This window comes from Cynocephalus volans, chromosome 16 (genome assembly GCF_027409185.1).
Source record: "Cynocephalus volans isolate mCynVol1 chromosome 16, mCynVol1.pri, whole genome shotgun sequence".
Lineage (NCBI taxonomy): Eukaryota > Metazoa > Chordata > Mammalia > Dermoptera > Cynocephalidae > Cynocephalus > Cynocephalus volans.
This window is the reverse complement of record NC_084475.1, coordinates 6,616,282-6,743,304: the sequence shown is the minus strand read 5'-3', so window position 1 is coordinate 6,743,304 and position 127,023 is coordinate 6,616,282. Positions and strand designations below refer to the sequence as shown.

General features: G+C 43.2%; 2 protein-coding genes, 1 non-coding gene and 1 pseudogene across 4 annotated transcripts; 3 read left to right on the top strand and 1 right to left on the bottom strand.

Annotated features, from left to right (window-relative positions):
• Positions 1–1,501: 1,501 nt before the first annotated feature.
• Positions 1,502–2,456, top strand: LOC134365231 (phosphatidylinositol N-acetylglucosaminyltransferase subunit C-like; annotated as a pseudogene).
• Positions 2,457–6,689: 4,233 nt separating this feature from the next.
• Positions 6,690–64,634, top strand: LOC134364432 (leucine-rich repeat-containing protein 37A2-like). Its single transcript, XM_063080357.1, has 16 exons — positions 6,690–8,398; positions 8,516–8,860; positions 12,084–12,155; positions 27,684–27,755; positions 30,818–30,889; positions 31,567–31,647; positions 49,198–49,269; positions 49,867–49,941; positions 55,225–55,343; positions 57,245–57,519; positions 57,787–58,608; positions 59,153–59,257; positions 62,638–62,675; positions 64,013–64,067; positions 64,149–64,273; positions 64,505–64,634. Exons 1-16 carry the CDS (start codon positions 6,690–6,692, stop codon positions 64,599–64,601), a joined length of 4,134 nt encoding a protein of 1,377 aa, XP_062936427.1. The 3' UTR covers positions 64,602–64,634.
• A 3,374-nt stretch (positions 64,635–68,008) lies between these two features.
• On the bottom strand, positions 68,009–68,140 carry LOC134365314 (small nucleolar RNA SNORA70). The gene has a single exon (XR_010022019.1). It is a non-coding gene; the product is annotated as a small nucleolar RNA SNORA70 (small nucleolar RNA).
• Positions 68,141–87,827: 19,687 nt separating this feature from the next.
• On the top strand, positions 87,828–102,197 carry MYL4 (myosin light chain 4). 2 transcript variants are annotated; one of them, XM_063081127.1, is made up of 7 exons: positions 87,828–87,980; positions 91,950–91,977; positions 98,611–98,760; positions 100,315–100,488; positions 101,002–101,079; positions 101,628–101,672; positions 102,076–102,162. In XM_063081127.1, exons 1-6 carry the CDS (start codon positions 87,858–87,860, stop codon positions 101,654–101,656), a joined length of 582 nt encoding a protein of 193 aa, XP_062937197.1. In that variant the 5' UTR covers positions 87,828–87,857; the 3' UTR covers positions 101,657–101,672; positions 102,076–102,162. The 2 variants fall into 2 exon arrangements, with proteins under 2 accessions (XP_062937197.1, XP_062937196.1); XM_063081126.1 differs by lacking the exon at positions 101,628–101,672 and having other exon boundaries at positions 102,076–102,197.
• The last annotated feature ends 24,826 nt before the right edge of the window (positions 102,198–127,023 follow it).

Genomic DNA, 127,023 nt, shown 5'->3' with positions numbered 1-127,023 from the left:
GCAAAATAATACTCCATGTTGATGAGAAAATCTAGCAATAACCAAGGAATCATAGAAGAATACAAATGTAGTTATTTCATTAATTCAACAAACTTCTTTTTTATTATTTATTTATTTAAATTTTATTTTATTTTATCAACATACAATGTGGTTGATTTTTGTGTCCCTTTACTGAGTCCTCCCTACTCCCTCTCTCTCCCATCCCTCCCATCAACCTCATGTGTTTGCTTGTCTTAACAACTTCAAGGAATTGTGATTGTTGTGTCTTCTTCCCACACCCCACCATTTGTTTGTGTATTTATTTATTTATTTTTAGCTCCCACAAATAAGTGAAACATATGGTATTTCTCTTTCTGTGCCTGACTTGTTTCACTTAACATAATTTTCTATAAGTCCATCCATGTTGTTGTGAATAGCAGTATTTCATTCCTTTTTATAGCAGAGTAGTATTCCATTGTGTAGATATACCACATTTTCCGTATCCACTCATCTGATAATGGATATTTGGGCTGGTTCCAACTCTTGGCTATTGTAAATAGTGCTGCAATGAACATTGGAGTACAGGTATCCCTTCAACTTGATGATTTCCATTCCTCTGGGTATATTCCCAGCAGTGGGATAGCTGGGTCACATGGTAGATCTATCTGCAATTGTTTCAGGAACCTCCATACCATTTTTCCGTAAATGCTGCACCATTTTGCAGTCCCACCAACAGTGTATGAGAGTTCCTTTTTCTTGCAACCTCGTCAGCATTTATCATTCACAGTCTTTTGGACATTAGCCATCCTAACTGGAGTGAGATGGTACCTCAATGTGGTTTTGATTTGCATTTCCCAAATGCTGAGTGAGGTTGAGCATTTTTTCATGTGTCTCTTGACCATTCTTATATCTTCCTTTGAGAAATGCCTATTTAGGAGGCGGGCGGCCGCCCTCACCCGGCTGTGCACCCCTGGGAGCTTGCTGGCAGGTGGGTTCCGTGTGAGAGTCGGTGTTTCCGGGCCTTCTCCTCTGCTGTCCCCCGCAGGCCAAAGGCTGGGTGAGGGGCAGCGGTGGGCGGGGGAGGCCCGGAAGGTGAGTAGGGCGCACTGGGGACATCCTGACTTACCGCCGCCCAGCCCTGTTCCTGACCCTGCAGGCGAGTGTTGCCTTTTTCTGCGCCATGAGTCCTCCATTGCTGGTGGCGGCCGTGAGATGGCGAGCTGGGGTCCCTGCTGCAATGAGAGGGGTTCTCAGGGTGGCTCGCTGGTGAAGCAAAACCCATCGTGGTCTCCGTGAAAGAAATAAGGAGTGTGGCTGTGTTGTCCTGCCTCAAAGAACAAACTCATCTATTGCAGGCCTAGCCAGGACTGCTGGCTTTGAAAACAAGGACAGACTGGTAGAATATCAACGCAGCACAGCATGGAATTTCCAGAGAGGTCTTATTTCAAAACTTCATGAGGAGTGAGAGCCACATGGACTTCTTCAAGGAGGTTGAACTGGCCTGAGTTTGAGGGCAAGGGGAATGTGTGCCAAACCTGTAACTAACACAAAGGAGGCCAAGTGGCAGAAGGTCTTGTACGAGCGACAGCCCTTCCCTGATAACTACGTGGACCAGAGGTTCCTGGAGGAGCTCCGGACAACCATCTGTGCCCAGAAATACCAATATCGGGCTGTGGCATTTGAATCCAGTGTGGTGATACAGCAGCTGTGCAGCGTCTGTGTGTTTGTGGTTATATGATGGTATATGGATGAGGGTCTTCTGGCCCCCCCGCTGGCTTTTTGGGACTGGCCTGGCTTCTTCACTGATTGGGTATGTTTTGTTTGATCTCATTGATGGAGGTGAAGGGCAGAAGAAGAGTGGGCAGACCCGGCAGGCTGACTTGAAGAGTGCCCTAGTCTTCATTACTTTTACTTACGGTTTTTCACCGGTGCTGAAGACCCTGACAGAGTCTGTTAGCACTGACCCATCTATGCCGTGTCAGTCTTCATGCTGTTAGGCCACTTAATCTTCTTCAACTATGTTGCCAATGCTGCCATTATATCCAGCACACTGTCCTTGAATATGGCTATCTTTTTCTGTCTGCCTGGCTTCACGCCTTCCCCGGTCCCTGCACACCTTCATCATGGTGACATTTGCCATCCAGATTTTTGCCCTGTGGCCCGTGTTGCAGAAGAAACTGAAGGCATGTACTGCCTGCAGCTGTGTGGGGGTCACACTGCTTTTTGCATTCTTAGCCTTGGGAGGCCTGCTGTCCATTAGTGATGTGGGAGCTACATACTCTTTGCCCTTCTGCAGGTTTCCATTTCGTGTCTTTCTAGCTCATTCGCCTGCAGCTTTTTAAAGAAAACATTCATGGGCTTTGGGATGAAGCTGAAATCAAGGAAGACTTGTCCAGGTTCCTTAGCTAAGTTAGGGACCTCCATTATATTATTAAGGAAAGCTGATAGACTACTCTTCTAACTAGTATAAAATTTGAAAGCAGTGTTCTATTTTGGAAGTAGCATGCTGATGTGGGTGAGAGAGCAGAGATCAAAAGAGAAAATTACCCAAAGGCTTGGTGGTGAAGGTGTTTATCCTTTGTTATTTTGTGGGTGAAAAAGCTTTCTGTGGCCCTCTTGAATTATTGCCTCTCATTTATTATTCGCTGTAACAAACGTGGTTTCTATTTATTAAAAAAAAATTTTTTTTAAAGAGAAATGCCTGTTTAGCTCCTTTGCCCATTTTTTAATTGTCACTTGGTTTTTTTGCTGCAAATCAACAAACTTCTTTTTGAGTACCCACAAAGTACTAGTAGAATGGCCAGAAAAGTATATCAAATGTCAGTAATGTTGCTAACTCTGTGGTGAGAAGAATTTTTAGACTTTTAATCTGTATCACTTAAAGTATTCCTGGCATCTAATAATTTCTGTGTCAACACCAGCTATAGGACAGGACAGTATGGAAAATGTGTGTTGATTCCACTGGACTATTATTGGTAACTAAGCTCATCGTGGAAGAAAAGATAGGATCTTTGAAGGGGACTACTGTTTTTTAGTCTGGCTTTGTATATGGGTTGCTAGGGTGAGGATTCAACTTTATCCTTCTGTTGTTTTGTTTGCCCAGCTGGCTTATAACTGGGAAAATTCTGACTCAAGATGAAAGGGCTCGCTACCATAGGGCATTTAATTGGGGATTTCCACTGAGAACTAGGCCCTCAGGGAGTTCTCTTCCATTAAATCATCCCAAATTCACCTCGACAGAGGAGGAATCTATTAGCAGGAATTAAAACATTCTGTGTGAGAACAGAAAATTTCCTTTACCTATAATGTTATTCTTGTTTTTTTATGTTTACGTTAATCAAAATTTTGGAAGGGCTTCTGCAATAGGAAGACTTGAATATGGCTCATGTCCCTTTTCCTACCATCTCCAGGCTGTTTGCATTTTGATAGTTGAACATACTGTTTTCTACAGGCTGCTAGGGATATGTCAAGCCTTGGGCTCTGATTTTGCCCTAGAGGAAAAATGGTCATGGGACTCTGTCCCACATGGACTAGGAAACACCAGAGAAGTGTCAGAGCGTGGGAACAGAGCTGGAAAGCAGCTGGAAAGAGCTTGGCACTTGAAATCCTGAAGACCCTGATGAAGGTCAGTAAAGGCCAGCATGAGGGTGTTCCCAGTTTCCATGACTCTTAAAAGGCCAAGAAGGAGGAAAACAGAAATGTCCGTGCTCCTGAGGTGGTGAAAGTACAGGGACGCCAGAACAGAAGCTTCCTTCCTCTCTATATGTTCAAAAGTAATCTGCTGTAGAATATGGAATATTAAGTGGTAAATAACAACTCTTGAGATAGAAGAGAGATGATATAAGAGAAATTCTAATATGTATTAAATTACCTCAGGAAAACCTGGGAGCTGATTGTTTGTGAAACTTGGGAACGTATTGTTGGGGAAGTAAAGATATTCCAAAAATCTCATGCTGGAGATCGGGGGAAGTGGTGAAAGGAGTAAGAGTTTTCCCAGAGTTTCGGCCTCCTGGGATTGTGTGTGTGTGGCGGGGAAGAGATGAGGTGAAATAAAGTATCTGATGAGAAAGGATATCTTCAGGGGGAATAAAGCAGTATTTTGTTGCCAGTTGTAGTTGTCATATGTAAGTATGATAGTGAATGAGAGGAAAGGGAATGGAAGAATTACAGGAATGGGAACCTCCTCTGGAACTTCAAAGTGAATTAGGAAGAAACCAAATATAATGAGTGACAACTGCACAAACCAGTAATACTAAGCATGAGGAGAAAAAGAGAAAACAATAGTGGAAAACAAATAATAAACATAAAATAAATTGAAATATATATAATTAAGTATATACAGTATTATACCAAGTCTGAACAAACTGAAATTTCCCAATTAAAGGGAAAAATTGTCAGATGGGTTTTCAAACACCCAGCTATATGATGTTTTCAGGAAATATACTTCAATCAAATAATAAAGATGATTGAAAATAAGGAATGGGCAATGATATACGAGGCAAATGCAAACAAGATGAAATCAATACTGACAACAGTAATATTGAACAAAGTAAGATTTAAAGCATCAAAAGGATGTAAATAAAAGGGATATCAAAAGGCAAAATTTATGAAGAATGTTATAACAGTCATAAACCTGTAAATACCACACAGTTAAAAATAAAGCAAAGAATATTAGTCATGCAAGAAGAATTTTATAAAAATGCAATTTTATAAACCTCAGACTTCAGATCTTTTAAAATGGGAAGATCTAGTAGACAAAATACAATTAGAGACATAAAGGAATTAAATAATACAACTAATAAACTTGGTTTTCTAATAGAACTCTGGGCGTTCTCTATAGACATTATTTTTCATATAACTACAGATTTACAAAAATATGAGAAGATCATAATAAAAACTTTAAAAAGATAAAGATTCTCTTTAACATCTTAGAGGACACATTATGTGATCATAACTCTAAACTTTATATGTAATAAAAAAGAAAAGAAAATTAAGAAATATACTCCTAGATAATCCTGGCATCAATTACAAGCTTTCTAGTAGAAAGTAATAGAGAACTCCTCATAATGAAACTAAAAGGATGCATTAAACTTCTTCATTATTAAAGCAGAAAGCCAGAAAGAAACTAAGCACCCCTCCCTAGGTGGGGTGGGGGGAGGAGCAACCACAAAGGAATAAACAAAAATCTATGAGGTGGAAATTAATATAGGTAAAAATAAAAATTAACAAAAGAGAAAACATAGTGCAAGACAGTGATCAATGAATCCAAAAGCCAGTTCTCTGAAAAACCACTAAGATATATTTTGGTCTCATGTGCCTGATTAAGAAGAAAAGAGAACAAGACATTTAAGAGTAAGACAAGAAAGGAGACTGTATCATTCAGGGTCCTGGCAGGTAAGAGATGGCATTTTCAAATGGCATTACTGAGGAACAAAGACATAACCCCTAATCTTTGGAGGAGTCTAATCTCATTGAGAAAATAATGCTTAACAGGAAAAATTGGATAATGTGACAAGTCAATATGTATGTGATTGTGCAGATATGAGGGTACTTTAAAAAGATTGTGGAAAGGTTTATATTATCTTTTAATTATATTTTTCCATGAAGTTTTCAAAGTACCCATGTAATAATAAAGGAATTCAGGAAATAGAGATCCTTGCAGGCTAGATAAATGGGAAAGGCTTGTTGAAGAAGTACAATTTAAAGCCTTAGAAGATGGGAAGAGTTTGAATTGACAGAGAAGAGAAAGAATGTTCTTGGCATGGAATGGCATGAGCCAAAGACCAGAGTTGAGAATGGGGTTTAGGGAGAAGAGAACAAAGAGGACAGTAGAATATTAAAGCATTGGCCAGAATGCGATTGCTAGGAAGAAGAGAGAAGCTTTACTAGCCAGGTAGAAGCAGGTTGTAGGGAGATTAACATCCAGGCTGAGAAGTTTAAATTTAATGTGTTGGTAATGAATAGACATTATATGAGCAGAAGAGTTTTTGAGCAGAACAAAGTAATGAAAGCACCACTCTAGGAATATTAATCTGGTGTTATTGGGAAAGAGGGAAGGGACACGAGTTAGAGGGACATACAAACTGGTAGAATAATCCAGCTACCTGGTAATGTAGACCAGGGTTAAGGCTTAATCTTGGCATTCAGATTGACATTTTCTTGGAAGCAGTACAGTCAAGGGGAAGAAGGTCTCTCATGTTTCAGCTTGGAAGGGGAGGAGTTCAGGCTGTCAGAAGCACAGCAGCACTTCTGAATATCCCGAGAGGAGAGGCCCTGTGACTCCCTTGGATGCCCTGCAGCCCCCCACCCCAATGGGCTGCTGGAGGCCCAGGGCTATCTGGGTCTGTGACCCAAATCCTGCCTCGCTAAAGAAGTGAGGGGCTGTTCCAGCGGGAGGTGACTGTCACCTCTGCAGGGGACAGGGAGGCTTGAGCCCCTTGATTATGGGACAAGGCTCACCCTTGTGGGCCAGAGCCTAGTAAAGGTTGTCAGTGATAGTGATGTCATAAATGAAGGGTGGGACAGGGGTGGGGCCACGGCTGCTCAGGCCGTGCTCGTTGCAGGGGCTGCCATAAGGGTTCTGTTGCCGCTCAGCGAGCAACAGTTACCCAATTCGTCTGGGTCACTGTGCCCCAGAGCTTCTATTTATGTATATGATGTTCCAGTTTCGCTTTTGGGCCCTCTGGCTCCTGACGTTTGCACCCTTATGGATGCTAGTTCAGGTGGCTCCCCTTCCGGAGTGGGCCGGGCGCCCTGTCCCACTGACCTCCAACCCCCCAGAACTGACTGAGCCTTGGTCTTCACGCTCCTCTGAACTGCCACCTGGATCACCCCATGCGTTTACACCCCCGGCAGCCTTGGGGAGCTTTGATTACCTGGGATCCTCTGCTGCCTTCCAGATGTTGGTCCGGTCTCAGGAAGTGGCCAAGAAGCTGATTCCATTGCTGGGCATGGATTCAGCTCAAGAGCTGCCCCCAGAGCCAGATCAGTTTGCTGTTCTGCATCAGGATCTGCGTGAGAAGCTAGCTCGGCCACAAAGCCTCCCAGACGTGGTTCCAGTGCAACAGAATCAGGCCCTGGTTCTGCCTCATGGACTGAAAAGTAAGATTAGAACCGTAGATAGTGAGAGTTCAAAAGCAACAAAGTTTGTTGTTTCACCCCTGAAGAGAGATCTAACTCAGCATCTGCGGCTTGCCAAGATTCTTGGAATTCCACACCCATTTGCACCCAAACCTAAGCCTCAGAAACAAATCTTGCACAGTGATAATGGATTTTTGAGTATGGATATGGTTCATCCTGAATTTCCTCTAGAAATCCAGAAGGACCCAGATGAGCGTCTAGAGGCCCCTGAGCCAGCTGAAACTAATAAATTACAGCAAGAGGCTCTATCTCAAAACCTAGAGCCCCCTGAAGAGATCCAATTCTCTCCACCCCAGCAAGACCCAGCTCAGCCTCCACAGCCCCCTGAGGAGGAAGAACCTTCTTCAACTCAACAGGAGGCCCTTGAGGAGGTTGAAACTTCTTTAACCCAGCAGGAGGCCCTAGCTCAGCCTCCACACTACCCTGAGGACATAAAACCTTTCAGTCTGGCACTTACCATAACTCCAGAACCCCCTATGGAGGCTGAACATTCTACAGCACTGAAGAAGAATACAGCTCCACATCCACACCAGGCCCAGACTCAGCATCCAAAGTTGACGCAAGTCACAGTTCAGCCTTTGGACCTGGAACTTACCATAGCTACAGAACCTGCTACAGAGCTGAAACCTTCTCCCACCGGGGAGAGGACCCCAACTCAGCCCCTAGAACCACCTAAGGAGGTTGCAGCTCAACCTCCAGTGTATCAAGAGGTGACAGTTTCAAAACCAGGTCAGGATGAAGCTCAGCCACCAACATCACCCAGTGTTGCAGTTTGGCCTTTAGACCTGGAGCTTACTGTAACTTCAGTATCTAGTACAGAGACCGAACATTCTACAGCCCCGAAGATGACTACAGCTCCACATCCACAGCAGGTGCAGACTCAGCATCCGAACCTGACTCCAGTCACAGCTCAACCTTTCAATCTGGCACTTACCGTAACTCCAGAACCCACTATGGAGGCTGAACATTCTACAGCACTGAAGAAGACTACAGCTCCACATCCACACCAGGCCCAGACTCAGCATCCAAAGTTGACGCAAGTCACACTTAAACCTTTGGACCTGGAGCTTACTGTAACTTCAGTATCTACTACAGAGGCTGAGTACTCTACAGCCCTGGAGAAGAGCACAGCTCCACATCCACAGCAGGTGCAGACTCAGCATCCAAAGTTGACACAAGTCACAGTTCAGCCATTGGACCTGGAACTTACCATAGCTACAGAAACTATTACAGAGCTGAAACCTTCTCCCACCATGCAGAGGACCCCAACTCAGCCTCCAGAACCACCTAAGGAGGTTGTAGCTCAACCTCCAGTGTATCAAGAGGTGACAGTTTCAAGACCAGGTCAGGATCAAGCTCAGCCACGAATGTTGCCCGGTGTTACAGTTTGGCCTTTAGACCTGGAGCTTACTGTAACTTCAGTATCTACTACAGAGACCGAACATTCTACAGCCCCGAAGATGACTACAGCTCCACATCCACAGCAGGTGAAGACTCAGCATCTGAACCTGACTCCAGTCGCAGTTCCCCCTTTGGATGTGGAACTTACTACAACTCAGCATCCATTGGAATCTTCTGAAAATTACACCCCAGAAAAGAATGCCACCAAGAGCATCAACCTATGTGAGCTCTGTGTCTGCAGAGACGAGACACTGTCCTGTACTGGTCTCAGCCCAGAGAAGAGGCTCCGCCAAGTGCCTGTGCTAGAGCCCAAGACCTACAACGGCACCTTTGCCATCGTGTGAGAATCACCTTTCCTCATTTGTTCCCTCTCTCTTGCTTGGCACAGCAGCCTTTTCCTTGAGGTCTTCTAGGCCTTTCTCATCTTCCCAATCCACTTTGATCGATTTTATGCTGTTACCTTTTGCTTGTCAACTTCCCCTTATCCTCACTCTCCTTACTGTTGTGCCCCTTTTCCAGGCTTTCACTTGTGATTGCCCTGACTCTTTCTTTAATTCTATTTTTCTGTATCTCCACAATAACATTTCTTAACCTCTGCTCTCCTCCCATTTTCGAGCCACACTCTTTACAGCAGGGTGTCTCTCCCCATCTCCTTAGTGATGAGACAACAAAGTGGTTAAGAGTAGATTCTGGAGCCAGACTGCCTGAGTTTGAACCAAGGTCTGTCATTTATTAGCTTTGTGAACTTGGGAGAGATAGTTCTATGACTCAGTTTCCTCATCTATAAAATGGGGAGAATGATAGTTACCATTTCATAGAATTGTGAGATTTACATGAGTCAATATATAATATCAGTGCCTAGCATACATATGAGTGGTAGCCATTAGTATTATTATTGTTCAGTCCCTAAGTTATGTTGAGAATACATCTTTGTCCCTAGCTTTCTATAGATAACAGCTATTTTGTACCCAATCCAGGGCTAAGTACTGTGCGAGCCACAGAAGTATGACATTGTCTCCAGAATGTGAACATGATAGGTGGGAAGAAAAGGACTAGGCATAAAAAGGGAGGTGACATATAATTAAATGCTAAATTAGATGCAGACAATAGCTGTAATTCACCAGAATTTGTAATCATTGATGTGTAGGGATCAGGGAAAGTTGCATGGATAAGCTAAAACTTTACCTGGGGTGAAAGAGTGGGTATAATTTGTTAAAAAGAGAAAAAAGAGGGAATACAGCCTAGGCAAAGCCATGGCTACAGGAATGATCAAAATTTAGTAGATGAATTGGCTGCAAAGAATTGGGTTAGGAAGCAATGATTATGAAAAAAACTTGAATATCAGCTATAGGGCTTTGAAAGTTACACAAAGAGAGATGGAGAGCCATTGAAATTTTTAAGCAAAACAGATAAATGATTAAAACAGGAGGATTAACTTAGAATACATATTTAGAGTGATCTAGAGGGGGAAGCTTAATAGAGGGAGACTAAATAGAAAGCTGTAGCAAAATCTAGGAGTGGTGTGGAAAGGGTCTGACTCAGAGTGGTTGTGGTAAGAGTGCAAAGAAAATCCTGGGAGCATCTCAAAAAAGAACAGATGGGACTTAGTAAGTGACTAAAGAGTTGGGGGATGGGGTGTACAGGAAAGAGAAGAATCAAATATAACTTCAAAGTTTCTGTCCTGGAAAATGAGGAGAAAGATGGTGGTATAACAGGTGGGAACGTGACAGGTGGGAAGGAGAGCCAGTTTGAGGGAGATGAGTTCAGCTTTAGACATCTTTTAATATCCGTGAGCATAAAGCAACCAGAAGGCTTCTGGCTGAGTGCAAGTGTCCACTAGGCACATGAGCAGACGGGTATTTCTTTTGACTTGTTTCTGCCCCTCCCCAGGGGAAATTGTGTATATAAATTAAGTTGTTGCTGCGGGATGGGGACAGAATTAAGGGTGAGGATTCAGTCATCTACAGAATTGAAACTGAATATAAGGAATCTAACAGCTTCTTTTAAATGTGTGTAATTCATGGAGACACTCCCACTTTTTTAAGAGCCATGAAAGTATATAGGATAAAATGTGAAAATCTGTACCCCCATACCTCTTATCACACCCCACTCTGCACCCTACTGATACAGGATGTGCTCAGTTTCCCTGGGCTCAGGTTTCAGGACGTGCCTCTGGGTTTCCAGCCACTTCCTGAGGTCTCAGACCCCTCCTCTGAGCTCTCCCTTGGAGGAAAGCTACTGTTGCCAGTTAGACCTATTTTTAGCACCAACAGGGGGGAAAGGAGACCACAGAGGACTGGCTGATGCAATCCAGTGGCTGGTTGTGCTCAGTTGAGAGCACAGAACATTCTGGTGCATATAATTGGGAACTACCTCCTTAATTGAACATCCATTAGATAGAGAAACTATAAAAGCTGAATCCCAGCTGAAGGCTTGGTTGTTGCTGCTCACTTTCCTGGAGGCGCCTGCACTTGGCTGAGGTGTGTATGTTTTACTTTGTATCTAACTTGGTTTCAGCAAGCAGCTGCTCATCCTCTGGAGGTGCCTGCACTTGGCTGAGGTGTGTATGTTTTACTTTGTATCTAACTTGGTTTCAGCAAGCAGCTGCTCATCCTCTGGAGCCAGCCTGGACTTTGTACTGAACTTTAAGCATGTTTTTGTAGCTTTTGTGTTAGACTTGATGTCTGTAGTGAACTTAACTTTTGTATTAAACTTGGTGTGGGCTCTGCTCAGTCTCTGGGCTGTGCCGCATTCTCTTGATGGAATCTGTATTTCTTATGTTATATTAAACTTGTTGTCACTGTCTGTGACTCTGCCCTTGAATTCTTTCCTGTGGCAGAGTCAAGAACCTGGTAAGAGGACTGGGCAGGTTGAGGCTGACTACTGGGCCCCCACACCCTACCTCTGACATCACTCCCTCCCATAAGATAACCCTGACATTTTGGTGTACTTCTTCCTTCCAATCTCTTTCCTTGACATTTTTTCCCTAATGAGTTGATGATTTATTTATTGCTCAGTGATTTGTGCTTTCTCGCTGTACAGTATGTCTAAGAGTTCTTTCCATGTCCGCACATTAGACCCTTTAATTTCTAATTGCCCTCACCCTTCCAGTACCTGGAAAGGTTTCTGCAGAGAGCTCTTAGCCAAAGCTTTGGTGTTATTTGGCATGGGGATTCTTTATTCTTCTTTGCTGATAATGATATATTTTTACCCATTTTTCCGTTGAATTGTTTACCATTTTCTTATTGATTTGTAGAAGGAGTCAGTTTAGACACATAGTGATTTTTAGAAAAAGTACTTACATTCAGAGTAATTAACTGGCATTATCTTTCCAAAAGATTGGACAGATAGGAAGTTAAGATTCAGAGGAGATGCCTCATGATTTGTACCTGTGACCCCACATTTCTTTATTAATTGTGCCAACCGGGAAGCTGGTAACTCTGGAAATTAGAAGCTTGTGTTTTCCATATTTGAATGTCCCCACGAGGTTACCATGACTCTTTTACTTTTTCTGTTCATTCTTTTCCTACCTATTCATGGATGTGAACTGTGTTTCTTCACAGAAATTTCCAAAGAAACGCTATATCTTCCATTGATAAGCATGTATGGGAAGCATACCACTGGACTGAGAAACTGTGAGTATATTCTCTCCAGATATAAATACAAAATACTAAATGCATTATAAGTCCCTTCTTGGTCCAGAATTTTGAGGTTAATACCTCTGAGAAAAGGTATTTCCCCTTCCATATCCCAAATCAACCTCTATTGATTGCAGTCTTATGGTCATTTAAAATTAAATTTGGTGGCCTCTTTAAAATAAGAGACAATTTAAATTTACTTTCTGTTATATAAGTAATACTTGACTAATTCTTATGTGTGAAAATGAAGTAACAGGTATAGTGGAAACCCTCTTCATGCACTAATCCCTCATCCCTAAGGTAAGCACTACTCTGAGTTTGGTATATGTCCTTCCAGACCTTTTCCCATGCATTTGCCTACATATATGTACACATAGCAAAATAGGTTTGTTGTGCAGTTTTATCCTTTTTTTTTACATAAATGGTAGCATCCTACAACTTATTCTTTCACTTCATGATATGCCTTAGATATTTTTCGTTCCTAATACTTAACATGGTTACTCCAGTCACTTAAACTCATACATTATATGCCATACTATGACCCCTTCTTGCCATGTGGTAAACTGGTGACCGTGAAGAAGGCCCTCACCAGATGTGGCCCCTGGACCTTGGAATTCCCAGCATTCAAACTAGCTCAGAAGAAGAAGAATCTTGCCAAGCAAGGCAGCATGTGCAGAAGAGGGCCAACACACCCTGCCTCCCACGTCCATCTGAGGCTCCACACCCACAGACCACCTGCCACATTGACTCTGGAGAATCATAGCTCATGAGTGATTCATGTTGAAATCTGACAGAACTGAGTGATCTTCGGCCAGTCTACTCTAAACAGGGTGGTTTATGTGGAGAAAGTTGATGGAGAGACAGTTTCCTGTCTGGGATCCTAGGGGAGATGTGCTGCAGTGGCCAGCTCCCAGGTTCTCAGCAATGGTTGAGTGATGCATTCAGATGGCCTTACTGTTGCCTAACTTCAGTCAAGACCCTCTACTTTTCTGAGCCCTGCTTTCATCCTCTGTAACATGGGTATGAAAACACCCACCTCGCAGGACTGTTGCAGCATTAGATGTAATACCCAAAAGTATCCACACAGTGCCTGGTACATAGTAGGTACCAAACTGTTATAGACTGAATTATTGTCCCACCCTCATTCATATCTTGAAGTCCTAACACCCAGGACCTGAGAATGCAACTTATTTGGAGATAGGGTCGTTGTTGATATAATTAGTTAAGATGATGTCATATTAGAATAGGATGGACCCCTAATCTAATCTGATTGGTGTCCTTATAAAAAGGGGGAAATTTGGACACAGAGAAACACACAGGGAGAACACCATGTGAAGATGAAGGCAGAGACTGAGTTGATGATTCTACAAGCCAAGGAAGGGCAAAGATTGCCAGCAAACCCCAGGAGCTAGGAGGGAGGCCTCCAAAAGATTCTCCCTCACAGTCCACAGAAGGAACCAGCTCTGTGGACACCTTAGTCTGGGACTCATTGCCTTCAGAAGCGTGAGACAATATGTGTCTGTTGTGTAAGTCACATTGTTGTTATGGCAGCCCTAGCAAATGAATACACCAGCAGATGGGAGCCCATTGTCATCTTTTTTTTTTTTTTTTTAATGTTCAGAATTTTACTTTTTAACTTGATGGCATCTATTTCTATAATAGTTTATGTGCATCTACGCAATTCTTTTTTTTTTTTTTAATTTTATTTTGTCAATATACATTGTGGCTGATTATTGCTCCCCATCACCAAAACCTCCCTCCGTTCTCCCTTTCCCCCTCCCCCACAACAATGTCCTTTCTGTTTGCTTGTCGTATCAACTTCAAGTAATTGTGGTTGTTATATCTTCTTCCCAACCCCCGGTTTTGTGTGTGTGTGTGTGTGTGAATTTATATATTAATTTTTAGCTCCCACCAATAAGTGAGAACATGTGGTATTTCTCTTTCTGTGCCTGACTTGTTTCACTTAATATAATTCTCTCAAGGTCCATCCATGTTGTTGCAAATGGCAGTATTTCATTCATTTTTATAGCTGAGTAGTATTCCATTGTGTAGATGTACCACATTTTCCGTATCCACTCATCCGATGATGGACATTTGGGCTGGTTCCAACTCTTGGCTATTGTAAAGAGTGCTGCGATGAACACTGGGGAACAGGTACACCTTCGACGTGATGATTTCCATTCCTCTGGGTATATTCCCAACGGTGGGATAGCTGGGTCGTATGGTAGATCTATCTGCAATTGTTTGAGGAACCTCCATACCATTTTCCATAGAGGCTGCACCATTTTGCAGTCCCACCAACAATGTATGAGAGTTCCTTTTTCTCCGCAACCTCGCCAGCATTTATCGTTCAGAGTCTTTTGGATTTTAGCCATCCTAACTGGGGTTAGATGGTATCTCAGTGTGGTTTTGATTTGCATTTCCCGAATGCTGAGTGATGTTGAGCATTTTTTCATATGTCTGTGGGCCATTTGTATATCTTCCTTAGAGAAATGCCTACTTAGCTCTTTTGCCCATTTTTTAATTGGGTTGCTTGTTTTTTTCTTGTAAAGTTGTTTGAGTTCCTTATATATTCTGGATATTAATCCTTTGTCAGATGTCTATTTTGCAAATATTTTCTCCCACTCTGTTGGTTGTCTTTTAACTCTGTTAATTGTTTCTTTTGCTGTGCAGAAGCTTTTTAGTTTGATATAATCCCATTTCTTTATTTTTCCTTTGGTTGCCCGTGCTTTTGGGGTCGTATTCATGAAGTCTGTGTCCAGTCCTATTTCCTGAAGTGTTTCTCCTATGTTCTCTTTAAGAAGCTTTATTGTTTCAGGGTGTATATTTAAATCCTTAATCCATTTTGAGTTGATTTTAGTATACGGTGAGAGGTATGGATCTAGTTTCATTCTCCTGCATATGGATATCCAGTTATCCCAGCACCATTTGCTGAAGAGGCAGTCCCTTCCCCAGTGAATAGGCTTGGTGCCTTTGTCAAAGATCAGAGGGCAGTAAGTGTGTGGGTTGATTTCTGGATTCTCTATTCTATTCCATTGGTCAGTGTGTCTGTTTTTATGCCAGTACCATACTGTTTTGGTTATTATAGCTTTGCAGTATAGCTTATAGTCAGGTAGTGTTATGCCTCCAGCTTTATTTTTTTTGCTCAGCATTGCTTTGGCTATGCGTGGTCTTTTACTGTTCCATATAAATGTCTGGATAGTTTTTTCCATTTCTGAGAAAAATGTCTTTGGAATTTTGATGGGGATTGCATTGAATTTGTATATCACTTTGGGTAGTATGGACATTTTCACTATGTTGATTCTTCCAATCCAAGAGCATGGGATTTCTTTCCATCTTCCTGTATCCTCTCTAATTTCTCTCAGCAGTGGTTTGTAGTTCTCATTATAGAGATTTTTCACCTCCTTGGTTAACTCAATTCCTAAGTATTTTATTTTTTGGTGGCTATTGTAAATGGGCAGGCTTTCTTGATTTCTCGTTCTGCATGTTCACTATTGGAGAAAAGAAATGCTACTGATTTTTGTGTGTTGATTTTGTATCCTGTTACTGTGCTGAAATCATTTATCAATTCCAAGAGTTTTTTTGTAGAGGTTTTAGGCTGTTCGATATATAGGATCATGTCATCTGCAAACAGGGACAGTTTGACTTCATCTTTTCCAATCTGGATGCCCTTTATTTCCTTCTCTTCTCTGATTGCTCTGGCTAGTACTTCCAACACTATGTTGAATAGGAGTGGTGAGAGTGGGCATCCTTGTCTAGTTCCTGTTCTTAAAGGAAAAGCTTTCAGCTTTTCCCCCTTCAGGATGATATTGGCAGTGGGTTTGGCATATATGGCTTTAATTATGTTGAGATACTTTCCCTCTATACCTAACTTATAGAGGGTCTTTGTCATGAATGAGTGCTGAACTTTATCAAATGCTTTTTCAGCATCTATAGAGATGATCATATGGTCCTTGTGTTTGAGTTTATTAATATGGTGTATCACATTTATTGATTTGCGTATGTTGAACCAACCTTGCATCCCTGGGATGAATCCCACTTGATCATGATGAATAATTTTACGTATATGTTGCTGTATTCTGTTTGCTAGTATTTTAGTGAGGATTTTTGCATCTATATTCATCAAGGATATCGGCCTGTAGTTTTCTTTTTTGGTTATATCTTTACCTGGTTTTGGTATCAGGATGATGTATGCTTCATAGAATGAGTTTCAGAGATTTGCGCCCGTTTCAATCTTTTGGAATAGTTTGTAAAGAATCGGTGTCAATTCCTCTTTGAATGTTTGGTAAAACTCTGCTGTGAATCCATCTGGTCCTGGGCTTTTCTTTGTTGGGAGCCTTCTGATAAGAGCTTCAATCTCCTTTATTGTTATTGGTCTGTTCAAATTTTCTACGTCTTCATGGTTCAGTTTTGGGAGCTTGTGTGTGTCCAGAAATTTATCCATTTCCTCCAGATTTTCAAATTTGTTGGCGTATAGTTGTTTATAGTAGTCTCGAATGATTCCTTGTATTTCAGATGAATCAGTTGTAATATCGCCCTTTTCATTTCTAATTTTTGTTATTTGAGTCTTCTCTCTTCTTTTTTTTGTTAGCCATGCTAATGGTTTGTCAATTTTATTTATCTTTTCAAAAAACCAACTTTTAGATTCATTGATCTTTTGAATTGTTTTTTGGTTTTCAATTTCATTCAGTTCTGCTCTGAGCTTAATGATTTCTTTCCGTCTGCTAACTTTAGGTTTGGATTGTTCTTGTTTTTCTAGTTCTTTAAGGTGAAGTGTTAGGTTGTTCACTTGCCATCTTTCCATTCTTCTGAAGTGAGCATTTAATGCAATAAATTTCCCCCTTAATACTGCTTTTGCAGTATCCCACAGGTTTAGGTATGATGTATCATTATTTTCATTAGTTTCAATAAATTTTTTGATTTCCTGCTTGATTTCTTCTTGGACCCATATGTCATTAAGTAGAATGCTGTTTAATTTCCATGTGTTTGTATAGTTTCCAGAGTTTCGTTTGTTATTAATTTCTAGTTTTAATCCATTGTGGTCTGAGAAGATACATAGGATAATTCCAATTTTTTTGAAATTATTGAGACTTGATTTGTGACCTAATATGTGATCTATCCTGGAGAATGATCCAGGTGCTGATGAGAAGAATGAATATTCTGAGGTTGTTGGGTGGAATATTCTGTAGATATCTGCCAATTCCAATTGGTCTAGAGTATTGTTTAGATCTTGTGTTTCTCTACTGATTCTTTGCCTAGATGATCTGTCTAATATTGACAGTGGGGTGTTCAGGTCCCCTGCTATTATGGTATTAGTGTCTATTTCCTTCTTTAGGTCTAATAGAGTTTGTTTTATAAATCTGGCTGCTCCAACATTGGGTGCGTACATATTTATGATTGTTATGTCTTCTTGATGGATCAGTCCTTTTATCATTAAGTAGTGTCCCTCATTGTCTCTTTTTATGGTTTTTAGTTTAAAGTCTATTTTGTCAGATATAAGAATAGCTACTCCAGCTCGTTTTTCTTTTCTGTTTGCATGGTAAATCTTCTTCCATCCTTTCACTCTTAGTTTGTGTGAATCTTTATGGGTGAGGTGGGTCTCTTGAAGGCAGCATATAGTTGGGTCCCCCTTTTTGATCCAGTCAGCCAGTCTGTGTCTTTTGATTGGAGAATTCAAGCCTTTTACATTAAGAGTTGTTATTGAAAGGTGTTGATTTATTCCTAGCATTATATTGGTTGTTTGGTTGTCTTAGGTGTCTTTTGTTCCTTGCTTTCTGATTTACTGTTTGGTTTCTGTGTTTGTTGGTTCCTTAGGTTGTAGATAGCGTTTTTGTTAGCTTGTTTTCTCTTCATGAATGCCATTTTTATTATACTAGCGGGTATTGATTTTTCTTGGGTTTTTATGGCAGTGATAGTTGTTTTTCAGGAACCAAACCCAGTACTCCCTTGAGGATTTCTTGTAAGGGTGGTCGTGTGGTAGTGAACTCCCGCAGTTTTTGTTTGTCTGAGAAATATACTATTTGCCCTTCATTTTGGAAGGATAGCCTTGCAGGGTAGAGTATTCTTGGCTGCTAATCTTTGTCTTTTAGTATTTTGAAAATATCATCCCATTCCTTTCTAGCTTTTAGGGTTTGTGATGAAAAGTCTGATGTTAGCCTGACTGGGGCTCCCTCATAGGTGATTTGACGCTTCTCTCTTGCAGCTTTTAAGATTCTCTCTTTGTCTCTGAGTTTTGCCAATTTGACTATAACATGTCTTGGATAAGGCCTTTTTGGGTTGAATACGTTTGGAGATCGTTGAGCTTCCTGGATCTGAAGATCTGTGACTTTTCCTATACCTGGGAAGTTTTCTGCCACTATTTTGTTGAATATGTTTTCAATGGAATCTCCATTTTCCTCCCCTTCTGGAATACCCATGACTCCGATATTTGAGCGCTTAAGGTTGTCTGATATCTCTCTCAGATTTTCTTCCATGTCCTTGATTCTTTTTTCTTTCTTTTTGTCTGCTTGTGTTATTTCAAACAGCCCATCTTCGAGTTCAGAGGTTCTCTCTTCAGCTTCGACAAGCCTGCTGGTTAAACTCTCCGTTGTGTTTTTTATTTCGCTGAATAACTTCTTCAGTTCAGCAAGTTCTGCTACATTTTTTTTCAGGACATTGATTTCCTTGTACATTTCCTCTTTCAGATCCTGAATACCTTTCCTCATTTCATCATGATGTCTAGCTGTGTTTTCTTTTATCGCATTCAGTTTCCGTAGAATTATCACTCGAAATTCCTTGTCAGTCATTTCAAGGGCTTCTTGTTCTATAGGGTCTAGAGTTTGAGATTTATTAACTTTTGGTGGTGTACTTTCTTGATTTTTTGTATTTCTGGTATCTTTTTTTTTATGTTTATTCATTGTGGCAGGGGGTTTCACAGTCCACTGGTTTGAGACTAATGACTAACTAGGATGTTGCTGTGGTTGCCAATTTGGTATGGCTACCTCCGTGGCTGCTCAGTTGGCCTCTAGTCCCTTGTGTGTGTGGTTGCCTCGGGTGTTGGGCTTCTCCGGGGAGCCACCTTTCTGGTCAGCTTGTATTCTGTTGGGCTGCTGGATCACGTACCACAGGGTGTGTGATTGCTGTTGAGCTTTCACTTCCTGTGCCGGACTTCTCCCTGTTCCGTGTGCTCTGGCCCAGGCTGTTGGATCGTGCAGTGGCGACCCCACAGGGTGTGTGGTTTCTGTCGAGTCTCCGCCTCCCTGGCCACACGTCTCCCCACTCTGTGCGCACTGTGCTGGGCTGGGGCATGTCTTCTGCACCCCTCGTCTATCATCTGGCCCTTCAAGACCCTGCTCGGCACCGCCTCGCCCCGGAAGTCTACCATGTTTCCGCTAGGCACAGACGACCAGTTGCTCTGGGTGCCTTTGTAGCACTGTGTAGATCTTTCTTGGGACTTGTTCACCTTTGTATCCCCCCGGTATAAACCACGTCTAGCGCCCGCCTGCAGCCAGCTCTCTGGCAGGTTCAAGCGGACCTGGGAACTCTCCTACCACACTATTCCCAACTAGAAATTGGTTAGGGTTTTTTCCGAACTGGTGGCCACAGAGATGGTAACTGCCTCCCAGTAACAGGAAGTTTACCGGGGGCGGAGTCCAGGGTGTGGTGGAGTGACAGTCGCCCGCCCGTACTTCCTTGCCCTCCGGACACTGGCCGGGACGCCCCATGCCACCAGCCCGCCAGAGAACCGTGGAGGGATTGGGAGGGGAGGCTGGCCTGCAGGTTCCGGAAAGCCCGCACTGGGCCAGGCAAGTGGGAAGGCTCAGTGACAGCCGAGCTGGGCGGAACTGCCAGCACTTGGGAAAATGTAGGCAGCCCCGGGCGTTGAGTGGCCTGGTGATGCAAGCGGGAGCCGGGTGGGCGTCAGTCCCCCAAACAGGGCTGGTCCAGGGGTCACTCACAGGGTTGTGCCAGGTCGGGCTCTCACTCTCTGCCTCTGGTTTGCCACCTTCCCCGTTCTCAGCGCTGCCGCCTCGGGCTGTTCAGTCGTGGCGCGGCTTGGGCGCTCCCAGGAATCTTCTTTAATGCCGGCCTGAAACCTTGAATCCTGAATAGGGCAGCTGGCCGCCTTCAGCGCGGCCCCGATCTCCGGGATCCTGTCTGCATCCACAGCAGCCCTGGCGCCGTGTTCCCTGTTTACAGACTCGCTTTTGCAGCTAAGAAACAGTTCTTTTCCTGCTCCACACTTCAAAGCTGTTGCCTGTAAATGAGGCAGTCTCTCCTGCCGGGGGCAAAGTGGCGGTCACCCCCCACGACCGGCCACCAGCAGCGGTCCTCCCTTAAGAGATGGCAAGAGGAAGGTCCACAAGTTTCCTGGCTGCCTGAGGCCCAGTGGCCGCCTTTTCCACCTCAGCTACTCCCCGCCAACTGCCGCAGCCACCGCCATCTTGAAACTACCCCATTGTCATCTTTGATAATCCCCGTGGCTACTCTCTCTGCGCCTTCCAGGTGGCTTCCTCCAAGGGCATCCTGCAGACAACCAGCGCCACCACTTGGAGGGATGCAGAAAGGAAATGTGCTGTGGGTGGAATCACTGGGAGCTGAGACCAGAGAAGTGATGATTCCCCCTCCTCGTCTAAACATCTCTGCCCCCTGCAGCTCAGCCTTGGCAGTGTCTACCCCACCGCTGCTCCTTTCCATGTCCCCGATGTCGTCTTCGACTCCTCCTCTGCCCACATGCCCATCTGTGCCATGGGGTCTTAGAGAAGACCAGTTCCAGCTCCAGCAAGGCTCCTGGATCCGCCAGACAAGGATGCCTCTCCTGGCGGAAGGATCACAGAGAATTGTGGGACAGCTTCCTGTTTTGGAAGTGCTTCTGCAAACTCTTTTCTTTTCTTTTTTTTTAAGATGACCGGTAAGGAGATCTTAACCCTTGGCTTGGTGTTACTCGGCACCATGCTCAGCCAGTGAGTGAACCGGCCATCCCTATATAGGGTCCGAACCCGTGGTCGTGGTGTTCACAGCAAGCACCACACTCTCCCGAGTGAGTCACTGCTGGTCCTTGCAAACTCCTTTCTTAGCTATTGGCTCTCAGAAGCATCGTAACAGGGCACGGAGATAAGTGGAGCAAGCTGGGTTCCTGTGCGACCGGGGAGGGGGTGTGTGGCCAAGCAATGAATAAGTTTAAAGAGTGGAGAACAGGAAACAAGATGATGGTATCTGCTTTATTTAAAATTCTGTGAGTGCAGTGGCCGGCCCGTGGCTCACTTGGGAAAGTGCGGTGCTGATAACACCAAGGCCCCGGGTTCGGATCCCATATATGGATGGCTGGTTCGCTCACTGGCTGAGCGTGGTGCTGACAACACCAAGTCAAGGGTTAAGATCCCCTTACCGGTCATTTAAAAAATAAAAAATAAAAAATTCTGTGAGTGCAGCGGTGGCAAAGCAGGGCGCAGCCTCCTGGCGAAGCTTGGGAACGGCTCTGGAGCGCACTGCTTTGATTCCCTTCCTTCCGCTTCTTCTTTGCTCCCTGTCTTCTGTGCATCGCTTTTCTCTCCTCCTTTGGATGTTATGGGGCTAAGCTTATGTTGCACCCGCAGAATCCTCCTTTTAATCTGATGTGGTCACTAATGTGTGATTTAGGGGTGTTTGCATGCGCTGAACGTGGGAGGGGCAGCAGGGGGGCAGTGGCAGGAGAGGAGGAAGAGGCGGGGACACCCCTCTGATCCGCTGAAACGCTCCTTAAGAGCAAACCATTCACATTACTGAAGGTATCAGCTGGGACCTGCCTACAGTTATGTCAAAGTGTGCTGCTAAGTGCCAACTCTCCCTTTGTGCTGTGACACCGAGAGCTGCCAAAAGACATTTAAAAGCTTGCATGAACTAGAAAAAAAACCGTACATATATGTACATATGTTCCATAGTGTGATGTATCACAGTTTAGTGATTCCCTTATTGATAGACGCGTAGATTACGGTCAGTTTTCTTGTTACACGCATTGCTGCACTGAACGTCCTTGTCCGTGCTTCTTTGTGGACATCGGCAAGTATTTCCGTAGAGTAGATACCTGGAATGGAATTGTCGGGGTGATCGCTATGCAGATATGAAATCTTAGTTGCCTCACAGGAGATTTGCCGACTTACACTCCGGTCAACAGAATATGATGGCACTCATCCCCCACCCCTTTCACTGCTGGGTATTCTCCATTTTTTGCTGATACGATTGGTGAATAAAAAGGGGTCACATCTGAATTTGAATTTTTCTGATTACTCATGAATTTAAATATCTATATGTTTATTGAGCATTTGATTGTGTTTCTTCTCTGAGTTTTCTGTCCTTTGTTCATATTTCAGTTGAATTGTTTTATCGTTTTCTTACTGATTTGTGTAAGGAATCAGTTAGGATACATAAATGATTTTGGAAGAAATACTTACAAAGTAAATTGGCATTTTTCACAACAGTTTGTGTGTCATAGCATTAGTTCAACTTGTGTAGAAAAGTCATAAATGATTTCTGAATTAAAAATAAAACGCATAACAGTTATAGTAATTTAAGAAAAGGGGGTTTAAGGCCACCTTAAAATAGACTCCCCCCTATAGTCTGAGAAATGCTAGAACCAGGCAGTTCTGTTTTTTTAATTTATGAATTTCTTAAATACTATACATAGTTTATCTTTACCACAATAATATCTGATTTGTAGATTTTATTTCCCAAACTTGTAAGAAAAATGAAAGTTCCCTGGCACAAGAAATAAATAACACTTAATTTCTTGTGGGGGCTGGAGAAAGAGGAAGGCTGAGGTATAGGGGTGAAAGAAAAACTTTTGATTATTTACTATGTACTTTTTGAATTTTGAGCCATGTAAATATATATTACATACTTTTAAAAAATATCAAATTTAAAAATTAATTATTAAAACATGAATTTAGAAGTTTTTACATTATAAATCAGCTTGAGATTTTTGCCTTGTGAGACAAAGGTTCTTAGCTTGTAATCTATGGATTCCTAAGGCAGAGTTTCTCAAAACTATTTTGTTGGCATGTATCTCTTTGGTGATCTGCAGAAGCCTGTATTCTAGGGATAATGTTTTTAAATGCATAAGATAAAACATGTAGGGAAACAAAGAAACTGATATTGAAATACAGTTTTCAAAATATTTTTTAAAAAAGATTAATGATAGAATAATGTCTCGATGCATTAAATAGCAAGACATAGTGGTACGTCTAATAACTATTATATTTTCAGGGTAGTGATGAGAATTAATGATATTTTGTGACATGTCAACAAATGTGTGACATGAAAATATCTGTGATTTCTATTGGGGAACAAATTAAGCGTAATGCTGATCTCCTGTAGTTTGTTGCATACATTCATGAGGGAAGAAAATGCTCATTTCAGTAGAGGTTTGTGAAAAGAGAGATGTAATTTTATTTTTCATCCAAGTTTGGCCTCCTAAATTCAACTCATTCCTCTCACAGACCTCTGCCCTAAGGGGATGATACACAAATGGAAATTGCCTAAACATCTTTGCATGTATTCAAGAATGTACAGGTTTTTGAGGGGAAAGGGATCCCTAGCTTTTATGAGAATCTACAAGGATTTTGTCTCATAAAACAGTAAGAGCCAAAAAAATGTAGGGGAGAAGAAAGAAATTTCTTTTCCTGCAAAGCTGTACTTAGCCTCATGAGTGATAATACATGGATGCTTTGTTTTAAATAAAAGTAGCATATCTGAGAATTGATGTGCTAGAAACTGTTCTAGGTGCCAGGCATACAGGCCCAGGAAGGAACAAACAGACCAAATGTCCAGCTCTCAAAGGGCTATAAATATGTAATATGCAAATAACTTATAAATATAGTAGTTACAATCTCAAGTCCTGGTAAGTGATTTTGAGAGAGAGGAAGCAGGGGAAGGAGAGTAAGTCAATTTTGGGACGGCCTGCTGCTTGCATTGTATGTATAACTAAGGCCAGAAAAGCCCCCTGAGCCCTCTCAATGTCCTAGAAGTTACAGAAGCAGAAGGAAGAATAATTGTCGTTATATAGAATCAAGAATGAATATTGTGAAGTTTAGAAGATTGCCTTGGTGAGAATTTAAACATGGATGTTTCTTAAGTTTTAGCTAAGGTGGCCTTGTTTGGATATTTCTGTGGTTTGGGAAAATTTTAGATCTGGGTTTAACTGATTCCCTATAGTATTAATTTTTTTGCTTCAATCAAAATGAATATTTGGCATTCAGCAGATTAATGTATTTCATTCCAGTTGCTTATTTGATGTTGCTTTTTTGGAGTAATTTTTTTGGTGACTGACTCATTTCTCAGTCTAAACTTTTCTTCTCGGTTGAATTTATTTTTAAAAATTTTTTTACTATCCTGTCATCCAAACAATTTTTCATCCAAACAGAAAGAAAACCCACAAATTAAAAATACTTTTTAGTCACTCCCAGTCCTAGCATGATATTCAACTCTTCAACCAAACAGTCTGACATGGGCACAAGCCAGTCACAAAAGACATGGACCATAAACAGCTGAGGATCAGCTCCCGTCTTTCTCTGGCCTTACTGAATCCTTGTCACTGTTTATATTTTTTAAAGTTATAAAATGTATATACAAGTCTCATTTTTGTCTTGACTTTTATTATCATTTCCTATGTCTCTTTTGTACACCATTCGTAGTATATCCATATGGTTTTGTTAAGTCATATAGGAAGATAGGGTTTTGTCCAACTTTTTATAGTTACGAAGAGGGTTACTATAAACATTGTTGGGCATGTTGATTTGTTTTTCCTTTTTGGATCATTTCCATGAAAATAAGAAACCATTAGCTAACCGAGGTGAGAAGACAAATCAATCCCAACATCACCTGGTGTCCCCTTCACACATATTCTGACCATCACTGCTGTTCCTTCTAAAGTGGTGAATTTCAAGGGCCGGCCCCTTGGCGCACTCGGGAGAGTGCAGCGCTTGGGAGCACAGCGGCGCCCCTGCCGCGGGTTCGGATCCTATATAGGAATGGCCGGTGCACTCACTGGCTGAGCGCTGTGCGGGCGACACCAAGCCAAGGGTTGTGATCCCCTTACCGGTCACAAAAAAGATAAAGTGGTGAATTTCAAATTGAGGTCGGGGTCTTTGATGTATTCTCAGGGCCCCAAGAGTGCAACACCCTCTCCCCTAGCACGTTCCCAGTCTTCACTGCAAGACTAAGGGAAGCAAAAGCCATAACAGTTCTTGGGTAGGCCCGGGTGTCAGGCTTGTCTGAGGATCATTCCTATCCTCTCCACTCTGCATTTTGGAGAAATCATTGGCTGTTTCTCTGTTTTCTCATTTATTCCTCAACTGTTCTTTCTGCTATTCATATACTGAGTTTTTTATTAATGATGAATTTTTTTCATTTGTATAATCTTTAGTTGATTCTTTTTCATGGATGCACTATCAGCTTACAGGTGTCTGAGGATATTAATTCTGCTCGCCTAAAGTCCTCTGTGCTTTCTCTGTTAACTCTGATTCATTGACTTTAAGCTCTTAAGTTTGTTTGGGTTTGTTTTCTGTCCTTACTGCAGTTAGCTTTCTCACATTGTTTGGTCATTCCTGAGTACCACTCATCTTTGTAGTTGGAACTCTGCTGCTTACAGCTCTCGGGGAGAGGGTGGGATGTGGCTAGTAAGGGAGTGCACCCCTTCCAGGGTCCAGGACCCTGTGCTTTTCTAACACCAGTTGCTCCTGCCTGGAGAAAGACACCATTTGCTGCCTTGTCTGAGGAGGAAGGATATAGGGCTCATGTGCCTCAGGCTGCTCCTACTGCAGTACCCCAACCAATAACTCTGTAGGTGGCTCCAGGGTGTCTCTGGTAGTGGAGCATTTGTAGAGCTGCTTTCGTGTTTGAGCCAGCTTGTAAGTTTTTAAATTATATCTGTTCTATCATTTTTAGGGATTTGGTAGAGGTTGGAAAGGTAGAGACTTGGCATGTTCTCCATCTGCCAACTCAAAATAGCACAACTCCTTAGGAAAATTTTGTACCCTTACATCGTAGAGAAACTCAGGTACATGTGTTAGCAGGATACATGTACAAGAATGTTCAAAGCAGTGTTGTTTGCAATAACTAAAAAAGAGAAAAATCTCAGTATCCATCAACAGTAGAACGAATAAATAAATTGTCGTATAGTCACACAATGGAATACTGTAAAGCAGCATTATTCATTAGTAACGTAAGGCAAGCCACATACATAACCTTAACTTTTCAGGTAGCTATTTAAAAAATGAAAGTAAAAAGAAACAGGTGAAATAAATGTTGATATACTTTTTAAACCCATATAATCAAAATATTATTTCAATGTGTAATCATTATATGCTCTCCTACTGAGATATTCTATTTTTATACTGTCTTCAAAACATACAACAAATTATTATTTCTACTTGTAATTACTATAAAATTATTAATTAGAGAGTTTGCACTCTTTTCCCATACTAACTCGTTGGAATCTCAATTTGGTTGGTAAATTTTTATTAGAAATACTTAGTCTGTATTGAGATTTCATAAAATTTGCAGTTGAAAAAGTAGCATCATATACCCAAGTTGTTGCAGACATATTAAACATTTTCTAATACCTGCATCAGGTATCAGTTTTTAAATTTAAAAATAATTAAAATTAATGAAATTAAAGGTTCAGTTCCTCAGTCACACCAGCCACTCTCAAGTACAAAGCACACATAGCTAGTGGCTACCTTATTGGACTTGCAGCACAGACACTGAAATGAGCCAGTCTCAGCTACGTGAAGCATCTTGAATTTACAAACAGAATGTTGAGTGAAAGAAGCAAGATAGAAAATAATACACATAATATTATTCCATTTATATAAAGCTAAAGGGGAGGCAAAACTAAGTTGTGCTGTCTATGGCTGATATATAATAGGTAAAACTACATTTGAAAAGCAAGGAAATTATTCTAAAAATCAGGATAGTGGTTACCTTTTCAGGTCAGAGAGAGGGTTGTGATTGGAAAGGGGCATTCTGGGGGCTTCATGGGCACTAGCAGTGTTTTTTCTTGACATGGTGGTGTTAACATGACTATTTTCTTTATCATTATTAAACTGAACAGTTATATGCATTTTATAGCTCTCAAAAAATAATAATGGGGAGGCAGGGAGTCAAATGGCATCACTTGCAGCCCCGACATAGTTCCATGTGGGGGTTCCATAATAAGGTTTGGGAAAAGAGAGGAGAAAACGGCAGTTCTGGCAAGCTTGGTACCACCCAGAGTTGGGATCTAACAAGGACTTAGTGATCTAGAGGGTAGGCTTTAAATACACAATTTGGTGGGAAGAGTAGTTAGGTGTCGGGGTGGGGAGGGTGGAGACAGATGGACTCAAAAAGGAGAAGGAGAAAAGGTTTGAATAAAAACAGAACAGACATCAACATCCTGAAATTAAGTAAGAATTGGGGTATTTAGTTCGAACCATTGCCATTGTTTCCTCCACATACAGGAGTTAGTCCTCTGTAGCAAATAGTTGTGGTTAGTTTGCATTTTGACTCAGAAATAACTTTTTCGTTTTCCAGAATTCTCAGTGAAAATCTTTTGACTGAATTACATAAGGATTCATTTGAAGGCCTGCTCTCCCTCCAGCATTTGTAAGTTAGTTAATCGTATTTATTTATGAGTTTTTAGTTATGTAATCTATAAATGAATAAGGGGTTCAAATTAGACAATCTCTGAAATTTCTTTCAGCCATAAAATTCTGCAATTCTGTAAGTCTGTGTAGGGTCTGAGCCCATCTCTAGCATTAACTATCTCCTATGTATTTTCAATTTGTTAAGTTATATAGACAAGTTATAGATAGAAAAAAAACTTCACTTAAAGAACAAAAGTGGCAATAAGATCGGAGCAATTATTGACACTTGTGTGAACGTTGTTTTATGAGTGTTCATATACCACCTGCTTGTATAGTCTGTGGTCCAAGGATCAAATTTGATCCACAGTCTGTTCTTATACAGCCCTAAATTGAGAATGGTTTCTACATTTTCAAAGGGCTGTAATAGAAAAAGAAAAGGAACAAGAAGCATATGTAACAGAGACTGTATGTGGCCCCCAAAGCCTAAAATATTTACTATCTTCCCTTTAAAAAAGGTCCAAAAAAGTTGGTTTAGAGGAATTAAATTTAACCTCAGATTGATGCCTAAAGGAGAAGAAAATATAGACCACCTATGTTATTTGAATGCCATTAACCCAGAATTTTATGATAGTTTAATTTAAATTAACATTTAAATATTAATTAACTAAAGAGATGAATTATGCAAGTAATATTAAGAATGGTGAAGGAACCAAGAAAACAGACTGCTGTTAACAATTGCAATGCAGGAATTATTATACTCATATTAAAAATAGATGTTTTAAAATGATGGTTAAATGGTATAGCTAGAAATGTTTACACTAAGTAAGGATATCAGAAATGCCCCTGACTCCTCACTAATTACAAAATGAAAATCTCTCCACCCTTGTTGCCAAGGAGGGAATTCTTGTGTAGTATTTCTGTCTGTTTTGACATACTATGTTGTTTGCTGTAAAAGCTTGAATTTTATCCTTTCTCAATGGATCCAGAGGTGTGTATGTCATTAATTATTACTAAGCTAATTAATGATGCTCTTTAGCAAATAGATTCTTCTTTCAAATGTAGAAGGCTTAAGGGAAGATGGGTATAAAGAGCCTCATGTGACACTAAAAATAGTCCTTTGAACTAGCAAACCTTCTATGCCTTATGAGGATGACCACTTTCATATTGGTCTTCTTGGGCACCGCTGCCATCTGGCCTCCCAAACCGCACACACACATTCTGGAGAAAAACAAATGAGAAAACTGCTCAGTGGAGTAGGCCCTTCATTACTTCTACTACGAAATACTTTGTTAAGCTCATTATCCCATGTTGGCATATGTATTCTAATTCATTAGAAAATATGCCAGTCAATAAATAAAATCTAAAAAAGAATATTATGCCAAGCACTGTGCCCACTATTGGAGACACAAAATGAGAAAGACAGGGTCAGTACCTTCTAGGGAATCATGATCTCTCAGGGTAAAGAAACGCATAAGCTCAAACCACAATACAACAAGCACTAAGTGGGTGACAGTGCTGCCGAGCAGCAGAAGAGGCCGTGAAGCAGCACAACTACATTTCTTTTTAAAATAGTCATTGTCCTTCCTCTACTCATGACCTAGCTATTTATTTACTTTATAAATTTTTGAGTTTGCTTTATTTCCACGTGTTGGTTTTATTTATTTTTTTTAACCAGCATGTGTTGGTTTTAAACATCTTGAGGAATGCAGATGAGCAAGACCTAGTCCATGCTTTCAAGTATATGCTCTGAAGAAATGGGATGCAAAAATGACTGTATTAAAAAGAACAAAATGAATATGGGCACTAAGAGGTATAAATTGTTTCTGGAGCACAGAAGAAGGAGAGAAGACTTCAAGTTGTGTCAGGGAAGATGTTACTTAGAGCAGTGCTGTTTGAACAGGACCTTGAAGGGCTTTTGGATATCATCAGACAGACATCTTGGAGAGAATATTCTATGCTTGCAAACGGAAAGTGGCAGAAAGGGAAAACACAGGAAAGTATTTGAGGAATGCCATGTGTACCTGTAGGGTACAAGGAGGGAGAATAGAATATTGGAGCCAGATCTTCAAGAGCTTTGCGTGCTAAGCAAGGGAGCCACCATGGGGGCCCTTGTTGTCACAGCAGTGCTCTGAGACAAACGAGCATGCATCAGAATCACTTGGCCTGGTTAGAACAGGTTCTGGACTCCATCCTCACAGTTGCTGAGTCTGTTGGTCTAGAGGAGGGCCTAGAATTTGCATCTTCAGTAAGTTCCCAGGTGATGCTAGTCTTTGAGAACCAGTTCTGGACAGTTCATCTGGTGACTGTGCAGGATGGATTAGAAAGGGAGAGACCACAGATGGAGACACAAGTCAGACAACAGTTATACCCATCCAGGTGAAAAGTGAGGGACAATCTGGAATCAACAGAAATAAGAGACTCATCGTGGTCAAGAATGGGTGTTTTCTAATAAAAACCTAGTTCCATGTTGATTTTTGTTGTCTCACCATGTACTAAAAAAACTGCTTTCATGGAATATTAAGGCAATATAAAGCCAAAAATAAATATCTACTAATATGATGGAAAGTGTAATTCTGAATAGAGGATTAACTTCCTTTCAAGTGATATTTTGTTTCTTCTTCTTTTTTTGGGGGGGGTGGCTGGCCGGTAGATATCTTTTATTTCTTCTAGTTATTGACCTGGCTTGGAAAAACAGAATGAAAACAGGAAGATGTATGAATGTGAGAATATTCCTTTTAATATTAGAAATTATACATACAGATAAAAACTTTGAGCTGATAATCTATTATTTGATGAGACTATAACAGGTCATCTAGTCAATTCTTCTGGGCTTAGGAAAGATTATCTCCAAAATCTATCAAAATCTATAATTGTATATTTTATTTATGAGGATCATGACGGTGAGACTCTTAGGACAGGTACAGGCAAGGTGAGGGGTTCTTGAAAGTTCAACCTGTCCAAAGGTTTAGAGTCTACACAAAAATTCCATATTCAATATTATCACTCTAAACTCTACTATTTATTCCTACTAATTATGTACAATAGCCAATCAAGGCAATATTTCCCTTTTCCGTTTTCTAGAGATCTATCTTGTAATAAGATACAGGCCATTGAAAGACGCACATTTGAAGCACTACCTTTTCTGAAGTCTCTGTAAGTTACAAATACAACTTTATTATATTTGGAATTTTTATAAAAATTGTAAACCTCTTTGTTGTTCGTTTTGAAATATGATTAAAATTTTACTAGTAGTAAGTTACTAAAATTACACAGCAAACCCTTTTCATCTCTAGCAAAGATTAGTGTGAGCATTATTACATGATCAGAGTGAATTGTGATATAGCAATGGCTGTCAGCCAGTGTGATTTTGCACCCAGGTGACATTTGGCAATGTCTGGAGACATTTTGGGTTGTCACAGCTGTGGGTGTGCTGCTTGCATATAGTGGGCAGGGACCAGGAATGCTGCTGAACAACCTACAATGTACAGGACAAACCCCCACAACAAAGAACTATCCAGCTCAAAATGTCAAATAGCACTGAAGTTGTGAAACCCTGTTCTAGAGAAACAAAGATCACTTAACACAAGTATCTATTGAGTATTGCACTGTTTTGTATCTAATGCACCACATGTGTAAATATGAGAGTACAAATTATAAGCCAGTAGCTTCCACAGTGGTATTTCTTTGGTGTATAGAGAAAGTATTGAGATTATGTTTCATTGCGTATAAATTTAGAATTACTGCCAAAGGATAAATGTTCTGAAAGAATGTCTTTTTTCTTCTTCTTGTTTGGCTTGTGTCCTTTTTTTTTTTTTTTTTTTTTTTTGTAGAAATCTTCGTTGCAACTTAATCAGTGAAGTGAGCTTCGGAACATTTCAGGCGTGGCACGAGTTTCAGTTTTTAAATGAGCTGTAAGTGAAATAGAAGATAGAAATGTAAAAAACTTTATGTATAAAAACACCATACAGTTCTTGGTTAGCTGGGTAGAAGCCATTATGAATGCTGAAAAGTATGTCTTAAGATCCATTTATTTTTTTCAAATGGGGAAACTAAGGTACACAGAGGCAAAGAAGCTTGTGTAACATATATGACATGCTCTGCCTTCCTTGGTACTGATCTTTGACATGGGCAGTAAAAGGCAACAAGCAAGTAACACTCAAATTAGCATCATTGTGTGAGCCAGTTAGCTTACTTGGGAGAGCATAGCACTAATAACACGAAGGTCATGGGTTTGGATCCCAGTATGGTCCAGCTGCCAAAAAAAAAAAAAAGAAAGAAAGAAATTAGTATTGTTATAGGAGGCCCTATGATGCTGCCCTGATACATGAATGGTCCTTGAAACTATGCTGAATTTAACTTAGATTTCTACTCACATGCAGAGTTCCTAACTGCTTGTACTAGTCCATTTTTGTTGCTTATAACAAAATACTTGGAACTGGGTAATTGATAAAGGAAATGAAATTACAGTTTCTAAGGCTGGGAAGCCCAAAGTCCATCTGGTGATGGTGACAGTGATTCAGGGATCTCACATTGCAAGATGGTGGAAGCTGAGAGAGCAGAGAGAAAAAGAGAAAGACATAAAGCCCTCAGAACCACCCTCCTGACCACCATTTTTAATCCGTCCACTACTGCACAATCCCACAATCCAATCACCTCTTCAAGGCTCCACCTTTCGGTTACCATAATAGGATTTCCCACACTGTTAACAGTCACAGTGGGGATGTTTCTAATACATCAGACTTGGGGGACACAATTCAAGCTTCAGTGAGTTTGCGGGGAACATAATTCAATCCACTACACTGCTTAAGCATGTTTAACATGTAGCTGCAGAGAACAAAACTTAACACAAAGTACTCCAGGGAGCAAAAGGTGTGCAGATGCTTTCTCAGTGCCAGTTTCTTGTAAATGGTGAAGTAGAAAGAATTTCAGGAAACCTCTCCCAGAGTACTCATCTCCCCAATCACCCAGAACGTTAGTTTTCCAAATTATATACCTCTGAAGTTATGAATTATCTGTGGGCAATGCAAAGCTTTGAGGTGTGGAAAAAGATGGTGTTTATGTTAAGCTACAGTGTGAAAAATATCTGTAAAGAAAAGACATTGCTCTAGTCTAATTCCATGTACTTCTTTCCTGACTTCTCTGTAACAAAAAGTATTGAAGGTTTTACTCCCTTTCAGCTCAAGATGTCTGTGATTCCTCTGTGACACAGGCAAATCCTAGTGGGCATGTTCAATGACCTGCAGGGGATTTTTGACTCAAGGTGAAGATTTACTCTTTTATTTTTTTGGTGACTGGCTGGTATGGGGATCTGAACCCTTGACCTTGGTATTATCAACACCACACTCTAACCAACTGAGCTAAATGATCAGTTGAAGATTTTACTCTAAACCTGACTCTGGAAAGGACAGTCCACCTGTCTTGTGGTTCAGAAACCCAGTTTCACACAGTTCATCTTGGGTTAGAGGGAGGATTCAGGGTGTGTGTGCAGCTGGATGACCAGTTCCTGCATGTGCCCATCTGTGGTGTCTTCTTCTGTCCCCTTATCAATTTGCTGATGCCTGATTTGGGGAAAGAACAGTGGGCATCTGCTTTGCTTTCCCCTGCGCATCAGAGAGCTGGCTCGGGTCCCTCCACCAAGAGGTTTTGGTAGCGTCAAGACAAATGTCTTAACCAAGAGGTTTTGGTAATGTCAATACAAATGTCTTAAACCACCTTTACTAAGCATTTTATATCACTGAAAGTCCTTCATAAGAATCCAAGTTTCATGGTGGTTATGTAGGCAATACAGGGAAAAAATCACAAATAATGAAGCTTAATGAATTAATTCAAAAACATTCACTGGGTGCCATGCCCACTGTGTGCTAGGTACTGTACTAAGTGCTGGGGGTCCAAATTGGAATAGGACGGGGACTTTGTCCACAAGAGACTTTCACACTGGAAGGAGGCAGATGGATATTGGTGGGAAAACATATGAGGGCCATGCCAGGATCTGTGCTGCAGCGTAATAAGCTAGAGGGATGACAACATGGGAATGTGTGGTGGGTTAGGAAGGTCTTATAATGGTGGAGGCACCAACTTGTTTATCTTGAGTTTCTATTATCATCTTAAACAGCAGAAACAGGCATTTGCTTCATGGTGATGAAAAAATAAGAGCTAACTCATGTTGGAAACTAATACTCATATCATGTGATCTGAATAGAGCTGTAACCCTCAAACTGGTTCACAGTTACTTTCAAAGACTGGCACAAGGTCACAGTACACCAAGTATACATTGGGGGCTGGGCTCCTTTGTTTTGGGTCAAGTCTTTCTAATAGACAAAGCTAATTTGCTTCAGGAAACACTTGCCATAATTAGATATAAGCATCTCTTTCCAAAGGCAGATTGCCAAGGGAAGATGTCAGTAATTTTATGATGGATATGACACAGTTCTGGGATGTTTACAAGTTGAAACAATTACTTTTTCCTGAATTACAAAAGTTCATAAAAATGTGCCAGCTGAGATGGATTTATCATGAATTGAATGGAGCCTAAGCTTCAGGTCTCCTCACTTGCACAGGCCCTTTCCAAGGTCCTGGGAGGGGCCCTAGCAATTTTTGTATTCATAATTTTGCATGTTTTATTAGAGAGGATTTCCCAAATTAGATAATGTTCAGGCCCCACAAAACCTGGATTCACCCATACATTCCAGGTAATTACAACCCAGTAAATCTCTTGCGTGAAGTCCCTATGATATTGACAAGCACTGACAGAACAAGTCAGCAGTGCAGTGGGGTCACTCTATTTTGAATCTGAAATCCACCTCAAAGACGTGCCAAGAGCTTATTAGTAAGGTACCACTCTTTGAATGGCAGTAATAATCAAATCTCTCTCAGATGAAATCAGGAATGAAATATGTTATGGAAAACCAGCAGTGGTTGATAATCCTAAGTGTTAAGTGTACTGTTTTCCTTGACTTTAAATTGCATCTCCTTCATTCACCTACACAGTCCAGACTGATGCTTATTTTTTAAAATTCTTTTAGTCACTTCATTCATTCTAACAATCGAAGCTCCATGATTTTAGAAACTGAAGGACTCTATGATGTAAAAAGACTGTACCTTATTCAGATAGAGCACATGCATGCTCTGGCTTGTGTGTGGCACATCAGTATTGTACCAAAGAACATAAGCACTGAGAGAATAAGAGGAAAATCCAAACAATACCCCCATTGAATTATTATCCCACTACTGAGAATATCAGTGAGATAGATATGGCCACACTATGAAGGCAAATTGAGCTGCGGTCACAGAGACACTCTATTGCTTCTTACGCCATCCCCCACCCCCAGTCTGCTAGCATTGGTTTCCTTTAGATAGTTGCAGACACATAGAAGTTTCCACATTTCAGGGTGTGCTCATCACTTTTTGGTATGTACTGGAATCCTGGCAGCTTCTCAGATTCAGAGAGGCATAAACATTAAGATGAAGATAATAATTTGGGTCTGTCCTTCGGAATAATTTAGGGTGGCTGCTTAATTTGTAATGGTTCAAAAGTTTTGAGATTGTCACACCCAGTAACTATTTTACATTTTTTCTCCCACTGCATGTTATTCTTCCCACCTGTATAACAAGGTATCTTTTCTTCTCTTGGAAGCTTAGTAATTCTTCCTCTGCCCTGTAACATTTCTTTAATACCTACATTTATGAGGTGCTTATTATGTCCCAGGCACTATATTAGTACTTATGCAAGTGAGAGAACATGCAAGTCAGTTCTTAGAATAGCGTTTGGCACGTGGTAAATGCTTGGTACGTGTTCTCTCCTGTATCTCATTTTCATTTTCCAGCAGTTCTTGTGATGTAGACATTATTATCCTCATTTTGCAGATGAGGAAGTTAAGGCTTAGAAATGTTAGACAACTTGCCCTATGTTCACACCATTAAGAAGTGGCAGAACCAAGTCGTGAAGCTCTTTGTTCCCTTGTAATAGGAGCTGAATGATGACAATTTAGCTTTTTATACATTTTATTTTGAAGCTGGTTTCTAACTTGAATAGGACCTTTAGAGCAGAGGACTCCATTTCCACCTGAGAATTCCCCACTTCTGGAGCTCCTGGCCAGGCCACCTCTGGATATCCCCAGGGTTTCTGCTTACTGGCAAGTACAGATATGACATCATTACTGCTGAGCACCTGCCCTGTGCCCAGTCCCATGCTAGGTGCTTTACACATGCTCTTCCATTTAATCCTCAAACTGCCCTGTGAGGTAAATGATACTAAGTCAGTCACTTACCCAGAAAGTGACAGAGCCAAGATTCAAACCCAGGTCTGCCTGATTCAGAGCCCTGGCTGCTTCTGTGTTCCTCACTGTCAGGGAGTCTGTGTCAAGGCTATTGTGAGAACTTTGATTAAAATATAGGCTCACCATTTCAGATCCTTTAGACTTTGCCCCTGAGAAAGTTTATGTGATGCAGTCAGAGGTCTTGTGTTGAGGAGCTTCCTGCGGGCAGTCACGTTCTCATGGCTCACTTATCTATGTAGACGAATAAAGAGAGGGCTTACTCCATCCCCACGGACTTCACACATATCAGAACAGGATCTAGGTCACTCTGCTTATTTCTTTGCCTTTCTCCAAGCAACCAGTTTTCCCCGCCTGCCTTGGGATTCTAGCATGGATCGTTTTGGAGTTTGTCCTGTTTTAAATTTACTTTCACTGCCTGCTTTGGACAATTTTTCTGCTGAAGCTGTTAAGATTTCTGTTCATTCAGGATAGTGATGACATGCATCAGTCCTCGATTGTTTTCTGCCTCCTCAGTTACTAGAAAGGAAATGTAGCCCGTCTGTCTGGACCTGTATAGAAGAATCTGGAGGGAAAAAACCCAACAGGTTTAGAAATGTCCCCTTATTTTAAGAGCTACCTTTTATCCTGTTCCATTGTTCTACAGCAAAAGGCTTATGCAAAAATGTTTGAGTTTTCCTCTTAAACTTTGATGCTGAGATAGTCTTTGAGGCTAACAAAAAGTTTGTCACATTTCACTCCCATAAAGATATGAATAAGGCCATGGACTAGGTGTCAGTGCACCTTAGTTTATCTATAAAATGCAAGAATTGAACCAGCAATGGAAATAATCTCTACTACAGTGCCCTCTGAATCTAAAACACTCATATCATTTGATTCACAGAAAAAGAGTTGTTGTAGAGTCCCCAGATTTTAGCTTTTGAGTCACTTCATACTCATTCTCTCCATTGCCTAGGCACAACCTCAGTGAAGAAAAGCATGCTCTAAAACAGAAGGAAGAAATAGGATAATACAGAGAGGCCCCGTATGTTGATTTCACTAGGGAGAAATGCAAGGATCGTATTGCTGACTTAAGAGGAAACACTGAGCTGACAGGTACAAGGCCGAGAATGAGCTGTTAAGACAGAGTGAAGGGTTGGAGAACTGAGATAATTTTGGAGGAAGGATGAGAAACTTGGCTAAATTGTTTTCACTACATTTTGCTTTACAGTCATTTTTAATGGCTGGGGAAAAATGGGCAGGAGGAGATGCAGAGGTGGAGGAGCCTACTTGCACAGAGCTCACCACTGACTTACAGGTGTCAATGTCCCCTCCACCACAAAAAGGAAAAAAGCAGAGAACACTTAAAGTCCTAGTTGGAGGAACCATCCTTAACCAGTCACATGACACATTCTTTCTCCTTGTAACATTATTGTGTTGAATATTAACTAGTGTTATGAATCAAGTTAGTGGTATTTTAAAAAATGGAGGAATATACTAGAAATGGAAGAATAGGGGAGGTCACAAGGGACCAGCTGCATGGCTCCCAGCCTTACCACTGACTCATTTTGGCCTTGGTGAAGGAAGAGTCTGAATCTTTGCTTCTCTTTTGTCCATCTACCAAGATGTATGTTCTCCTGGCACCTGGTGCTTTATGTATTACAACATGGTTCTTTTTAAATTGAGATATCCACATACCATAAAATGCAACACTATAAAGGGTATGATTCAGTGATGTTTAGTACATTCACCAGATTGTACAACAATCACCATTATTTAATTCCAGAACATTTTCATTACCCTGAAAAGAAACAGCCATCGCTCCCTGTTTCTCTCTCCCAGGCAACTACAATTGTACTTTCTGTCCCTGTAGATTGGCCTATTCTGGACATTTCATATAAACAAAACATACAGCATGTGGCTGTTTGTGTCTGACTCTTTCACATAGCATGTTGCTTTTAAGGTTCGTCTGTGTTGTAGCAGGTATCAGTATTTTATTCCTTTCTAAGGCTGAATAATATTCCATTATATGGATATAACATATCAGTTCATGCATTCACTTATTGGGCATATGGATTGTTTCTACTTTCTGACTATTTTAAATAATGCTGCTATGACCATTCATGTACAAGTTTTTCTATAGGCATATATTTTTAATTCTTGGGTGCATACCTGGTAGAATTGCTGGGTCATATGGTGACTAATGTTTAGCTTTTCTTTTTTTTTTTTTTTTTTTTGGGTGGTTGGCTGGCACAAAGTTAACTTTTCTAAGGAAATGACAACCTGTTTTCCACAGTGACTGCACCATTTGACATTCCCACCCGCATTGTATGAGAGCTCTAATGTCTCCATGTTTTTGTCAACACTTGTTATTCTCTGTCTTTTTTATTACAGCCATCCTAGTGAGTGTAAAGTAGTAGTGTCTCATTATGGTTTTGATTTGCATTTCCCTAATGACTTAAGACATGGAGCATCTTTTCAGGTACATATCGGTCATTTGTATATCTTCTTTGAAGAGATGTGTATTCAAACCCTGTCCCCGTTGTAAAATTGAACTGTCTTTTTATTGGCTTGTAAGAGTTCTTTATATATTCCAGATATTCTCGGTACTAGAACTTTATCAGATATATTATTTGCAAATATTTTTCCGATTCTGTGAGTTGTTTTTTCCGTTTCTTGATAGTGTCTTTTTAAGCACAAAAGTTTTACTTTTTAATGACATTTATCTATTTCTCCTTTGGTTTGTTTGTACTTTTGGTGTCATATCTAAGAAACTGTTACCTAACCCAAGGTCATGAGTATTTAGTCTTATATTTTCTTCTTAGGAGTTTTACTATTTTATCTCTTAAATTTAGGTCCTTAATACATTTTGCATTGCTTTCTAAATAAGGTGTGAGGTTTAAGAATCTGTCAAGCAGGAATCTCATATCCTTATGCCCCTTCCTGTGCTGGCTGTAAGTCAGGTAGTTGAAAGCAGACTTTGGCAGCTTTATGCAAGGTAGACATACTTCATTCTTCAGATATGAGCTTCACAGACATGCTTTAACCTAGATATGAGCTCAAGCTCTACTCCACTGACCCTCCATGCTCTGCCATTCATTCCATGCCGTGCCATCCAGCAATTCAGAGCAGGTACCTTTATACTCTTAGAACACAATAGCGGCCACAAGCCAAACATTACATAATTACAACAATCATGCTGAATCAGTAAATGGGAATACATGTGCTGTTACACTACTTTTATAACTTGTTTCTAGTGAATGTGCTGAATTTTGCCCATTTGTAACAGACGCAAGGCGAGAGATCCTGACTAAACTTTTCTACTTTCCTTACAGGGTCCAACTTTATTATTTTGCATTTGGATGTCCTGATGTTACAGCACCATTTGAAAAGACTATTGTTTCCACATTGAATTGTGTTGGCATCCTTGTTAAAAATCAATTGACCACAAATGTGAGGGTTTATTTCTGGACTGTCAATTTTATTCCACTGATTTATGTGTCTGTTTTTATTCTAGTACCACACTGTGATGCTGTAGATTTAAATGGGGTTTTGAAGTTGGGAAGTTTGAATCCTCCCACTTTGTTCTTCTTTTTCAAGATTGTTTTGGCTGTTCTGGGTCCTTTGAATTGCCCAATGAATTATAGAACTAGTTTATCAATTTCTGGAAAGAAGCCACCTGGAATTTTGATAGGAATTATGCTGAAACCATAGATCAATTTGTACAATTATGTCATCTTAACAGTATAGTCTTCTGATCCATGAACACAGAATGTCTTTCTGTTTATTTAGGTGATTTTTAATTTCTTTCAACAATCGTTGTAGTTTTCAGTGTACAAGTATTACACCTCTTTGGTTAAATTTATTCCTAAGTGTTTTATTCTTTTCAATGCTATTATACATGGAATTGCTTTCTTCATGTCATTTTCAGAGTATTCGTTGCTAGTTTGTAGAAGTAAAGCTAATTTTTGCATATTGATCTTGTGTCCTGCAACTTTGCTGAACTCATTTATTAGAGCTAATAGCTTTTTTTCTGTGTATGGATTCTTTATAGTTTTTACATGTAATATCATGTCATCAGCAAATAAAGATAGTTTTACTTCTTTTTACTACTTTCCAATATGGATGCTTTTTTGTTTTGTTTGCCAAATTGCCCTGGCTAGAACCTTCAATATGATGTTGAGTAGAAGTGGTAAGAATGGACATTCTTGCCTTGTTCTTAATCTTAGGAGGAAAACTCTCAGTTTTAAACTATTAAGTATGATGTTAGCCATGGATTTTTCATAGAGGTTTGTCAAGCTCTGTTAGGTTGAGGATGTCTATTGCATTTTTGTAATGAAAAGGTGTTCTAATTTTTAAAAGGCTTTTACTGTATCTATTGAAATCATCATGTGTTTTTTCTTTTATTCTATTCATATGGAGTATTACATTGGTTGACTTTTATATGTTGAATTAACCTTGCATTCCTGGGATAAATCCCACTTGGTCAAGGCGTATAGTCCATTTGATATACTCTGTTGAATTTGGTTTGCAAGTATTTGCTGAGGATTTTTGCATTTATATTCATGAGAGACATTGATCTGTAAATTTCTTTTCTTGTGATGTCTTTGATTTTAATATCACAGTAATACCAGCCTTAGGAAATGTTCTCTCCTTTTCTGTATTTTAGAAGACTTGATGAAGGTTTGGTGTTAATTCTTTAAACATTTGGTAGATTCAACAATGAAGTTGTCTGGTCCTGAGCTTTTCTTTGTGAGAAGTTTTTGGACCACTAACTCAGTCTCTTTACTTGATATAGGTCTATTTTAGATGTTCTATTTCTTCTCAAGTTAGTTTCAGTAGCTTGTTTCTTTCTAGGAATGTGTCCATTTCATCCAGATTATCTAATTTACTGGCATGCAGTTGTTCATAACTTTCCCTTATAATCCTTTTTATGTCTGTAAGGTTGGTAGTAGTGTGCCCTCTTTCATTTCTGATTTTAATAATTTGGGTCTTCTCTCTTTTCTTGATCAGTCTAGCTAAAGTTCTGTCAGTTTTGTTGATCTTTCCAAAGAACCAGCTTTTAGTTATGTTGATTTTCTGTATTGTTTTTCTATTCTGTATTTCATTTATTTATGCTCTGATCTTTATTATTTTCTTCCTTCTTCTTTTGGGTTGAGTTTGATGTTTTTTTTCCCCTAGTTTCTTCAGGTGCAAGTTTAGGTTACTGACTTGAGATTTTTTAATATTTGCATTTACATCTATAAATGTACCTCTGAGCACCGATCTAGGTGCATCCTGGAAGTGTTGGTATGTTATGTATTTATTTATTTGTTTGGTTGGTTGGTTGGTTGATTTTTTTTTTTTTAAGATGACTAGTAATGGGATCTTAACCCTTGGCTTGGTGCTGTTACCACCACGCTCTCCCAAGTGAGCCATGGGTCAGCCCAGTTTATTGATTTTTTAAAAATATTTATTTTTTAAACATGACCAGTAAGGTGATCTTAACCCTTGACTTGGTGTTGTCAGCACCAGGCTCTCCCAAGTGAGCAAACTGGCCATCCCTATATAGGGATCCAAACCCGTGGCCTTGGTGTTATCAGCACCACACTCTCCTGAGTGAGCCATGGGCCAGCCCATGATTGATTTTTTTTAAAAGAAAGTTCCCATACCCTCTCTACACACACATGCAGTTTCTCCAACTATTGACATGTTATATTAGTGTGGCACATTTGTTACAATTATTATTATTATTATTTTTTTTTAAAGATGACTAGTAAGGGGATCTTAACCTTTGACTTGGTGTTATCAGCACCACACTCTCTGAAGTGAGCTAACCAGCCAGCCCTATATAGGGATCCAAACCCGTGGCCTTGGTGTTATAAGTACCACACTCTCCCAAGTGAGCCACGGGCTGGCCCCCATTTGTTACAATTATGAAATAATATTGATATATTATTATTTATTTAATTTTACATTAGGTTTGTGTTGTACAGTTCTTTGGGTTTTTCCAAACACATAATGTCGTGTATTCATGATTGCAGTCATACAGAATAGTTTTGCTGTCCAAAAAATCCTCTATGCTCCACTTATTTATCCCTCCCATCCTCCTACCCTCAAACACTGGCAACCAGTGATCTTTTCCCCATTATGCACCTTCATTTTTATTCATGTCAAAGTATTTTCTAATTTCCCTTCTGATTTTTTCTTTGACCCATTGATTATTTAGGACTGTGTTTAATTTCCATGTATTTGTGAATTTCCCAATTTTATTTCTTTTAGTGATTTCTAATTTTCACTGTGGTTGGAAAACATACTTTGCATGATTTTAGTCATTTTGAATTTATTGAGACTTGTCTTAGGGTCTAACATTTGGTCTCTCCTGGAGAATGTTCTGTATGCACTTGAGAAGAACATGTCTTCCACTGATTTTTTGTTGTATTTTTTGGGAAGTGTTCTGTAGATATGTTAGGTCTGATTGGTTTATAGTTGTTCAACTCATCTATTTTTTTTGCTGATCTTCTGTCTCGTTGTCCTATCCATTATTGAAAGTGGAATATTCCAGTCTCCAGCTACTATTATTGAATTGTCTATTTCTCCAATTATGTCAGTTTTTGTTTCATGTATTTTGGGGCTCTGTTGTTAGATGCATATATATTTATAATTGTTTTACCTTCTTAATGGATTGAGCCTTTTATCATTACAAATGTCCATCTTTGTCTCTAGTGACAATTTTTGTGTTAAGCCTATTTTGTCTGTTACTAGTGTGGCCACTCCAGCTCTCTTTTGGTTACTGTTTGCATCATATATCTTTTTCCATTTCTCTTTTACTTTAAACTTATTTGTGTCTTCGAATCTAAAGTGAAGTTCTTATAGACATCATGTAGTTGGATCATGTTTTTGAAATACATTCTGTCAATTTCTGCCTTTTAATTGGAGAGTTTAATCCATTTAATTTAATGCATTTAGTGATAAAGTAGAATTTTTACCTGCTATTCTGCTACTTGTTTTCACTGCCTTATGTCTTTTTTCATTTCTCACTACCTCCATTACTGCCTTCTTTTGTGTTAAATAGATATTTTCAAATGTACAATTTCAATTGTCTTATTTCTTTTGCTATATATATTTGAGTTATTTTCTTAGCAGTTGCCCTGGGCATTACCATTTACATCTTACTGTAATTCTAATTCATATTAATACCAACTTAGTTTTAATAAGAGACATAAAATTTGCTCCTCTATATCTCCACTCTCACCATCTCCTTTCTACTGTTATTGTCCCATATTACATCTTTATACATTTTGTGTCCATCAACATAGATTTATAATTATTGCTTTATGTAATTGATCTTTTAAATCAGATAGGAGATAAAAGATGTTATAAAATACGTTATACTGTCTTTTATACTTACCTACATAGTTAGGTGCTTTTTATTTCTTCATGTGGATTCAAGTTACTATCTACTGTCCTTCAGTTCAGTCTGAAGGACCCCTTTTAGTATTTCTTACAGGGAAGGTCTTCTAGCAACAGACTCTTAGTTTTTGTGTGTCTAGCATAGTTTTGCCAAATAATAGAATTCTTGGTTGACAGGTTTTTTTTTCTTTCAGCACTTTGAATATACCATCTCACTGCCTTCTAGCCTCCATTGTTTCTGATGAGAAACCAGCTATTAAAATTACTGAGGATTCCTTGTGTGTGATAAGTTGCTTTTCTTTTGCTACTTTCAATATGGTCTGTCTTCAGCTTCTGACAGTTTGATTATGATGTATCTAGGTGTGGATCTCTTTGAGTTTATCCTACTTGGAGTTCCTTCAGCTTCTTGAATGTCTATGTAAATGTTTTCCATCAGGTTTGGGAAGTTTGGGCCATTATTTCTTCAAATATTCTTTCTGCTCCTTTGTCTTTCCCTTCTCCTTCTGAAACTCCCATTATGTGTATGTTAGTAAACTTGATGGTGTCTCACAAATGGGTCTCTGAGACTCTTCATTTTTTTAAATTCTTTTTTCTTTCTTTTTTCTCAGACTCAGTAATCTCAGTTGACCTTCAAGTTCCTAATTCTGTTTTCTTCCTGCTCATTCATCTTAGTTGTAATACTTTCCAACCCCAGAATTTCTGTTTTGCTCCTCTTTATAATCTCTATCTATTGTTATTCTATAATGTCTTGTTCTCACACTTCCCTTTAGTTCTTTAGTCTATAGAACTAAATGGTTTTCTTTATCTCTTGAACATACTTTAAATAGCTGAATTAAATCTTCATCTAGTAAGTCTAACAACTGGGCTTCCAAAGGAACAGTTTCTACTGATTGGTTTTTTCTCCCCTGTGTATGGGTCATACTTTGTTTCCTTGCATCTCTCATGAATTTTTGTTGAAAACTGGATATTTTAAACAATATAATGTAGTGATTCTGGAAATCAGATCCCCATCCCCAGGGTTTGGTGTTATTGCTGCTTGTTTTAGTAGTTGCTGTTTATTTAGTGACTTTTCTGAACTAATTTTGTAAAGTCTGTGTTCTTTGTTTTGTGTGGACACTGAAGTCTTTACTTGGTTATCTCAGTGGTCAGCTAATGATTGAACAGAGATTTCATTAAATGCCTGGAACCAATAAGCCTTCGAGGTTTTGCCAAGGGGCTATGTGTGCATATTAGGGCATGCATATTAGGGCATGCCTTCAACACTCAACCAGAGGTTTATAGCTCTGCCTTAACTCTCACTTCCTGCTGTGCAGAACCTCAAGATCAGCCAGGGTTGAGAGTTTAGGGTCTTCTCAGGTCTTTCCTGACCATGCTCACAGCCCTACACATGTGTATGGCCTTCCACATTCCAGTTTCCCAAGGACATATTGGAGTATTTCAAAGTTCCCAAGGACATCTTATTCTTCAGCTTTTCCTGTTAAGCTTTCGATTAGGCCATTTTTCATTATTCATTGCCTCATGCAGCTGTCATTTTAAAACAATTGCCTGTAATTATTTTCCAAAAACATCCTCTGGTGAGAAACTTTTAGAACCAGGTAGCTCTCAAGCAGATCAAATAAGCAAACTTTTCAAGTGAGATCTTCCAGGGAACCACCAGACAGGTCAAATAATGACAATTGATTGGGAATGAGGTTTTGAAGGAGCACCAGCTCCATTCTGTTCCCTCTGGTACTGGGGATATGGGCTAATTTTCAGGTTACCACTGATCTGGACAGTGAGGAATGGTCTAAGGCAAGTTAAAATGATACAAATCCTACTGTTCTTACAGAAATTCAGCTATTTTTCTGGAATATTTATTTATATGCTCCTTGGCTGCTACAAGCCTTAGTTAAATTTCTAGAGTTCTGAAAAAGTTGATTCTGACTATTTTTGCCATTTTTTATTGTTGTTGCCTTTATGGAGAGATGAAGTTTCAGATGTCCTTACTCCACCATTTTCACCGACGTCACCTATAGCATGGTTTGAAATCTCTTGTCTCAATGACCATGGATTAATTAAATATTTAATCATGGAAAATGATTAGGGGAAAGGAGTAAAAAGAGAAACTGTAATTCTCATAGTGGCTTTCCCTGATAAGTACATGAAATTTCAAAAGTTTTTTCTATATTTAGTCTTCTCAAAATAAAGGTTAAAGTTACAGCTATTTTAAACCCCTTTTCTTTATACAGGTTAAACACAGGCTTTGGAGTCAGAACAGAGTTCAAATTCCAGCTTTGATTCTTATTAGCTTGGCCACCTAGTACATATTGTATAACCTCTCTGTTCCTCAATCTCCCCATTTATAAAATGGGGTAATAATAATATGTACCATATAAAGTTATTCTGAGGATTAAATGTGAAATGCTGATCACAGATGCCTGGCAGCTGAATAGATATTAGCTGTAATAATTATTATTTTTATAATGTTCTGCAAATGTACACTAATGATTCTTTTGTTTGTTTGTTTGTTTGTTTGTTTTTATTGAATCAAAATCAATTATACATTTTTGGGGTTGAACATTGAGATATGTTGATTAAATCAATATTACTAGCATATATACTGTTACAAATCGTAATTATTCTTTATGCCCCTTGTCCAACCTCTCGCCTTCCCCCATGCCCTCCCCCTCCCCCCTCTAATTGCCCTAGATTTCTTCCTCCTTCTGAAAGAATAATGGTTACTCTATCAACTTGTTGCCTAGATGATCTGTCCAATGCTGAGAGATGTGATCAGGTCCCCCAATATTATCATAGAGCAGATGCTACTTCTGTCACTCTGAAATGGGTTTTGTGGAAAGAGAAATCTTCTTTTCTTTGTCTCTGCTTGTGACTCTTCTTGTGTGGATGCACTCCAGTGGTTGGCAGACCATCTGCGTGGTGGCCGTGGTGTCTAGCCACTTTTGCAGCAGCCATGGTTATTGTGGTGGCTATGGTGGGTCACACACGTGGGGGTGCTGTTTTTGGTATGCTCCTCAGCACTGGCGGTATGCCTGGTTGTGGGGTGTGTTTGGTCCCCTTCTCCATGCCTCTGGTCCCTGGGCAGGCCCCAAGGCACTGGCACCATGTGCCTGGTTGTGGGAGAGGGGTCCAGTCCCCTTCTCCGTGTCCCGGGTCCCTGGGTGGGCCCCGAGGTACTGGCACAGTGTGCCTGGTTCTGGGAGGAGGGTCCGGTCCCCTTATCCATGCCTCAGGTACCCAGGTGGGCCCCGAGGTGCTGGCGTTTTGTGCCTGATATGGGAGGAGGGTCCAGTCCCCTTCTGCATGCCTCTGGGTTGGGCAGGCCCCGATGTGCTGTCATGGTGTCCCTGGTTTTAGGAGAGAGGTCCAGTCCCCTTCTCCTTGCCTCAGGTCCCTGGGTGGGCCCCAAGGTACTGGTGTGGTGTGCCTTGTTGTGGGAGGAGGGTCTGGTTCCTGGCTCCATGCCTCAGGTCAATGGATGGAACCCAAGGTGCTGGCTTGGTGTGCCTGGTTGTGGGAGGGTGGTCTGGTCCCCTTCTCCATGCTCTGGGTCCCTGGGCGGGGTCCAAAGTGCTGGCGTTGTGTGCCTGGTTGTGGGAGAGAGGTCCAGACCCCTTCTCCATCCATCGGGTGCCCGGGCAGGCCTCAAGTTGCTGGTGTGGTGTGCCTGGTTGTGGGAGAGAGATCCGGTCCCCTTATCCTTGCCTTGGGTCCCTGGGCAGGCCCCAAGGTGCTGGTGTGGCATGCCTGGTTATGGGAGGGGGTTTCAGTCCCCTTCTCCATGCTTCAGGTCCCCAGGCTGGCCCTGAGGCATGAGTGCAGTTTCCTTGGAAGTGGGAGTGGGGTCCAGTCCCCAGATCCAAGCCTCCAGTTCCCAAGCAGGCCCCAAGGTGCTGGTGATGTGCCTGGGCCGGAACTAATTTTTTGTGCTTTGCTTCTAACGGGGGGAACTTCCTGTGAGAACCAGTACTTGAGCTGTGTGGTTGTTTAAATTGCTACTTTGCTGCTGTTTCCCTAGGGAAGGCTTTTTGTGCAGCTCAGGGTTTAATGGTTGACCTTATAGGTACTTCCGGCTCTCCAGAGACCCAGTGGATCTGTGTTCTATAGAATCTCTGATCTGGGCCTGAGTTTTTTCATCAAACTGCACCCCATGCAATTCTGTATTCCTGACCAGTCTCCTCTGAGTTGTCCTGTGCTGATTGGGGGGCAGATCAGCTGTCCCTGCTGTGTCCCAGTGTTCCCCTGCTGGGCACATCTCCCTCACTGACCGTGCTGCAAACACTTCCCATGGGACTGGCCCTGTGCTGGTCCCTTGTGATCACTCACCAGTCTCTGAGTGGCTCCCTTTTTCTGGTTGTTCTGGCTCCTCACTCCTGCGTGGGTCCACGGGAACCCTATTAGTGGTCTTGTTGTCCTGGGGGCTGCCAAGGCCCTCTTCTCTCTTGCTGCCTCCAAGTAACTCCATCTGAAGGGCACAGCTGCAGCTTCTGCTGGCTCCTGCTCCATGCACTCAGCAGCTCCAGCCTTAAAGCAGCCGCAGCCAGAAATGCTCAGAGCAGCTTTTTCTTTCTCTCATCATGGTTTCTCCTGCCTTCATGTACTCCATAGCTCTCCCCTCCTCTTACCCTGAGCTCCAGCAGCCCCGGCTTGGCTGATGTTACATTTTATAGTTGTAAATTTGGTTGATTTGTGGGAGAGAGTGACGCTGTGGACTGTCTATTCTGCCATCTTGATTGGATCTCCACACTAATGATTCTTGAATAGAGTTAAGCTAAAGGCAGATTTTCTTTTCTTTTTTCCTGTTTCTTTTCTTTTCTTGTAGTTTTTCTTTGTTTTTTTTTTTTTTGTATGTTTGTTTGTTTGGGGGGTTTTTTGCCATAAAGTATTGAAAAGAAAATCTATTCCAGCATTTTGGAATACAAATTTGGGTCAAAAAACAAATTTATTCCTTTTATTGATTTATAAACAAAATGTTATTTATCAGTCAACAAATATTTATTAAATACCTAGTAAATTTCAGGCACTCTGCCAGGCACAGGGATGACAATCACAGTAAGATGTGTCCCCTGCCCTCAAGCAGCTGACATTCCAGGAGACTGACAAGTATACATGTGATTACATGCAATGTAACAAAGGCTGTGATGTGATACAAGAGCACAAGGGCTGGTGTGTGTGACGGGAGTATGGTTTTGACCAGTTCCTTCTCTTAGATGTGAACCTTTTTCTTTGGCTCCAAAGCCAAGGAATTGGTCCCATTTTTTTCTCCTGGCTTTTTTGAACACCACATTCTCCAAATTTTCCTTGTGGCTTTTATGTTTTGTTTTGTTTTGCAGCTGGCTGGCAGGTACATCCAAACCCTTGACCTTGATGTTACAAGGTGGTGCTCCAAACAACTGAACAACCAGCCAACCTGGTCCAATTTTTTTCTTGACAGGATGCATTAATCATGACTTCTTTTTGAAATTTCTAAAGGTGAAAGACAAGCACATTGAATTATGGAGGACACTATAAATACTGTTTCCTGAAGAGTGAGGTCTTTCTACTGGTGAAGTCACTTCTAGGATTTTTGACCTAAAAAGTTTTTTGACATACTTTTTCCTTGCTATCCATTTTTTTCTTTTCTTTTTATCTTCTCTACTTTATCTTTTAGTTTCCAAAGGAAGAGTACTTTACAGATTTTAAGTGTGATTTATATGCAAAGACAGAAAATGATGATTTTTTTAACCAAAAGTTCCTTATTACAAAAATGAATATAAACTTTTCATGTGGTTTCATGCATTTTGAAAATGCAAATAATTTTAATTTCATTGCATTTTTCAGAATTCTCAATCATAATCCTCTGACTACTGTTGAAGATTCACATCTTTTTAAATTGCCAGCATTAAAATATCTGTAAGTATCACAGTAATGTCATGAGTTACGAGATGACTTCTGCTTTTCTTTTTTCCTTTCTTCAGAGATTAAATATTTTCACTTCAGCTAAAAAGTCATAATTTTAATTTTAACTGGATTATTGGGGGGAAAAGTTATTGGCAAAGGAAAGGACTAAGAGAGGATGTGTAATGGGCAAGACCGCCAGCAGTGGAAGAGAGCAGTGTTGAAGAAAACACATAGACATGGAACATGTAGACTCAGGTAGGAATATCATTTATCCCAGAAAGCAAAGAGGAAGAGCTGTATTTTATTTAAAAAAGAAAAAAAAAGTGTAATCAAGACAGGTGAATGTAAATCAAAATGATAAGATAATGTTTAAAAAAAAAAAAGTAGAGATTCTCTATTCAATCCCAAGGCCATTACTTTAATGATGCAAATAAACTTAAATTTATTCAATAAGAGCTCTCTAGAATTATCTTCGATGGCCAATAAACTCTTAAGGTTGTTTATAGAGAAGCCAAATTTGAAGTACTCATATGTCCTTGAAATGTGTTTTTAAGTACAGAACTTTTGTATTGGGGTTCCTATGGTGAATGTTTGGGCTTTCTCCTTCAGAGACATGGGAGCAACACAAGTGTCTCTTACAACAATTGAGAACATCATCCTGATGTCTCTTGAATTGGAAAAACTGTAAGTTACTTTTTTCTTAGATTTATTTTCACTTAGTTTTGGGGTTATTTTATTGTTTTCTGAAGTCAGGTTTATTGAGGTATAATTTTCACATAATAAAATTCACTCCTTTTAAGAGTACACTTTGATCCATTTTGACAAATGTACGTTATGTAACCCCCACCACATTCCCAATATGGAACATTTCTCTCCCTTCAAAAATGCCCCTCATGTCTCTCTGCAGTCAATCCTCTCCTCCCACTACCAGCCCCTGGCAACGACCAGTCTGATTTCTGTCCCTATAGGTTTGCTTTTTCCAGAATGTCTTGTAAATGAAACCATGTAGTTTGTGGCCTTTTGCTTCTTTCACGTACATAATCCTTTTAAGATTATGTTATCACCCATGCTGTTGCGTCTATCTGTAGTTCATTCCTTTTTTCTGTTGGGCAGCATTCCAGTGGTGTGGATATACCAGTTTGTGTATCCATTCATCACTTTATGCACATTTGGGTTGTTTCCAACTTTTGGCAATTATGAATAAAGCTGCTAAAAATACTGACATGCAGGTCTTTGTGTGAATATATATTTTCAGTTCTTTGGGGTAAATGCCTAGGGGTGGGATTGCTGCATCACATGCTAAGTGCATATTTAACTTCTTAAGAAACTGCTGGACTGTTTCTTACAGTGGCTGTACCATTTTGCATTCCCTCCAGCAGTGTATGAGAGTTGCAGTTGCTCCACATCTTCACCTGATCCTTCTATTCCAGGGTTTTAAATAAATGTTAGCCTTTCTCCTAGTAGGTGTGGAGTCATTGCGGTTTTAATTTGCATTTCTTTAACAGCTGATGATATTGAGTGTCTATTCATGTGCAAATATCATCTTTACTGAAGTGTCTGTTCAAATCTGTTCCCATATTTTGATTGGATATTTATCTTCTTATTGAGTGTTAAGAGTGCTTTATTATATACTCTGGATACAAGTCCTTTTTCTCAGATATGTGTTTAGTAAATACCTTCTCTCAGGTTGTGGCTTATCTTCTCATTCTATTTAAAGTATCTTTGAAGAGCTGAAGTTTTTAATGTTTTAATTTTGATGAACTCTAATTTAGCAATTTTTTCTTGAATGGTTTGTGCTTTTTTGTGTCTGACCTAAGAAATCTTTGTTTAAGAACCCTTTGCCTAATCCAAACTCACAAAGACCTTCTCCTATGTTTTCTTCTAGAAATTGTGTAGTTACATTTAGGTCTATGATCCATTTTGAGTTAATTTTTATGTATGGTGTGAAGTATGTCATTTTTTGCAGTCTTTTATTTCCGTAGGGCCCTATTGTGACAGTTTGTTACACAACTCATCGCAGCTTACATTTTGCCATCCTCCCTCCAGTATGGCAAACTAAATAGAAACGTGCTGTTGTGCTAAGGCTAGTTGAGGGGATTACACAAGATCAGTATGGAAAAAGGCCCTTCATTTGCACTCTGCTGCAGTCATTTTTATCAAGTTCCCTCCTTGACTATCTTCACAATGTTGTCAGCAGATCCATCAGTTACTGCTCTAGCCTCATCATCCTCAACCTCCTGCAGCGTCTGACACAGTCGATCCCTCCCATGTTGGCTAGATGACCTTCTCACTGCATAGTCAAAGTTGTCATCCACCAGCCTTTTCACTTTCTTATCCACAGTAGTGGGGTTCTATCTGCTTTTCTCTTGACCATTACTGGATAAGAAAAAAGTGCTATTGTTCTCTGTAGCCATTTGCTATCAATGCCACAAAGAGATTAAAGCAACTGCCACCGTGGAGTTCATTATTGAAAGTCCTCGGGAGTTTAGACATTTATATACAAGGTAAGTAAGCCAGCTCATTTGAGTCTGGACTCCTGTGTAATGATATTTAATGTGTATTGAAAAATAATTATTCTCAAGTAAGGATAATCTACACCTCAGGTCATTTGCAGTCTCAAAAATTGGTCAGCATGCTTTAAAACCATTATTTAAGTTTGTCATCACTTGTATTATTCCTAGCTCATACTTTTTAATGAATAACAAAACTACAATATTTCCTATGAACTGTTCTTGCTAAAAATGTTTCCTTGTTATATTCAGGTTGATCATACAAAACCAAATGAGGAGAGTAAAACAATCGGCTTGAAGGCTTAAAAAGTCAATGCCATGAAAGATTTTTAAAAGATGGGGAAGAGTTGTAAATTAAAGGAGACTAAAGAATCATGAAAACTAAATACAATGCCTGGTGTTTGATTGGATTCTGGCTTAATAAAAAAAAAAAGCTATGACATGACTGCGACAATTTGGGAAAATTTGTATATGGACTATAAAAGAGACAGAGATATTCATATTAGATTTCACTGTGTGATAATAGTATTGGGGTATGTAGGAGAATGCCTTGGTTGTTATGGGATGCACACTGAAGTGTTTAGCAGTGACAGGTCATAATGTCTGCAACTTACTCTCAAATGGTTTGCCCAGAAAATGTATAAACATACCCACACTGAAAGACAGCTGTGGTGAAGTGTCACCAATTGTTGAATCCAGGTGAAAGGTATACAAATGTTCATTATACCATTCTTTCAAGTTTTCTATAGATTTGAAATTTTCCAAAATAAAAAGTTGGGACAGGAAAGGAGCAGCAAAAACTTTGTGTCAGAGTTGAGGTTGCCGTAGATGTAAAATGCTGGATTACTCTTCTGGGTCCATTCTTTCTATATGAACATCAGAAGCTTCCACCAGACTCAAAGGAATATTAGTCACATGTAATTAACATTCTAGGGGTTTGAAAAATGTGTCAGGCCAACTTATTGGATGCAGTTTTAATCTAAAACTCTTTACATTGTACTGCCAACTCAGCCTTCATGGACCCGAGAAGCACACTTCTGTTTTGACAGTCATAATGTGGTCCTAATAAAGACATCGTTTTGGAGGACTCAGAGAAGGCACCCAAGGTGGGAGAGCATGATTACTTTTCAGGTAGCCTCTGCAAGTTACTAACTAATTAACACTTATTGAGTACTTACCATGTGCCAGGCACTTTTCAGGTATTGATACATTTTTTCCTAAAAACTCATTAGAGGTAGGCGCTATTATAACAGAGAGGCTGAGCAACAGAGATTAAGCAGTTTGCCCAAGGTCACATTATTAGCAGAGCTGAGATTCAAACTGTATTCCTAATCACCATGCTATACTGCTTAAAATTAACCTGGAGGACTTACTTCAGTCACAGAGACAGTTTTTATCTCCCTGAAACTGCACCCAGTAAACCATGATAATAAGCTAATCAATAGTTTGGGTATCTTTTTTGCTCAAATTTTTCTTTTGAAAAAATTTAAACCTACCAGAAAGATGAAAGAGTAAGTATAATGGACACCCTTGTATCCTTCATGTGGATTCTATTGCTAACATACTCTTTTCTCTCTCTCAATCTCTCTCTCTGTCTCTCTCTCTCTCTCTCTCTCTCTGGATGGACCGCATAGTAGCCTTTAGTGTAGAGCTCAATATTCACAGCTGTTAAGGAAAGATCTTTCTGAGTACCCAATGCCCCTTGACACATGAGGTTGTCCAGCCTGTCATGGGAACAGGCACTCTTCCTAAGCCTGTGTATAATTCAATTATTCTTCTAATACTTTTGTTGTTGCTGCTTTTTCTTTTTATGGCTGGCCAGTACAGTGATCTGAACCCTTGACCTTGGTGTTATCAGCACCATGCCTGTCTAATGCTTTCAGGTGGTTCTTTTCCTGACCTTAAGTAGTTTCCTCATACACATGCACTGATCAGTACTTTGCTGAACACTCGAGAGATCCCTCTGAATACCTCTTGAGTTCCTTCTTTGTGCACTTTTCTCGCTGGTGACTCTACTTTGTGAATTCTAGTCACCTCAGTTTTCCTGGATTCTCAGCTCCATCTCCTTAATCAAGGAATCCACAAGTCTCTGCCTGTGTTTCCCCCACCCTTGCATCACAGCCTGGAAACTGTCTCAAGGCAGTAAGCTGGGCAGTCACAGGGCTTACTTCATTTATTTCCCATCCATTGGAGATCACTGTCTGTCATTGCCTGATGTCCAGTGTCTTGAGAACTGTTGTTTTGTATATTTTGTCTAGTTTTTCAGTTCTTTCAGGTGGGAGGTTCAATTGGTCCCTGTTACTCCATCTTGGTCAGAAATGAGTAATGTTCTTTAAGTCTGTTTTGTTTGATCCAGGATCCAATCAAAGATCAGGTATTGCATGTTATGTCTTTGTTTCCTTTAGTCTAAATCATTTCCCTACTTCTTTTTGGTCTTTTATGACAGTGTCACTTTTGAAGAGTCTGAGACAGTTGTCTTATAAATTGTCCCACAACCTGGATTTGTCTGTTTCCTCCTGATTAGATTCAGGTTAAATATTTTTGGTAAGAATACTATAGGCAATGTATCCTTCCTACCTCATGACTTTAAGTGGCCTATAATGCTGTTTGATCACTTGATTAAGGTGGTATCTTACAGATCTCTCCATTGTAAAGTTATTTTTCCCCCTCGGGAATTAATAGTTTGTGGGGTGTTAAGATTCTACTGGTGAATGCCTTTTCACCCAACTGTGAATCAATGATAGTCTGAATCAATTTATTATATTGGTGGTTGCAAAATGGCACTTTTCTAATTCTATCATTCCTTTTACATTTATTAGCTGGCACTATTTTGTTAAAGAAGAACTCCCCACCCTTTTATCTTTGATTATCATTATGAACTAATGTATCCTGCACATTATATTGTACCTTATTATCATCGTTATGCTTTTGAATGCTCAAATTGCCCAGATTTGGCATATGTGCTTTCTGTTACTGTTTAACCACATAATGCAGGTTTAAACTAAGCTGTTTTTTTTTATGTCCAGAGTAATTTCTGTTACCTACCACAGCCAAGAATTGAGAAAGGGACTCTAGAATAGGGGCTTATTCAGACTCTTCTTAGAAGTCTGCCTTCTTCCTGTGTACTCTCATCCCAAAGTGATACTTCTGGGATGGGAGGAGATACTTCTGAATTAAACTTTAGATCAGTGTCACCTAATTCTAATCCCTATCACTTTTATTCTCAGTGTTCTATGCCCACTGTCATACTTACCTTCCTACTGGGCACCTCTTGTCTTCCTTCCTATTTACAATATTCAACAGCAGCAATTGGCCATCTGGTCCCTACCCAACTGTCCAGGCCACACACCTCATGAACTTCTTTTTGCACAGCCCTGTGATAGCCTTTGCCTGCCTCTTCTACCTACTCAAGTAACCCCTTTACCATTAACCTAATTCTCTGTGTTTCCATTTATAGGATCTTACCTAGCCATATGGCCTGCTGCCTCTGCCAATTTAAAAATAATATTGAGGTTGTCTGCAAGACAGTGAAGCTGCATTGTGACAGTACATGTCTGACAAACACCACACATTGTCGTGAGTCTGAATTACCTGATGATACATTTTTTATTCTTATTTGTTTTTTAATTTTTAATTGGTGCTGATAAATTTTTACACTAATGATATAATTGCTTTATTTTATTCATTAGTTAATAATCCCAAAATTTCTGTACTACTCCCTTACTGAAAGTCAGGTTTTCAGCTAATATTACATAATTTAATAATGTAACTGTTCCATGTGCAAAAAGAACTGTTTCTCTGCTGTAGAAAGTAATGGAAGGGGAAGGAAATAATATTAATGGCCATACACTGTGTGCTGTGCTCTCTGTTTGGTGCTTAGTCACTGAACAATAACTTACTCATATGGTGTAACACAGTTTGTAAACTGGTTTTACATGTATCAGGTCTCAAGTGCCCTCTGCTTTATGGGACAGGTGTAGATCTGGTTTTCTTTTGTTTGTTTTTGCAATTTTATAAGAAAGCCCAAGTGGCGCTATTGTATTTGGAGCCTTAGAGTTTCTGGTTCCATAAGTAGAAATTGCTAAGTGGCTCTTCTAATGGAATGTAAGGTTCTTCCCTTCTTAGACTGTCTAACTCTGAACTTGCTCTGGATCTCAAGCATTTCTGTCCACAGAACAGTCAGGTGCTTTTGAAGTGTTTTTCTGTTATCAGCACTAACTATATGACTTCCCAAATGTGACTGCTTTTATGTCCAGATAGCTTGAATACAGGTCTCAACCAGTGATCTGGGGCAAATAATAAATAACATATTGCTATGTATATAAAGACAGTGTTTTTTGTTTTTCAGAACGGTTTTTTCACCAATTAAATTATTTCCTTCTTCCCTACAAGTTGGCAGAACAAGCATATTTAATCTCCTTTTACAGATGAGGAAAAGCAAGATCAGAGGTGTTAAGTGCTGTACCCTAGTCTTCAGTCCCATGTTCCTCCTCTCTTATGATCCTTCCCTCCTCTTCTCACCCTCACCACCACCAAAAATATTTTTAATTCTGGAAAGAAACCCAGCACCACAATAGTACACTTGAATTCATGCAGTTGGAAGCTTTGAGTGGTTCCCCAAGTAAAGCTGGAAATACTAGAAATGAAAAGAAAGTGAAGTACTAGGCTTCTGACAAAGTTGCTTTTTTTCTTCTGCATTTTAGGACCTCTAGTAATATTTATCCAGAAACTGCTTTTATTCCACACATTTATTGAACATTCCACATAGGCATACAAGCTGGCAAATTAGAAATCTAACTTATACCCCAGATGCCTGCACAAATTTAAAGAAAGAACCAGAATAGACATATTGTTTTGTCCTGTGTAGAGCCTTCTGTTATAGGGGCTATGCTATATGGGAGCAGGGACCAAGTGAAGGAACTGGGTGGGTAGGTGGAGAAGGATGTGCAGATGAGGGCCTGTTAGTAGGAGGAATGGGGTTTCTACTTTAGCATCTCTGCCCTTTTTCCCCTCAGAGGATTGTCTTTCATCATGGTCACCTATGATGGTAATGAGACCAAAAGCACACTAAAGAGGTGGAGAGAGGAAGACTTGCACTTGCTCTGCACATGAGGCAGGACAGTATGGGGCACCTGAATGTGAGGAGGCATGGAAGATCTGCAGAGAGGCCAGCTGACTGGGGGAATATTTGCCTTCCAGCCTTTGGCATGAGTACTGGGCAATTGGCCATTGGGGACCAATGGAATAATCTAAATGGAATGTTTTGAGTAGGTGGCCACTTTTTGAAATGATGCCTTTTTCTCCTTTTGTTGTTGCTATTTCATAGATTTAAGTGTTGGTTTATTTTCCTTCTCTCTAAATGGCACTCATATGTTTGCTGACTCCTAATTTATTTGACTGGGATGTATAGCTGTGGCCTGACAGAAAGCTGTTCCATGAGCCTTCCTTATCAAAAGCAGTCTCTTTTCTTTTGACAGTTGAAGAGGCATCCCTAAAGAATCCAGAAGGAAAATTCATGAAGGTATTAAGAGCTCGGAAGCAGAACACAAGCACTGAGCTGACGATTGAGCCAGAGAAGGCATCCTCAGATAAAACTGGCATGAACTGGGCAAATATGAATGAGCAGCTAGACCTAAATGATAAAAGCGAAATTACACATGCACTAAATTACTTATTGTCTTATCTATCCAAGGGAAACCTAGAAGATATACAACCAACATTATTACCATTCATCGAACTGCTTTTTTCAAATGTACAGGATGAAGATATACCCCTGGCTTATTTGAAAAAAAATACAAATAGCCCCTCTCTTATACCTGAATCCAACAATTCACCCTACACAAATAAATTGAGGAAGCTTTATTTTCTTGAAAATTTGATAGATACAGAAATTGAAGAAAAAATTGATGAGGTTAAGAAGAAAGAAAAAACTGCCATGCATATGCAGTCTAGTCTTTTAGGACCCAAAGTTAAACACCAAATGTTTCTAAAGAAATTAGAAACTGCCCAACCACAGGAGAACAGCCTCGCAAAGCTTGAGAGTATCGGGAAAAGGCTGCAGAGAGTGTACAGAGTCCTCAAGGGGCGAAGAGACGTAAAGAACAGGCACTTCAAGGAAATGAGGGATCAGAGCATCAAGAAGGATCAGAGAATCATTGAGGGATCAGAGCATCGAGTGAGGGATCAGAGCATCATTGAGGGATTAGATCATCAGTTGAGGGATCAGAGCATGACTGAGAGTGTAGGGGAAGGGCTGCAGAGAGGGTACAGGGTCTTCAAGGGGCGAAGAGGCATAAAGAACAGGCACTTCAAAGCACTGAGGGATCCGAGCATCAAGAAGGATCAGAGAATCATTGAGGGATCAGAGCATCAAGAGGGATCAGAGCACCACAAGAATTCTGCTGCAGATTCTCCTGTGACTGCATTAAAGTCAGTGCCAACTGCTAAACAATCCAGTGAAACACAATGGAAATACCGCAGCCCGGAGACTGACTTACCCCTCAAGCACAAAGACTTCAGTCACCCATCGCTTTCATCCCCAGGCGATCAATTTGAATTTCAGCTAAACCAGCACCTACAATCCCTCATGTCCAACAATGACATGAGAAGGCTCATTTCTCATGTTATCCGGACTTTGAAAATGGACTGCTCTGAGCCCTACGTACAAATGGCTTGTGCCAAGCTCATCTCCAGAACAGGCTTCCTGATGAAGCTTCTCAGTGAGCAGCAGGAATCAAAGGCATCCAAGGCAGAATGGGATCCGGACCAATGGAAAACTGAGAACTACATCAATGAGAGCCCAGAAGCCCAGGGTGAACAGAAAGACCAGGAGTCACATGAGGTGAGGACAACTACTGAAACATGAGACCCCAAATTTTCCATCATTTAGGATATGCCATTAAAGTGCCCGAGCAGGAAGACCAAAGGCTCCTAGTCCATATCTTGTCTTGCTCATGTAACTTTGGCCAAGACAGTGATCTCCCACTTTGCTCAGAGAATAAAGCAGACCTAACACACAAGATAAATTCTAGAAGAAAATGCTTAATAGTAAGATTATGTAACACATTAGATTTAGTATGTTCTTTAAGAGCCTGTAAGCTACTCATCTGGAAGAATGGGTTTTATGTTTTTTTGTTTGGGTTTTTTTTTTTTTTTTTGGCAACTGGTGTCTACCGGGGTCCAAATCCTTGACCTTGCTTTTAACAACACCATGCTCTAACCAACTGAGCTAACCAGCCAGCCCAAGAATGGGGTTTTGAATAGTTAGCTTTCCTCCCTTCACCATGGTGTTATAAGCACCATGCCCTCCCAAGTGAGCTACCCAGCCACCCCAGCTTTCATCCTATCTCTTTGTTTTATAAAAATGATTTTTGTTCTTTTTTTAGCTCACTAAATATGTTCCAGGATATGGCCATGACAACAAACTCATCTTGGCAATATCTGTGACTGTCGTAGTGATGATTTTGATTATAATTTTCTGTCTCATTGAGGTAAGAACAACAATTGATTCAGGTTTCTAGAATACATCCTGTCTTTACAATAGAATCCAAACCCACAAAGTGAAAATCAAAGCCATTTTCCCACCTACTACTGTATGACATTCCTCTTCAGTCACTGAGACTGAGGTGTGCTTTGTTCTCTTATTGCAAAACATATTCCAGGGATTCTTACAGGAACCCCACTCACAGGAGATCTCTGTTGAATTAAAACCAAAATAACAAGCCACTAGACTATTTTGAGAAGTTTAAGGCCAGAGTTGATACGATAGTGAAATTTTGCCAACTTAAAAGTATGTCAGCAATTTTATGTACACACCAACCACCCTCATTCTGCCACTGAGTTCTTTCCCTGTTACTAAAATGACAAGAGATGTATAACCTTAGCCCTCATGGAGCTGTCATCACCCTGGGGAGAAAGGAAGGGGCCAACAGATAGCAGTGTTGTCCTGGAGGTTCATTAGATTGACACAGCATCCTTCCTCTCCAGTGTGTAAGGCATTGTCTAAATAGGCTCAGGTAAAGCCCGGCAGCCAAATCCTGCATTAGGCTACTCTAAGGCATGTCGCATTCACAGCAGCCTTCCTGGAGCTTGCCTCTGTTTACCTTTTGTTCAGTTACAAAATAGCTTATTTTCCCAGCAGGCAGGTCCTGGCATATGAAAAGAGTGATTTAAGAAACTGACAATCTTGACTCTACCAGCCCAACCTCATTTACCTCATTTACCTTTTCTGCCATCATGGCAGCCTCCATTCCAGCCAAAGCAGCCCCCACCACACCCGTCACACCAGGCCCATTCCTACTTGTGTCTGTGCCTTTGCCCATCTAAAATTCCCGCATGTCACTCTGCCTGTGGAAGTCCTGTGAGTCTGTCGAAAGCCACCTCAAGTTCCTCTTTCTTCATGAAGCCATCCCTGAATACTCCAGCCCTCCTGGGCCTAGTCCCTCCATGAGATCTGTCACCATTTCTTGGAGTCCATAGTGAGGCATTCCCCCTCCCCTGAGAACTTAAAAATGTGGTAAACCATTTTTTAAAAGATGGCTATCCAAGGTTCACACATAATGAGCAGAGCAGAGATGTAAGGTCCCTGGTCTACAGACGTGAGCAGAACCGCACTGGACATATTAACGTATCTAAAGAAAAACATGTCCATCTACAGAGGGCTGGTCAGTAGTGAGAGCACAGACAAGGCGAGGAAGAGCCCAGCAAGGGCAGTGCCCACCTGACATTGTGCATGAGTTGAGGTGGCACCTCAGGCGGCAGACGTGGGGTCGGCCCAGCAAGGCTGTGCCTGGGGGGTTGGGTGAGTCTGGCCACCTCAGCCCTTTCCATTAAACACTGGAGTCAGCCGGTTCCTTTTCTGATTCTTTTCTCACATTAGCCTTTAGGTTGTGCTTCAGTGGGCCGCGGAGGCCCCTCTCTCCAGAGGAGTGATTCACTGATTGCGTGGACACAGGTGTTCTGTCTGTGGAATAAGATATATTTCTCATTGTCAAATTGTAATCTAGCATTCTGATTTTCAGTCAGTCCTGTGATATCGATAAGGTGAGACTGCTCTGAGCGGAAGGAGGGAGTTCTCTCTTGGTGAGGACAGAGTCTGATTTCTGAGCCTAGGAGGCAGGGACCAGCTGGGGTCTGTTGGCAGAGGCCTGTGGGAAGATGATCATTGGCCATTAGCCCAGTCAGCACCTTCTGCATCTCCTGGTGGCATGTGGCCTTTTTGTTCTTGAAATTTCTATCAACTCTTATATTGCTTTTAGTTTCTGTATACAATGTAACCTCATATCTGTGTTTATTTACACATTGTCATTATTTCCTTTCCTCACTTAGATGGTAAGCTATGTGCAGACAGGGAGCATGCAGTGTTTCACCTGTGGTAGACAATGGAGGTGTGCAAAGGAAGAGAGAGACGAGGCACTATGTCAATTCCACAGTGAGGAATAGTGTAACCTAGTGTTTCTTTGAAGTAGTAAGCAGAGTCCCGCAATAGGCAGACCTGTGTGTTCCTAAGACTTTTGAAATGTCATCTTTTAATATTCTAATCAGTGGGAGAAAATGAATAGATGCTAACAGAACACCTAACTATTTAAGGAGCAAGTAACGGCAGACCCCTATTCTCACCTTAAACATATTTTAGCAAATGTAAAAAAAAGAAAATCTTTCAATCCATCTGGAATTTGTTTAATTTCTTGGTTTCTTAGTGTGATTTTAGGTAGCTAATCTAACTTAATTTTCCCTTCATGAATATTCAGTTGCTTTAAGGCAGTTTTTATTGTACGGTCCAGTCTTTCTTCAGTGATCTAAAATACCATCTTTACCTCGACTCTGTTCTCTTCTGTTGATCCAGTTGTCTTTTCCTGTGCCAGTACCAGGATCACACTACATAATTCCAGTTGCTTTATAACATATTTTGAGGTATATATTTGATAGGGCAAGCTCGTGCTGTTTGGTCTTCTTTTTCATGTGTTTCATAGCTATTCTTGGCCATTTTCACTACCAAATGTCAGGTGGTCAAATTTTATAAAAATCTGTCTTGGGATTTGAATAGGATTACATTGAATTTGTAGATTAATTTGAGAATTGACATCTTTACAACATTCTAGGACCATGGTATCTCATGCCACTTATTTATATCTTCTTAACATCATTGAGAAGAGTTTTAGTGTTTTCATCACACAGATCTTACACATCTTTTTTTAAGTTTATTACTAGGTATTTTGCACTTTTATTGCTGTTGTAAATGGGATCATTCTTCCATTTCCTAATTAATTATTGGGGGTACATAGGAAAGCTATTGAGGTCTGTGTACTGATCACTTGATTTTGTACCTAGCCACCTTACTGAATTCTATTACTTCCAATAAATATTTAGTTGTTTCTCTTGGACTTTTTAGATTTTCCATCATTTCATATGCAAATAATGATAGTTTTATCTCTTCCTTTACAATCCTCATACCCCATTTACTTTCTTTATTTCATTTATTAGGACCTCAAATCAACAGTGATGAATAGTAGCTGTCATAATAGGTGTCCTACTCTTGTTCTTGACTTTAAAACCATGCTGTTGTTTAGGTTTCGGGGAGATAATTTTATCAAGTTACAGATGTTTCCTTTTTTTTCCCTATGTTTAAGAGTTTTTGCTAGAAATTATCCATTGAAGGTTTAAAGAGTCAGTAAGTGCCAGCTGCATGCAAGACCCCAAGCTAGGTACTGTAGAAGAATGAAAGAACTGTTTAACAGGATAGAGTTCCTGTTCCCCAAAAAGTTATCTCACCAGGTAGATAAGACTTCAAATAAATAAAAGGAATGAAAAAAGATTTGGAGATAGTGGTCACTGTGATAGATAATCATGATCCTGTTTTTTTCCAAAACAGATTTATTCTCATAGGGAAGTACCAGAAGGATCCCCAAGGTAAGTATTAATCTGGCAATTTTTAAACTAGAATTTTAGAACTAGAGAACTTAACATTTATCTATTTCAATTCCCTCATTTTGCAGTGAGAAAACTGCCAGAGGCAGGAAGAATACTTCCTTAACTCAGGGCTCTGCGTGACCCCAGCAACATTAGTTCCCCCAGGCAGAGCTGAGTTAGCAGTGACTAGCAAGGATGCACCTGCTGTCCTGCCAAGAAAGGGTAGGGGGAGAGGCTTTGGTGTTGCCTGTTCCTTCTGCTGGGGAGTGGGCACCAGGCCAGGCCAGAGGCCTTCTTGGAGGCTCTGGAGAGGGGATAGGGAAGGCCACATGATACCATGGTAATTCAAGGCTCATAGGAGGTAGAATACATGAGTCCTTCCTCTAAAGTGGCAGGAAAACCTACCTTCTTATCCTACTGGATTTGGGGCCCCACTCTCTATTCGTTTTATCCAAACCTCACAGTGTTTAACTAGGAGAGACCACAGACAGTAGTTTGTTTCTTTCTTTTATTATAAGGAAACAGAGAAGTTAAAAGGGAAAATATCTTGCCCCACGGTCACGCTGCAGTGATTGTCAGAAGAGGCTGATTCTTTTCCTAGCAGGGGATTTCTCCATTGATTTTATGGTGCTTGGGCTGAGAGATACATTTTACATCACAAATCAGTACACACATATATAGACACAGGTAGTTTCTGAAACAACACACTCTGATTTTTTCATATTCTGTTTGTACTCAGAAAGAATATCTTGTGTTTTACTGCTAGTCGTGTCCTTTAAACTGGTTCCACCACCCACTCACTCATCAGTGACAGCCTGCAGTATTAAAATCAATGGGGTAGATAACCTGGCTAGTTGAATCCAGGCATTTGCCTGATGTGATTCAAATTCTAGGATAAAGCTTCTAGGAAAACAGAGGCACTTCATCCACACACACACACACCCCAGCAGATGATGCCTATGAGACAGTCTGAAAGGGACTGATGTAAAATGCTTCTGGAGACAGCAGACACTTCTGCCCAGTGTGGCTGTGCACTTTGTTCACTGCACGAGAGCACTTGGTCAAGAGAGTATATGGGGCTGAAAGTCCTGCCTGTACTCCATGCTGCATACACAGTTCTCCCCAGAGACATTGTGAGGACCTTTTGACAGACACAGAGAGCTTCTGGAAGCCCAGCATGCATGAAATTTTTTTGAAGGTCCCTGGTCTGAGGTGATTTACTCATTGTGATTATGGACTGATGTGCACATTTAGTACTAATAAGACCAGAGATGTACATTGTAAGAGACATGGAAAATGGCGCTACTAATTGTCTTGTGCATGTGTTTTCTCCCAAGGGGCTGTTTTGGATTTCTGCAGCATAGGAAATACTCAGAGAAAAATCACTCTCAGGTAAATTTGAGAAGGATTCACTCCTGTGCCCAGAGATAGCAGGGGAAATGCAGAATTAATATTTCCCCTTTTCTTTTCTAGAAAAGCCTTTTCCTGTTAAGGAAGCCTCTTTGGCTTAGGGATATGTATAAACCGCTGAGTGCTACCCGCCAGAAAAACATGGCCAAAAAGCTACACGACAAGACATCTTCTAATGAAGATGAGAGGTACAAGAACAGAGTAAATGATTGGGAACAATTTAAAATTTGTATCTACAATGAGGAGATAATGAAAAGTTTTATTTTTATTTTATTTTTTTGGTGGCTGGTCAGTTAAGGGTATCTGAACCCAGGACCTCGGTGATGTGAGGCTGTGCTCTGAGCAGTTGAGTTAACTGGCCAGCCTGTTAGTTGCTGTTTTCAAGAGTAAAAGCCTTGACATTGTTCTTCTTATCCTAGGGCACTCCGTGAATCAGCCCGAACAGAGGACTCCGTGTACATAGATATGCCTGATGGGGGAGAGGAAAGCGAGGTGTCCGAGGGGAACACAGAGTGACCCTGTCCTGCCTCAGGCCACCTGCAAATCTTATTTTCTCACCTTTCAGCACTGCATGTAGAATAATTTTTTTAATTGAAATTTATTAAAATTCATAAGTAATTCTAGCCATATGGTAAGAAATTAAAATGTAAATACTTAAATATTTATATATAAAGAACAAGGGCCATGGGCAAGCAAAGCGGGACTGAAGGTGGGATCACTCGTGGGAGCCAGTGGTCCCACAAGAGGCAATGCAAGTAAAGATGAACACAGTTTCTCTTCCTCATTTCCCAATACAGTCACTTTCTTGGAAACTTAAAAAATATGTCATCCTCAAGGGGTGTAGATTTTTAAATCAAATACCAGTTGCTTTGGTGCTCTCTCCCCTGGTTTATCAAGAACTAGTCACTTACAACAAACTTGACCTCCTGCCCACAGGGGATCATCCACCTTCTGGCCCCCATCTTTGGTCTTTGGTCTTTGAGGTTGTCAGAGTATTTGGATCACTGAGCCTACCTGTGCTGAGGGGCGACATCCTTTCTTTTGTCCCAAGCCCTCAGACTCATGCATGAATGTGTGTCCTGCCTTGGTAAGGAGTTCTCCACCCCTACAAGCTGGTGGAAAATTCACACAGGTTTTCGGTTTCTCCTTTTAAAAATCCCAACCGTTGTATAGCTAGCAGGGAGGTGCTGGAGGGATGGGATAAAGAAGAGTGTGTGAGAGCAGTGATTTCCCAAGATGGCCCTCTGTGGGCCTTTATTTAAGAAAACATAAGGGTAGGGTGACATCTCCGGTCACATGCAGAGCCCTCCCCTCTCCTGACCCCCTGTGGATCATGTGTGTGCTGTCCGGCTCCCTCCAGCTCAGCCAGCACCACACCCCTGTCTCACCCCATGCAGACCCATGGCTGCATGATTCCAAGTGACAACACAAGTACAATTCGCAGAAGATGAAAGGCTTCGCCCACTCCATCTTCAAATAAAAAGTCATTAATAAATCACATTTAGTAAGTCAGTGAAAGTTAAACATATTAGTGAAAGAAAATCTGAATGAACTAGAATCCACCTATCTGAACACAAATCAGTGTTGGCAGTTCAGTAACATGGATGAGGAATGGTGCCAGCCACAGGAGAATGGCGTGGAGCCCACGAGGAGCAGCGACACACACTGGAGACAGCCCATCAGCTCCTCATCTGGTTGATCAGCTTGCTGATGCTGGGCAAGACACCTGTTCTCTTGACACCTGCCCAAACTACACCCCAAAGTGTCATACTGAGAATGAAAAATGTAGTATTTCTTCAAGTGGTGACTTCAGTGAGCCAGGAAATATTTACTGAGTTTAAAGCACAGGACTAAATAGTAATAATAATAGGGAGCAGCAGTAGTAGCAGCAGCTGAAACAATAAACCAATTTGATGCACTGGCCAAACTGTGACCAAATCACAGCCTCAGGGCAGCGGGCTGAAGGGCTGAATGGAAATCCTTGTCTTCAGGTAATCTATCTTAAATTTGCAATTTTTAAAAATAAATTCTCATTTATCACCAATAAGGTGATCTGGAAAGGGCAGGATCTCCTCATGAGATATGAGGTGCTCAGTTTCCCTGGGGTTGGGTTTCAGGCCACTCCCCTGGGTCTCAAACCACTCCCCTAAGACTCAAGCCCCTCCTCTGAGATCTGAGCTACTGTTGCTTGTTGCACCTATTTTCAGCACAAACACATGGAGACTGAGACTGCAGGAGGCAGATTTAGGTAATTCCAGGGACTGAGCATGCTCGGTAGAATGACCTTCCACTGCAGGTGCTAGAGAGCACCTAGCATATTTTAAGTGTATTTGGTGGAATTTGATCAATGAGCATGTTCGGAAGAGACCAACTGAGCATGTGCAAGTCTATGTTACATAACCTGTTACATAACTGGAAACCACCCCCTTAGGTGAATATTCATTGGATAGTGTGAATATGTATAGATAGCCAATCTACAAAAGTTAAATCCAGGAAGAAGGCGGGGCTGCTGCTCACTCTCTCTGGAGCCAGCCCATGCTTTGGCTGTGAGGTGTGTATTTCATGCTTTTTTGGTTAAACCTGCCTGGATTTTTTTTTTTAATTTTTCTATTTTTTAAAAGATGACTGGTAAGGGGATCTTAACCCTTCAATTGGTGTTGTCAGCACCACACTCACCCAGTGAGCTAACCAGCCATCCCTATACTGGATCTGAACCCGTGGCCTTGGTGTTATCAGCACCACACTCTCCCGACTGAGCCATGGGCTGGCCCTAAACCTGCCTTTAGCCGGCTGCTGCTCGTGCAAGCGTGCACTTTGTCTGTGAAGTATGTATTCATTACTTTTGTATCAAACTTGCTGCAGCTGCCACTCACCCTCTGGAGCCAGCCCACACTTTCCCTGTGAAATGTGTATTTCTTATTCTTTACGTTAAAGCTGTTTTCACTTTCTACTCAAACTCTGCTCTTGAATTCTTTTCTGTGGCAGAGTCAAGAACCTGGGGAGGACAAGGTGGATTGAGGTCAGCTATCCGACCTCCCCAAACCCTCTCCTCTGCTATCACTCGGAGTCTGCTTCTGCTATAACTTTTTCTCAGCCTGAGGCCTGTCTTTCCAAACATTGTCCATTCATTTCAAACTGAGAAAAACAATGAAATGGCTGTCCTCTGCAGTCCTTCCCAACCCATGACCCTTGCCCACCTACCAGGATGGCAGCCCACGGGTCCAGTCCATTCTCCACCACTGAGAGCATTTCCACTCATGCAGCAGCTCCTGAGGCAAATCACACACCTGCAGGGACAGATGGCGGCCAGATGAGCCAGCTTCCAACTCAGTCCCCAGCCAGACTCCCCTCCCAGTGTTGCGGTGAGCAGGACTGAAGCCATGATGGGACCTAAAGCAGCAAGGGCTATGGGCATATTTTAAAAGGACACAGTTTTCTTCTTGGCATGCATTTCTCTGAGTTCCCTCTTTTCCCATGGTTATCTGTTATTTTTCTTGGACAGGAAGTAGGATTTATTAGCGGGCATGAGTAAGGAGGAGGTGGCACAGTGGAAGCCCTCAGGAGATCAGGGCCCGCCTCTTGTCCAGGGGGACATGGTTGGGGATGCAGTTAATCCCACAACCATCTGGGATCAGCCGCTTCTCAATGACCATGTCTTCAGATTCATCCACATGAAACTTGGTAAAGCCCCACTTCTTTGAGAGGTGGACCTTCTGGCAGCCAGGGAACTTGAACTTATTAGCTGTGTATAGGGCCTCAATCACATGCTCCTTGTTCTGCAACATGGTGTGGATGGCCGATGACTTGGCCAATGTGAACCCTGGCCACTGTGTCCTGGGGCTTTCTAAAAGTACTCCACATACCTGTCGGGATCCAAGACTGGGGACAGCACTAGGTCAGACACATGAATGTCCATTGGAAAGGGCTGTTTCCAAGGTCTCTTAGGGCAACCCATACAAGCAGCAGGCTGTGTACCCTACCAAGGCTGCTGTTTGCAGCTACTACATGCTGGGCCCCCACGAAGAAAGGAGCACAGTTGGCTTAACTGGCTGCAGAAGGTATTTGATATTGTGAACCTTGGTTATGGGGCAAGGTGACATTATTTACATAAATGTAAAGTTGTTTTCCAGCCAGCCTGAAGCTGCAGACTTGCCAGGAGGCATGTACTATCCAGACCCTGAGATAATGGCAAAGATGGGAACAGAAGCCAGAGAGAGTCTTGGTGAGACCTTGCACCTGGCTCCTTGCACGGAGCCACCACAGCTCATGTCCCCCACCCTCCCGCTTTTCATTTTCCATGTATCATTCCCTCAGCACCCTCTTTAAAAACACTTTGGTAAATCTGAGTCTTTGAGATGACTTTAGTCTACACATTCTTCTTCAGGTTTACTGGAGAGATGGGTTAGCCTCACATCTCTCCTCAGCTCACTGGTATTCCTGAACAAAAGCTGACTTCCAAATTCACCAACATTTGACTTTTGAAGGTCTACTTTTGAAAGGGGACAGGCAGCCGGACCTGGGCCTGGTGACAGGTAGATCCAGAGTGGGTGGTGAGGGTGGTTTACTCACCAAAAGCAGCACAGAAAGCCAGGGCACTGTGGGATTGGGAGGGCATGGGGTGCAAATGAAAGGCTGATTCAAATACAGAGCTGAGGGTGTGATGGGGACACTGTAGCTGAAGGTGCCAAGAATCTGCAGGGACCAGGAAGCAGGAGCTCACAATTTACATTCAGGGCCTGGGCCCTGCAACAGACCCTCTGCCCCTCCACACAACTGCTGTCCCAGTCCCCCATCTACCAGCTCAGCAGTGAAAAGTACAACTGGAACAGCTTTGAAAGGGGAGGACTCTCCTGCCACACTTGTCCTTCAGGCTGTGAGGATCTGGCCTGAGCATCACGGACACACATCTACACAGGACCACCGAGGGTTCTAATTGCAATTTGCCATTAACAAATGTTAAATAAAAATTATAGGAGGCCGCTGTTTTGGACTAAGTTCCTTCACTAGGCTCCAACAGTCAAGACTAAAATTCAAAATGGAGTCACCCCTGCTAAATTCCATGTCAGTTAGGTTGTGTTCTACATCCTGAGAAATCAGGAGAAAGAGGTAACAGGCAATTTCCTGAACAGGACAGTTTAAATCTGCAATAGGTGTGATACTGAAGCTCATTTTGCTTTAATCCTGACACAAAAGAGACAGCCAGAAGTATCCTGATGTAAACTAGTCAGTCATTTTTCTATTGTTCTGTCTTCCTCTCCCCACCTTACAAGAAAAGTAACTTTGAAACGACTGAGCTGCTTTCTTGTTTCTGCTGTCTTCAGCCCTCTTCTGTCGATAACATCAGCCCATTTTGCTCAGCTCACTGGGACACATTTCATTTTAGGGAATGAAGTGCTGCTGCAATAGAGATCTTTAACTAAATCTGTTGTCATTGTGTCCTTTGACACCAGCTAGGCATGCTAGGACTCAGTACCAGACCTCTTGGATGGAGGGTAAGAATGTGTAAAAGGCCTAGCACAGGGCCTGACACACACCAGGGACAAACGGTATCTGTAACTCCCCATTGCCACTGCCTAAATGAGTGTGCAAGAGTAGAAGTGAGTAGTTGTTAAATCCCTCAGGGCAGCTGGCTTCCTCAAGGGGCTGTGTGGGGTGTGAGCCTGAGGGGGCTGCTGGTTGGCCTGGCCCCACCCCAGCAACTTGGGCAGACCTGGGCTGGGCAGCCACATTTACATTTAAACAAATATACAGCTCCTGCTGGCCATCAGGGGACCAAAACCAAACAAAAAATGGTCATGGCTGTCTCTGCTCTCAAATAATTATGGCCCGAAGAAGTTAGCACAACCAAGGAATATCCTCAATGGAGAGAAAAGCCCTCACCAGTGAACATCCACAATCCTAAAATTCACATTTGTCTCCTTCCTTCCTGTTCCCTCCACCCACCTTTGTTATTTTACCTATTTTATCTTAGAGACATTTGGACAGTTAAGATTTAGTCCCTCCTTTTTTTTGGCCAACTGGTCAGTACAGGTTCCCTCCTTTTATGACTCTGTGCCAGGCACTTGCAGGAAATACCAAGAAAAATGATTGCTCCAAACAACTTATAGGTGCTAGGATGGGGGTGGGCACAGAATATTATGGGAGCCCAGTATAGGGGTCCCTAACCCAGCTGGGGGATGTGGGGCTGCAGGCTGGGGATGTGTAAGGAAAGCTTCCAGGAGGAGCTGGTGGATGACCCCAGAGCTGAGTCTTAAGGGATAGCGATCTCTCCCCTCAGGGCCATTAGCAGTGGCTGGAGATCACACGATTTCCCCGGTGTGTGTGACTGCCAGGACAGCCACCTGGTTGGAGGGCAGCTGCTCTTCCTGCCCATTTTCCTCAGGGAGTTTTCCCAGTACTTGATGACCTAAGCAGGGGTTGTTCAGAATCCTGTGTTGTCAGTGGTCCCCAGTAGCCATCCTGATCAACACATCATCCTATCACTGCCAATTCTGATTGTCCCACGGAGGAAGCCCTGGTGGCCCAGTTCTGTGGGCCCCCACCCCCGGGCACCTGAATCAGAACTCACCATGCTGTGCTTGAGGAATCCCTCAGTGTTTGAATGGATTAAACTGTCCAAACCAAACCAGCCCTTCCCGGCGGCCCCAGCCCAGCTCCTCTTCCTTGTCTACAAGCAGGGAAGGCAGTCTTGATTTAGGGGCTGGAAATAGCAAGATCAGGGTGAGGTTTGTGGCACTTCAGACAGCTGGACTGGTCCCACACCTCATGTGACTCATTTCCTCCGTGTAGGCAGTCACTCAAGGTGGCACAGCCAGCTTCCTTGCCTCTGTTTTTCCATGATTAGGCACAGAAAGCAGGGAGGGCTTGAAATATTGAAAAAAAGGAACTAGAACCTGTTCCCACAGCACACTGACCCCCGACTGCCTCCCTCTTCTCCCAGCCAGTGAAAAACCTCAGACTCAGAAGGGAGGGGGCAGGGCCTGGCTACCTGGGGTCCCGGGGGCCTGCTCAGAAGCAGGGAGAGAGACAGAGGTGTCCAGGGAGGATGTCGGCATCCTTCTCGCCATACCTCCCTCACCTGCAGCCCTATGAACAGGGCCAAAAAACCCTGTGTGCTGGGACAACTGGATATCCACGTGCACAGGATAAAGTGGCACTCCTTCCTTCCTTACCTTCAACAAAGGTTAACTCAGCATGGATCATAGACCTGAACGTAACAGCTAAAACCACAAAGCTCCTCACAAAGCAGAAAACATAGGAGTAAATCTCTGTGACATTGGCTAAGGCAATACTTTCTTAAATACAACACCAGAAGCAGGTGGAAGAGAAAAATAGGAAACCTCCAAGGCTAGTCCAGGCTGGAAGAGAGAGAATTGTGTGTCTTTTGGACTCCCTAGTTGGTGGCAGACCCAGGGAGCAGGGAGCATTGGGAGTGTGTGATACATATGCACTCACTTGCTCACTCACTTATTCATCCAACAAATAGTTATCGAGCATCTGTGATGTGCTGGGCACTCTTCTAGGTGCTGGGGACACAGCAGGAAGCAATACAGTGTCCCTGTCTTCATGGGATTTATATCCTAGTAGGAGGAGACAAGAAATAAGAAAATTAACAAGTAATTGTATAGTCGAGAGGTAATAAGTGCTATAGAGAACAATTAACCAGGGAGTACCAAGGGTGGAGCGTGGACTATTGCATACAGTTTGGCCAGTGAAGCCCTCACATAAGGTGACATTTGAGGAGATGTGAAGGGAGGGAAGGAGAGAGGGAGGCATGAGGAGATCTGTACGTTTCAAGCAGGGAGAACAAATGCAAAGACCCTGTGCTGGGAACATGCTGGACACATGCAGGGAATGCACCTGTCACTCAGAACAGTGCCCTTCCCCTCCCCTGAGGCCTGTCACACCTCCTGCTCCTAATTCACTGGGTCAAGGTCAGCCTCCAGGGGCACACCTTGGCTTTCTCCCAAAGGCACAGATTCCTGCTAAGATAGACACAGAAACACAAGGAAGAAGCTGTTTGCCTCCCAGCCATGCGGTCTTGGTATGTGGATGAGTCCTCATGTGAGTGCAGAAGGGGTGACTCTCCAAGTCAGTTCCAGCCCAACCTCCACCCTAGGGAAACCCCAAAGAAGTTGGCTTCATTTTGGCTTTTTAGTTGTTTGCCCTGTCCTCACCTCTGACCTCAGTATTAAGTATTTAGCCAAAGATATTGAGAAAACTAAGCCTCACAATGCAAAAATGCAAAGAACCCTCTGACCAAAAACCTCATTCGTTATTTACTAGGACCCTGATACTTCTGTTGCCCTGTCTACTCATTCATTGCTGTAATCCTTGTGCCATTTCCTTTTTCTAACTAGAAAATTACAATACTTTTCTAGGCATACCTGAGATCAGGAAATACTGAGATCTCTCTCAAAGATCACCAGCCTGGGAAAGACAGGAAAATTCAGAATAGAAAGTGGTTGGCCCACAGGTTTGGGGCCTTATTGTGTGTTGTTATTGCTCTGGTTGACCTGCTTGTGCTGAGGCCTGGCTGGCACTTGGCAGGATGTCAGCCCAGGACTGGGGCTTTTTTGTCTGTCTCCTCCATGCCCCCAGGATAGGAACAGTCCATGCGGAGCACAGAGCCCCTGCCCATCTGCAGCACATTCCTGTGTGTTGTTTCATCTGAGCCTCACCCAGGCCTGAGGCTGAGTGGTCAGAAGGGCTTTGCTAGGGCTGGAGGACAGCAGTTTGCCATTGGGCTGCCCCTAGGCTGGGGGGCTGGTAGCTCAGGGCTGTAGGATATGGGACAAGAAGTAGTTGACCATTGCTGGAAGAGAAAGAGATCTTGGTGGAGTTGAGACAGAGGATGCTAGAGGCCTCCCCAACCCCCAAATATAGGGGTGGGTCTCCTGAGGGCCCTGATCCTCAAGGGGATGGTCCCTGACCCTCAAGGGGATGGCTGGGCCATAACAGGAACTCCCATAGCAGCTGATAGCAGCTCACATTTACTGAGCACACACTACATGCCAGGCCCTGTGCCACAAGTTTGCATGGATTATCTCTTCTAATCTAAACTCAAAATAATCCCATGAGGTAGGCGCTTTTATTCCCCCACTTCACACATGAGGAAACTGAGTCAGAAAGAGGTTGTGTTTCACAAGGTCATACAGATAGGAAGTGGTGGAGGCGGCTTTGATCCAGTTCTGACTCCACAGCCGGCCATGGAGAATGTCAGCTCCTCTCTCCCTCTTGTCATGCGGTGAGATGACAGGGGAGAAGGGCTGTTCAGTGGTTAGTGCAGCAGCCTGGTGTTCAGAGGCAACACCTCAGCTCTGCAGACAGGTGGGATCAGCCACTTTAGCTTCTCTGAGTCTCAGTTTCTTCATTTGTAAGATGGAGATGATGGGTTGTTCTGAAGATGAGGAGAGGATGTAGTCAAGGGCCCAGGCCCAGCGTCTGGCAGAGAGTAGGTGCTCAGTTCCTGACATTATTGGTATTAGGGCCAGGGCCGAGGGTACAACCTTCAACACCTATTGGTGGGAGTGGCTGAAACAGATCCCTCAACCCCACATGGAGATCGCTGGTGAGAGCCGAGGGAGGTTGGGAAATCCTTGTTGACCTGTGCCTGATCTGTGGCTTCCTGTGGCTGGAGCCTGACTCAGACCTGTCACCTGGTTCCCGAATCAGGGCCTGGAGGGGAGCGCCTGGTTCCTTTAGGCAGGAAAATGGGGGCTGGGAGGACAGGAAGGAGTGGGAAGGGTCTCTGAGGCCCAGGGGATGAGGGGTGTTGACCAGAGTGGCCCCTCCCCCATCAGCATGGTCAGGAGGGGCAGCAACTTGTGCTGTCAGAGGGAGCGTGGGTTTGGGAGTCAGATACAGTGGGTTCCAATCCTGACTGCCAAGTCGCTTCACCTCTCTGGACCTCAGTTTCCTCATCTGTAAGGGGAAGGTAGTACTGCTGCAGGGGCAGGTGAGTGACTAGGCAGTGCAGCGCCTGGTCCGGAGGTGCTCACTGAATGGCCATTCTCTCCCACCTCCAATGCCTGCTGGTGTTCCAGGTTTGCAGGCAGGCCCTAAAGTTCCTGATGCAGATCCGGGCCCAGCCTCTCATCAACCTGCAGCGGGTGAACATGTCTCTGTACGAGCACATGGAGCAGATGCACCTCGTTGGGAGGAGCTGGGAGCAGCTGAAGCTTCTGGGGCATCACCTGAGCCTGTGCCAAAGTGGCGCCCTGAAGGAGCTAAGAGGTGAGTGCCCTCCACGCACGAAAACAGGCACACGTGGGCACACACATGCATGCACGTCACGCACGCGTGGGGTGGCTGTATTTGGACGTGGGGTCTCTAAGGAAGTAATTAAGGTTAAATGAGGTCATAAATGTGGGGCCCTGATCTAGTAGGATTAGTGTCCTTATAAAAAGAGGCACCAGAAAGCTCAATCTCTCTCTGTGCACATGCACCAAGGAAAGGTCATGAGAGGACACAGCAAGAAGGCCACCATGTACAAGCCAGAAAAAGAGCTTTCCCCAAAAACCTATTTGCCAGCACGTTGATCATATAATTCTAGCCTCCAAAACTGTGAGAAATGAATTCCTGTTGTTCAAGCCACCCAGTCTGTGGTATTGTGTTATAGCAGCTTGAGCAGACTAATACAAGGGTATTTTGGAAAGTTCACGGAAAGATTAGTATTATCTTCTAATTCTATTTTTCCATGAACTTTTTGAAGTACAGTTGCTTATTCTACTTATGCCTTGTCTCCCTAACGGAAGGTCTAAGTCTTGTATTTCTCTATATTGTTCTTTGAAAAGCATCACATACGTACAAGATACTTAAAAAATATTGACTGAGTGATTAAGTTGGAAGCTTTTATACATAATACTCTTTCTTCCTAAAACACTTTTCCTTACTCTTTGACCAACTAAATTCTACTCATCCTTCAAGCCTCAGCCTCAATATCACATTTTTAGGATATTTCCCATCCTACCTAATCTGATTTATTAGCTCCACATTATTCTCTCTCACAGCATATTTGTTCTTTTCTTTAATTGTATGTATGATTGTTTTTAATTATATTTGTTTAATATAAGCTTCATGAAGATAGGAAACTTGGCTTACCATAATGTCCCCATCATCTAGCACAATGCCCTGCACAAATACTACAATTTTTTAAAAACATTATAAATATGAGGGGACTTCAAAAATTTCATGGAGAAATGGAATTAAAAGATAAGAATAAAAACTATAGACTCTATTTCTCAACATAAGCCTCATCAAGTTCAAGATACTTTTGTAAGCAATGATACCAGCCATTTACTCCATCCCTAAAGAACTGAGGGTCCTAGGAATTTAAACATGTGTATGCAGTCTTTTTTACATTAACTGAAGAAAATAGGTTCCCTTTAAATGGTTTTTAAGATGAGAAAACAAAAAGAAGTCAGAAGGAGCCAAATCAGGGCTGTAAGGTGGAGGCCTAATTATTTTCCATTGAAACTCTCACAGAAGTGCCCTTCTTTGATGAGAGGAATGAGCAGGAGCATTGCCACAGTGGAGGAGGACTCTCTGGGGAAGCTTTCCTGGGCGATTTTCAGCTACAGCTTTGGCTCACTTTCTCCAAACACTCTCATAATAAGCAGGTATTATTGTTCTTTGGTCCTTCAGAAAGTCAGCAAACAAAATGCCTTGAGCATCCCAAAAAACTGTTGCGATGACTTTTACTCTTGACTGCTCTGCTTTCGCTTTGACTGGAGCACTTTCATCTTTTGGCAGCTGCTGCTTTGAAGGTGCTTTGTCTTCAGGATTAGACTGGTAAAGCTGTATTTCATCTTGTTACAGTTCTTTGAAGAAATGCTTCAGGATCTTGATCCGACTTATTTAAAATTTCCATTGAAAGCTTTGCTCTTGTCTGCAGCTGATCTGAGTCAAGTTTTGGCACCCCTCAAGCAGAAAGTTTGCTTGACTTTAATTTTTCAGTCAGATTTGTGTAAGTTGAACCAATTGAGATGTCTATAGGGTTGGCTACTGTTTCTGCTGTTAATTGTTGGTCCTCTTCAATTAAGGGATGAACAAGATTAATTTTTTCCTTGCAAATTGAGGTGGGTGGTCTCCCTGTGTGGGTTTCATCTTTGACATTATCTTGTCCCTTCTTAAAATGTGTTATCAGGCCGGCCTGTGGCTCACTTGGGAGAGCGTGGTGCTGACAACACCAAGTCAAGGGTTAAGATCCCCTTACTGGGCCGGCCCCGTGGCGTACTTGGGAGAGTGCAGCACTTGGGAGCGCAGTGGCGCTCCCGCCGTGGGTTCTGGCGCTCCCGCCGTGGGTTCGGATCTTCCATAAGAATGGCTGGTGCGCTCACTGGCTGAGCGCCGTGCGGGCGAAACCATGCCAAGGGTTGCGATCCCCTTACCGGTCACAAAAAAAGACCAAAAAAAAAAAAAAAAAAAAAATCCCCTTACTGGTCATATTTTAAAAAGAGGAAAAGAAAAGAAAAAAAAAATTTTTTTAAATGAGTTATCCATTTGTAACCTGATGATTTCTTTGGGGCATTGTCCCCATAAACTTTTCATAAAGGATTGAGGATTTCACCATTCTTCCATCCAAGCTTCACCACAAATTTGATGTTTGTTCTTGTTTCAATTTTAGCAGAATTTATGTTGCTCTGATAAAGGCTGTTTTCAAACTGATGTTTTATTCTTCTTAGTGCCTCAGACTAAATCCTATTCAGACATTTTATAATAAGTTAATATGAATTTATTTTGGTGCAAAACATTTTGTAATCCATGCATTTTTTTTCTTTTTTCTTTCTTTTTTTTCATTGAAACAATTGATTATACATGTTTGTGGGGTACACAGTTGACTATCAATACTGGTGTACAATACGTGATAGTCAACACAGGATAATTAGCTTATTGATCACTACAATATATGATCACTATTTGTGTCCATTAACCAATTTCTCACTAACACCTCTCCCACTTCCTCCTTTCCCACTTCTAGTAACCACAGTTCTGTTCTTTCCTTCTGAAAGTTCGTGTATTCTTGTGATTGTTTTTTCTTTCTTTCTACTTTTTAATTTAATTTTTAGCTCCTACTTATGAGTGAGGACATATATTTCTCTTTCTGTGCCTGGCTTATTTCACTTAACATAACATAATTTCTTCCAGGCTCATCCATGTTGCTGCAAATGGCAGAATTTCATTCTTTTTTATGGATGAGTCGTAGTCCATTGTGTATATTCCATTGTGTGTTTCCTTATCTAATCATCCTTTGATGAACATTTATGTTGGTTCCATAACTTGGCTATTATAAATACAGCTGTGATAAACACAGGAGTGGAGGTATCCCTTCAACACTATGATTTCCATTCCTTTGGGTATATATCCCATAGTGGGATGTCTGGATTGTATGGTAGTTCTATCTGTAGTCATTTGAGAAACTTCCATGCTGTTTTCCACAAAGGAATTTACTAATTTACAGTCCCATCAACAGTGGAGAAGTGTTCCCCTTTCTCCTCATCTTCACCAGCACTTGCTACTCTCTGCTTTTTGATAATAGCCAGGCTAACTGGGGTGAGATGATATCTCAGAACGGTTTTCATTTGCATTTCTTTGATGATTAGTGATGATGAACATTTTTTCATGTATCTGTTGGCCATTTGTATGTCTTCCTTTAAGAAATGTCTGTTCAGCTCCTTTGCTCATTTTTTAATTGGATTATTTGTGGTTATTTTATAGTCAAGTTGTTTGAGTTCGTTATATATTTTGGACATTAATCTCTTGTTAGAGGTATAGTTTGCAAATATTTTCTCCCATTCTGTAGGCTGTCTTTTCACTCTATAGATTGTTTCCTTTGCTATGCAGAAGCTTTTTAGCTTGATATAATCCCATTTGTGCTTCTGGGGTCTTATTCATAGTCTTTGCCCAGTCCTACATCCTGAAGTGTTTCCTGTGTGTTTTCTTCTAGGAGTTTTATAGTTTCAGGTCTTATATTTGTCTTTAATCCATTTTGAGTTGATTTTGGTATATGGCAAGAGGTATGGGTCTAGTTTCATTCTTCTACATATGGATATCCAGTTTTTCCAACACCATTTATTGAAGAGGCTGTCATTTCCCCAATATCTGTTGTTGGTGCCTTTGTCAAAGATCAGTTGGCTGTAAGTATGTGGGATGATTTCTGTGGTCCATTCTGTTACATTGGTATGTGTGTCAGTTTTTATACCAGTACCATGCTGTTTTAGTTACTATAGCTTTGTAGTATAATTTAGAGTCAGGTAGTGTAATGCCTCTGGCTCCATTTTTTTGCTCAGGATTGTAATTTTTTCATAATATGTATTTTCCATGAACTTTTTGAAGACTCCTCTTATGTAAATATTTTTGAAATATTTAATGATTGAATGGCTTGACCACTTAATTTTATCTCATTGATCTAGACTTGATGCTTTTTTGATTTCCCCTTTCAGGATCCAGAGAACATTCTGGACTTGCACAGAAGTCCTCAAGGAATTTAAAATGAAGGCAGTGTCTGAAGTGTGGAGGCTAATTGGGAAATGCATCTTGGTTGAGATGAGCTGTAAGATATGCTAAACTGCCTATGGCTAGGAGGGCTAGGTCAGACTCAGTGGCACAGGGAATGAAAGAAATTTGTAATGGCAGGGGACTGTAAGTACATTAGCTTGCTTGAAGTGGAGGCTGTATAAACTTTGCTGAAATGGGGTGTACTGGGGACAGCTTATAAAAGCCTTGGGTTTCAGGTGGATGACGTTACATTTGATAAAATAGACCTAGGGAGCTGCTGGTGGTGATTGAGCTTGGGAGTGACCTTATGAGAATGGAATTTGAGAAAGATACTAACAGCTGAGGATTATGTGAATTGCAGGAGAGAAAGACTAGGGGCTGGGAATGCAGTAAAGGGGCTGCTAGAGAATCTAAGCAGCTCTAAATTTCCATTATTCTAGAATCCTAGATGATTGAATCTGAACAAAGATGGAAAATTAAAACAGTTGTAATTTATAGTGAGAAATATTCTTATCCAATTCCTTCTCCCGAAGGCATTCAGATTCTAGCCAGAAGGCTGCTTACTAAGTACAGACTTAGAACCAAAAGAGTAAATTGAATGATCTTACTGCTATTGTCTCTTTTTCCTCAGAAGGGACATGTATGCCTGACTGCTAGATAAAAAATATCTGTATCATCTGGAGAGGACACCTACCAAATAAAAGATTCTTTATTTCTCCCTTTTCTAGCTAGGTTCTAGGCAGACTTTCATTTTTCTCTAGATAAATTGTTAAATTGAATTAAATACAGATTCAATCTGTGAATTCAGTCTTGATTATATGCCAGTCTTGAGTATACACCATAGTTGCCTTGAACAGACTTTGTTGTCTGTTTGTTTGTGTTACAGATATATGATTTGGAAGAAAGAGGATGAGCTAGGTTTAAAATATACTGAGTTTGAAGTGCCACTGGTGAGAAACATCCAAAAGTCAATCGAAAATATGAAGCTTGAACAATATGGGAAAGAACTTGGGACTGGAGATATAGATTTTTCAGGCAGAATTAAATGTATTCTTTTTGTTTATGTAACGCCTTGTAAAATCTTTGTAAGAGTATTTGTCATTCTATTAAAACTCTGTACTTATATGTTTGCATCCTCTACCCCAGAGTGAGCTCCTTGAGGCTAGGGATGGCCTCTTATTCTTAGTAAAAGTACCTGCACACTGTAGGTGCACACTAAGTGTTAGTTGAACCAATAAATGAGATTGATCTGGATAAAGGAGATAAAGCAGAGGAGGGTCAGTGGAAGAACTTGGGTGTTATAAGTATAGCAGAGAAGGCCCAGAGACAAGAACACTAAATCTAGCCACAGGGAAGTCACTGATGCTGTGCTAGGGAGGGTCAGAATTCAAGAAGTAAAAGAGGAAGTTGGTGGAAAGGGAAGCCAAGAAAGAGAACCGTCATTACCTTTAAAAGCATATTCCCAAATGCTGAGAAAAAGTGCCTGCTAAGAGTTTGTGTCTCCTTTTCCTCACCAAGAGTTACCTGTGCCATGAGTGCTGGGGGCCATCTCTTTCATTGATGTCTCCTTTCTTCCTTGCCCCCTTGGGGCCAGGCTTCTCCCTGAGAGACACCGATTAGCTCTACCAACTTCCACTGTTGCCTTAAGAGTAGTGTCCTGGGGCTGGCCGGTTAGCGCAGTAACACCAAGATCGAGGGTTTGGATCCTTGCATCGGCCAGCCACTAAAAAAAGCAAAAAGAGAAAGAGTAGTACCTTGGGTTCTAGTCTCAGGTCTGCCCTGACTGACTCATGTGTGATCTTGGGCAAGTTGCCCCCTTCTCTCTGGGCCTTAGTCCTTTGCAGCTCTCAGCAAGTCTGGGAGGACACAGTTTGGATGGCTGATGAGGATTCCACTTTGCTGTCTGCAGCTTTGCAACTATATAAATCACATTGCCAAACACCAGCTGTCCTGCCCTCTGTTTTTGATCCTTGGGTGGGCTCTAACCCACCTACTGCTGGGCCCCTCCCAGTGTCCTCCCCACAGGATTCAGTTCACAGACATGTCACTAGGCGGCACTAACTTGATAGTAGCGCAGAAATGGGCTTCAGCCATTTAAACTGACTGTTGAGTGATTAGGCCAAACATGTAGCATTCTTCACCTATGCTAAAGCTGACAAGCAAATGAGGTTTGAGGGGATGATTTAAAGAGCCCTGAGAGCCAGTGCTAACATGGTCTTTGAAATTTGATTGTAGACACCTTTCTCCTCCTTTTCTGCCTTCACCTTTGATGTTCTGGGCCTTAAGGGTCACTGAGACTTCAGGTTATTCATTGTTTTTTTTCTTACTTCCTTGATGGGGAGGAATCTTATATACAGAAGATTAGGTTAATCATTCTCCTGATTTATGACCTTCTTTCACCAGTGGTCCATGCAAGGCTTCTCTCATTTAATCACTTATTTACGCCTTTATTTCATTATCCATCTATCCAAACCACATCCACCATAGACAATCATCGAATATTTCTAATGTGTATTTTTTTGTTTGTATGTGTTGTTGAATAATGGCTATTGCTTCTAGTATGCATGTATTTAAGTTAAAAGAAATAGTATTTAACCCAATACACCCAAAATGTGTCATTTCAACATGTAATCAATATAAAAAATTATTACTGAGATGTATGAATATTACATTCTCTTTTTGTACTGTTTTCAAAATCACTGTATATTTTATTCTTATAGCATATTTCAATTTGGATGCTGAATATTAACCAGAAATACTTAATCTGTGTTTAGATTTTATACAATTCACATTTGGAAAAGTAGATTCACATACCTAAGTTGTCTTAAGCATACTTAAAAGTGTTCCAATAAGTGAATCAAGTACCAAAAAATCATTTTCCTTTAGTATTTCACATGCTGATTGACAAAACTGCTTCATTTATCTTAGAAGAATTGACTTGACTTTGTAGCAAAAACATACAAGTTTCAGAACTATGTCTGTCCAAGTTAAGCAAATTCACTAACTCTTGTGTCAACTTAGTATTATTAACATGAAATTGAAAGGGGTAGTGTATAAAGTGAAAAACAACTCTAAATTTATTAATATCAACAAAACATTCTTTAAACTTGTCACACTGCAGCCAGTTTAAGTAAGGCAGTTGATGACAATTAAAATCTCCTGCTTGTTTAGGCTGGCCAGTTAGCTCAGCTGTTTAGAGTGCAACCTTGTAACACCAAGGTCAAGGGTTTGGATCCCCATACCAGCCAGCCACACACACACACACAAAATCTTCTGTGTGTTTTTGTTAGGAAAATGTGTATTAATTTGAATTATAGAAAAGTTTCAGTTTTAGCATAAATTTTTGAACCTGTCTAGCTAAGTTGCAAATGAGTGTTTTCTTTCTTGGAGCTTCAATTTTAGCTCATTCATATGCAGTGAGATCATATGCACATGTTTTTTAATTTATAGAATGTTATTGTGGCTGATATCTCAATCAGTTTTTACTCATCACTGTGTGACTTCCTTACTCCCATGTGTACACCTTTGCTTCTAATCACTGCACACTTCTTCATGGTGCATGCTCACATCTCACCCAGGCATTCTCCTGGTGATGGAGGCCCAGACTGCTTCTAATTCCTGTCACCACAAATCATGCTGTAGTGAACATCCTTATTCATGTCCCTTCCAGACTCATGAGATTTCTTTCAGCTTGATAGCCCTTCTGTTTCTACCCTCCATATCTCTTAGCTTTTCTTTTATATTTTCTGTTTCTTTGCCTTTCTTTTTTTCCTTCTGGGAGATATTCTCTTTTGTCTTTCAATTCCCTAATTTGTTTCCCAGCTATGTCCATTCTGCTACTTTTCAAATCTATTGTGTACTCTATCTTAGTGATTACTTTTTCATACCTAACATGGCTGCTTGTTTTTTTAAAACTTTTTTTTTCCTTTAAATGACTACACTTTTCACAGCTGATATTTCTTTATGTTTTCTTGTTCTGGTGTCATTGATAATATTTTCCTTTATCTCTTTTAGTATGTTTATTATGCTACTTTTAAAATCTTGGTCTGCCTGTTGTCATATTTCTACTTAAGGTGCAATCTGTAATCAAGTAAGTTGTATCCTGTTGAATTAGTTGTGCTCCTCACCTATCTTGTTATTTTGCCCTTGGGCATATAGGTTGGTCTGTCCAACAGTGCATACCAGTGCCCTTTAGCTCAGGGAGTGAGGGAGGTGAATGAGCCCTAAAACTGAGAACCCTAGAACCCTAGGCACTGAAACTCCCAAGTCACTCAGGCTCTCAGGTCAGGGCTTCACCCCCACCTTCCCACCCCCTGCCCAGGGAGCAGCAGACTTAGGGAAGGTACTTCTTAGATTGTAATTCACCTACCCTGGGAGTTTGTTTAGAGGGGCTGAGGAGGGGAAATATCTGTCCAGATTAGGTTGCCCCCCACCTTTTTTTTATCAGCTCCTCACCAGCACAGTGCATCTTCAGTGCTCTGATGTTACGCATGCCAGCACTTGGACCACAGGCTGGAGTTATGGCAGGTAAGGAGGTAGCTGTGTTTGTTCCAAAATGGTGGTGGAGGAAAAATGAGAACTCTGAAAGCTTTTCTTTCTTTCTTTTTTTTTTTTTACTATTCCACAGCTGTGCTCGGCCACCTCCTGCCCCAAATCAAAGCTGCCCCTCTACCACACACACATACCAGTTCAAAACAAGACCCTCCCTGTAATAGATTGAATCATGTTCCCCCAAACTCACTGAAGTTTGAATTGTGTTTCACAAGTTTTATGTATTAGAAACTTGGCCCCTGCTGTGACTGTTAAGGGAGTGGGAAATCCTATTACGGTAATTGAAAGGGGGAGTCTTTAAGAGGTGATTAGATTGTAGGACTGTGCAGTAGTGAATGGATTAATAATGGCGGTCAGGGGTGTGGTTCTGGGGGCTTTAAAGGAGAGTGAATGAGGAGATTGGTCTCTCTGCTCTCTCTGCTCCACCATTTTCACAATGTGAAACTCTGCTGCCACTGTCACCACCACAAAGGCTCTCACCAGATATGTTCCCTGGACTTTGGACTTCCTAGCCTCAGAAATTGTAAGCAACAAATTTTGTTTGCTTATAAATCATCTAGTTCCAGGTATTTTGTTATAAGCAATAGAAATTTACTAATAGACTCCCCTTCACCCAAGGGGTTTCTCACAGTTTTCTTCATTTCTAGGTATTTTTGTCTTTGTAATTCTTCTGTGGTTGGTCTTGGGGAAGGAAGCAGCAATCACAGTAGTTCAGTCAGGGCGCAAGCTTAAGGATGTTGAGCTCTTGCTCAGTGCTAAACGCTGTTCTAAGCATGCCACCTGTATTGACTCATTTAATCCTCAGAACTACCCTGTGAAATTATAATAGCACCCCCATTTTACAGATGAGAAAACTGAGGCAAAAGGAAGTTTGCCCATGGAACTAAATGAGTCAGGAGTCTAACCCAGGCAGTCTGGCTCCTGAGTGGGCCCTCTTAATCTCTGCCTTACAGTAAAGCCCAATGTTCTTTATGTGGATGGATTAATGTAGCATTGGCCAGAGCATTGCCCTGTGATGGCCAGGCTTATGAGACATCAGCCAGAAGAGAGGAGGGAGGTTGACAAGGACAAAGCATTAACAGCCAGGCCTGCTGTCAGCAGCATTTGGTCCCAGGCAGGAGACTCTGATAGATCTCTCTGAGCAGGACACAGGACTTACGTGGTTAGAGGTGAAGGGAGGAGGAGTTGAGTGTTCATGAGCCCAGCCCAGATGAGGGCTGATGTCAGTTCTCTGTGCATTCGTCTCCAGATTTGACGTCTTATATAAACTGGTTGGTGTGAGACGCTGTCCTGCACTTTCAATCCACTGAATTTGAAGTCCTTCCAGTGGGAGCAGTTGGGTGGGCCGGAGCTACTCTGGCTCAGAAACCACTAGGTGCCTCCCAGAGGCAGTGACAGGCTGCCAGTGCGCAGAGCTGTGTCTCTTCACTCTCCTGCATCTCCTCTCTCCTTTTCTCTGATTGGTTGGCACGTACTGGAGGGCAAGTCCCTGTCATAGGCCCCGTGAAGAGTACTCTGGAGGGATAGGATTTGAAGGTGAAAGTCAGTGAGCATGACACACAATGAGGACATAAGAGGGTGAAGGCTGATTCCAGGTACTGGACTCTCACGAATGGGGGGCTTCGTGAACTTTAGTAAAGACAAAGCCAGCGTCAGGTACCTTGATTCTTGGCGCACAGCCCTTTCCCTGAAACCACAGCTCTCTTCTAGTCATTTCTGAAGTGCCAGGCACTTTTCTTGCTGGGGTTGCTGAAAGAAAATCAGTACCTGATTTGAGGAACCTTTCTCCCCTGCTGGGGCGCCTGTGGCAGAAGGCTTCAGGCAGGCGGGTTCCTCCTCTGAGTGTTCACTGACAAGCAGGCTGCCACATGCTTTCTGAGCCACAGATATTTCACACCATGGGTTCCCATCGGCTGCCTTTCCCCCCCCCCTTTCCTCCACACCTCTTCCTCATTCCTAAACCTACACCACCTTACAATCCTTTTAGCCACTGCCCCTCACTTTGTCCCTTCCTCATGTGTACCCCTCTCCAGGGGTTCCTTCAGGGAAACCTGAGAAGCCTGAACACACTTCCAGCTTCATCTGCCTGGGAAAGCAAAGAGAAGTTAACACAGATGCATCCTGTATGGCAGAGGTTCTTTGCAGTGTCTTACATTATTTCATGCAATTCTCAGGACAACTTGAGAAGGAAATGTTGACTGTTGAGGGTTCTGAGGGTTCTCAGCCCAAGATTAGGAAGTGGTGAAACCCGGCTTCAGACCTCCAAAGTCCATGCTCTTTTAGTGTTTTCAGATACCCCCAGAGCCTCATTCAGCTTTCCCAGCTTTCTACCCTCATATCTCTGATCCCTTGTAGACTTGATAGTTTGCTTCTCCTTAGAATTAAAAAAAGATTAAAAAGGGAAGAAAGAAAAGGAAAGGAAAGAAAAGAACAGCCTCTCAGTTCTTGTCTTTTGAGGATCATACTTCTTTCTAGAACGACTAGAATGACTTGTTTTGTCACCGAAAGGGGACATATGAGAGCATTTCATCCAGTGGTTATTCAAAAATTTTAAGCCATGGATGGAGGGAGCCCCAGTCTATAAAAGACACAGGAGCAGTGCTGACTGAGTTGGCGGTGGTGGAGGGAGCTCCCAGGCCCGGCCTCTCGATGTGCCTTGCAGTCTGAAGCATGTCCATGGAGTCTTAGAATGCTGTCGAACATCATTGGAAAGCTCCTGATTCTTTCAGCTTACAGATAAGCAAGCTGAGGCCCAGAGAAGGGAAGCAGCTGGCACAGTCAGTACTGGAGACTGGCTCTTCCAGCTTCTAGCCTGCAGCTTTCCATAGGCTTTCTCAGGAAATCCCAGCCTGTGTATCTCTGTACAAATCCTGCAGGACACCTAGTTCAGGAAGGGGTGTAGGTGGAGGCAGAGACAGAGGAGGGGCTGGGCTGCCTCTTTTTCTCCTTCCTCATCACCAGCTACCTGAGCTCCCACCCCCTTGGGTAATGAGGTAGATCAGGGAGGGGACTGACAGGGAAGATAGAAGGATGCAAGCAAATGTCCAAGGAGCAGGTGACAAGGGAGCAGGTCTGATGGCATGAAGGAAGAAAGAAGGTGAAGCAGAAGATAAGGGGAAGAGGTGAGGTGAAGAGAGCGAAGGATCTGCTGCCCCAGCTCAGGACAGGGACTGGCCCAGGCCTGGGCCCTGGTCTTGCTCCAGTATCCCCTTGGGCAAGTCCTGGCCCCTTTTCCTCCCTCGTTTTCCTTTGAAGGTTTCTCTGTGTACCAGCAGTGAGTGCACGAGACTATAGGAGGGGCAGTGTGCTGTAAGAGAGCGCTGTCTACTGGGGGTCAGAATCAGCTGGCCCAGCTCTGCCTGTAAATAGATCTATACCTTGAGGCAGCTCAAAAGTCTCCCTGGGTCTTACCTTCCTCACCTGCAAAATGGATGGGACCAGATGATCTCTGAAGGTCCTCTTGGCTCTGAAAGTAATGATCTGGGATGTGGAGCCTGTGCTTAGGGAGCCGGGGAATGGGCAGATGTGGGCTGCAGGGCACCTAGAATTGTAGGCTCAGGAGCTAACAGGGGCCAGATGATGAACACACAAACATGTATGCTTTTGCCTACTTAATGGGATTATAATATAAATTATTCAAACATAAACTTTAGAAGCAGACACACGTAGGGTGTAATCCCACCTCATGGATAATTATTTGAGTGGCTTTGGCCAACTTATTTAACCTTTTAGTCTCCATATCCCTATGTGTGAAAAGGGAGTAATAATAGTATCTACCTTACAGGATTGTGGTGAAGATTTAATGAGATTTTATGTGAATAGTGCTTAACAGTATCTGGTATATAGTAAGCACCACACACACACACGCATGTGCACGTGCACACACACACTGTCCAGGGGGCACAGGATGAGTTAGAGATAGAGTAAAAACTAGATTCCAAGTTTTCTGACCTCCAGTCCCCTGACTTCCTGCTTCTTCCCCAGGTCCCCCTGGGCACACAGTATGTGCTCAATACTTGTTGAATGAATGAATGTGGTTGGGGTGGGGGGTAGATCTAGGGATTTGAGGTCTGTGGAGTTTCTGGGAGGCCTGCTCTGGGAAAGGGAGGACTTCACTCTGTGGGTTGGGAGGGTGGGGACAGCGTGGGCTGCTGGACCAGTTGTTGCTTCAGGGCTTCATGCCAGGAGAGTTGAGCCTCAGGGCAGAGTTGAGGGCCCAGAGTGGCTCTCAGCTTAAAGGATCTTGGCTTAAAAGGAATGTGCAGTGGGCTGCCTCTGCTCAGGAGGGGCTAAAAAAAGCCTCACCCTCCCCTGGGCTTTGCATGAGGGTTATCAACTGTTCGAGTCAGCTCATCTCTCTGGCTGCTCTGGCATTTTTGAGAGGGTCTGTTTTCCTGGCCCCTCTGGGTTTCCACCAATTGGCAAGAAGGGGCCAGCCTGTCCCAGAGGTGGAGGCCAAAGGGAGTGAGGTGTGGAAGACAGGGAGGGGGCTGGTAGCCCCGAAGCTGGTGACAATACACAGTTGTCGGCTGTACCCTGCGATGTTTCTTCCTTTTATAGTCAGCAGCAGTTGCTTTTGCTCTCACCCAGCCCCTCTGTGGGGGCTCCTGCCTAGGATAAAAAGGGAGGGATGCAGCCTGATCTCCTATCTCGTCTCCCAGGCACTGCATCTCTTGGTTCCTTCCTAGGTCCCTCCTCCACTACAGATCCCAACAAGACAACATGGCTCCCAAGAAGCCTGAGCCTAAGAAGGAGGCAGCCAAACCAGCCCCAGCCTCTGCTCCAGCCCCTGCTCCAGCTCCTGAGCCCCACAAGGAGCCTGCCTTTGACCCCAAGAGTGTGAAGGTGAGTGAGGCTCAGGATGGCGATGGGCATAGGAATGACATTTAGGATTCTATTTGTTATGGACCTTAGAGATCTACCTCATATAGGCTGCACTGGGAGGAGGACTATGGTGTCCATGTCCCAGATCATAGTCCCTCGGGACAGTGCAGTGGGTATTGGGGCTGATGAAGGATCACAGGACTTTTCCCTCAAGGACAGGTTGCTGCTCTGTCCAAGGAAGCCCCCAAAGCCCTGCTCTGCCCCCCGAGATTTGCCCAGTAGAGTTGGGAATGTTGGGAGGTGCAACCAACAAACCACCCAGCCTTTTTTAAGGCACTGTGGGGGCCATCACAGCAAAGGAGGTTGTGTGATATCCTCATGTAGAGCAGACACAGAGTGGTAGCTGTCCCTGTAATTTAGAGTAAGTGATGCAACAGTCAAGGAGCATGTGTATTGGCGGCCTGGGAAAAGTGTCACTCCCAAGTCCCCTTATGGTGGGTGAGGGTGGAGGGTAGGAAGGGAGGCTGTAGATAGGATGAGAGGAGTCTGGGTCCCTCTCCTCCACCCTTCCTATCCAGATGGGTCCCTCTCTGTGTGGCCTCATTGTGAGGTTGTCACTCAGGAAAGGAACCAAACACTTAATTAAGAATTGTAACAGAGTCTTTATTAGCCAGCTGGTGACTGCCTCCCCTAGGTATTTTGGGAGAACAGCCCTGAGCCTTGGTCTTGTGGGGTTTTTAAAGGCAAAAATCATATCCCTTTGGCACATGGGTTTGTCCAGGGGCACTAAACAAGCTAGATAGCTAGGTTACAGAAGCTGAAAGTGAGCCGTTAAAGCAATCAAGCATACAAATTTTCCTTGTGTGTGGTTCTGTTCATATGTAATGGTTTGTTCCTGTGTAATGGTTCACTGTGTATGTTCCTGTTTCCATGCAACGGTTTTTCTTTCTATGAGGTCAACGGTTTCTCACACGGAGGGGGTTTAGCCACCTAAGAAGATGGCATTGGCATTGCTCAGGGTCATCTGTTACAGCCTCAGCCTGGGCTCTTATCTGTAGTGTGCAGAGGACTGGCCCATCCCAGGCTGAGCCCCTCTCTCTAACCCAGTAAAGGAGCTGGGCCCGGTTTCTTCTGTCACCCCACCTCTATTCCCTCTTGGGCCTGCCCTGCTCCCCGCACGTGGAACATTCCTCTCCATGGAGCTGGTGGTGTGGGCCCTCCCTGCTGACTCAGTCATTTTAGACCTCCTAGCTATCTGGCCCAGCTGCTGAAGGAATGGAACTGTGAAAGGGGGGGGCAAGGCAGGAGGGGCTTACAGGCCTCTGGAGAGGAGCAGTTTTAAGCCTCGGCCCCAGAGTGGAAGAGGTCAAGTGGCTACTGGTATGAAGAGCTATTAATAACAAGATTGGAGCGGTGGGTCCCTGGGAACCTCAGCCATAGCACAGGGCTGGGGGTGGTGAGGAATCAGGTCAAAATAAGAACACAGGACCAGGTTCCATGACAAGTAGGCAGGGAAACCAAAACCCAGGGCTCTAATTGTATGACTGTCCCTGTCCCTCTCAGAATTCCTTCCAGCACCCACAGCAGGGATACCCTACAGTTATTGTGCCAGGACCTGGGGGTTGAGCCACAAGGGGCAGGAGTGCAGCAGAACTGGGTAGGCCAAGAGATGGGGGCAATTGCCCCTTTCCTGGGCTTGGTTAGGGCTCACTCTGAGGAAAACCGAGGCTGGTGTAAGACCTTGAAAGTACTTGAAGGTTTTCTAGGTCATACATCACTCCCTCTATGGGCAGAGCCTGGCAAGAAAAGCTGATCTCTCATCCCCTTTATTTCTGATTTGTTCTGATAAAGCACCACTCCTGTGTGATAGCTGTTACCATGCCTGGTCCCTGGCGTCTGGGCAACAGCTGCCTAGTGGCATCAGATGGAGCCCTCCCCTCAGCCTGTCACTTCTTTCCATCTACTCACTTCCCCCAGTTTCTCACCCCTGGCTGCATTCCTCTTTTGCACATCTGCATCTTCCAATACTGAGGTTGTTGAAGTTGCTTTAAAGTGGACAAAAAAAAAAATAGTGCCTTTCATGAGAGCCATTTTCTCTATTATCGTTACTTACCCAGTTCCTTCACTTAGAAGATTCTCTGCTCAAAGAGCAAAAGTAAACTTAAGCCCAGTGTGTGTGGTTATGACGAAAAATTAAGGTTTTATGTTTTTATATTAGCTTCTCTTACTTATTTACTCCTGGGGCTTAAAGCATTGCAAAGTAAGGCAAGTGTACCTTTTCCTCAGGGAGTTACTGTAGAGCATCCTTTACCCCATTTAGGGGTTTCCTTTAACTTCCTGACCACCCCACTTTTGGCAAAGGCCATCCTGGGCATAGCTAGTTCCCTTCCCAACCCAGTTTAAGCCCACCCCCACTCCAGCAGCTCATGCCAGCCACCTCCAGGGGTCCTCACTAATGGAGGCTAGTTCCGGGAGATGAGGAGACGGGATGGGCACAGCCCATGCAGCAGAGTTAGGATTGCGAATGGTGGCACGTGAAGAAGATGCTCCAGGGTTGGTAATTACAGCCAGTGGAGAGGGGATGGGAGGGTGCGTGGTGGATAAGGACAGTGAAGTAACACACAAGATCCTAAACTAAAGTAATGACTCATGCTTGGTCATTGTCATTCGTTTTCAGAGCCTCCCATTTATCTCTTCTGTACTCAGCATTGAATTATTATGCATTAAGAGGGGAGATCCAAAATTTATTCCTTCATTCAACAAATACTTTTTGAGTGCCTACTGTGTGCTAAGCATTTCAGTGAGCAATAACAAAAATCCCTGTCCCAAAGGAACTGTGGCTTCAAGGAAATCAAGTACACATAAAGACATGAGTAGAAAACAATTTTGAAGGCGCTGGCCAGTTAGCTCAGTTGGTTAGAGCATAGTGTTATAACACCAAGGTCAAGGGTCCAGCCAGCCACCAAAAAAAGAAAAGGAAACAATTATGAAGCGTGGAGGGCCCATGCAAATTACTCTTGGTATCCCAGAGTGCCTTAGTCCATTTTCTGTCACTTCTAATGGAATATCTGAAACTTGGTAATTTATAAAGAAACAAAATTTAGTTCTTATCGTTCTGGAGGCTGGGAAGTCCAAGGTCAAGGAGGCACATCTGGTAAGGGTCTTCTTACTGGTGGGAACTCTCTGCAGAGTCCTGAGGCAGCATGGAACATCACATGGTGAGAGGGCAGGAACAAGCTAACTACTCACCCAGGTCTCCCTTTCTCCCCTCATAAAGCCACTAGCTCTACTCCCATGATAACCCACTAACCCATTAATCCATGAACGGAATAATCCCTCATGAGCCAGTTACTTCCTAAAGGCCCTACCTTGCAACACTGCCACATTGGGGATTAAGACTCAACGTGAGATTTGGAGGGGACATTCAAACCATAGCACAAAGTGCCTAAGAGGAACATGTGCTGAAGGAGGGGCTGGGTGGAATGGGCTGTGGAAAGTCTTCATCAAAGGAGGTGGATTTAAAGTCAGCATTGAAAAAGGGGTCCAAGGTGGGACCCCAATGGTGGGAGCCCAAAGGGGCATAAAGTATAGCTTGTCAGAGGATTGTGGAGTCAAGAGAGACTGAGCGGGTGAAAGTGAGGGCAGTTAGTGGCTGCTAGGATGAGGGATTTACATCTGACCCAAAGGAATTACAATAGAGAGTCAATGTAGGTTATAGACTTAACATAGTATTTCTTTTTCTCTCTTTCCCTCTTACACAGAGCCATCACTTAACATTATTGAGAGAGCTCTGGAGGCCACAGTATTTTACAGCTTGTCAGTTAAGGTTCATTCGTCAGGAGCCCGATGTTTTACACTTAGCCTGTAGTCTCCTTCCCTCCTTATCAGTGGCCTGTTGGAGGTGACCAGACTGCAGTAGAAGCCACTTCTGCTTCCCTTTGGAAGCCTTTAGCAGTTCCAGCCCTTACTCCTCTGTTTCTCTCCCCACAGATAGACTTCACTGCTGACCAGATTGAAGGTGAGTACGAACAACACCACTTCCCCCTCTCTGTTACACTTGCCAGGGGGAAGAGGAGAAGGAATTGTCATCATGGTGATAGTAATCATTATCATCATCATCATTGCAGACCTATATCGAGCACCTACCATGTGTTAGGCGGAGTCCAAAGTACTTTATATGGATTAACTTTAATTCTCATAACAATCCTGTGACGTAGCAGCTATTTTCACCCCCGTTTTACAGATTGTAAGACTGAGGCACAGAGAGGTTGGGTGGCCTGGCCAGTCTCACACGGCAGTCAGTGGTGGAGCCAGGATTCCAACTCAGACACTCTGATTCCAGACCTGTGTTCTCAACTACTCTGCCAGACTGCTTGGAACATATTAGATGTTTACCAAGTATTATTGCCTTTTTCCCTTCCATCCCTAAAATCTGTCTAGGGTTTTTGGAAGGCCTTATCTCTGTCCCTGTTACTGGAAAGACATCCCGAGGTTACCAGCTCCTCATCCTCCATCACGAGGTCTGGCAAGATGCTCACCCACTAATGATGGCAGTGCCCATGGTGACTTGGGGGCACCTGAGTCCACTGGGATCTACATCAATGACTCTTCTCCATCTTTGATGGAGACAATACATGTTTTCTCAATCTTATGTAAAGTGTTATTAAATGCAGCTTCAAGATAAGCCTTGAGATCTCCCATCCTCCAACCTGATTGTTGCCCCTTAGCTCCTCTTTTGTAGGAGTCTGCTGTTTCCAGAATGAAATGTCTCATCATGTAGTAGCTATGTGTCCCCAGCTGTAAAATGGGGCTTACTGTCATTGCAATTTACCCCTCTATTTCCCCCACCAAATGCCTCCAGGACATTGGAAGGGACCTTGAAAGATCACCTGATCCAACCCACTCATTTTAAGAACATACTCTATTTTTAAAATTCAACTAATACATGCACATAGTAAAAAAACCAAACAAACATATACTACTTAGAAGTAAATAGTAATAAAAAATAAAAGTATTTCCCTCTACCAAAGACAACCACTGTTGGAAGGTCTTTAGGTATCCTTTGAGAAAAATATATAGTGATATACAAGTATGTCTGTCTGTATATGGAAAGTTTACACACATCAAGCCATGTGATACATATTGTTCTGTAGCTTTTATTAACTATATATATTTGGATTTAATAATAGATAATGTATTATCTAATAATATGTTTGGATATCTTTTCACAGTTAACACAAAGTTCTACTTCATTCTTTTAAACAATTATACAAATGGAATGTACCTTTTTTATTTAATCAGGACTACATGGATAGGCCTTCAGGCTCTTCCCAGTTGGGGGATATCTCTGTGCTTTCCCCAGGTGGTTTTCCTAGCCATCGGTTAAAAGATATGTGCATTTTAAATTGTAATAGTTATTGTCAAATTGCCCTCCAAAAACATGATACCAGTTGTTTTAGTCCATTTTGTGTTGCTCTAGTAGATGACCTCTGTGGTGGCTCCGCCCCTGTGGCAGGTCTCTGCCTGGGCTTCCAGGCTTTTCCATACATCCTCTGGAATCTGGGTGGAGACTGCCATAACTCCACTGTTCTCACGTCCTGCCGGCCTGTAGACTTAACACAACGTGGACACCACTGAGGTTTTGGGCCTCTACTCTCCAGGGCTGCTGCACGAACCACACTTGGGGCCACTCCAGCCAGAGCAGCTGGGATACAGGGAGCAGGTTCCTGAGGGCAGCTGCGCCCTGGATCTGTCCTCTGGGACAACTCAGTCCTTCTAGGCCTCAGGGTCTGTAATGGGTGGGGCACCCTTCCAGACTTCTCAAATGACTTTAGGGCATTTTTTCCATTGTCCTGGTTATTAGCATCTGGCTGCCTCACCACCAAGTTAATGTCTTTAGCAACCAGTTTATCTGCTTCACCCTTGCATTGTTCTCCAGCTCTCTGCTTCTTTACCACATGGCCAGGCTGCAAAGTTTCCAGATCTTTATGCTCTGCTTCCCTTTTAAATTCTGGCTTTACATTATGCCTTTGCTGCCATAACTCTGAGTAGGCTGTTAGAAGTAGCCATGCAGCGTTCTTAATGCTTTACTGCTTAGAAATTTCTTTGGCCAAATGTTCTGGTTCACAACTCTTAAATTCCAACTTCCTCAAAGTCCAAGGGCATGGCCACAGTGCAGCCAGGTTCCTTGCTATGGTGTAGCAAAGGTTATCTTTTGTCCAGTTCCCAATAAGTTCCTCATTTCTATCTGAGACCTCATCATCTGCCTGGTCTTTACTGTTCACGTTTCTGTCAACATTCTGGTCACAACTATTTAACCAATCTCTAAAATCTTCCAAACATTCTCTCATCTTTTTGTCTTTTTCTAAGTCCTCCATACACCTCCAACCTTTGCCCGTTACCCAGTTCCAAAGCTGCATCCACATTTTCAGGTATCTGTATAGCAACACCCCACTCTCGGTACCAATTTTCTGTTTTAGTCCGTTTTGTGTTACTATAACAGAACTACCTGAGACTGGGTAATTTATAAAGAAGAGAGGTTTATTTGGCTTACGATTCTGGGACAGCTGCATCTGGTGTGGGCCTCAGGCTGCTTCTACTCATGGAGGAAAGTGGCAGGGAGCCGGAGGGTACAAGCAGATCACATGGTGAGAGGAAGCAAGAGAGAGGAAGCAAGAGAGAGAGGAGGTGCCATGGTCTTTTTAAGCAACGAGCTCTTGCAGGAACTAATAAAGTGAGAACTCACTCATTAATCCCCCCTCCCCCAGGGAGAGCATTAATCCATTCATGAGGCATCTGCCCCCATGACTCAATCAGTTTCCAACACTGCCACATCGGAGATCAAATTTCCACATGAGTTTTGGAGGGGACAACACATCCAAACTCCATCATTCCACCCCTGGCCCCAAAAACTCATGTTCCTCTCATATACAAAATACAATCATTCTATCCCAACAGTCCCAAAAGTCTTAGCTTGCTCCAGCACCAACTTAAAAGTCCAAAGTCCAAAGTCTCATCTGAGACTAAAAGCAAAAGTCCTTCCAGCTGTGAACCTGAAAAACAAAACCAAATTTATCTACTGCCAAGACACAATGGTGGAACATTGGTATACATTACCATTCCAAAAGGGAGGAATAGGCCAAAAGAAAGGAAAAACAGGCCCCAAACAAGTCCGAAACCCAGCAGGGCAGACATTATGTCTTAAAGCTCCAAAATATTGTTCTTTAACTCCAAGTCCTGCATCCTGGGCACAATTGGGCATCTGGGCCCCCAAAGCATCAGGCAGCCTTGTTCCCACAGATCTGCCAAGCACAGCCCAGTGGGCCACGCTGGTGCCTGTGGCTTTTCCAGGCCTGTGCTGCACATTACCAATGGTCCTGAAGTTCTGGGGTCCCTGCCTTGGCTCTACTAGACATTTCTCTGGTGGGGGCTGTCTGTGGGAGTGATGGAGTTTGGATGTGTCTGCTCGGCATTGCTCGATCACCAGTTTACCCACAAATAGAACGTGACAGCTGGCACACGCATTTTGAAACTAGTGAATTGAATCTGACTTTTTTGTGTGTGGCTGGCTGACACAGGGATCCAAACCATGACTCTGGGTTGGGTTTTTTTTTGTTGTTTTTTTTTTGGTATCCTGTGGCTATTCACTTTCGGTGAATAGTTCTGAAGGTGCTGTGAAATTCTTAAAGTTAATTTTAGCACATTTTAGTTGAATACAGACTTACGTGGATATTCAAACACAGTGGCACCAGTGAAGACTGGAAAATCAAGTAATGATCAAAAATTTTCATTTCCCAAATGTTACCTCTTTTCTACCTGAACATTTTCAGGGCTGGGGATGGGGTGGGTAACTCATTCCTATCTTTCATCCCTCTGGCCTTGAAGACATTTTTCCTTATGTTGGATCAGAGTTGTTTCACCTTTCATTTTACCCCCGCTAACTCTTCATTTGTTCTTTGGCAAAACTGATGATGGTTTTCTCATGTTATGGTGGAAAGAACATTATCTGGGAATCAGGAAACTTTCATATTAGTCTTAATTTTCTTATCCGCAAAGTGAAGGTATTTGGTTCCTTCCTTCCTTCCTTCCACCAGACAGAAAGATGGTTCTTTTCAATTCAGAAAGTCAGTGACTTTATTCAGCCTCCTCTAGATACCCTCCATCTACCTGGAGATAGTTTTCAAATCCGTTCTTAGCTTTCTATTCTCAGTTGATATGGCCCTAATTTCTTTTATGCTTTTTCCCCCCTCAGGAACAGTTTCTAACCATTGACTTTCTTCTTTGGTCCCTCTCCAAATTTCTGTGTCCTTCTAGAAAGGGTTTATGACCATCAGACTCATTGCTCTAGTAAGTAGCTGACTACAACTACTGCAGACTAGGAAAGCTTTCTTCTGGGCCCATGAACATCACCTCTAATACTTCAAGATCACACTGGCTTTGTTGTTTCCTAGTAGTAATCCTAAACTTCAGGTTTATGTGCATACCAGGCTTCCCAGCAGGGCGGGGAACAGGTTGGAGCATTAGCAGGTACAGCAAGCATGTCTCTTCCTCCTCCTCCTCCCTCCCTGCCATTTTCGTGGTTTCCTTAACAGTTGGTCAGATGTCATGTCTGCATTGGTTTATAAGTGAGGATAATCTATAGCATAAGTCTTTTGTAGAGCTTAATGAGTTAATCCATGCAAATGTATCAGCCCAGTACTGACCTACGGTGATTGCTCAGCTCATGCGTCACTGTTATTATTGTCCCCTCATGTTCCACGCTCTTGTTAAGCATCGCTATATTTTCTTTTATGAGGAGACTCGCTCTTTTGTTAAATCTGACCTCATTCTTCTGAATGAACTAGGAGAGGATCAAAAAGTCTGAGTTCAGATTCAACTAACTGTATATATATATAAAATATATATTTATTGAGCACTGAATTTGTGCCAGATACCATGCTAATTGTTTTAAAAGTTAAAAAAAAATTAAATCCTTGCAACAAAGTTGTGAAATAGACATTATTTTCTTTCTCCAGAGGAGGAAACCAAGACTCAGTGAGGTTAAATGACTTGGCCAAGATCTCACAGTTAAGTGGTAAAATTGGGATGAAACTCAAGTAAGATAATACTAATAGCACTGTTTGAGTATTTGCTATGTGCTGAATATTGTGTTAAGATTTTTTACATACATTATTGTATTAATTTGAATGTAATTTAAGGACCCTATGAGGTAGGTGCCATTTATAGAAGAGAAGAAGTTTGTAGAGGTTAAATACTTACTTGTCCAAGGTCACACAGCTAATAAGTAATGGACTTGGAATGTGAACTTCATTATTCGGTAATGCAAAAGACATGTGGTTACATATCTTTTAAATTCATCAAAGCGTAATAAAGAACTTCAAGTAAAGGTCTGGCGGAATCTGCTTTGACATGTGGAGTGATTTGTAAATAATCCACATGCAACCTCTAAGGAAATAAGTACTTGGAGAGGATTAAAAATGGCTTTTCTGTATATGTATATCAAATCATCACATTGTACACTGTAAATGTGTACAATTTTATTTGTCAATCTTACCTCAATAAATCTGAAAAAATAAACATTTCTTTTTAACGGCCTAAAAAAATAAACAAACAACAAACACACAAAAACTGGCTTTTCTTCTAAGTAGTTTACACATTCTTCTTTGGTTTATTCTGTTAATCTGCTTAGCAAACCACTTTTTTGTGGATAGCGTAAGGTAATGTCTATGCTCTCAGCCCAAATCATCCCCACTAATGAATTGGTTGAATCCTCATTAATGAAGAATTAAGGCTGTCAGCAAAGGAGTGCCTTAATTCAGCCTTGGCCCTTGGATACCTGCTCTGCTACCTTTGGGAGTCCAGTCCCTACAGTTCTGAGCTGGCTCCAGAACTAGGAAACATAACAACAATCACCATTTCTTGAGGAGTCCCTTACCATGTGCTAGACACTGTGTGTGGCACACTTAGTGTTCCTGCCACCAACCACTCAGGTAGACATTGTAGCCCCACTGAGAGCTAGGAAAATGAGGTCCTGCAGAGGTTTGCCTAAGGCCACCTGCAGGTCAGTGGCAGAGGTGGGGTGGTCTGACATTGCCATACGGTCACTTCATCTGGCCTGGGAGCCCCCTTTCAGCCCAGAACAGGCAGTACTGATAATAGCTGACTCTTGAACAGGTCTTATCCCTTTGCAAAGTGCCTCCACATACTGCCACCTCCGTTGACACTCACAGTGACAAGGACGGGTGGGTGGGTGGAGCCCTTCCTCTTCTGTATGCACAAGGAAACTGAGACCCATGCTAGGAAGCAGAGCCAAGATGAGAACCCAGGAATCCTCGCTCCTGGGTGGGGCTATTTTCCACTCCTGTGACAGTTTCAACAGTCAGGGGCCTCCCCAACCCGAACAAGGAGAGTGGGGGGTGGGGGTGGGGGCGGAGGCAGGAGAGACATTCAAATCAGGTGACAACTGACTGATAGAAGAGACGACCCTAGGCCCAGTGCTGGGCCTGGGTGGGGCAGGTTCCAGGAAGGGCCTGGGACGATGGCTGAAGGGAAATACTGAAATGTTGTAACAACCTCACTGACTTGCTATTCAGCCCCCAGCCACCGCCTTCACTTGGGGCCAGGGAGCTGCAGCCAGGTCTTCTCTCTACAGAGTTCAAAGAGGCCTTTTCCTTGTTTGACCGGACACCGACTGGAGAGATGAAGATCACCTACGGTCAGTGTGGGGACGTGCTGCGGGCCCTGGGCCAGAACCCCACCAATGCTGAGGTGCTGCGCGTCCTGGGCAAGCCCAAGCCTGAAGGTCAGTGTGGCCACATGGCTGACCTCTCCCGGTGTCTGCCCCTGGGCCCCTGGGCCCCTGGTCCGGATTTATCTCCTGTCAGTGGGCTTTCTCTTCCCCTCTTTAGCCCTCAGGACTAGCTCCCCTACCTAGGTTGCCCTAGTCCCATTGCGAGAATTGATCTAGAAGCACCCAGTTGACCCTTGAAGAATGTAGCCAGGACTTGTTTTTGTTTCCCTCATGAGGTTGGGCACTCCTGGGGGGCAGGAGCAGCATTCCAGTGCTGCGGCGTCTTCCTCTGACTCCTGCGACCAGGGTGCCAGGGACACAGCCACAAGCAGGAAGGCCGGGTGGAAATCTGAGAACTAACCACCTGCCCCCACTCCCCAACCCAGTGGTTCTTAGTTGAGGTGTCTGTCACAGCATGGGATGTCCTGTGACCACTGTGAGTTGTATCGCAATTTGTTTCTAATAACAGTTAGAGCACTGAAGTTTGCAAATTCTTCATTTAGTATAAATTAGAGCAGATTTAGGATGAACTCAGCAATGACGCCTCTTTCACTCTTCTGCATTCCGATAGGTTTTGGGGAGTGAGCATTTAGAAAGCTGTGCAAGGGAATGTGTCCCATTTGTGAATGTCATCTGTCACATGTGGCAGTATAGTTGACAGCTGCCCTAAAACACATGCATTCTTCTCCTCAAAGACATAGGCAGAAGGGGGACCTGGCAAACCTGGGCAGGACCCCCAGTCAGGGTGGGCCAGCTCTAGAATCTTCCTGGGCCCCATATTAGTCCCCTCCCCCTTTCTTGGTTCTGGTTCCTTCCCATTCTCTTGCTTACGGGGGTAAAGGGCGTGGGCGGGAAGGGCCAGAGGGCTGGGAGCTTGCCCATGTCAGCAGGGCTTCTTAGGGGTCAAAAGATAATCTGGGCCACTTACATTCTGAGGAGCTCATGGGTGGTTATAAAAGAAAGAAATGCCAAAATTTGTGGTATTTAAAAATGGTTTACATCTATTAAATTAAAGCTTTTTGTACACTACAATGTGGGAGAAGTGCACTATTCACAAGAGAATTGCAAATGTATAAAAATAATTGAATCAGAGTAGCTCGCAGGCAGTGTGGTCTGGTAATGGGACCCAAATGCAGAGTTAGGCAAACATTTCTTTTTTTAAATCCTATCGGTTTCCCTCTGTGACTGTATGTCTGTCACATGTCAAAAATCTAAGTTGTGAATGTGAGGCCTGGGTCAAATCCTGCTACCCTCAGCTCTCTGCCTAGCTGGCCGCCTGGAGCTCTGAGGTCCAGGTGGGGTCACGTTTCCTTTTTCCATCTGCCCTACTCCTTTCACTGAGAAAAGAGTGTCTCCAAGCGCAAGTCTCCTAAGCCACAAGTCTCCAGCCTTGCTCCGGTGGGCAGCTCTGTGCCCTTCAGGATCAGTAACTGGGTGCCCACCCAGAGGCAGCTGCAGCCTAAGCCCTGGGTGCTGCCAGAGCAGGAGTGAGGCCCCTCTTGACCCCCTGCTCCCCCGATCATCTGCTCAAGTTGCTTTCTCTTTCCTCCCTGTGCCCACCCAAAGAAATGAATGCCAAGATGCTCGACTTTGAGACATTCCTGCCCATCCTGCAGCATATCTCCCGCAACAAGGAGCAGGGCACCTACGAGGACTTCGTGGAGGGGTTGCGTGTCTTCGATAAGGAGAGCAATGGCACGGTCATGGGCGCTGAGCTTCGGCATGTCCTTGCCACCCTGGGTATGCCAGCTGGGCAGAGACAAGCCCAAGTCAGGAGGGGCGGAGGGGGGCGGTGTCACGGAGGCATATGTTGGGGGTATGTAAGAATCCCTGCATCCTGTGGATCACATTCTGATCCAGGCCCTTTCTCCCTGGGCTCTGTGGGAGTAGCAACGTTCCCCAGCTGGGTTTGCTCAGCGGGTACCAGCGTTTGTGAGAGCAAAGGAGAGCAGGTTGGCAGAGCAGGGGTGACGACTGAGGCCTGAGAGGTGGGACCCGGGTCTTCTGTCCTTGTCTTTGTCTCAGCCACTGGGGCCCTGGGGCCTGCAAGGCAGAATGAGAGGTTTCAGGGACCAGGGAGAGCCTTAATACCCCTGGGCCCACCTTCCAAAGCCCTTGGAGGGGGCTTGATGTGAACCACTTCCCAGATCCAGGGAGTCTTGGACCTTCGGATGTAAGGGGGCACTTGGGTTTTGCCTGTCCCTCCTTTGCCATCTGTAATGAAGAACCCACTACCTCCCGCCCCCACCCCAGGAGAGAAGATGACTGAGGCTGAAGTGGAGCAGCTGTTAGCTGGGCAAGAGGATGCCAATGGCTGCATCAATTACGAAGGTATCAGGCCACGTCTCGCTTCCCAGGGCACCCAGGATGGGAGGGTGGGCACAGCTCGGGCTGGGCAGGTAGGTATGTGCATCAGGGGGGCTTTGGTGGACTCCCAGAGGAGGTCGCTCTTTTCTATCCTGGGAGTGAATGTCCTGGTGCGATGGAAAGAGCATGGGTTTTAGGGATAGTGCTGTGCTGTACTAGCTGTGTGACCTTGATTAAGTCACTTACTTTCCCTGAGCCTCAATGATCTCGTCTGAGCAATGGGGGTGGTGTCGGCACCTTTCTCAAGACTGTGGGGATTCGTAGAGATAATGTAGCTCATTTCCTCTAAATGGAGTATCAGCACAAAGAGTGGACACAGCAGAGTTTAGGTCTCTTTCCTTCTTCCTCTTTCTCCCCACCAACCCTCAAGTGAGAAAAAAAAATTACAAAATGGAGGAAAGGTAGTGGGGAAGATGTGAAGTGTAGGGAAGGGGGACGGGGCTGGGGGGGAGAGGGAAATAAAGAGCTGAGAGGAGGTAAGTCCAGGAGCTGGTTTTCATCTTCTTTCCTAGCCTTTGTCAAGCACATCATGTCTGGGTGAAGGAGTTCCCTCCAGGGTGAGTGCAGCCTCTCCATCTTGGTCCCTTCTGGGGCCACACAGGGGTTAGGGACAGCATCGCATGCCCTAGGAATCTGCCTTAGGCCTGGCCCCTTAAAGGAAACCGATTCTGGTTTCCTGGCCTCAGCCTCCTCTGGTTTCCTCTGCCCCTGGTGCTCCTGCCACCTGCCCTCATTCCCTTCCTGCCCGCCTCCTGCCCTCTCTCTCTTCGCCCTGTCTTGAGCCTTACCAGTCCCATCCCCCTGCCTCTCCCAGGGTGAGAAAGCTGGATCCCGAGTGGAAGAGAGGGTCGCTCCTCCCTGGGCTCCCCCTGGGCGTGGCGCCATCCAGATGGTGATTTGTGATAAGGGGCTGGGGTAAGGGAGGGTGAAATGCCCCTTCCATCCAGCGCTTTCTTTCAGGTGCCCCGCTCTTGGTCTTAGCCATCCAGGGTGAGTTAGCGAGAGGGCCAGAGTGACTGAGCTGAGATGGCATCCTGGACTTATCACTGTGCCACTGCTCCCAGGACCTCATAAGCCACAGCCCTCCCTTAAATAAACAGCTCCAGCAAGGCTGGCCAAGCTCCCTGATTCTGATCCGTCTCTGTTTTTTGTGTTTTTTTCAAACTAATTAATTAATTGAATTGGTTTGTGTGTGCGTGTGTGATAATGAGGCCTTACGTGTACTCAGAGAGTGTCTGGGAGCTGGGAGACAAGGGCAATAAGCCTGTGGCTATAGAACTACTGGGGCCAGACACCTGACGGCAATCTCTGGAAGGGTCGCAGGAGGAGTTTGATTTCCCTCCGAGGCTCACTCTCCACCTTATCTCACCACCAGGTGGAAAGCAGGAGGAGGGGTCTCAGGAGCTGAGTTAGAGGTGCCTCAAATGGTCCTTGCTGCTGCTGCTTTTTAAAAAATTGTGGTAAAATGCACGTAACAAAAAATTTACTATCTTAACCATTTTAAGCATACAATTCAGTAGTGTTAAGTATATTCACATTGTTGTGTAACCACTTTTCATCTTCCCACACTGAAACTCTGTACCCATAAAAACAACAACTCCTCCAAGCCCCTGGCAACCACTGTTCTACTTTCTATGAATTTGACTATTCTAGATAAGTGAAACCGTACAGTATTTGTTCTTTTGTGTCTGGCTTATTTCACTTTACATAATGTGCTCTCAACCACGTTGCAGCATGCGTCAGATTTTCTTCCTTTTTTTAAGCTGAGAATATCCCACTATATGGATAGGCCACATTTTGGTTTTGGTCCTTGCTTCTTGATGTGGGCTCTTGAGGTGCCTCTCCCTGTGAGCGCAAAGCCTGGCTCAGCCCTGCATGTTCTGGGCACCTCATTGACTCCAGACCCCAGACTCCAGCTCAGGGCCCTGGAAAGGGTAAGGGTCAGAATCACAGACCTCAGGCTGGGAGGGCAGGGGGGTGGGGAGAGGCAAGAGGCAAAAGGGGAAAGACAAGAAACCAGCAATTGGGAAGAAGGACAAAGACAATGTGATGAGGTTAGAGACATACATGTAGGAGTAGAAACACTTATATTGGAGACTGGGGTCCCTACACCCCAAGAACTCCCCAAGGTAGAGTAGATACTTCTCACAGCCCTTCTGCAGCCCTGTCAGGGCATCCAGCCATAGAACTTTGTGGAACATCTCCTATGAATCCAGCCACGGCTGCCTACCTGTCATGGCAAGCTGAGAATCATGAGTCCAAATTTGCCCTTCCAGAATTTACAGTCTGGCTAGGGAGACGAGACCGAGGCCTGGGCACATTCCCTTTCTTCTTTGAGGAAGTTCCAGCTTTGGGTGAGAACTGGTTGAATTATAAATCCAGAGCTCTCTACACAGTTGGGAGTGGGTGATGGAGTCCAGTGGTTCTAATTTTGTTTTAACCCCACAGCCTTTTGTTCAAACTACATTTTCTACAGAAGTCAATGCATGAAGCTGAAGAGAACAGAGCTCCTCAGGCTGAGGAGGTGAGAGGCTGGATTCTAGCTTCTTGGAGCCTCTAAATGGCCTCCTTGGCTCACAGCCACATCACTGATTTAGTCAGAACTTCTAATTGAAAAAATGGATCCTCAGAGGTGAAGTGACTTACCCAAGGTCACAGCTGATGGAAGTTGAGCCCAGGTCCCCTGATTCCCATATTTCTCTCTTTTCAACACACCAACCTGAACAACCCTTGGAATTTTTTCCAAGCTCAATCTCTCAGGACTCTTCTTTCTTATTTGTCTCCTACCCTCTGACTGCTCTTTTTTGATCTTACTTACTGCTCCTTTTCTTTAATCAGCCCCCCAGCTTGAAATGCCAAACTACTCCTCAGTGTTGAGGCCTTGTCAGGTTTTCCTCTCTCCCTCCCTTTCTTTCTTCAAGTATTTATTGTCCACTGTACGCATTCATGAGAAACTGGAGTTAAGGCTCCCAAAGATTAAAAAACCAAAAATGTGTTTTCCCTGCCAAAGTAGCTTACACTTAAGTTAAGCAAAGACATAAGCATCCAGGGATTAACTAGAGAATGATCCCCAAATAGCATAAGGGCAACTCCATCTATGCAATGTGCGGTACAAGTTCCAAGGGACTGCAAAAAGGGGAACCAGAAGGAAGTGAGGGGTGACAGGGAAGATTTTTCTTGGGAGATGAACTTTAAGTGAGACTTTGAAGGAAAAGATGCCCCAAGGTTGATGCTCAGGCCCAGGGAGAAAAAGAGCAGCAACAGAGGTTACTAACTCACTCACTCAACAGGCATTTATTGAGCACCTGCTGTGTGCCTGGCACTGGCTTGCACCTTGGGAGTATACTGAACCACACAGACATGGTCTCTGCCCTCATGGAGCTTACAGTCTAGTGGGAAGAAAGACATTAAATGGTTACAGTCATGTGATAAATCCAACATCCAACATTTATTGAACACAGTATCAGTTATGATTATACTTGGCTGTGAGTTATGGAGACCGTGAAACAGTGGTTTTCATAAATTAATACAGAGGTTGGCAGTATAGGAGTTGTTCTTCACGAAGTCCCTAGGGACCCAGGCTTCTTTTATCTTGTGGCATCATGGTCTGTGCCCTCTGTCCATGGTCTAAGGTGACTGCTCCGGCTCAGCCATCAGTTCCCCTGAGGGAACAGTTGAGGAAGCATCTCCTGCCTGGTGAACCTCGCTGGGATCCAGCATGACTTCACCATCTCGGCAGTGCTGAGCTTGCTTGTGTGAAGACAGAAGCTCTTGGTCATGCCTTCCCTTCCGCAGCTCCTTGCCTTGCCTGGCCCATCGCGAAGGCTCAGCACTTGCCCCCCCTCGGAAGAGGTATGGATGAAAGGTGGATTTATTTCCCAAATTTTCTTTGACTACACCGACATCCCCTACTTCAAACCCAGACCCCAAATATGTAACTTATAGAAATAGGACTGAGCCACTGTGGTCTCCCCCCCGCCACCCGAGGGGTTCCTGACTGTGGCCCCGAGAGTGTGGCACCTTAGGCAGGTCAAGTGAGAGTGAGATGGGCAGGAAGAGGAGGGGAAGGAATGTCCCAGCTACTGGGAAGATTTAAAAAAGGCTCTGGCTTGGAGCTGGCAATGGCCCCATCCTGACAGGATGATGGCAAGGGATGGGACACAGGGCAGCCGCTTGTGTGGAAGGAAGAAAATGACTGAATGTGCCCACAAAGCAGGGCTCTGTGCCTCCCAGAGATGGGGACAGTAAACATGGATCCTGGTGCAGGTTCCTTACCACCCCTGTCCCCATGGACAGATGCTGGGGAGAATCGCCTGCTCCAGGTCAGAGAGGATGGGTAGCTTCATGGAAAGTTGCCCCTGTCAGAGGGAATGAGCCACCTAAAAGTCACTGGGTGAGTCCTAGCTTCTGAGCACTTGGTCAAGCCCAGAGCCTCTCCTGCCCCCTGGAGATAAAATGCGCAAAGCAGTCACTAGGGTCAAGGAGATCATGAAATGGGGTACCCTGATGTCAAAGGTGAATTTCAGAGACGTACCAATAAAGAGCATTAATAATTTACTGAACACTTACTATGTGCTGGGCAGTGCACCAGGCACTTCTCACACCGTTCTCTCATAGCAGCCTAGGAAGTAGGAGTTATTATCCCCATTTATGAATTTAAAAATATCACATTGGAGAATAATAAATACAAACTTGACTCAATTCTTCTAGTTTCCCCCTCCAGTTAAAGGTCATAGCATGGCATGTTAATATTCCTAAAACACCACTTTCATCAAATTGCTTCCCCAGTTAGGACTCACAAAAGCTCCCTATGGCCTGTGGGGTTATTTCCAAGCCTCCCTATCTAGTCTCTAAGTTCTTTCTTATTTGCCCTGTAGAGCTAGGGCTGGGTCTGTTGCTCACAGACCCCTTGAGCCCGTTCACAAACCCTTCACACACAGGTCTATGAGCTGGGTAACCCGCAAAAAGGTCCTTGGAGCCGTAGGTTGAAGTAGGAACAGTCTATTCAGCACACATACATCTAAGAGCTAAGCAATCCACAGAGAAACTCAGAAACTCGGCTGCTACTGGCAAAGTCCAAAGAAAAACAGCAGCTGCCAGCAAAGTAAACATGCTCTATTTTTAGACACGAGCTCTGCTTCACAAACTAAAGAACACACAATAGCAATAAACTAAAAAGATACATGGGTGCACATGTGCACTAACTCCACCCACACACAATTTGTTTACAAGAAATGTGCTGCACCACCCCCAACCGGACCTGGGTGGAGGGAGCCTGACTAAACTATTCTATTTTCCTCACAGCCCCTAATCTAGGAGCACCACTTGCTGCTGCAGCTGACCTCCTTCCTCTCTGTTAGCTCCCCTATGCTGCTGCCCCCTCTCTCTCCTTGGCCCAGACCACATTATTCATCTTTATTCATCTCCTGATGTGTGCCCCTCGTTCTGTCCTTCCAGATTATTCCCACTCTTTAAAATCCAAATCAGGCTCACTCCTTCCCTGGAGATTTCCTCACTGCAGCGTGTGAACGCCTCCCCTTGAATAGAAGTGTCTGCACTAATTAGTGATGGCCACAACGTATTCTCCTAAATTGTGATTGGAACTGAAGATATCAGAGCTAGAGGAGACTGTGGGGATTTCTAGTAGCGTGTAATCACCTGAAGGCAATGTTTAGCACAGTGGTAGGCATTCTGTAAAAACTGGGGCTTCTAAGGTAGATTGTGTTGATGTTTGGTGGTGCAACAGCCACCTCTCACCACTAGAGGGCACAATTGCAACAGTCTGCTTCCGACCGGACGCGCAAGTGCGCGACCACATAGGGTCAGGGAAAGGAAGCAAACTTCACAAGTCAGTCCATCTGTATGCCTTCAGGAAAATGGAGGCTTTGTTCCCTTCAAAAACTCGCGACTAGTTAGCTTGTTTCAGTACCCTCACAGAGGGTTTGTAATGAGGGGTCATGGAGGGGACACCACTGTGGACATGTGGACACCTGGCATGTAGCCCAGTTCTGTTGGTAAGTCACACAGCCACTCAGCCTGAGTTCCACAGGTTGCAAAATGGGGGAGCTGATTAGATTATCTTAATGTTCCTTCCAGCTCTCTGATACTGATCAGTTAGAACTCAACTGCCTCTTGGTATGCTCAGCTGCAGTCCATTTGTTTCAATTTTACCCTTATTGTATATATGTATTTAGAACCTTAAGTGGTGGAAAGCATTCACTCTAAATAATTATTGAGTGCACAGTAGGAGGTACTTTAGGAGATTAAAACAAAAACAAAAACAAGCTCACCCATGGTTTTTCCCTCCATGAGTTTATACTATACTTGAGGAAAAAATGATACGTATAAAAAGTTAATCTATGTTATAAGACACAGTAGAAGAAACGACACTAGGTGGTATTTGTCTAAGGACCAACGGAGAAGTGTGGGGCCAGAGCACTAGGAGCTCAGAGGAGGAGGAGTGGTCAGGGAGGGCTTCATGGAAGAGGTGTGGCAAGCACTGCTGAGATATAAACAGACAAGAACCCTGGCAGAGGGATTCCAGTCAGGAGGCACAAGGTGCCTTCCTTTTTTCCGAGTATAACCACAGTCCCTGCCTTTTTGGATTTGGTAAAAGGAAATAAACAATAAAAGAAGAGTGAAAAAAAATAACTGCAGAATGTGACATGAGGCAAGGAAATGAGAAGAAAGAGGGTGGAGGGGTAAACAGCAATTCACTCTAGAGTGATGTGCACCACTTTAGAGGTACACACTCTGGAGTGATGTGCACCAATTCAGGGGTAGAAAAACAAAGTTACAAAAAAATCCAAAGATGAGGTGGGAAAGTACTCATTCTTTTAATCTTGTAGAAACACAGAATCATCGGCTTTCAGGGTTGGAAGAGACTTTTAGTTTAAACCCTTCCATAAGAGCCCTATAAAATGATTGCCTACTGCTCACTTGAATACCTACTGTGACATGAGACTTGCTACCTACCACGGCAGCCCATTCTGTTCGGGAAAAACTCTACTTAGCATTACATCCTTTCTAGAAGGGATCTGACATCTGCATCCCCAAGGTTTCCATCAGCTGGTCCTGTATTTGTCTTCCAAAGTGACCCAGAAAAGACCCGAAACCATTCCCCGTGATAAGAGTTGGTGTTTCCTCTTTCCTCAGTCCAATACCTCCCAGCAGGTGCTTGTTCCAGGTCAAGATTCTTTTTTTCTTTTCTCTTTTTGATCCGAGCCCTTGACCTTAGTGTTACAACACTGCACTCTAACCAACTGAGCCCCAGGCCAAGATTCTTGAATCCATCCAGTTGCTCTCTAACTTGTTCTATCTTGGGTCTCAGTTCCCTCTTAGCAACGTATTTTCCTCACTTTAGAGTCTGAAAATTAATCTTCTTGACAGAAAAGATGGAACTGAGGTCAAAATAGAGGTTTGGGAGTTCTGCTAATGTCGCACTGCCAACACAAAGAACTGCGCCTTCCTGTTCTTGCTCTGAACATAAGTAAAGGCATGTCTGTTGATTTTTTCTTTTTTAAAGATAACCGGTAAGGGGATCTTAACCCTTGACTTGGTGTTGTCAGCACCACGCTCTCCCAAGTGAGCCAACCGGCCATCCCTATATAGGGATCTGAACCCGTGGTCTTGGTGTTGTCAGCACCACACTCTCCCAAGTGAGCCATGTTTGTTGATTTTAACATTAAAAACATTTCACCTCATTTTGGACTTATGCCCTCTTAGCCCCGTTCTCACAGATCCATGCTACAGCTGTACGTTCATAAATAGCTCTCATCTGTCCCTCCTTCGGTATTTTATGTATGAGAACCCCACAGAACTCTCCTCAGATCAATCAGCCTTTTTGGACCTCCTTCCTCATCTGTTTCCTTGTTGGGTTGTTTGCATTTACACGGTTAGAATTTCACTGTTGAGTACCATTTATTTCTTCTGCGATACAAAGAAGTTCTTAGTCATAAAAACCCTTGTAGGAATCTTTATGCTTTTTTTTTCCAAGAGGAGGATTGTACTTTTCATCATATTTTCAGAGAGGTCAGAGATCCAAAAAAAAGGGTTAAGAACCGCTGTTTCAGAGCCTTTGTGGGATCCTGTTTATCTTCTCCCTGAACGTCTGGCATTGCATCTGGTGCGGCCAGTCTTCCTCCCGGGCTGCCATGAACTATGAAATAGCTCATCTCCTTCTCCCACGACTCTCTTCACTTCCGCTTCTCCTCTGCCATTCCTTGGGTCACACTTAGGTTTACAGAAGCAGTTCTACTCATTATTTTACTACCTCCGTGGCCCTGCTTTGAACTACGTAACGATTCCCACCACGTTCCTCTGAATCTTCTTCCAGACCCTGCTGGTCTGCACAGGACACACATCCCCCAGTTGGAGCCGAGGACACACAGGCTCACACATGGCTGCCGTCACTTTTTGCTGCTCTTCCTTTATCAGGTTCCAATGCTCTCCACTGGGCTTCCTCCCTCGGATGGGGGGTTCCCTGTGGATGTGAATCTTCTTGATGTTTGGCACTCACATGCCCTCTCCTCTACCAGTTTAATTTTTCTTCAGAACAGAGTCTATAGTCAAATGGAAATGATTCCCATCTCAACAATTTTTGGTCAAACCCAAAAGAGTATGTGCACTTTCTAAAAAATCTTAGTCATTTTGCATGTACATAAATCTTATATGGTACTAGTTATTAGGGACAGAGTGTCATTTCATAACTAAGGGCTGTGGTCAATGTAGGGACGGGGAGTTGAGGGCGTCCTTGTCTCCGTTTTCCTTGTGACGTAGAAACTTTGGTCTCGGCATCTGTGAAGCTGAAACTGGGCATCTGGTCTCAACTTCCCAGTCCTGGGGCTTCCAAGGAGATTCAAATAATGACCGCCCTGGCTCTGCCTCCCCACATTCCACTCCCACCCACACTTCAGCTCTCAACTCAGCCCCTCTGTGCCCACCATGTTAAGGAAAAAAGCTAGCGGTCAAAGATCTAGCATTAAAACTTGGTTACCATTTGGAAGGTGGAGAGAGCTCTTGTATAGTTAGCTTCACAACCATTCACCTCATGCATTTTCTTGCTGCTATTGTTTTGAATTAGAATTGAGTCTTTGTGATATTACGCCAGAGTCTGGTTTCTTACAATGGCCGATGGCATTTTGTTAGGACTTTGGGGTTTATAAAATTGAACCGAACCTAGTCCTCGCCCTCAAGGAATATCAAGTCTGACAGGCAAACTAAGACATGTATTATGCACAAATAATAAATACCAAGTAGAAGGAAAATGGTTAAGATAGATATTAACAAAGAAGCAGGGGAATTTTTAAGGGAGAGGCAGGATTATTTCCAGTTGGAAGATCAGAGAAGGCTCTTTGGAGGAGGAGAAGCTGGCATTTACATTGTACCCCCAAAGGTTGGCAGTGATTTGGACCCCCACTTACAGAAGCAGTAGAACAGCGGTTAAGAGTATCGTCTCAGGGTTGGGATGAGTCTACAGGCACTAGCCATGTGACCAGGGGCAAGCTTTTCAACCTCTCTAAGCCTCAATTTCCTAATGTATAAAATGGGGATAATAGTAGTACTGACCTCACTGGTATTGTGAGGATCACATGAAGCACTTAAGACAGTGTCTGTAGCATAGTGAGGACTCAGTACATGTGAGCTCTGTGGGGGAGAAGGGGATTATAGGCTCAAAAATAATAGAGATACCTGGAAAACGAAAGGAGAGAGAAATAATGCTCGTGATAACAGCAGCTCCCTCTTCTACCTACTTACCCTGCGCTGATGCTGCCCCAAGTGCACGGTGTGTATTGCTCATTGGCTCTTCCCAGAGACACCTCGTGGGGTAGGTGTGTGCTGTGGGTCAGTGTCCTCCAAAAGTTCATGCACTGGAAACGTAAGCCCCACTGGAACAGTATTAAGAGGGTGGGAAATCCAATTATGGTCATTGAAAGGTGGGGCCTTGAAGAGGCGAGTAGATCGTGAGGACTGTGGCCTCGTGAATGGATTGGTCCCGACATGGAGTAATGGGTGTTCTCATGGCTTTATAAGGAGAGTGAATGGGAAGGTTAGCTCTCTTGCTCAGCCCATCCTCACCGTATGACGCCCCATAATGCTGTAGAAGCAGGCCCTCGCCAGATGTGCCCCCTGACCTGTAGCCTCCCCAGCCTTCAAAACTATAAGAAATAAATTTCATTTCTTCATAAATTACCCAGTTTCGGGTATTCTGTTGTAAGCAACAGAGACCAACTAATACAGTGTGACTATCCCCATTCTACAAATGATGAACTGAGGCTCATAGAGGTTGAGTACCTCTCACGCGGCACTCAGTGGGCAGAAGCCTCAGGAGTCCGACCCGCACCTGCTCGCTGCCTAAGCCTGCACTCTTTGTGCTGCACAGTATCACCCTTGGCCCTCCTTGGCCTCTCTCCAGTGCCCTCTGCCCAATGCTGTGTGGTAGAAAATGAAAGCCGCCTGGTTCTCCCTCACCACCAGTCAAGTTTGTCACCTTGTCAAAGTCACCGTCTCATTCTGGACTTCAGTTTCCTTTTTTTTTTTTTTGCACCGTGCTCAGCCAGTGAGCGCACCGGCCCTCCCTATGTTGGATCTCGGCGCTCCCAGCGCTGCACTCTCCCGAGTGAGCCACAGGGCCGGCCCTTCAGTTTCCTTTTGAAGCAAAGGAGTCAAGGATACTCTGGCAGTCCCTTCCAGCCCCAAGGAGTCTGATTGCTTTTCCTCCATCCTCTCCAAGCTTGTCTTTATTTGGTTGTCATGTGTCATTCTGGCCACCAAACATCCTGATGCTAGAAATGCACAAGGAAGTAGAGAGCAAAGCCTCCAGGTCCCTTGGTCCAAACGTGACAGCAGGTGAAAAAAGAAATCTAACCAGCATGTAACAAAATTAAGGCAGAAATACTGGAATGATTTAGAGTAAAGAAGTGATCAGAGATTAGAGGTGAGTTACAGACACTTCCCATGGAGCAGGAGCCCAAGAACCGACCTTAAGGGAAATGAGGAATGCTGCTCTGGGCTCCAGTTAGAAAGGTAGAATGAGGGGATGGTTTCTTGGTGACCCTGTCCCTCTGGTCCTTTCTTAGTGGCATCTGAGACAGCTGGTGCAGATGAGTCATGTGGGTTGTGGGGCAGAGATGGAGCAGAAAGAGAGTACTCAAGGGTGGAGAGGGGAGGCTGTGAGTCGTTTGTGGGTTATAATTTGCAGCTTAGTATATCTTACTAAATTTCTTTTTTCTGGGGGTGGGGCACAGGTTATTTGGATCTGGTAAGAGAGCACTCTTGCTACAAAATCACTCCCATAAAGTTTTAATTTCCTTTTTTTATGTCTTGATGAAAAAAATACAATTTTGAAAAGTTGTCACAGATAAGTAGGGCTGGGACTTGTGCGTTACTTAACTAATTCCATGGGGATTCTATCAGGTGCCTCTCCCCCATCTTCTGCCACACAACAATTAGTTTTTGAGGGACTTTGAGGGTTCTGTTCCCCTACCTTGAAGGGCACTCACAGTCACTTGTCACAGTGCCCCAAATATCCATTAGGAATCACCTTTTGGGGGGTAGGCATTGAAGGCTCCTGGGTATGGCTTGACTGTTGAGTGTTTGGGTTCTGAAGATAGAATACAGGGTTTGGAACCGAGGACTACAGTTTACGAGTGAGTGACCTTGAGCAAATAACTTCCTCTCTGCACCTCAGTGTCCTCTTCTATGAAATGGAGATAAAAACAACACCCATCTCATTAGGAAGTATTGTGAAGATTTTACAGGTGATATGAATAAAGCATTTAGCATAGCACCTGGCACGTAATAGGCCCTTAATAAACGTTAGCTATGAAATTGTTACCACTTTTGTCAGCTTAAGCCTTATTCATGCATTGCATAATAGAATTCTGAGGAAGCAGGAAACACAAGTTCATTTTATGACCTGGGCCAAGGAAAGCTTTAGAAAACAGGGCATTCATGAACTAGTGTGGTCCTAGTCTGAAGGTTTTACCATGTACAGAATCCTCTGAGTGTTTTAGGGATGGTTGTGTGGATATGGAGTCCCTAGGGAAGGACCAAAGACATAGGGTGAGGAAGACAGGTAGAGGTTGAGAGTAACTGCCCAGGGATGGGGAACAGCCCAAGGGGTAGCCACAGGTGCCTGAGCCCCTGAGGGGAGAATGGACAAAGGGGGCTGGAGAAGAGGGAGTGACGAAGGAGGATCAGGGGGCAGAACTGCTGTCTTGCCAGGGATCCTGTTGGAGTGAAGGAGTATATGGGCTCTCCCTTCCACTCTTTCCTGGGGCCTCATGGCTTCTAGGCCAGGGCCACGGGCTGCAGATCTTACTGGGCTGGAAACAGCCAGGCCATGGGGATGTGAGGCATATTCCTGATCACACTCCCAGCTCACGGTCATCCCACTCTTTGTCATCCTTTCAGGGAAAATCTGAATCCTTCTGTATAGCCTAGACCTTGGTCTAATGCCCAGGTTTTTCCAGTGCCGCTCATATCAGGATTCAGCCAGGCATGGTTGGTAATTTCTTGTAATAGTCAAGACAGGAAGTGGTCAGGACCTGGAAATAGAGCAGCCCTTGGGGGCAGGAGGGTAGGAGGGTGGGACTGACCCAGCCTGGGTGCCTTCTCAGGGTGGCGGCACAGAATTCCTGGACGTGGCCTGGGCTTCAGGGATGCCAGAGATAACTTCTTTCTCTTTTATTGACACATAGTTGATTACATATATTTGTGGAGTACAGAGTTGACTATTGGTATGGGCGTGCAATATGTGATGATCAGGTCAGGACAATCAGCATATTCATCATTACAAAACATATTCATTCTTTGTGTCCATTGACCAATTTCTCTCTAACTTCCCTCCTCCTCCCTCTTTCCCTTTACGACCCTCAGTGCTGTTCTCTCCTGAAAGTTCAACGTACCGTTGTGCTGCTTCTCTCTCTCCCTTTCTCTTTCTTTCTTTCCTTCTTGTCCTCACTTTTAAGTAGGAATTAGAAAATAAACAAAGAGTGAAAGAAAGATAACTTCTTCATGGACTTTCCAACCTTATCTCAGGAAATGGAAAACCCACGAGTGTTTTATCTCAGATAGGAGTTTCTCCCATTGACACAGCAATGCTGACTTGAAGCATTTGGGGCTGTCCGGCATCCTGCGCACACGCTTACGTAAGGGAGACGGTGGGTTGGAGGGTCAGCATTGGAGTCGGACTGAGCTGTTTGTAAATCCCATCTTTGCCACTGGCTTCCTGAATGCTCTTAAGCTAAATACCACATCTCTCAGAGCCTCCACATCTTCACTTGTAAAATCAGGATTCCCACGCCTGTCTCATGGTGACTAAAAACAATGAAGTGTGAAACAATGCTTAGCATAGCATCTTGCACATGAATAAAATAAAAGGCAGCTAGTAGAATCATCATCATCATAATTATCCCTTCACCCCTCCAAGCCTCAATTCCACCTCTGTAAGATGAGTTATTATGAGGATTAAGGGATCTGATTAATATTTGCATAGAAGATGTTATACGGTATGTGCTCTCAAAGTTTAGTTCCTTCCCTTAGAAGGGACTCTGGGGAAGGGGACCTGAGTCAGCAGCACATTGTGGTGAGAGAAGTGGGGGTGGTGGGAGGGGAGGCCATTCCCTGGCTGGAGTAGACCTGTGGAGACTACCCTCTCGGTTGGATAGAAGTGTCGAGGGGTTGGGAAATGGATTGGCATTGGATTCGGTAGACTGGGTGACCCACTGACTAGGTCCTGCTTCTGCAGAGAAGCTGGTGTGACGGCAGCTGGAGTAATGATAGCAAATAGTGCCTACGGTGGATGTTGGGTACGGTAAGTAGTGTCCTGCCGAAGTCCTCAGTGGCCGAGAAGATCTACCAGCCTCATGGGGTTCTAGACTCAAGGATTTCTTTGGAGCAATTGTTTTTAGCCTTTGGGGTCACAGACCCATTTGAGAATCTAGTGAAAACTAAGGACCATTTCTGTAGAAAAATGTTTACCACACAAATTTTGCATGTTAGAAGGGGTTGAAATGCATCCAGAAACTTCAGGCGCAGAAACCCTGTCCCTAGGTTTGGAAGGGATAAGTTCTCTGAAGCTTTGAGCTTGGGACAAGCTGGGACTTGTCCCAACAGCACTAATGACACCCAAGGATCGGCCACTAGATTCCACCCATGGGTTGGCACAGGGACTGAGGACCTGACCCACAAGGTGTCAGAGGATGGTCAGTTTGACCAGCAAGGATACTGCCCACAGCCTACAGCATACTCCTGCCTCAATTCAGCCAATACTGGCCAGGGAGGCTAGTGATAGGCAGCCACAATAAAGCAATGGGTGTCCTGACTTGTGGGCAGAATTTGGAGATAGACTGGGAGTTCAGCATAAAGGGGGAAATGCCTCACATTTATTGAATACTTACTACATGCCAGTTCCTGTGCTATGTGGCCTACATTAATTTTTTTCATCTAATCCCCGTTTCATAGATGAGGAAAGAGGCTTAGGGCAGTTAAGTAACTTTCCAGGGTTGCTCAGCTGGCAAATGGTGGAGCTAGGATTCAAATCCTGACCACCTGACTATTGTGCAGTCAAGCCTTAAACTAGCTTGTCTCTTAAGAAGGCAAGTGAGGAATGCCTGGAGCTCAGCTGAAAGTTTGAATTGACTGCAGCAGAGCCCAAGGAGGGTGACTGGGGATTTAGAGAGATACCAGAACAGGAATTTGGGGCCAAAAACCCAGTGGCAGCCCCATTATCAGAATGAGGCATCTCCTTGGCTTGAGGGTTGCTGGGAAAGGGGTATCGATTGGTCTGAGGTGGGACATGAGCTGTCATGTATTGCCCTCTACGGGCACAGAGCTCAAATCTAGGCTTGGCCAGGCAGTACCTTGTATCCAGAGCTGTGGAGAGTCCTTGGGCTCTCACTTCTTCTCAGCAGAGGAAGGGTCAGCTCACGTGAGGATGAGGGAGGATTTGCACTCCAAGACAGAAGCTGGTTGCAGGCCCAATGAGGCTCAAACTCTGGGAGGGCAGGGCCTGTTGCTCTGAGTACTGCCTGCTTCATATCCTGAGAAGTGACTGGCTTACCGCAACTGCCTAATACTTGCTTGTGAATGAATGGTGAATGCCCAGGCTGAACTCATGCCTCCACAACTCCCTTGATAAAAATCTAGAAGAACTTTCTTAGACAGCTCTCCAGAGCCCTGAAATTCTAAGCTATGCCATTTTTATTCAAGGTGGACTCTGAAAAGCCCATTCTCCTGCAAGCCAAAGAAACAGCTGCGTTAGCTCTCAATGGACAGAAGAAGAGCCCCTGCCAAATGTGTAGCCAATATGCTACACAACAATTAGTCTCCTTAACCACAGGAATAGATATACACGGAGAGATCTGCAGTCTCTCCACAAATAACAACAATAAGAGCATATTCCTTCATGCTCTTCAGATTCCAAAAGGCTTTTATATCCGCATTCTCATGTAACTCCATAATCACATGTGTCTTTGGAGGGGGTAGAATAACACTGGGGGTAGGGAAAAGGGCAGGAAACAGTTATTTTTTAAGAATAAGGAAAATGTGGGAAGAGAATTTGGAGACTTTTTCAAGGTCATTTAACTTGTAAGTGGGGGGTGGGCATGGGGTGAGGACCTGAACCCAGACCTCCTGATTCTTTGTATAAAGGGAGATTAAACATGACCTTGAAAGTAAGAGGTCCACAATCCTGGTCACAAAACTTATAGTGGTGACAATGAGGAACTGAACAGGAGTAGGCACTGCTTCAGGGGGTCTGTATTAGTCTGTTTATGTTGCTTACAGCTGAGATACCTGAAACTGAGTAATCTGTAAAGAAATAAAATTTATTTCTTACAGTTTTGGAGGCTGGGAAGTCCAAAGTCCAGGGAACACATCTGGTGAGGGCCTTTTCCTGGTGGTGACTCTATAGTGATGCAGGGTGTCACATGGCAGACAACTTTGACATGGCTCACTCCTCACTGGCTCTCCTTTTAAAGCCATCAGCACTATACCCATTACTCCATGAATGGACCAATCCATTCGCCAGGGCACAGTCTTCACAATCTAGTCACCTCCCAAAGGCCCCACCTTTCAATTACCAAAATAGGATTTCCAAATACTCTTAATACCATGCATTGGATACCCCTCCATGGTCCTATGTGCTACAGAGCACGTCCCTTGGGCAAATTAAAGAATGAACACTCAGGTCTCCCAACATCTTTGCTGGATAAATACTTTGTTAAAATTAACTATCAAGTGCTGCTGAAAAGGTCAAAAAATAGGAAGAGATTCTTTTATTTACTGAGGGCTTGCTAGGGAATATAAAGATAAGTCCCTGCACCCAAAATGTCTCATTGTCCAGTATTGGTGGAAGTGGTGGAGGTAAGTAAATGAATAATTCTAGAACCTTTGTTTCTGGCCAGGGCAAAACAATTGGTACAGGACTTGCTTTCCCACAGTAAACAATAACTTTTGACAAAATGTTTAAGAAACTGCTATTAGGTGCTACACGATAAGCAGAGCAGAACTGTAATCCTTGAGGGAAGGGAAACACATAAAGTGAGCCCTGTATCTGCCCAGCTTTCTGCCTGGAGGCACTTTCTGGATGGCAGTACAGGAAGGTGGAGCCTCGGAAGTGCACAATGGTCTCACTGAGTGGAAGAGGTATAGATTCATGTTCAGGGCTGCTGGGAAAGCAATAATTTTCAGAGAAGACTTTTGGAGAGGAAGGAACTGAATGAAGAGGTGCCCCCAGAAGTCTGCATGGGTGTTCTCCATGGTGTTTGGATGAGGGATGGGATGCATATGCACAGGGTGCTCTCTAAGGCTTATCAGAGAGCAGCTGAGAGCTGAACAGGACATTAGAGTTTGCACATGGCTTGGAGATGCTGGAGTTTCAGTCTGGCCAGAGTAAAGATATCTCACTGAGCAACTTGGGTATTAGATTATAACCCAGGAAGTCTATACCTTAGGAGTAAGAACCATGTTCTACAGTAAAATCCATATCCTGAAGATATACAGATGGCAAATAAGCATGTGAAAAGATGCTTTACATCATATGTCCTCAGGGAAATGCAAACTAAAACAGCAATGAGATACCACCACTCACCTATAAGAATGGCCAAAATTCACAACACTGATGTTCACACAAAAATCTGTGCACAGATGTTTGCGGCAGATTTGTTCATAATCACCAAAATGTGGAAGCAATCAAGATATCCTTCAGTAGGTGAATGCGTAAAGAGGCTGTGGTACATCCAGAGGATGGGGTATTATTCAGTGCTGAAAAGAAATGAGCTATCAAGCCATGAAATGACGTGGAGGAGCCTTAAATACATATCACTAAGTGAGAGAAGCCAGTTTGAAAAGCCTACACACTGTATGATTGCAACTATATGGCAATCTTAATAAGAAAAAACTATGGAGACAGTAAAAGAGTCAGTGGCTTCCAGGGGCTGGGGGAAGGAGGGATAAATAAATACTCAGAGCATAGAGGAGTTCTAGGACAGTGAAACTACTATGTATTATACCATAATGGTGGATACATGTCATTATACATTTGTCCAAACCCATAGAATGTACAACACCAAGAGTGAACTCTAATATAAACTGTGGCTTTTGGGTGATAATGATGTGTCAGTATAGGTTTGTTTTTTTTTTAAAGATGACTGGTAAGGGGATCTTAACCCTTGGCTTGGTGTTGTCAGCACCACGCTCTCCCAAGTGAGCTAACCAGCCATCCCTATATAGGATCCGAACCCGTGGCCTTGGTGTTGTCAGCACCGCACTCTCCCAAGTGAGCCACGGGTCAGCCCTGTCAGTGTAGGTTTATCAGTTATAACAAATGTACCACCCTGGTGGGGAATGTTGATAATAGAGGAGGTTATCCACATGTGGAGGCAGCGGGTATTTGTGAACTCTCTGTACTTTCCACTCAGTTTTTCTGTGATCTAAGACTGCTCTAAAAAAAAAAAAGTCTGTTAAAAATTACAACTAACTTGAAATTACATTTGAACGAAATAGATTCTGGATCCGTAAATTTTCTATGCACACTAATTCTCTTGACAGAAATTAAAATTTAAGCTGGAAACAAGAACAAAAAACAAACAACAACAAACCACACCTTAAGACTAAGGATAAAACAAAAAACGACAAGTGCTGAAAAGAATAAAATCAAGCCTGACTAGATCAAGATAATTTGCCAGTAGTTTAACTGCTTCATAGAACAAAACTCAATACCCTTCAAAGGAAGACAACATAAACTCTATAAGGAATAATCCAGTGTTCACTATACAATCTAATATTATCATAAATGTGAAAAAAGGAAAATGGGACCCATAAAAAATTTTTAAAAAGGTAATCAAGGGAAACAAACCCTGAGATGAACCAGAATTAGCAGTCTGGAATTTTATTTTATTTATTTTTAATTTTTATATTTCTTTAAAACACAGGCTTTTATTGAACTCATTATTGAAATTGCATTAAGTGCAAAACCTTCCTTCTTGCCAAATTCCAAACACTTTAAGGAATTTGATAGCACTGAGCCAACTGGAATTTTAAAAAATTCCAGTTGTACACGTGTTTAAAGACTTAAAGGAAAATATAGAAATACTGGGTAAACAGATGAAGAATCTCTGCAGACAAAAAAAAATGAAAATATGAGAGAACCAAGTGGAAACCCTAGAACTTAAAAGCACAATGTCTGAAATGGAAATTCTCCTGGATAGGTTTAATGGGATATTATGGATTGCAAAAGGAAGAATTAGGAAACTTGAAGAGAGATGAATAGCCTATTTAATGTGAAAATCAGAAAAAATGATTAAAATCAAACTGAGTCTCAGTGGTCTGTGGGATAATATCAAGTAGTTTAAAATATGTGTAATTGGAGTTTCAGCAAATAAAGAGAGAGAAAGTGGGCAGAAAAATATTTGAAGAAATATGGCTAAAAATTTCTTATAAGAGAGGAAAAATAAATCACTTATCTATCCATAAGTCTCACCAAATCCCAAGCAGGGTAAATATAAAGAAAACAATACCTAGTCACTTTATAGTCAAGTCACTGAAAAATCAAAGATAAAGCAAAAACTTCAAAGTAGCCAGAGAAAAACCTGGGATAATTTGAGCAACAAAATAATAATAATATTGGATTATAACCCTTGGAATAAAATAAATACCTATGAGTTCATACTGATATAAATAAATACATTTTGCAAATGGAAGAGAAGCTCTTCCTTACTGTAGAATATCAATTAATAGCTGTAGAAGGAAAAAACAAAGTAGAAAAATCACTATTAATCAACATCATAGGAATAATTGTTGCAGTTAAGACCTAAAGCGCAGTGTTGATAATACAAAGGTTAAGGGTTTGAATCCTCTTACTTGCCAAATATCAAAAAAATAAAAAAATAAAAAAGAACCATTGCTAGATGCTAAAATTAGTGAAGCAAAATAGGAATTTGCATAGAATATCTTCTCCTAAAATATGTATTAATTACAAAAAGAAAAATGGTAGCTTTATAGTGAATAAAGCTGGCAGATACCACCTTAACTACGTGAGCAAAGTTGACCTTATAAGTAATAAAACATATCACCATCACGCCTCTCCTGAAACGATGTACTGAGAAGGCACATCTTTTTTGTGGTATTCTTTTTTTTTGGTGGCTGCACAATATGGGGATCCTAACCCTTGACCTTGGTGTTATAACACTGTGCACTAACCAACTGCATTTTTGTGATATTCTTGTCCAACATGCCTTAATACAATCATAAGAAAACATCAGATAAACCCAAGCTGAGGGACATAGTACAAAATAACTGGCCTAGACTTTTCAGAAGTGTCAAGATGATAAAAGAGAAAGACTGAGAAAATGTCACAGATTAAAGGAGAGTAAAGAGAAATGATGACTAGATACAGTGTGGGATCCTGGATAGAATCCTGGACCAGAAAAGGGACATTGGTGGAAAAACTGGAAAAATTCAAGTTCTGTAACCAGATTAGTTGATAGTATTGTACCAATGTTATTTTTTTGCATTTGGTAATTAGGATGTGAACGTTAGGGAAAACTGGATGATGGATACAAGGGAACTCTCTTTATTATTTTGCAGCTTTTATGTAAATGTAAATAATTTCAAAATAAAAAGTTTAAAAAAAAGAGAGAGAAAGCCAGAGGGAGAAGACAGGGGAACAAAAATATAAATGGTGATGGACTTCTCATCAGAGACAACGGAGGCCAGCAAACAGTGGAACAACATCTTTAAAGTACAGAGTGAAAAAAAACCCAAAACCTGTCAACCTAGAAATCCATATCTAAGAAATACCATTAAAAACGAGGGTGAAACAAATGCACCTTGAACATGTTTGTTTCCAGTATGCTTTCATTTCAAGATTTGCTGAAGGAAGTTATACCGGCTGAAGGGAAATGATACCAGATGGAAACTCAGAATTAGACGACGGAAGGAAGAGTACCAGGAATGGTAAATATGTGGGTAAACTGAAAAGGCTATCTTTTTGTCTCCTTACTTAATTTATTTAAGAGGCAACTAACTGTTTAAAGCAAAAATAAGATATTATGTTGTGAATATCTTTAGAAGTAACATATGTGACAATAATAGCACAGAGGATGGGGTTGTGTCAATAGAATTTTACTGTGACAAGGTTCTGTATGAAGGTGAACTGAGGGCAGAATGTCCACCAAACTGGAAAGGTATCTTGAGCTGAACAACAAAATAGGCCACTCCAGAAGTAAAGCATATAATTTTATCACAGGGTAACTTACACAGAGGGGGATGGGTAAGGTGGCCAACAACCCAAAGTCATATGCCAAGCTTCTCTGCACCATCTCCTGCCAGAGCTCAGGTTTATAGAAGCAGTTTGTAAACAAGCTTAACGTAACTAGCTCCAAATGTTGATGCAGATGGCCAAGCCAACTTATTGCCATACCAGTACTTAGTCATTCTTTCTTTACAGTCAGCAGGTTTCCCTCTCTATTGTTCTAACTACCAGACCCCTAGTTACTGTATAACTTTATAGGCGAATCACTCACGAAAGAGATAACAAATGGTAAGGGCTCAAGATGGAGTCAGTTATGCTTACAGTCCCACAGGTTCTTACATTTTACATGAAAAGTTACAATATTAATTCAAAGTAGGCTATGCATGATAAGTTAAAGATGCCTATTGTAATCCCTATAGCAAACACACACACACACACACACACACACACACACACACACACACTCCCCCCACAAAGAAGAAAGCCAGTGCCTAGAAAGCCAGTGGAGGGGAAAAAAAGGATTATATGAAAAGAAAGCAGAAAAGGAGGAATAGAGAAACCAAAAAGATGGAACAAGTCACAAGATGGTAGTTGTAAACACAACCCTCGATTATTATACTAAATGTAAATGGCCTAGCCCCTTTCCCTTCCCTAGGGCTGGGAGCTCGGCAGGGACTCACTTGCATGGTCATGGCATGATTGCCAGTGCTTGGGCTAGGGTTGGGGACTGAGCATATTTTCTGAGGCCAGTGACCACTGCAAGTGGTTGGTGCCAGCAGGGCTAGGGTGAGGAGAAACCTAGGTGGCCAAAGATTGGTTATAGTCAGTCCTCTGTATCTGGGGGTTCCACATCCTGGAATTCAACTAACTGTGAATTGAAAAATATTCAGAGAAAATAAAAACAATAAAAAAATAACAATACAATAATAAAAAAATACAAATAGAAAACAATACAGTAGAACTACTTATATAGCATTTACATTGTACTAAGTATTATTAAGTAAACTAGAGATGATTTAAAGTATATGGAAGGATGTGCATAGGTTATATGCAAATACTATGCCATTTTATATAAGGGACTTGAGCATCTGTGAATTTTGGTATTCCTGGGGCTCTTGGATTCAATCTCGTGTGGATACTGAGGGAGGCCTGTATATAGATATGGGGATGGAGCTAGGAAGTACATATCCAGGCAGAGATGTAATCAGGCTGTGTGACCTGGACTTTGCTCCAATGCAATGGCAATGCTGTTGAAGTGGCTTCTGGCCTAGAGGCCCTCTGCGGCCAGGGGAGGTAGATGGCTTTAGAATCTAAAGCCCAGGTTGGAGAGCCTGGCTGGGTCTTTCCCTTTCCCCTTGCAAACTGCTAGTGACACTTCTGCGATGTGTGCTACTATTAAGGTGTATTCTAATGTTTGGGAGGTCTGAGGAAGGAGTGTGCACCTCTGCAGAGGGAAGAAGAAGAGGAGGGGGGTGTCGGACAAGACTACATGGAAGAGATGACATCTGAGATGTTTTGAAAGATAAGTGGAATTTTCCAAGTGGGAAAAGGAAGGCAGATCAGTCAGACAGAAAGGCATGGAGCATTTGGGAATGACAAGTCTCTTCTTGAGCTGGGGTGGGGGATAAGGTTGGAGAGATGGGTCAGGACCAGTTGCCAGGTTCTTGTGTGTCTCAAGAGAGGGTGGGCACCTGAGAGGCCATAGGAAAGCCCAGGAGCAGGAGCTAGACTTTTTTCTCCTCTCTGAACTGAGGCCTCAGGCTTGGGGGTTTTTTTTTTTTTCCTTTGCATATGTCACACTTGGAAATTTTTCCTTCCTTCCTTTCTTTTTTTTTAATCACATGAGAGCTACCCATTACGGCAATCTGCACCACCCCAGCCACTTCCTAGTGGCTTCCTGCTCACAGCACCTAGTATTTTGCCCCTCTGAGCTCTGGGGGAGACACAGAGACCCAGAGGAAGAATTGGGGTGGGGGTTGGGGCGGGGGTAGTGAGCAGGAGGCCTTTGAGGAAAATACAATAAGGCTTCGGAGCCTGTGAATTTGAGTTGGGAGGCAATATACTGACTGGGTCCTGAAACGTTTATCAGACACCTGCTATGTGCAAGTAAGCACTGTATTTGTACAGAGAGGCCCTTCGCGGACCTGTCATTGCTTACACGAGCTTGAGATGTGGTCTTGTCCTCAAAAGGCTTACGGTCTCCTGAAAAACCAGATGAACGCAAGAAAGAGTTTAGTGAATAATAAAAGACTGAACTGGTGCAGAGAAGACATTCAACAGATGTTTGTGAATTAAACGAATGAAAGTGTGAATGCACGAAATTCGGGGGACTGAAAGTGCCCCAAGAACCCAGGTGAAACAGAGCCTTTTACGTCTCTGAGATGAGGTGGGGCCGGGAGGGTCCAGAGAGGGGCCACAGGCTCCTGGTCTTTCTGAGCATCCCGGTCCCAGGGATCCGCTTCTAGGCACGTGGTATGTTCAGAAAGACCAGGAGCCTGTGGCCCCTCTCTGGACCCTCCCGGTCCCACCTCCTCCTGGGACCAGGATGAGCTCCCGACCCCCCGGGCCGGCCCCGGCAAGGCAAGAGAGCGGGCAGGCGGGTCCTCGTGGGCGGAGGCGAGGAGGGGACAGAGGAGCCGCGGCTTCCCACCGCCCCCTCCCCCGCGCAGGGTCCAGAAAAGGGCCCGAGGGGAGGAAGCGCGAGTCCGCGGCCCGCCCCGTTGCGTCCCACCCAGCGCGTCCCCACCCTCCGGCTGCGGGAAAAGCGGCCGCGGCCCGGGCTGCTGGCTGTGGGGCGGGCGGAGCGCGGCGGCGGCGGCGGCCGGGATGCGAGCGCGGCGGCGGGCGCGGGCGCTCTGGGCCGCTCTGCTGGCGCTGGGGGCGCTGGCGGGCGTCGGCGGCGGCGGTGAGTGGGGCGCGGGCCGGCGGGGACACAGACTGCAAGCGGCGGCTCCCGCGCGTGTGAGCTCGGAGTGCGCGGGCCCCGGCTGGGGTCGGCGGAGCCCGGGCTCGGGGACCTTCCCGGCCGCACGGTGGCAGGGCAGGGAGGCGCCGTGTGCCCGGGGCGGGTCCTCCCGGACGCCGAAAGCATCGGCCGGGCTGCGCGCGTCGCGGGGGGTCCCGGCGGACGAGGGACGACCGGGTGGCGCAGCCACGGCGCGGTGGCTTCCCGGGCCGTCCCCCGCGTCCGCAGAGGGGCGCGGCGGCAGCCTCGGGGGAGAGCCCAGGCGCCCGTTTGCCTCTGTCTCCTCGTGGGACGCCTTCTCCCGAGGGTTTCTGTTGGTTTGTTTTATAACTTGGTGGCTCCCCTGGGGGAGCGTTTTGGAGCAGAGTGAAGGCGGCCCCCCTCAGTGTCCCCGGGTGGCAGCGGTGCCTCTGCTTCCGCGACAGACCTCACGCCCGAAAAGTCTCTAGTGTACTGCGGAGAGCCACAGGGGTCCCTGGGGCTGGCCGGGGTTCCTGGCTGGGGTTCCTGGCTTGGTCTGCCCTGGTGCTGCGCGCCGTCAGCTGCGACGGCGGTGGGCACTCAGCGTTACCGTGCGGCAGGAGGTGGAGGCCCCGCGGGGCACGGCCCTGGGCTGCGGCCCGTGGTCCCTTCTGAGCCCTTGGTAGTCTTGCCTGTCAGGGAAAGCTCTGGCTCCTGGTCCGCTGGGGCCGCCCCTTCCATAGAGGACGCACGAGAGTGCATTGCATGTAGGAGGTAACTTCAGAAATCCGTGGAGAGATTTGCATTATCTTTTTTTTTTTTTTTTTTGGCGGCTGGCGGGTGTGGAGATCTGAACCCTTGACCCTGGTGTTACAGCACCTGCTCTAACCGACTGAGCTAACCGGCCAGCCTGCATTATCTTTTAATTCTGTTTCTCCACGAACTTTTTGAAGTACCCGTGTATGTACTCTTAATGAAAACAATAGTACTTTTAAAACTATTTCACAGGGCCAGTCCGTGGCTCACTCGGGAGAGTGCGGTGCTGATAACACCAAGGCCACGGGTTCGGGTCCCACATAGGGATGGCCGGTTCGCTCACTTGGGAGAGCGTGGTGCTGACAACACCAAGTCAAGGGTTAAGATCCCCTTACCGGTCATTTAAAAAACAAACAAGCAAGCAAACAAGTAAACAAAAAAACTATTTCACCCTGCAGAAGGGATTTTTTTTTCTCCATTTCAGAGATACACTATTCGGAAATACCTTGACGACTGCCCTCAAGACTATTCTGTGCATGTACAGACGTAGGTACTGCACAGGGCAAGATACCTTGATGGAGGACTTGCAGTTGATGTATGTGGGGCCGTTTCAGCCACTGCTGAAGCTTTTCCACGTGGCAGAGGCTAAAGCAGGTCCACTGATGTGTTTAGCCTGCAGTGAGCAGCCTGATGACCATTGCACAGAAATGTGTCTCCAGCATTCTGCCCTGGGAGATGTGAGAGCCTTGGGTCAGATGCTGCTGGCTAATGGCGGGGATGGAACATGGAGAAATCCACCAGGGCAACTCAGCTGTCTCCTACAGAGATGCCTGTTTCCTGCTTCCATGAACTTAGAACATTTTTGCTTTTGTTAATTTTTTTTTTTTTTAAACATCCACAGCTTTCTAAATTTATGTCTCAGTGTCATCACTGTATTTCCTTGCACTTTTAGAAGGACCTAGCATGGTACTCATCTCGATGTTAGTGAAGATGAAGAGTGTATGTTATTTTGGTGTCTCTACCTCCTTCACCCCCGTTGCTCCTGAACCGCAGTGTATCCTGTGTTGCTCTGGTTCACACGGTTGTAATGATCCATATAGGATTCCACTGTGCTGGCATACCTAAGTTTGCGTGAAAGATCCTTTAGGAGATGTGTTCACAGGTTCATCTTGAGGTTGGGATGATTCCAGGAATGGTGATGGCTTGTGCTGAGCTAGCCCAGGCTCCCTCTGAGAGGCAGGGTCGTGTTTAAGAGCAGGGGCTCTCGGGTCAGACTTCCAGAGTAATAAGCCCCCCATAAAAGCAGTTTCTGTTACATTTCCTTTGTCGCTGGCAGCAGGGTTGCAGGGATCATCAGATCCCTGGGGAAGCAGGTGGCAGGATGAGAGGAGGAGAGTTGTGTTGGGACACACAGCGTTGAAGGGGTGCAGAAGGAGCTGGTGGAGGTGGCACAGAGAGGCTGCCCCAG

What these genes read in the sequence shown, in the direction of transcription:
- LOC134364432 (XM_063080357.1), top strand. Translation starts at nt 6,690, where the DNA reads ATGCTAGTTCAGGTGGCTCCCCTTCCGGAGTGGGCCGGGCGCCCTGTC. An exon ending in TAATTTTCTGTCTCATTGAG is followed by an intron (nt 59,258 to 62,637) that starts GTAAGAACAACA and finishes TTTCCAAAACAG; the next exon opens with ATTTATTCTCATAGGGAAGT. An exon ending in TCTTCTAATGAAGATGAGAG is followed by an intron (nt 64,274 to 64,504) that starts GTACAAGAACAG and finishes TTCTTATCCTAG; the next exon opens with GGCACTCCGTGAATCAGCCC.
- MYL4 (XM_063081126.1), top strand. Translation starts at nt 87,858, where the DNA reads ATGGCTCCCAAGAAGCCTGAGCCTAAGAAGGAGGCAGCCAAACCAGCC. An exon ending in CACTGCTGACCAGATTGAAG is followed by an intron (nt 91,978 to 98,610) that starts GTGAGTACGAAC and finishes TTCTCTCTACAG; the next exon opens with AGTTCAAAGAGGCCTTTTCC. An exon ending in TGGCTGCATCAATTACGAAG is followed by an intron (nt 101,080 to 102,075) that starts GTATCAGGCCAC and finishes GCTTTCTTTCAG; the next exon opens with GTGCCCCGCTCTTGGTCTTA.